This window comes from Amphiura filiformis, chromosome 1 (assembly GCF_039555335.1).
Source record: "Amphiura filiformis chromosome 1, Afil_fr2py, whole genome shotgun sequence".
In the NCBI taxonomy this organism is placed as follows: Eukaryota; Metazoa; Echinodermata; class Ophiuroidea; order Amphilepidida; family Amphiuridae; genus Amphiura; species Amphiura filiformis.
In genome coordinates, this window is record NC_092628.1 from 72,950,678 (window position 1) to 73,094,856 (window position 144,179).

At 35.8% G+C, this 144,179-nt stretch overlaps 2 protein-coding genes across 2 annotated transcripts; one reads left to right on the top strand and one right to left on the bottom strand.

Moving 5' to 3' along the window:
- The first annotated feature begins 15,286 nt into the window (after positions 1-15,286).
- On the top strand, positions 15,287-18,374 carry LOC140166879 (uncharacterized). The gene is made up of 5 exons (XM_072190369.1): positions 15,287-15,635; positions 15,855-15,962; positions 16,115-16,201; positions 17,624-17,766; positions 17,973-18,374. Exons 1-5 carry the CDS (start codon positions 15,371-15,373, stop codon positions 18,180-18,182), a joined length of 813 nt encoding a protein of 270 aa, XP_072046470.1. The 5' UTR covers positions 15,287-15,370; the 3' UTR covers positions 18,183-18,374.
- A 12,947-nt stretch (positions 18,375-31,321) lies between these two features.
- LOC140162825 (rhodopsin, GQ-coupled-like) lies at positions 31,322-83,520 on the bottom strand. Its single transcript, XM_072186130.1, has 4 exons — positions 83,282-83,520; positions 52,498-52,631; positions 33,186-33,264; positions 31,322-32,053 (listed from the first exon to the last, which is right to left on the bottom strand). Exons 1-4 carry the CDS (start codon positions 83,518-83,520, stop codon positions 31,327-31,329), a joined length of 1,179 nt encoding a protein of 392 aa, XP_072042231.1. The 3' UTR covers positions 31,322-31,326.
- Between the last annotated feature and the right edge of the window lie 60,659 nt (positions 83,521-144,179).

The following is a 144,179-nucleotide window of genomic DNA, read 5'->3' on the forward strand; positions in this document are numbered from 1 at the left end:
AAGTTCAAGAGCACTACTATAGTGTTATCTTTCCAGTGACTGGATTATCATTAACGATGGATTTCCCGTGAGCAAAACTCTCGTGATTGATAATGTGATTATAAAAATATAGTCTCATGCATTATGTCACATCGAAGTTATACTTGTTGAGAACATGTTTCGTAACATATTTTGTGATACGTTACAATGACATAATATTCACATTCAGCTACCATCCGCTGATGATGGAGAAATATAGGCATATACGGAACAAAAAATGGGTGTTGTAGACTTGTTTTAAGCTTTAACATATTCAAATGTACTTTGTTACGAGCAGCCATCTATCGTTTTTATCATACTTCATTGTTTCAGCCCTCTTTACAACATAACTCAAGAACCACAGGACCTACAAAAGTATATCTGTGATATTTGAATTCTTCTACACGCTCGCTATGAATTGAGCAATGCAATTTTTTTTTATGTCGGGGATATCTAGGCATTAACAGCTGAAATCTAGGAGATAACGATGACGAAACTTCGGCAAGATACAAGTGACCTTGTGAACGAAGTGGGTCGCCGTGGTCGGGGTATTTTAACAGGACCGTGGCAAGTGTAGCCGACAATCGGGCGTTAGGCTACTGATCGGAACCGCCTGTAAACGAGGTCTTTTATCATGGATCATCTGCCCCGGCATTATCAGATGAACCACGGGGAGAGGCGAGATTTTTTTTTTTTTAGGTCCTGCGGGGATTTCGAACCCGGGACCTCTCGCACCAAAGGCAAAGACCTTAACCAGTGTGCCACGCTGCTCCCTAATTTTTGCTGAAGCTCACTACCATTCGCAAGATGCTGTGAATTACTTTTTTTTGCTGCTTCGACCAACAATGCATCGTATACCCTTAACTAGACAGAGCTGATCAGCTACATCTTTACCTATACTATTCCTGGGTGGTTCCTTCCTCTTATCCTGATGTAACAAAGAGTAAATTTGACGTTGAAATGGTGGATAAAGACCAATAACCAGGTATGGAGATAACGCACTGTTGATGACAATAACCATAGCCACACTATAATCAGTCGTGCCTGATATTGCAATATTTGATAGCGCCAAAGTCATTACAATCTGAAATAAAAAGCAAAACTAGTCAATTATCTTATTTGTTAGAATAAACTATAGTGTGCAATCTGTGCAACATTTTGAAGTATAGTGGTGAATTCCGCAGTCCGTGCCATTAAACAAATCCATTTCAAAAATTCTTTTCTTCGGGATATTCATGTTATATTCGATACGAAAGGGCAAAATTTTCATATATGATGGTTTGCTTTTTCTCCCTGCTACATACACTTTAAGTACACATCATTAGATTTATAAAGATTACGCCGAGGACTGTTAAATGTAAAAAATGTCAATTTCTAATAATTATCGGATCCCACAAAAAATACCATGCAAAGGTGGGTGACCGAGCCCTTAAAGCAACTTACCACAGAGTAATGTTATTTACATTGTAAGTGCTGACAATACAACTTTTCAAACGTGTGCAAAAAATATTTGACATTAACATCTTGACAATATTATTTTCTTATATAGAATGTGTTAAAACGAATACATTTTAAATCTGGCATTACGTTTGACAACTTTTTGAAAGCTTGCGAATAAAAAGATATATGTATATCGCAAATGTAAGTAATGCTTCCCGTGCAATATAAGTTTACTTGGCAGAGACCACATTGAAGTATTCTGAACTGTCTGTCTTTAACAAATTTTACAAAAAAAAACATAATAAAAGAGTCACAATAAGGGATTTTATACTTTCAAAATAGTCCCATACATCCTTCTGAACTCACTATACACTTTTCCTTGTCGATATTCATTTTGTACACATTCAAACATGTCCATTTCCATGTTATCTTAGCAACTCAATCCCCACAGCCTTCCCCCTACATAATTACATCACTATACATCACATTTATAACTCTGGCACAAACCCTATACCCTTTTAAAGGGGTTTAATTCAATATTGAGTCGTGTGACATGACTAAAAAGCCCCAGTCACCAAAAAATAACACTTTCCATGTCATGGAAGATATTGTACGATTTTGTTTGATATTTTATAACCTTTCAGGTAAATTCTGAAATTTAATATGTAAGAGAGTTTGGTGTTATCTGATAGTCAAGAAGCAATGCAAATCCGAAGCTGAACTTGAAAAATAGGAAAAACTTTGGTGGCAAAATGCACCTTGCTTAGAAAATAGTTAATCAGAGGTCAAAGTCAATTGCTCAGGTATGCATGTATGGTTCTCGAGTTAAAAGCAAAAAGGTCGAAGGTCGCATTTTGAGCTCCACCGTGAGGGGGGAAACCTAAAAAAACGCCCTGCTTTTCATAAATTTCTCTACTCTCTAAATGTAACAGAGTGAAAATCTCACTCCCGAAAAGAGTGATTCACTTATAAGACCACTCAAAAAGGAGTGAAATGCGTTTTTAACTTTAAAACCACTCAAAAAAGAGTGAAAACCACTCTTTAAGAGTGAATTTTAAACTCTTTCAAGGAGTTAAAGGACAACTCTAAAAATGTGTTGTCCTGCATTTAACTCCTTGAACGAGTTGAAATTCACTCTTTTAGAGTGGTTTTCATTCTTTTAAGTGGTTTTAAAGTTTAAAAAACACATTTCACTCATTTTTGAGTGGTTTTATAAGTGAATCACTCTTTTGGGGAGTAAGTTTTTCACTCTTTTACATTTAGAGAGTAATGCTGTGATTTTTGATACTACCAATTCAAATAAAGAATAGCTTGCGTCATCTAGGATGTTTCGTTACATAGGTAACCAGGTGAAAGGATACGATCATTTACCTTTTTGTTTATAACTCGATCGAGATCTATATAATACGTCACAGATATGCTAAACTGAACTTTTTCTGAATTGTTATTAGCAGAGGGAATTTAGCAGATGGAATTAAAAAAATACAAATTATTTGGACATTCCTCGTATTCAGAATGCAATTCGATATGCCTGATGGGCTCTCGGGTCCCACAAAATATACTGTGCAAACGTTGCTATCTGATTCCTTAAGATAGTTGTAATAAACAGGTTGCCATATATGCAATGGCGTACCAGCCTGAATCAACATTTCAAAAACCTTAATACACCCGGGCTTAATACCCATGATAGTCCCCACCCCTTGCAGTCGGTACGCCACAGACTAACCATATAGCCTACGCGCGGTATATTGAAAATAGTCCGGTGTGAAATAATACACATTTCTGATTGACTTTACATCGTTTTATTAAGTTCTATACAGATTTCAAACGATGCAGTATCCTGAAACTATTATGGATGATGTAGGCAACATTAATTTATCAATAAATAAATCAATTGCGTTTTTATGTTTGAGTACTTTCTCTTATTCAACAAAACAATATCGATGAATGCAACAGTGCTGTTTTTACAATAAGGCAAACCCCGCAAATCAGCTGCGTGTTTTTATTTGAAACCAAATCAATGAGTTTGAAGCCACCGGGTATTTACATGAATGTTTCGACGCAATATCTTGCAGGATCAATGATAATGAACCACTTACGTCTTTTTTCAATCTGAAAATTTGAAGGAAAAAAAACTAGATAAAATACAAAAAACAAAAGCAAGAAGCAAACAAAACAAACAACAAAAGAGAAATATTTCAGAACGACATTGGATTTAGCAAAGAAAAAGTAAAAAGGTAATATTAAATGATAATATCATGGAGGTACAATGTAGGGAATAAATTATTTTTTTTTATCTTCAATCATGATAAATATAAGGTAACTGCAGATAAAGTAGCTATCTTCTGCTGATCATTGCAATTGATGAAGAAGTTGGTACATGTGACTTTTTATGGGCGTTTGTGAAGTAAAAGGCGGTGTTTCAATAAGTGGTTAACATGAACGAATAAAAATTATAAGTTGCAAATGATGAATTGAAAAAAGAATATTACTTGTGATATGATATTAAATGCTGAATGTGTAATATCGCATAATATAGGATACCCAATTGTGACACTGCAAATTCGATAAATGGAGATATGTGAAGACTGGTTATAACTAATGTTTACTATTTTATGCATTTTATACTTTTGTTGAATTTCGCATTCATAAATCTTGTAATTTCTGCTGGTTTATATTGTCAATAGTACTTCTTTTATCATTATAACAGCTATACGCAGGGCAACTCTTTCATTATTTCGATGTCCGTAATTCAACGCTTTTGTTCTGTCGACCCTGTTTTTTGTTACCTCCTCCTACACATTCTTTTCTTGATATGTGAATTATAACCTATCTAACCTCCTTGATTATAACAGTGATCGAAAGCAATTTTACAATAATTGATTAGTGATTATTGACGACAATTTGACCATGACGCATAAACACGTTGAAAACAAATTGATAATTGTTAAACTCTGGGCTCAAATCTTTAAAAGCTCGGAAAGGTCAAACTATTTACTACGGTCAGCTATTTTTATGAAAAACAATAATATTTGTCTATACATGCTGTACAACGAACCACAATAATATTTTCTGTCACCTGCGGATACTGCCTGTCACGGTCCAATATGTTTTGACATGACTGATAAAGCTTCGGATTTGAATCATCGGCATATTTTTCCTCTTTTTCATATCCTCAAATGTAATAAAATATTAAGAAGATTTAGAAGTATGAATAAGTAAAGCAAGTTTTAAACAAGATCATGATTATTTTGAATACAAATCTCTCACTTTCCGGTTATTGTGTTTTCTCTACGGACTGTACGACCTAAATTTTATTTGACCAAGATGAAAGAATGGCGAAGTAAAGTCTTTAATCGTTTAAAGGGGTACTACACCCCTGGCCAATTTTATGCCTATTTTTGCATTTTCCCTCAAAAATAAGATATGTATATTATAGGGGCAAGGACTATGTACTACTGCACTGAAAATTCAGCAACTCAAGGCAAGTAGTTATTGATTTATTGATCAAATATTGGTTTTCCTCATTTTTGACTGTAACTCCACAACTGTTGTCTGTGCTGAAATAAAATTTCCAGTGCAGTAGTTGTAGTCCTTGCCCCTATAGACCTAATATACATATCTTACTTGTCACCAATGCGCTATAATTTTTGGGGAAAAAATGTAAAAATAGGCACAAAATTGGGCAGGGGTGTAGTACCCCCTTAATATCAAATAGAATTAGAAGCAATAATTTGTATGTATAGAAAGCGGAACCGACGTTTAACATCTTCCAAAATCTAAACCTGTATACTTTTGGGATTGTTGAAGCTTTTAAAATTACCCCGATCTTAACATATATATTTGCGATCGACTTTATAACAACATTTGCAGCGATATTTCCTTCAGGAGTGCCAAAAGAGAAAATCGGAACAAATGTTAATTTGAAGCGCAATTTTGGGACATAGATTTAAAGAAAATTCCGAATAGTAATTTAGTTCTTTTCAAACATATTTCATTGAAGTCTTTAATTATGCTTTTTAAACCTTTTCTATTTCACATGCATGCAAAGAAGAGACGGTGATATATTTTACCAAAACGATGATCCTCTGCTTAAACACTATAGCGTCCTATTCCTTTGCTGTTAAAGTATTTACTTTTCAAAACTATTCTTTTTCCGGATAATGAAAATTATTGATATAAGGGAATATGCTGAAAATAAGAAATATATGCTGATACACTTTTCGTCATAGATTTCGAAAAAGCGTTTGACAAATGGGATTGTGTATTTAAGGTTTTATAAACATTTAATACATTTTAGGGATGATTGTAGTAGATGCGGGAGTAGATGGATCAAGCGTTTTTAATATTTTATACAGGTATTGAGCGTTGTATGACAAACAATGGCTACTCTTCCGGTTTTTCAATACTTTCTCGTGGAGTTAGGCAAGGTGATCCGCTGTCTACTGTCACTGTTGGAAAATGAATTGGTTACCAAATAGTTCAATAGTTCTATTGAACTAAATTTTAATTGAATCTAGTTGAGCTACATGTATACACATGTATTTTAAAAATGCATGCATGTATTTAAAAAAATTGTATACATGTAGTTCAACTAGATTTAGTTTTTAAGAGATGTTAACAGGACAACCGAACAAGGAAAACTCCGGGGAAAACTTACCAAATATGGAAGTAAACACGCCCAATACCAAGTAGTCAAAACTAATATCATCCTTGTAATATTATACTTTTGCACGCTTACATCACTTTGCATTGTTTCAAAAAAAGATGGGTGATCCAAAGCATATTTCGATGGCGACAACGGGGAGACACTCCGTTTATTGCCGGGTATCGTATAATACCGATTATTCGGATTCTCTGCATTTGGCACCGGACTACCTTTAGATGATTTTTCTGTTTTTTGCTTATAATTTGTGAGTTGGCATAAAATTGAAATAATACAGAAGAGTATAAACTGTAAAAGTATATATCCACAAAGACAAAGGAAGAGGGTGTAACCAAATGACGCCTTTGTTTCAGATGTGTAATCGAGATGGCAGAAGCTTCCGCTCGTTTCAAGAGAAACTATTCCTGATCCGTAAAACAAAGGTATTGTTGCCATGACACCTGCCACAAATATTGCACGTAATGCCCAGTAAACTTGAGATTGTATAAGTCGGCTGAGTTTGATTGTATTTGGTTTACATATTACCACATATCTTTCAAAAATCAAAATTACAGTAATAAACGCGCACGTTGTCTTGGTTGTAAATGCAAACCAACCCGTAAAATTGCATAAGCCGTGTGAAGTTTCAAGTTTCCATTCTTGACTCAAATATGAGATGGAAAAGATCATTTCTGGGATGATTGCGAAAGATAATTCTAAGCACGAAAAGATTCCAAGAGTTATAAGCGCAGGATGTAATTTGTGGTTTGTTCTCCGCAGTTTCCACAGAGATGAAATGAGTAATATATTTCCAATTATTGTAAGAATGCAGAGAATCAAGACGATGATGCCAGATGTAACGGGTTCGATTCCTCTTTCTGAAGGTTCGCTTGTGTTGTTATTAAGAGTTGCCATGGTTTCATGTTAACAATGTTATGCAATAATGATGATATGATGCTTCATTTATATCAATTTATCTGGTAGACATGTCGATCCTGGTAGTGTCATTTTGCTGTGTGGTCAACCGGGCCTCTGTCCTGGTTTCTGTAAATAAAAACAAAAAACAATGTAGGCTACGTTTGAACAAAATGATTAATTTTGCATTTTCTCAAAAAATAACTACACACTGGTAACAAAAACTATGTATATTATAGGGGAAATGAATCCAATTACTTCACTGAAATTTCAGTGATTTATTATAAACATGTATGTTAAGAAATGAGGTACATTCTAGCGGTACCTCTTTTCTTAACGCTTGTCTTGAGTCACTAAAATTCCAGTGTAGTAACTGGATTCCTTGCCCCTATAATATACATAACTTTTGTTACCAGTGTGTTTTTATTTTTTGAGAAAAATGCATAAATAATCCATTTTTATTTATCAAGGGATGTAGTACCACCTTAACCATTCTAATACAAATTTAGAACGTTTTGAATTTTGTTCAATTTTTATTCAATTTGACAGACAATATTCACCATGTTCTGAAACAAAAAGGCTTGCTATATGTAACATATTTTTGTGTTGATTCGTAGAAATGTTCATCAACTTATGGAGATTATATGAAGATATTTCTGGAAATTATGAAATGCTCTGAGGTGAGTCTGAGCATGTTTAAACAGATTAAACTGACCAATATTCCTTTATAGGGGTACTACACCCCGTGGTAAATTTGTGACTATTTTGCATTTTTCTCAAAAATAATAACGCACTGGTAACAAAAGTTATGTATATTATTGGGGCAACGTCGAATCCAATTACTACACTGAAATTTCAGTGACGCAAGGCAAGCGGTTCAGTATATGATAGGAATTGAGGTACATCGTAGCGGTACCTTATTTCTTATCATAAATAACGAACCGCTAGTCTTGGGTCACTGAAATTCCAGTGTAGTAATTGGATTCCTTGCCCCGATAATTTACATAACTTTTGTTACCACTTTGTTATTAGTTTTTGAGAAAAATGCAAAAATAGACACAAATTTATCAAGGGGTGTAGTACCCCCTTAATTGTTTTAAGCAAATCGTTCATACGGTATTATATCGATTCATATTTTCTTTGTAACCTATTGTTTTTATCCGATAATCAATAAATTAATGAGCTAAGTAAAATGACTGTTGTGTAATATTTTGCTAAATGTTCATACATGTGCCTTATATGGTACTTTTATTTTGCATACTTTGTCTTGAAAATGCATATTTGCATAATTAATTAGCATTTATGCAAATTAGCTCAATTGGTCAAAAACACGGTTGGCCATATACGGGCAAATGCTAGTAAATTCATTAAACCCGCGGCTTGGGCGGAAAATACTGGTAATTTACCCCTCACAAAACCAAACCTGAAACTTTGTGAAAAAAAACCTGATATAGATTAGTCTTTGTTAAAGACGACTCACCATCCTTTTCCGAGGGGGGGAGCGGCGAAGCCGCGACAGCTCGCCGCGAAGCGGCGAGCATGAGGTCGACGCGGGAGCGGCGACCAACGAAGCCGCGAAGCGGCTGAGAGCGAGCCGGTCGCCGCTTACTCCTACACAGGTTGGTTGCTGGCGGGTATTTATCAGTTTTCCAGTCTGTAACACAGACTAGATATAGATAATATAGCTCGTAGTAAATTTTGGATAAAAAGTCCCAAAAAGGGCTGAAGATAAATAAAAGTGGGGTAATTTTGACTTCATAAAACTTTAAAAGAAGGGATTCAGACAAACGAAGAAAAAGTAGGCTATTATATACCTATCTCTGAAAAACTACCTTCAAAGGGTCGAAATTTGGGGGAAATCACTAAAGTACCATTTTCTTCTGGCGATATGATAAAAAGAGCCATCAAATGCCCTTTTAGGGGGTAAAGTGTATACTTTTTACATTACATCATAAACACAGGTCTACGATTTTGGAAAATCCAAATGAATGGATGCCATTACAGCTGCCTATACTATACCCATGAAATTATTTCCCTGATTTGAGGGCAAAATATATACATTTCAGGTAGGCCTATATTTCAGGTATTGCTTGGAGAATTACAATCAAATTTATAAAGATAGACAAATAATAATAAAATACGTAAAACGATCAATTGAATATTGCACGATACATACTCAATGGAATAATTTTAAAAGTACAATCAAAGAATTAAAGGACAAATTTAATATATTTGTAGCTCATACTGAACCGTACTCAACCAAACACCATATCTCAAACACACACACACACACCCACCCCACCCTACCTACACCGATACACACCCACCAACATTATATTGCACACCCAGTAAATTAACCTAATTTAACTCCTTGTTTTATGTGTCGCACTGTGATCCCGACTGTGATGACAAATAACATTTAGATGAAGACCTGTAAATTCATTATGTTACAAGTTGTTCAATGATAAGTTTATGTCAAAATGTAATACACTAGATCTAAATGCTTAAAACAGAACACGATCATGGATATTTTGTTCTGGGACTGAATAATATTCGGACTACTTAAAAACATAAACACATGCATATATATTTCTTACCGTATAATTCACATGGCTAACCAAAAACGATGTACTGGGTTCATACTGTAACAAGCTGTGTAACACATGCAGAAGACTTTGCGCCGTTCAGTTGTTTTCAAACGATCCTTACTTTGAGAAGAAAAACTACATGAAAATTCATATTTAAAACATTAAAATAGCCACTACGTGCATAATATATCCGAAAATGTAGGCCATGTTAGTTCAGTGTTGTTGTTACTTCTTCTTTAAATACCACGAAATATTGGTAGACAGGTTATAACGGTTACCTGTGTTTGTCTGTAAGTGCTTTTGTATAAGAGCCTGTGACAAGGACATAACCAACCTTGGTAATCAATAAGGCTTGTCAACATTCTGATGATTACTCATCGATTAATCTTTACCAGTTTTCTACATTTTAAAGTAAATACTAGATACTTAAGGGGTCTCATAGCTACCTTTGGTATCATCCAAAATACACCGGAAGAGAAGTTGAAGGAAAACTAAGATGCATCTTACACACGTAATAGTATAGTGGGAGTAATTGTCGACCATGAGACATAAATTTTGGCCATGCTATTGTAAAAATGACTCAAAATCAATGATTGTGAGTACACAGGCCTTGCCCTCTATATTTTCAAGGCGAGTGGCATTAGAATTTTTTCGAAACGCGTAAAGTTTGCAATTTTTTCCTATTTTGGTCCAAAACACTGTGTTTTCCGGCTAAAAAGGAAAATGTAGAGGTCAACTATTGCTTTATTTTTTCTTCTTAGAATTTGTTTTCGAAGCGCTCAAAAGTTTGCAATTTTTTTTCCTATTTTGATCCAAAACACTGTGTTTTCCGGCTAAAAAGGAAAATGTAGAGGTCAACTATTGCTTTATTTTTTCTTCTTAGAATTTTTTTTCGAAGCGCTCAAAAGTTTGCAATTTTTCCTATTTTGGTCCAAAACACTGTGTTTTCCGGCTAAAAAGGAAAATGTAGAGGTCAACTATTGCTTTATTTTTTCTTCTTAGAATTTGTTTTCGAAGCGCTCAAAAGTTTGCAATTTTTTTTCCTATTTTGATCCAAAACACTGTGTTTTCCGGCTAAAAAGGAAAATGTAGAGGTCAACTATTGCTTTATTTTTTCTTTTTAAACGTATTTTTGAAGCGCAAAACTGGAAGATGCAGCGGTCAATTATTGCTTTATTTCTTCTTCTTCAACAACTTCAAATACAATATATTTTCGTGAAAGCGAAGAAAGAAGATTTACACGAGCAGAAAAGAGTTTTTTTGTTTTTTATTTAGTTTTTTTTATTCAAAAGACAAATAACATGAGAAAAAATAAATAAAAGATAGAAAGAATAAAAAACAACACACACAACACAAATACAAAAGCATCTCTTACATTATAAATTATACATGACTAATACAATACAATATTATGCATATTTTTAGATTCGTTTAAATACTTTGTTTGTCCGTGGGCACATGAGAAAGACAATAATATGTTATATTTATATATAATTACTTTGTAATATTAATTTGAACCTCATTCTGCACTAAGTTTCTGAGGAGTGCGGGCTACGGCCCTTACGAAACAGTTCTGTAAAACTAATGTAGCAGGGTCATCTAAGTTTTATCATGTATTAAGGGCTGGGGTATGAACGTTTGGACAGTATTTATTGTGGGACATTAGAGCACATCAGACATATCAATTGCATTCTGAATACGAAGAATGTCATTCTGATATCAAATAATTTTGATTTTTGAAATTCGCAATTTAATACACATTTTATGGCAAATCATTAAAATTGATATTTTTAATATTTAACAGTACTTGAAGTAAACTTTATAAATCTGATGATTTATACTTAAAGTGTATGTAGGTGGGATGAAAAGCCGACGATCAATTGAAAATTTTGACCTTTCATATTGAAGATATGGATCTTTTTCCCCAAAACACCTAATTTTTTTTTGTTTTTTTTGGAAAAAAATCCATATCTTCAATATGAAAGGTCAAAATTTTCAATTGACCGTCGGCTTTTCCTCCCTGCTACATACACTTTAAGAATATGTCATTAGATTTATATAATTTACTTCGAGGACTGTTATATATCAACAATTTGAAAAATATCAAATTTTTATAATTTGTCATAAAATTTGTATTATATTGTGATTTTCAAAAATGAAAATTATTTGATATCAGAAAGACATGCTTCGTATTCAGAATGCAATTCGATAGGTCTGAGGTGTTTCTCATGTCCCACAAAAATACTGTCGAAACGCAATAAACGCTCATTTTAGATCCCTTAAGCTCCCTTCTTGGTGTATTTTGATGTGTGATATGTTTTATGTGATATGAATAATGATCATGATGATACTGTCACGAGTGCAGACAATACATTTTTGTATGATTGGTAAAGATTAAAAGAATAATGTATCTTAATGATATTTTTATATTTTTATATTTTTATTGTATATTTGCTATCTGTACCTAAGTGTCTTTTAATTTCTGATTGATATCCTTGAACGTATTTTAATCTAATATCTATTATTTATGTATTGTTAACCATTTTGATATATTTTGTTCGATCCCTGGGCATCCATGGAAAACAGTGTTCACACGGATTGGGTTTCCCCAGGCAAAATAAGATCTAAAAATAAATAAAGAATGTGATACACCTTTGATGTGAGACTTTTTTGAGGGCTTTGTCACAAATTTTAAAGTGATACACCTTTGGTGTGACAAAATTTTGAAAATTTTCATAATTATTTAATGTGATACATCGTTGATGTGATATATTTTGACGTGATGTATCTTTGATGTGAGGTATTTTAACATGTGATTCATCTTTGTGATATATCTCGGATTTTGACGGTTTTTGACGGTTGTCATAATGGTGTGCAGTTGTAGTTGTATATCAGGCTATTCCATTTAAATCCACACTCCCCTGTGGAAGATTTTGGAAATATCTACCACAGGGGGAGTATGAATTTCAAACGGAATGAGCACATTAGGCAGCTACATTTGAATATCATACACCCTCTGAGGAAGTTTCAACCTTGAATCATCTACAGAGGGTGGGTGAGTTTCAAATGGAGCTGCCTAATGTGCTCATTCCATTTGAAATTCATACTCCCCCTGTGGTAGATATTTCCAAAAGCTTCCACAGGGGAGTATGGATTTTATTATGGAAGAGCCCATTGCAAATTTCGTTGGTTTAGAATTAACACGGTTGTTGGCAAAATACATACATTGTGATAAATTAGTCTTGGTATTGCATTGTATACATGTATTTGCTCATATTGTGAGTGAAGTTGTTGAGGTGTTGCTCAGGCTCATTTTTGATGGAGTGCATTGAGGTTTATGAACAATTGCTCTGATATTTGTGACAAGTTATAATACTTTCTGATACTTCACATTTTTTTTCTTTAAAAATAAAAATTACAGTGATTATATATGTGCCGGTATAATTGTGTCAAGTGACTGGTACATGGTTGGTGTGATTTCAAAAGTATTTGACTTTGTGAACGGAGTCAAAAAGTCTTCGCCTTTGTGTTCAGTGTTTTTATTGTCAATGTCTTCAATTTATTGACATTGAGTCAAAAATTTTTAAATATTGCAACAGTTTAAAATTATTGCATAACAACTTTAACTCTTGTATGAAGGAAAAGTTATTAACTTAATTGTACAACTCATTGTAAGAAGGAAACGGGTTGTGAAAACTGTTTCAGATTGATAAGATTGTTAAAATGTTTTTTTAGATTATAGGAATAATGAGATTGTTAGACTTTATAATAATAAAAAGTGTATGTAATACTGTAATTTATCCTAAGTAGAAAAGAGCAAAACTTCTGGCTTTATGAAATTAAATCATTTCTTGAGTTATATTCGTCTCAAGCATATTCAACCCATCGTTGGGCGTATATTTCCAACAAATCCAGGCTGCCGGTCAATCATCTGCCAGTCATGCATAGCGTGGTATGCATGATCGCCCGGTAGCCTGGATTTGTATTGAAAACGTCCAACGATTGGCTGAATATGCTAAGGAGGCCGGTCGAGTGCAGATCCGTCGGAACACACTTTTCAATACGGAATAAAATGCAAACCTCATTGTGACATCATCCAAGCAGCAAAGTTCATTTCCCATTGAAAAAGCGTTATCCGACGGATCTGCAGTCGACTATTCTGGAATTCTGGAAGTTAATTATAACAGGGTGACGTTTTGTGATTCCGGCCTATCCGAGGTCATCAACAATAAGGCATCAGCGTGATCAGTGGAATTTGCTTGTTACGAAAGAGACTCTGTAAACATTATTTTTTGCATCACAAAACCTAAAAACCCAGATAGGTAATGGCATGCATTGTTGTTGATCATCAATGCGTTGTATCTGCATCAATAGCTCGTCACGCCAGAGGAGACTTATAGGGACGCATCATTTAATATATCAAGGGGGGCTGGGTAGTAGGGGTCGTGACAATTTTTTTAATTCCTCGGTGGAACACAACAAATATTTTAGCCCCTTGATGAAGCACTTTTTTAACACCTCGGTGAGACAATTTTTTTTTACTCCTCGGTGAGACATTTTTTTTTAATCGTAAAGTTCTATAGTCAACAATTTGTTTTGGATTTATGAAACAAATTTTGTGTCCATATTTTTTAGTTACCATTTTTACATCATTGTAGTACCTAAATTTCACGTGCCACGAAAGACATTATTATTTTATGTTAAAATGAGTTCACATCAGGGGTAGGGCTACGCTGCACACCGACATCGCCTGGCTAATAATTATTTGGTGCAGCAGAGATACTAAAATAAATACCCGGGATCGATACACGATTTTGATATCAGACGAAAATCTTCGGATACCGGTGTAGAAAATGATGAATATCTTCCGTAAATGATTTCGTCTCAAGAAACCAGATCTGGTCTCATACACTTGAAAATACGTGTTGAACAGATATGATAGTCGTTAGCTTGCGTCTTGAGAAAAGGCCGTGCGTCTTGAACTCAAAATCTGACCAAAATTCTAATTTTATATTGCGTTGGTCCTGTATGGACTACAGCGCGCAGGCTATTGCTGCACTCACTACTCCAGTGGAGGCAGTATATATGACCATTGACCACAAGGTCGTATACAAGCTTACTCACACAGCGAGAAATCAATTACCCCGGCTATTGTCAGTAGCCTTAGTCAGGTCACTTGGCTAATTATGCGTCTCATAAGGTCGGAATAAAATGGCCATGCGTGGCTGTGGATTCAACCTACCATGGCGATTTCTACCATGAAGATATCGGGGCGATGACACTGTGCGCTGCTGGTTCACATAACGGGGAACTTGAAATTTTTATAGGCCTACGGATTTCTCACCAAAAAACCATACCCAGATCCATCCTTACGTATGGCTCAGTCATGTGGTATAGATTTCTTTTTGACATTGGAGTGAAATCTGTGAAGTAGAACGAATGAATGAATGAATCAAGTATTTTCGCTCACAGAATAACTTTTCACGAACATATGCATACAAAACACGAGGCTATATAAAAACAAAATACAATGAAAAATGGAACAAATTCGCGCATTTTCAATTTAAAAGCCTTGACACCAAATCTTTTTTTTTCAAAAAACTACCCAGCCCCCCCCCCCCTTGATAACTAATGGTGCGTCCCTTACTGGACATATAAACACACCAGGCAAGTACTATCAGTGTCAAAGATTCAAAGTGAACGATTTAGGCCTGTAATCGTGTTTCAGGTCGCGTCATCATCAGCACTAGGAAGGAATTGAAAAATGTCTCCATTACGATTAGTCTTCGCTACAATCCTAGTTATGGGGTTATTCCCTACCGTGGCTCCGGCGATTGACAGCGATTTCGATGCTATCGATGACGATGTTGATAACTGTCCATTAGTTGGTAACATTGACCAAGCCGATGGTGATGGGGATGGAGTCGGGAATGTGTGTGATAATTGTAACATGACGGACAACGCGGACCAAGCAGATGATGACATGGACGGTATTGGGAATGAATGTGATGATGATGTTGACAATGATGGTATGTAAGATGAAATGTATGATACGTGCATTAACGGTTGACGGGCATCATTCCCCATTTTTCAACTCCACCTCCAAATGACCCCTTTCTTTTTTTTGTCACCCCAGGTTGTCACCCAATGACCCAGCCCTGGATTTTATTCTTTAGAGTAAATATACATGTAAATGGTGTATGTAAATGATTACATTAATTTTTCCCCTTTTAATTTTGTTCTTATAGGTGTTTTTAATGAAATGGATAACTGTGTGAATGATTCCAACGCGGATCAGTTGAATAATGATGGGGATGCCATGGGAGATATATGTGACGATGACGACGACGATGACGGTAACGATCAAATAAATTCCTAAAAGCCTTATTAATGAGGCGCACAGCATTGACTTTAACCAAACCATTGTAAACGTATGGTTAAAAACTAGCAAATTTTCGAATTGTATCAACTTTGAATCAATTCTAATTATTTTATTTTCTGTTCACAGGTGTTTCTGATGATATCGACAACTGTCCGTTGACACATAACGCAGATCAGGCGGACTTAGATCGCGACGGACATGGCGATGTTTGTAGTAAGTTTTTGGCCCCATGTTGACCCTACACATCCTGATTTTCTTTATATATCCAAATTATGTGTGCCTTTAAGACTTGTCGGAGTATTCAAAAGTTAATAAATTTTAATTTTCTCTATAGATTAGGGGATTAGTGAAAAGTTACATCTGGAAGATTTGAATAGGAATGCAAAACACGCACTTTTAAAAATTGCTTAATGTACAGTGGTTTTGAGATATCTGTCGTTTTATGATAACTCAAGAACCACAAGACCTACAAAAGTGTAACTTTGATAATAATTCTTCGTTAAGCCCGCTTCAAAAAGGCTCTAAATAGAACAGCACAACTAAACCCATGCAGAGGTTAAGTTGAGAGTGAGGGTCCGCCATGCATGTAAACTTTAATCCGGCCAAAATCACTAAATTTCATAATTGCTCAAATCTTGTTAAACATTTAAAACTCACCATAAATTGGGGTGAGTTTTAACAAGATGGGGTCCAATGTATCATTCCTCTATATCTATGTATATAGTTCTGTCCAAACATGTCAAAAGGACATGGAGGAAAGCTCCTGAGGAAGTTTGACCTATATCTGTGACGTACGGTTCTTGCGTCATTAGCAAAAATATCAATTTTGCACTGTAGCCAACATGCCTCAGATTGTTCCTCCTGCAAAATCTTGCAAAAACAATTTAAAGGAAAAATAGTTTGCACCATCTATACATGTTTCCTTACATACGTAACTGTAAAGTTGTTAATATGTTAATTGGGTAGTGAAGCATTACAAAATATCTGTATTGTAATACATGTCCGTATGGCAAACTAGTCTGATGTTGGAAGGTTTTATTTATCAAAGGCCATTTTATAGAAAATTTGAGGATTTTTTATTAGAATCAAATTAGTTCGATCCTTCGATCGACCATCGATGCTTGGTCGATCCTTATTATTTATAAAATCAATCAATTGACTTGTTGTAAAATTTCACCCTGTATCGAGGAAATGGCCGTTTAAAATGAGGATTTGATCTTTTTTTTTTACAAAATTAACAATTTTACTTTCTGCAGATTTGCACTTAGCACCTTCAAATTGAAACACGTCTTCGACCCTTAAGTATAATCTTGTCCTTAATGTTTGTCACCTTTCACTGCCTATAATGGTTCACATGGTTCCCCTATTAATAACAATTCAAACCCATAACTCTGAATTGGCAAAGCATCTCGATGAATCTACCATTACAGAAGCCATGTATAAGGCAACTACTTTCCAATAACCAGACTAAAAGCAATAAAGCATGTTAAAAGTAAAGCCGTATGTGCTGAAACCTGTTTCTGAATAATGAAACCTAACCACCGTTGTATTGTATTACACATGACAATGGTTTCTTCGAGTCACCTCTGCTACTCGTCTTTGTATACTAAATTATTGTTTTGTTTTAAATTTCAGAGCCTTCGGGAACTCTCTTGAAAGTCCGTACCGGTATATCTAAGCGTGGCTTATTTATGGGATACATAGATGTACCAATTAATGAAACCACCCCTGATTGGCGCATTGATGTGACGTTCCGCCGAAATATCTTCAACTTACAGGTGAGGTATTATACGATTCTCCTCAGGCTCACTGGTGGGGGTGTGGGTGGGTGGCTGGGGGGGGGGAGGGGTGGTGGTGGCCTGGTGTATGTGGGGGATGCTAATGGTCTGTGTATGTTTACTATTAGTATTACTATGCTACATGCCCATTGCCTGATGTGGCTTTCACCACCACATTCATGAACCATACCGTTTGTCTTTGACAGATTGTTGAATGCGAAGCCAAACTCGCTGACTTCCCAAAGAACGGAATGGGCAAGATGACTTACACCTTGGCTCCTGGAGACAAATACGAGACTCTCGAAGCAGGCGATGTACTCAAGATCAAATTCATAGCCAAAACATACAAGAAGGCCAAAGGTGTACCATTCGAGGCTCGCTTTTACCTTCCCCTTAATATCATGACTCCTGAATAATGCCAGAGGAGTAGGCCCTATAATGGACGTACTGGTTAGTCAATTTAGGCAGAACGTTTAACCACGGTTTAATGAAACTGGGCTGGGACAATTAGTGCAGGCATATATTTGATTATACTGATAATATACATACCATATTGGATTGGCAAATATCATCTGAAATAAAATGCTTTGTCATGTTTATTGATTTGATATTCGGTACTAACTTTTTAAAGTACTCTTTTAAAATATTTTAATACAGGAGGATATACCAGCTTCATTTCCGTATCTACTATCAAATGGGAAATAGGCAAATTTTGATTCATCTTTGTATTTTAAATTTGGTAAACTTAAGACTGTTTGAAACTTCATGGTTCAGAACCGAGGAGTGGGGAAGGGAGTGGGGTTTAAGTTATCTAACACCGGATTTGTAACATTTTCCCGCGTTTGCAGGTATTATTAAAAATGAATACTATAGTGCATATAAGCTATAACGTATCTATTGATTGCATTAAATTTTGTTATGGGTAACGCGGGTTAACGTTAAGTAGGTATGATACAAGAGGCCCACACCCCGTCCAAAAAAAAAACCCAACCTAGCAGGTAAATACTAAGTAGGCCTACCTTTAATGATTTCTAGTATGTCGTCGACATATCGACGTCGTAACTCGGGCTGTAGTGCAGTATAGTGATGTCTTTCATTTTCAACAATCCCGTCAATCGTGACATCAGACGTCTCTAGACAAGTATGCGATCAACCTACACTGCAAAAACTACACAGTCATAGAAAGACATATGACTTTACTTGTCTGTTTGTTTTTCATTTAATACAAATTAATTGATGAATTGAACTGGTACGACTCTTAGGACTCGTGATAAACGACGATTAATTTTGTAATAATAAAATGAAAGCGCTGGGTCATTCACGACGTCATTTGTAATTCATGTCATCCGTGTACGTGCGCATGTCATCCGTGTACGTGCGCAATCGATACTCAATGATCCAGACAATACCGTTTGAATATACCGCCCTTGTGTATGCACCTGCTTGACACATCTTGTCACTTGCGGGAAGATATACTAAAGGCCTATACCCTAATAGCTTGCAATAGATACCCCACCGTAAATAGCTCTCTTCATTACCTCGCTGTGCCAGTATATACGCGTAGTGTACGCACTTTTGAACCATATTTTGTTCAAAAATGAGAGGAAGGGACTGTTTTCAGCTAAAATGTTGGCTATCAGCTGATGCTCAATGATACCGGGAAGTGTTGCAGAAAGGTAAGCGTACTCTTTATTTATTCAAAATATCACATATCAATGAATTTAAATTGGAAATCCAAAAAGGAAATGTCAGGTCAAAATTCTCACCTTAGAATTATTGTGAAATAAAATCAAACCAAATTTAGGCTCCGCAAATAACGTCCAATTATTCCCATTGGTGTTTGCTACACGTGCATATAATAAATTATAATTTTGGGCCAATTTGAGAAGAGTTAATGCCTCGAGTTTCAAAATACACCGAGTGATGTTTTTGATCAAAAACATCGACAATTCAAGACTCTGTAAAAACAAATCAAGAATTATCTGGGATAATTGCAACTAAGTATAATGAAAGTTATGATCTAAGCTACCAGATGCATCATTAATTTCCTGACTGATATTTAGTTGTGGGAAAACATTACTTTAATGTTTTGGCGGGATTATTTCCCGCCAAAAATTTCAACCAAAAAGAGCATGTAGCCTTAAAAACTATCTTGGCATTCTGAAGAAGCCATCAGCCATGGTGGTGAAAGTTTAACACCCGTTCTACCAAAGTATTTTGGTTACATAATTTAACAACAGAGGATATAATGCAAGTAAACCCTCGCAAAATTGATATTTTAATGTACTCTCAAGACCCAAGTATGCGAACAACCTAGGGATGAAAATCTCATGGGAAACAAGCAATAAAAATATTGGTTACACACTTTAAGGGATCCCAAATGAGCGTTTATTGCGTTTCGACAGTATTTTTTGTGGGACATGAGAGCACATCAGACCTATCGAATTGCATTCTGAATACGAAGCATGTCTTTCTGATATCAAATAATTTTTATTTGTTAAAAATCACAATATAATACAAATTTTATGACAAATTATAAAAATTTGATATTTTTCAAATTTTGATATATAACAGTCCTCGAAGTAATTATATAAATCTAATGATATATTCTTAAAGTGTATGTAGTAGGAGGAAAAGCCGACGGCAAATTGAAAATTTTGACCTTTCATATTGAAGGTATGGATTTTTTTTCCCAAAAAGACCTAATTTGTTTTGGTGTTTTGGGAAAAAATCCATATCTTCAATACGAAAGGTCAACATTTTCAATTGATCGTCGGCTTTTCATCCCACCTACATACACTTTAAGTATAAATCATCAGATTTATAACGTTTACTTCAAGTACTGTTAAATATCAAAAATATCAATTTTTAATGATTTGCCATAAAATGTGTATTAAATTGCGAATTTCAAAACTCAAAATTATTTGATATCAGAATGACATTCTACGTATTCAGAATGCAATTCGATATGTCTGACGTGCTCTAATGTCCCAAAATAAATACTGTCCCAACGTTCATACCCCAGCCCTTAACAGCGGAGGATTTATTATATTAAACCTCCAGTGTGGTTTTATTTGTTCTTCTCCTTCACGATCCAGTGATACAAAATAAGTTGGCTATACCAACATCCCTTACGGAATGTTGCTACTATGGCAATCATAATACAAGTGCAAGTAGGCCCTCGCAAAATTGGGAAATTATAGACCAAGAATTGATTTTTGGCTAAAAAATCGTACAAACATCCACTTTTAACTGGAGCTTTGGTCAAATATGAAAGAAAATCATTATTCTAACATATCTGACCTGAACGTCAAGTTTTAACCCAATATCAGTAAATGTCGCTAGGCATCGTCAATACCCTCCCTACCCTGTTCTACCTACCACCCTACCCCGCGGGTACGATGGTAGGTCAAAATAGATGTTATCCACATGTGACTTCTAAGAAAAGGCGTTGGTTCCCGTAGTATTCCTCATTCAAACCAATTCAATGCACGACCTCGGATCTACTTGCATGACTTTGGCGGGCTATTTTGAAAGAATCATGGTTGCACATGCAGGTAATTCTTTTGAAAGTCCTAAACATGGTATAACAGTCGCTGACAGGACATGCAGCTTACAGAACACGAATAATAGTTTCGCTAACATGAGCGCAAGACAGAGGACTTCCGATCCCGATTAACCCAAGTCATTTGTCGCTTTATTTGAATATGTTTGCACACAGGTAAAAATGGGAAGTTGATTACCCCACTGGTAGGACGAGGGTTGGTTAAGTATCACCAGATTTGTCAATCAAGAAATATTTGATATTTTAACGCACCAGCCTATAAATGAATCCATTTCAATAAATAAACAATTTACAGAAGCAATAATGATAATAATATTATTTTGATTGGAACCACTTGCAAAATGCATATAAATATTAATTCGGGATGATTGAAAGGGTAACACGAGGAAGAACAACAACACCTTAAACACGCTCACATAAGTATTTTAGGTAAAATGAACTATACCATGTATACTGCGCCAAAAAGTATCCTTACACTTGGCAAAATAATCACAATTTCAAAACTGAATCATATTGGGGTAAATTTGTTTTTTTAAATAGATGCAATCTAATCCTGCACATTATGACACCACATAGAATCGAAAGTGACCTCAAGAAGGAAAGTTGCAAACAATTTAATAGACGAAGGTCCAGTTTCAAAAGTGACAAACTGGCCTATACGTACAAGGCGCAAAAAGTTCCAACAAGCGCAACAAAAAGACAACACAGTTTCTTCAATGAAGCTTCATTTAAAGCAGTTTTTATTTCAGTTTTTACTTCTCTGTACCTTTTATAACTGTCATTTTATTTGTCAGTTCTTTTGTTTCAGTTTTCTTTTGTTCCTTTTGTTTTAAATTAAAGGCACACATAAGTTAGCCATTCACCACTCTCAAACCAGATCCGTGGAGTTTTGAATAGGCCAGTTTGTCACTTTAAAAACTGGACCTTCGTCTAATCAAATGCTTATAACTTTGCTTCTTGAAGTTCAGACCATATGCGTTGCTTACAAGAAAACAAAAGAGATTTCATCGTACCAACTCACCGATTATTCATGTAAATTTTATTCAACACTGAATTGTGACAGTTGTTACAATTACAAAATATTCAAATACAAATCCGTGTATAATAATAGGTAAGTTGATTCATACAGAAAGTATTTAAAACATTAAAACAGATAATGTTATGCAAATATTGTAGTGGAATGGAAAAGTACATTTAAAACTGAAATTGCACTGAGAAATGCACAGGTTGATATGGATAGTCAGACTAGGCGAATCACCTTTATCATCTCTCAGAAGTATATGTGCCTTGCTGGCAAGCCTCTCTTCAGATTTGAGCTCTGCGGTCCTGGAGTAAATCTTTGATACTAGTATTAGTCCGGCTGCCAGTGGGTATGACGTTGTTTTGGTGTACATAGTTTTGTTTTTGATGGATATTGCTTCTCTAGACCACCAACCTCAAAAATAAGTTTACTGGAGCTCTGTCGGCATTGATCATTTTGAGATATGGCGGGTCAACGTTCATACAGGGGTTAAAATTCCAACTCCAAATTATTCCTCTTGTCATGGCGATCCAGAAAAAGTATACTTTTACCTATCTGAGACATTCCCTTCTGGACCAGGTGGTGGCCGCATTGCATTCTCTAAATTCAGTAAATTTTCATCGTCAACCGTGTAATTGAATGGGATTATTTTGAAATTTTAAAACGCTTGAAATATCACAAACAAATGGGCCTATGTTAATAAGTAATATATATACAAGCTAAAACCGTTGGGGTTCGATAATGAACCCCACAAAACTAACCAAGTATATTGAAAATGCCATACGGCCGGGCGGTTTCACAAGTTGCCGGCTCGATCATGCCATCCACCACCTGTTCTGGACTTAAAGGAAGCAGAAAGGTCAAAGGTCACCATTTGACCCCCACAGAGGTCAAAACCTGAAAAATACTTTTCAACAGCATTCGAGCAGTTTGAATGTTGACCTCTGTGTGAACTTTGACCCGCCATATCTCAAAATGCTTAATGCTTAATGCTGACAGAGGTCCAGTAAACTTATTTTTGAAGTTGCTGGTCTTGAGCAGCAAGCCGGACTATATTCTCAAGACGGTTCATATGATACGTTTCTGGATAATGCAAACATTCCTGAGTGGTGCAGCGCACTATTTATATAGGGTGTTCCAGGAAACGTGGACCCCAATGAATGTGTTATTTCAAAATGTGTTTACTACAATCATTCAGTGTTTCCATGTGTGAAAGGCATGCACGTTGTAGGTATCATGTGCAAAAAACTAGAACTCATTTTGATTAAATAGTTTGAAGATATCATAGATAATTATGATCTTGGATATAAATCGGTTGCAGCGTCAATTTTGCAATTTTCTGTGACTTCATGTCACACCAATAAAAACACCATACTGGTATACGTGTGCATGGCTAAATAATGTGTCTCTGTTTTCTCCAAAAACCTTAACCAAAAGTAAGATATGGCTCCTAAAGGTTTTTTTACATCAACAATTCAGTATGTTTTTGAGTTTCATCTGACCAGAGAAGATGAGAATATTCTCATCTTCTCTGATCTGACATACACGGAGTTTTGCGTGTCCTTCAAGGGCGCCGATCTGCACCGAGCAACGTTTTGACACGTAATCGGCCAGTCAGATTATCGGTCTGCTGTTATGATTGTCAGATGATTGATTCAGCCAATCAGAACCCCACTTTCGTGTTTACGCTCTGCATGCTCTCAAAATGTATAAAACAAGTCCGTTCTTCTTTGGCAGAAACTGATTTTTGATACAAAATTGAAAACAAATGATCCATAGATTACAAATTCCAAACTTACTCCTACAACCATTTTTACATTCGAAATCATGTTTTATCAAATGATACTTCAATTAATCAATCAATCAATCAATCCCGGCAATCAATCAATCTACCAATCAATTAAAAACATTAAAAGCGCCATCTTCATTTCAAAAAGAACTGTTCTGAGGCGCTGTCATGAATAAAAATAAAACTTGTACAAATATTTTATACAGAAAACCGTACAAATACGTTTCGAGCATGCAAAATGTTCACAATCTTATTATGTGTAAATGCAGTTCATTAGTTCTGCAATGGAATGCTCATTTGGATATGCACGACCCATTTCAACTTCAAATTGAATTAAATTGATACTCTTTACCATGGTATTTGTTTGGACTACTCGTATCTTTTGTTTGCGATCACTGATTTAACACTACTGTTGAAATTGCGCAAGGGACTAGCCGGGACTTGCTTACAGATTGAATACAATGCCACTCTTTTCAAAGACACTAATCATACAGGTACGAGTGCAACATATATGGACTGAGAATATAATGTGAATTAGGGTCCAAGTCTTTATCACTGTTCTTTGACAACTATGGTTCAATGCTGAGGTACCGCGTAAACGTACTAGCACCGGGCGATGTATTCAAAAATATGTTTTAACCTATTGCTGTGGTAGTAATACAAATACAACATGTTTTGAGGGGAAGTAGTCAAAACTACTGGTCCCGAGGTGTTGGATGATTTGACTACTTCCCGACACTCGGACGCTAGCGTTATTAACCAATAAGATAAGATAACCTAATAAATATTTATGAGGCATAATAATTAATCCTGTTACATCATCATTCCTACGACGAATACAGCCACACCACCACACACACGCCCACCCCCACCATATAACACACCTCACACACCCACCTCACCATATAACACACCTTACACCCTCCGCCACAATATAAACGCTTGTCTATTCAAACGTTTCTTAACATAATAAATAATGCACTCGCTAGTCACTCACTGGCAATTGTTAAAATCAATGGATAGCTACTTTATTCTTCTTTACAATGACACCACATTTGAAACGATAATCTTTTTCACGGTTGAGTACACGTCTCGTGAATGTAGTGGGTCACAATCAGAATGTGCCAAGTTGACCATTATTCTGTGCTCAAGGTTACGTGCTTTTAAATTCCACGCCTCACCACAATAAGGCTATTGAATATTGTAGTGGTTGTATGTAGTTCGCTCAAGCATATCGATATACCAGTCCCTTGCCTTTGTTGATAAACATTGAGGTCAACTCATCTATAGCGAGGCTCTAGCGAGACATGACCGTAGATATTCCACACTTGTACCATCATAAATTAACCCCTGGCAATGTACCCACCTACACACACCGTTTATCGCAACCCCCACTCACACACACACCCACCCACCCCCACACACCCCAAGTAGGCAAACATACAGCACATTTACATTGCATTGCATTACATTACATTACAATAATAATAATAATCGTTGTATACTCAGTATACGCAGTATAATCATACGAAATTACATTTAAAATGTGTTTACATCATAGAACAGTACAAAAAATATAACAAACTGGCAAATACAATAGATGACATAAAACCGTAACAAACGGCATGATAATTGAATTTTCAGTAATCTATTGTTCAATAGTTTGCAGGTGACGGACGCTGGTAGCTTCTTAATTGCGGTCTGCCTGCAGGAAAGGTCATATCTTTCCTATTTTGAAGGTAAAAGCCCAAGTTCCCAATGTGAGTTTCCATTTGCAATTGCTATCAAATTGCGATCTTGGATTGATTAGAGAGTCCCCGAACATAATAGTCCGGTGGCAGACCAACCCAGCAAACACAAAAACGTTTTAAAAACGTTTTAAATAAGTTATATTTTGGCTTTTGGTTTAGGTAAAAACGTTTTAATAACATTAAAATGTCGGGTTATATAAAGGTCATGATAACGTTTTAAAACGTTTTGTATGAAAACACACTACAACAATATTTTGAAATGTTTTCAAAAAATGTCATTGTAAACTATTTTTGCAAACATTTTTGCCAAATATTGTGTCACTACTTAAATAACATTATGTTGAAATATTTGAACCCAGCAAACACAGAAATGTTCTTAAAATGTTTTTTTTCAAAACCTGTTAATAACATTTAAATGTCGGGTTATATAAAGGTCACGAGAACGTTTTTAAAACGTTATTGAACATATTTTGGGCAAATATTTTTCTCAAAATATTTTTTCAACCTCAAAATAACATTCTGTTTAGAAAGTTTTGTATCAAGTTTTTAAGAATGTTTTTGGAATGTTATTAAAACGTTTTTATACCTTTTATATAACGCGACATTTAAACGTTTTTTGTAAAACATTTTTTTTTTTCTGTGCAGTAGATTATCAAAAAATGTTTTTTAACGTATGAAAACGTTTTATACTCTTAATATAACCTTTATATAACCCGACATTTAAACGTTATAACCTTTTGCGAATGATGTCGAAAACGTTTTGTGTTTGCTGGGAAGGTAGGCAGACCAAGGTAGGTTGGTTTTGCCAGTTAAAGTGTTTTTGTGTCTGGAACAAAATCAGATTACGAGGGTCAATTCCAAATATCCAAGGTCAAAGTTTATACAGGGGTCAAAATTAAAAACCTGTCCAATTGTGTCCAAACACATGTCAATTTATTCCTTTTGTCATAAGGAAAGGATTCAGAAAATATATAGTTTCACATATCTAGGACTTATGGTTGTGGAGTTAAAATTTAAAAATGCTCCAATTTTGGTGAAGATGGTCTCAAATGGGTCTTCAACAACTCGAATAAAGAATAGTTTGAACAACCTAGAATGACTTGTTACTTAGGTAACACATCAAAATAGGCCAGTCAATAAAGTCCTACTGATGTTGACCAACTGGTACTACTTCTCTGAATGGTTACCTAGGTAACGAGTCATTACAGTTGCTTATAATCATTTATAATTCTTTATTCGATTGAGATAACAGTGCTAGCAATTTGAGACCATTTTCATCGAAATTGGAGCATTTTATCTCTTTCAGTCCCTGTGCCTCTTCAAAGTTAACCTTTGACCTCTTGGCTTATATATAACTCCGAAACGATAAGTCGGAGGTGGGTCAAACTATACTTTTTCTGCATCCTTAGGATCAGAGAAACATTTTGGTATGTTTTAATTTGCACAATTTTGAATTTTGACCCCTGTATAAACTTGAATTGCCCAGTGGTGACAATTCTACATCCCCATTTTGTACCACCTATAGATTAATGATCAGCAAAGTAAACTGGCAAAACCATCTAACCAAATAAAACAATAGTTTGCAGCCGGACTATAAGTGGAGGATCTTTTCATCATTAAATTTTGCAGCTTGTTGCCAGGCCCACGCTTTGATTTCTTTGATGCAGTTCTGTAGACGTCTGATGGCACATCAATCGTCTAGGTTAAAGCGTCAGTACATCTGGGTGTCATCGGTATGATCTTCATCATCAACGATATCACTATGCAGAGGTACAGCGTACCAGCTACAAATTGGGGCTCCGCCATCGCAGCACTAATTCTCGAGTGACACCGCAGAGGAGTGAATGCTTCATAGAAGCAGCATCACCGATTAAAGCCATATTATAACATTTCTTTAAAAATAGATTAGTATTCATTTTCAATAAAATGTTAGCATTTATTGTCAGATATGTCCCCTTTTAATTTTGAGCCAAACAAGTGAGGTAAAGCAAAGAAAATTGGAATTTACTACTAGCGCCAATGCATTTTACTTCGGCGGTTGTAATATGGTACGATCCTGTGGCGTGTCTGTGTGTGTCCCGCACGCCGTGTACGTAGGGGTGTGTTGACATCGCATACGCGTTCGACTAACATTTCTATCGTAATAATAAAACGCCGATTCCGGCGGTTTATTGAAAATCTCGGATTTTGACAAAACTACAGCACCTAAAGTCTTGATTTTTGCAGAGAATCTTTGTTTACAAAAGTACATTACAATCTTGTAAAAACCTGAATTTAAAATTTTTTTGAGGGCGTTATTTTCAGCAAATGTTATAATATGGCTTCAAGACAACTTGGTACTTTTGGAAGCGTCCTTCAAGTTACGACTGGTACCATTTCCATGCAGTACATGTAGTACCGTAACGTTCTGTAAAGCGATTAGGCATGTCTTGGCAATCATCTCGAAGGCAGCCCTTAGGTCAAGTAAAAATATGCACTGCCTCCTCATGCTCATTAATGGTCTGAAGAACGTCCGTCGTTCTGTATTCTAAGTAACGTTGTCTCGGTCGAGTGGTGACGACGATAGGCGGGTTTTGCACTAACATACCGAGGGCTCAAAACCAGAAAGCCGTAATTCACTATGACCAGCTGTCACAAAATAAGCATGAGGCTTCTTGTTTTGGTCTTCGAAAAAGCAATATGTCTTTTCAATGATTAATGGACTGTACCTTCTATCTATAGTGCCCTGGGGCCTTTATGCTCATTTTGTGGGAGCAGGTGACTGTGAGTTGAGGCTTTCTGGCTCTCAACCCTCGATATACACTTTCTCCTCAGCGACTCTATAGCAATAGCGTTCGCGACAAGACCATGTTGTTGTTGACATATCTGATGCCCGGATCTGGTGGTCCGTTTGGCTGTTTATGCCAGTATTCTACCCGTTTGGTAAATCATTTTGCTTTTTTAAATTTTGTTAAGATTGACTAGGTTTTTGTTTTTGATATAAAACAATAAATTGCTTAGATTTCGTTCAGCTGTTATTTATTGCCATCCATTTTTAAGGCCGTTATTTTTACTGACTAACGTAGCGCTGATCACGAGCTGCATAATAAGCTAACGGTGTCATATAGCAGCTTAATGCACGCAGCTTATTTTAAGTTAGTTACGTGCAGCTATTTAACCAATCCGAAACGCCATATTAATCACATGATTGAGTAGTAAGCTGCACTTAGCTTATAGTGCTATCCTCTGTCACAACTATTTTGTGGCTAATTTTAATATGTGAGTGAAAATAGGCATTATGTAGTGAAAGTGAAGTACTAACAAGGTAGGCTAGTCTAGTGTATAATGTCAAGTTAACATAATCCTTGTTTATTATACAAGAAGCTGTGTGAAACGACGAGTGTTTGAACATCACATAGTGCAGTTATACTGCATAGCAAACATGTTTCGACCTTTGCAGTACTTAAACCTGGTTAACAGGAAATTACTCCGGCAAAATCAATCGATAAAGTCTAGCCCAGCCCGCGCCCATCCTCCACATTGAATGGTGGACTGCACTTATGCCCAAATATGGCACTTGCCAATCAATAATCATCCACTTGAAATCCCATGGCTCGCTGCACTGACCAAAGTTATGGACATTATGGGAGTTGTTTTTGCTGTTATTTATTTATCACTTACATATCATACACTGTTTGTAGAGGTCACGCGTCAATGGTGAGAGCACTGTGTAATGTGTATAGGAAAATGAACAGTAACTGCAGTATGATTCACCCACCCCATTGTACGGCAAGCCTTCGGTGTCATAACGTGCAGCTAGCTATATGCGCAGCATCTTTCCGAGCAGCTTATTTACCAATTAGATTCGTGGCTTTAATCACGTGATTGACATGCCAGCTACACGTGGAGCTGCTCTAAACATCCTCGTTCAAAATATGTGTTTTGTATTTGCGTTATATCAGCTGACATAGACCTGTGATCTAAAAATTACACACACATGCTAGCTGCACGATATGACACCTTTAGCGTGCCACACAGCTCGTCAGTGCTACGATGCTACAAATGAATAGAAATAAATAGCAGTTGAACAAAATCTAAGCAACTTATTATTTTATATTAAAAGCAAAAGCCTAGTCAATCTTAACAGTATAAAAACAAAACAAAACGAGTAGAATACCGGCAAAAAGAGCCAAACGTACATAGAAATGTCATCATGCAGTTAACTACTTGTATGCACACAACACAGGGACACTCACAATAGGCAATAGACCCCTACTGGTAGCGATGTGTTGTAGATATAGGAGATGAACTAGTTAGAACATATATCAAAAAGTATAAAAGCTATGATTTTAGTACTTGCTCTATGTTTCATTTACTTATTCTTTTCAAAATATCTGAATTTTCAACCCGGTACAAGCTTTAATAACGGGGGCCATACATTTGTATGAGAAAGAAATCCTACCATCTGTCCAAACTCCCGTGTTATTCCAATGCACATTTTGCTTCACCGGGCAGCCCTGGCTTGGTCGTATTTGGAAGATTACCGTAAGAGGAACAAATTTAGTACTTTCTGTGAATCAAGTATGGTTTATTCTCTACCTGTCAATCTTTAAATAATTAGCATAGTCCTTATAATAACGGGGGCCACATTGATGAGTAAATGACAGCAAACCAGTGAAAAATACCCCCAAAACTCGGTCTGTGGAGCTCCGTCCGTACATGTCAATAGCGACATTATCGATTGGATTAGTCGACCGTAGCGGACAATTTGATCGCTCATTGGATTAATATTATCACTTGGTAATAAATTTGCATTGGACAATAGATTACTATAATGGTTTAGTACTGCATATATCGGTTTAATCTTCACTAAGCGGGTTTATTGCTGGAAAGGTCACGGTGAATTTGCCGTGGACATAACTGCACTATGTCAACAGCAACAGGGTCTTGACGCGAACGCTTTTGCTATAGAGTTGATGAGGAGAAAGTTTCAAAAGCAGTGAAAGTAAATAATAAATTATGATAATGATATACAATTCATAGACTTGTATATGAAAGTGCTTTTACAGACTCTGGAGACCTGCAGAATGCGTTGCGAGTCCTCAAGTGCACTTTATATTAGCCTACTTGTTTCATTCAATTATTTGAACTGTTTTCATGGTTATTAATCAGATCAACACATGACATGCGTGCAGGGACCCTAAGACGAACTTGAATGTTTTAATGAAAATCTTTTAGATTTACATGCCTGTACACCATTGCTGCCCACAGATTAGAAAGATATAATAGGAAAAATACACTTTCAAAATAAAAGCTAATATATAAAGAAAATAACCATGATTGTTTTGAATGGACGTGTAATTCAAGTGCTTGTATTTTGTATCGGTTCAGAATCGTGTTTTCATTAATTATACGTTATAATTTTTAAAATGCAATGTAGTATACAAAAGGAAATTTATACGGCAGTGCTTGCTTTTGAATCATTACAATTCAAATCGTTAAAATCATTAAAGAATTCACCTGTGTATGAACCAGTGGCAGATGTTTCATCTACCGTTGGCATACCCTGGCAACATTTCTCTAAAAATATTCCTCGAAGTTCTCGCTTAAATCTTCTGTGCGAGATGGCATATACGATTGGATTCCACACCGAGGCACTCTTAGCCATTACAACTGGGATTAATTGTATTATTGGGAAAACAAGCGTTGGGCTCACAAACTGACCAATAAATGCAACACAGGCATATGGACCCCATGATAAGACAAACATGGTAATCAACTTCATACCTATCTTGGCCGTTTCAAAGTTTTTCACCTGACGCTTGTGTATCTTGAAAGTTCTGACAACTAAAGTGGTTTTAACTTTACTCATGTCTAGAAGAGATTGTCGACTTTGCTTGACTGCAAGAACAACCCGAGTGTAACTGTACATAATTATGGTCATCGGTATGAAGAAAGCGCCTGCGAATAGAAACCCAACATAGAGTTTGTTTTCTAAGGTTTGAGTTACATAATCGAAAGAGCAGTTGAGCTTGTATCCTTCCAGAACAAAGGCCCCTTTGCCTGACAAGGGTAGAACAGACCATAGGAAAGAGTAGACCCACGCCACAACAGTTAGGAAGAATACACGTCTATAGCTGCCGGTGCCGGAACCGTCAGTGGTAGTACAAATAGCACAACGTCTGTAAAGGTACAATTTACAAAAAACAAAATGTAAATATAAATATAAATTGATACAATGGTAAACATGGTAAAATTACCAAACAAAAACTAAGAAAATCAATACGGAAACACAAACGCACAATACAATTGACTTCTCAAATTTTGAACCTAAATTTAAATGTTTAATTTTGTTGTCTAATTGAAAAGTAGAATACACGTGATCACGTTTCTTGCCCTTAAACATTTAAAAGGGCATTTCGTGATCCACAGCCTCATCATCCCCCCACTTTTTTCAAAAAAAGTTGAGATTTTTATACCACTGGAAACCTCTGGCTACATAATGTTTATATACCAAAAATTTCTTGCAGATTAATTCGTTTAGCAAAAATATCATCAAATTTGAATTTCGTTCTGGTATACCAGAACGTATACCAGAACGAAATTAGAACAATGGCCTATAGAGCAGTGTAATACACATAATCATGCATAACTCGCAAACGCAAAATCCGAATCAACTCAAATTTTGGGAATAAGCTTTTTTCGTGGATATCTACTGAAAAATGTCATAAAAAGAGGGTGTTAGGGTCACGAAATCCTCCTTTAAATTTCAGATATGTTCAGACAAATTGAAATGACTTGGTTATATTAATGATGATACTACATTAGATTAATGTATACTTGTATACCAGTGAAGTAAGTTGCAGGAACCCACAGTTAAAACACGACCATCGTCATCCAGAAACAATATATATGAACACCTATAGCTGACTGCATTAGGTAAAATGGAAATGCTTATTTAATAATTGCTGAGTTTGCGTGAAAGCTGGCAAACATCATTGTATCATGATTAATTCAGGTATGCTGAATTCTACGTTCTATGTCAAGTTATATTTGAACACAATACACTGTTACAACACTGGCTAAAGCATCCGTTGGGTAAAATATTTGACACATCATTTCACGAAGCATTGGTAAGTTAAATCCACCTTTTATTTTCAGAAATTTTTACCTGATCTTGGTTTAAATATACCCAACCTATGTGGATTGTTCACTCGGTGCCCAGCGGTTGGACAAAATGCCTCTTTTACCTAAGCATCCGGACGAGTAAAAAAACACCCCCCATATCTAAGCATGCTACATTTGATTCCTTACCGGTCATAAGCTATCGCAGTCAGAATGCAGAGCGACGCGATTCCAAACAGCGATCCTAAAAAGGCGTATACGTCACATCCTGAAATTGAATTACAGATACAAATAATTAATGTTCAGAATAAGTTAAGCATATTAGAAAAAAACCCGAGCTGAACATCAAATTCCTATAAGCAATATCTAAACCATGTTGTAATGACTAAAATTCTCTCTATGTGATTATCTCACGTTATTGATGGAGCATTATGTCACGTCCTAAGCACAAAAGGCCTTTACTAGCAAGCCATACCAAGGGACAAGTTATGATGGTTAAAATGAATTTGCATTATAAATTCAAAGATATAGCACCGCATGTGTTATTGGATGTTCTTCAATCAAAATGAAATCGTTAACACCTCTGTCACCTTTCAAACGACCAACCGGAACGATATAACAATTGTCTGATCTGATTTATTTCTCATCGTAGGATAACACGAATGAATTCGATGAAAGTGTGTGAGCTCCAGTACAAGGCCATTAAGTTATATCTAATAATTTTATGCAAGGTTTTACCCACATATCAAAAGCACAATCACCGTTCTAAAAAAATAGTAGGTGAATATGCTATCTACCAGGCAAAAATTGGCAATATCATGATGATACCAAACAAATTGTTTCCAACTCGTGGCGATAATTCTCAGGTACAAGTGATTATTTATTGTTACTATGCGATAATAGAATTTTACCCAATAAAATTCAGTACAAAACGTTGGGGTTTTTTTTTAAAAAAAGGGTCAATTTATTTAATCAAAATGAAAAAAGTTCCAACCTCAAATGTTGAAGGGCACATATTCATCCACAACTCCAGCACTTAATTTTATTATTACAATCCCAACTGTAATTATTACAATATTAGTTTATAATATTATTATTGTATTATACATCCTTATATGCATTATTTTAAGAACTCGAGAAGTTCGTTTAATCCTCCCATTTGGGGTATGAATCCGTTTGAAGTTCGATGAACAGTATGTTATTTCAAGGAAATTTGGGTTCAAAAACATTAGAGCTCGTACATCAAGATGGCGTATCTTGACAATTGTATTCTGAATACGATACAAGAATGTCATTCAAATCAAAAAATAATTTTGATTATTTTGAAATTCGCAATTTAATACACATTTTCCAAATGACAAATCATTAAAATTGATATTTTTGATATTTAGCAGTACTTGAAGTAAACTTTATAAATCTGATGATGATTTATACTTAAAGTGTATGTAGGTGGGATGAAAAGCCGACGATCAATTGAAAATTTTGACCTTTCGTATTGAAGATATGGATTTTTTACCCCCAAAACACCAAAAAAAAGAAGGTCATGAAACAAAGTTTCCAACTTTTTGGGATTACTTATAAAAAATCCATATCTTCAAATGTAAATATACAGAAATTATTATTGTAATACATCATTATTTTAATAACTCGAAGTTCAATGGGGTACGAACGTTTGGACAGTATTTATTTTCGTCATCAGACATATTTTCATTCTGAATACGAAGAATGTCCTGATATCAAATAATTTTGATTTTTGAAACGCAATTTAATACATTTTATGGCAAATCATTAAAAATTGATAATATATTTAGCAGTACTTGAAGTAAACTTTTAAATGAATTTTACTTCGATGACATATTGAAGATATGGATTTTTTCCCAAAACACCAAAAAAAATAGGTCTTTTTTGGAAAAAAATCCATATCTTTAATATGAAAGATCAAAATTTTTTGACCGTCGGCTTTTTCCTATATCAAATATATTTTATAATTTTTGATCTGTTATATATCAAAAATTTGAAAAATATCAAATTTTTATAATTTGTCATAAAATTTGTATTATAATGAAAATTATTTGATATCAGAAAGACATGCTCCGTATTCAGAATGCAATTCGATAGGTCTGAGGTGCTCTCATGTCCCACAAAAAATACTGTCGAAACGCAATAAACGCTCATTTTAGATCCCTTAATGCTCTGCGTCTAGCCATGCGCTTCAATGGAAAAAGTTCACATTTTGAAATATTTGCTCACAATATCAAGAGCTATCTTAAGAACTACTGGATCAATACTAGGCGTGTTTGTACTCATTTTAATGCATTTTTCAAGCTGATTCCTAATATTGTCATGAAAATCCTGAAATTTTTGAATTTTAATAAGCGCTTGAAAATAGTAAATCGTATGAACACGTTCTTTTAATACGGTACCACTCTAAGTGTATGCACCTACTTTCAATTCATAAAAACAAATCCCAAACTATATAGCTAAACTCGGCTTTACCCACAATTCTACGGAGTTGCTCGTAAATTAGATTTTTATGCATCTTAACATTTCGAAAATATGCGAAATATGTACCAAAACAGTCCTGTTTAATCATGTCTTCTTGTAGTTATACTGAATGTTTATCAGGTTTTGATCATAGATAACCATTTTTGGGAGACTGTAATGGCTTTGAGAAAAAGGAATAATTAAAAGACCAATTTCACCAATACATAATTTCAAATATGTGTTACCTATATAGTTTAGTTGATATGATATCAAATACATAGCTTTCATACGACAACTAAACACTCCAAGTGAGTTCCAATATAATTTCCCACATTCTTCAAGCCCTGCTGCCCTCTATCGGGGGCTAATTTATAGTTTAAGCTTCTTGGATGCATACATATTTCGCGGTTAGTGATTATTTGTTGCCCTGCGGGGCAATATAGCTGGATATTCATATTTAGCGGTAAGTGGGTCTTTTTTAACGACTTTTGAGGGAAAATTCCCACTAACATGCAATTTTCGGCAAATATGAAAGGAATGGCTTTTTTCCAATTAATGAAGTTAAAAGTTCATATACCTTTGAATACATTCATAAGAGTAAATTAAAATTCATGGGTTTTACTGTAGAAATATTATGGTGCTCTCTCCTAATGGTTGATTTTGATGGTCCGGCATATAAACAGTCATGGATGGTATAGTGGCTGAACATTTACATCACTAAAATGAGCGTAGATGATTGACCTCTCTAGATCTCGTGCTAACCAATTTTCAAGACCATTACTTTCCACCTATCCCTCTTTCTCCGCTCGGCACAAGCGATCATGCTTGTGTGTTATTGATCCCAAAACACAAAATCACATATAGCACACAGAAATCTTGTGTTATCCGTCCTTTTGGTGAATCCGTGTTAGAGTATTTGGTAGGTGGATACAAGAGCAATCCTGGAACGAGGTCTATGATGGCGAGGGCACTCAGGCTAAAACTGACGCTTTGTACTCTATCTTAAACAAAGGTATTGACATGCATTTACCAACTAAATCTATTAAAATTCATCAGTCAGATAAGCCATGGATAACATCCAACATAAAGAAACTTATCTCTAAACGTCAATTTGCTTTTGCAGAGAATGACACTTTGAATTGGCGTAAACTTAGAAATGAAGTCCAAAGAGAGATTGGTAAAGCTAAAGTGTCTTTCAATGCTGAAAGAGTAAGAAAACTGCAAAAAACCGATCCACGTAAATGGTATCAAAGAATTAAGTCCATGATGAACTCTACAAACTCGGACCTTGATATGCATATACCTGGTGTTGATAGAACCAATCACAAAGATATGGCAAATGCTATCATTTCCAAGTTTGTCAGTATTTCATCTCATATCGAGCCCCTGAAGTATTCAAATCTTCCTGCCTATCTACCTGTCAGATATTCTGCCCCTGAATTGCAACCTTGGGAAGTATATTCTGAACTATTGAAGGTCAAAACATCCAAATCCAGTGGCCCAGATGGCATCCCTCCTAAACTCATTAAAGAGTTTGCGTATGAACTGAGTAGCCCATTGACTAATTTGCTTAATTGTTCTTTCCGTGAAGGGGTGGTTCCGTGCCAGTGGAGGTCTGCTATTGTAGTCCCTATTCCCAAGCAGTTCCCCGCTTCCGTTGACAAAATGCGCCCAATATCGCTCACTGATATATTTGCCAAAATAGCGGAAGGCTTTATTGCCAAGTGGGTTGTTAATGACATTCAAGACAGTATTGATATCAATCAATTTGGTAATATTCATGGGGTCTCAACGGCTCATTATCTTCTCAACCTCACTCATTTTTTATTCCATGGTTCAGATAAGGCAAACAATGTTGGAACAGTAGTCCTCACCGACTTTTCCAAGGCATTTGACTTAGTTAGTCATACTGTTGCCATTCAAAAGCTAATTGTCTTGGGGGTCCGGGGGACTATTGTTCCTTGGATTTGTAGTTTTTTGGACAAGCGTCGCCAATGCGTGCGTTACAATCAAACTTTGTCCGCTTACCTTCCTCTTAGCGCTGGTGTTCCACAGGAACAAAACTTGGGCCCATAACTTTTAGGCAGTCATCAATGACGCGGCTGGTGATTGCAGGTCACACTATTGGAAATATGTTGACGACCTCACCTTCGCTGAAAACCGTTCCTCTAGTGTGACTAGCAATTTGCAGACAGATCTTGATGACTTCCTGAAGTGGTCAGTAGATAATCAACTCAAACTTAATCCTGTCAAGTGTCAAGCTATGCAAATTTGTTTCAAGACAGACTCTCCTCCTCAGCCAGACTTAAAAAATTGGTCCCCTCCTCTCTCTTTTGTGTCTTCTGCCAAAGTGTTGGGTATTTGGCTCCAGACTGACCTCAAATGGGATGGTCAAGTTGACCACATGTGGAAGAATTCAAATAGAAGGCTATTCATGCTTCGTTCTCTTAAGAAGTTTGGGTTCAATACATCCGAGTTAGTGACCATTTACACAGGCCTGCATTTACAGAGGATATATTAGACCCCTGGTTGAATATTCCGATGTCATTTGGCACTCCACTTTCACTTCCAAGCAGGCCATCAAGCTTGAGAACATCCAGAAAAGAGCTCTGAGAATTATCCTTGGGCCCAATTATGTATCTTATGACAATGCTCTTGTTGTGTGTAACCTTAATAAGCTGTCTGATAGGAGGGAGCAACATTGCCTTAAATTTGCTCGTACATTTTCCAAGTGTGATCGGACCACCAAGTTGCTTCCTCCCAGCAGAGGTCAGGCTCATGGTAGACAATTAAGAAACAATGCCAATCTTTCCCAACTCCGTGCCCGCACGGACAGGTTTGCTAGGAGTCCAGTTTTCGTACTTTGTTAGGCTGCTAAACAGCAACCCATCCTAATTCTGGTTCATCCCTGCATTGCTTTGCTGTGTATCCTGTTTCTTTTTGCTGCCTTGAGTTCTGACCTCATTTGTTGTTTATATTTATTTATTATGTTGTTATATATATATTGCTTTAATTCTCATTGTTGTTTTTTGCTTTTCTTTGTGTACAATGTAATTCGGCCTCCGGGCCGCGATTTTGTGCCAATAAAATCATATCATATCATATATCATATACATATATACCTACAAGTAGCTTAAGTCATTTGGGTGTAAACTCAAGCATGAAACCACCCACCACTAATTAACAATTGCAACACAATCCATTTTGCATGCATACATCTCTTTCAAAAGCTCACACAGCATCAACATATCAAAAGTCTAGGAAAGTCTAACGAGTGGAACAGTGCATAATTTGCATAAATCCAAAATGGCCGCTTATGCAGGGGTGAAAATTTTAATTTGGTCAAACTTGGTTAAAAATGTATACTCATTATAAGGCTCAGAAAATATAGTTTGACATACCTCGATGTACAGTTCTGGAGTTATAGGTAAAAGAGTTAAAGGTTGAATTTTGGACTTCACAGGGCAGGGGATAGTGATCGAACATTTCTCGGATTTTGTAATTAAGTGATTTCAAACAAAAAATAGTTGACCATACCGCAGATGTTTAGTTATGGTGATAAATTTGTGACTATTTTTGAATTTTTCTCAAAAATAATAACACACTGGTAACAAAAGTTATGTATTTTATAGGGTCAAGGAATCCAGTTACTACACTGGAATTTCAGTGACTCAAGACAAGCGGTACGTTATTTATGATAAGAAAAGAGGTTGCGCTACAACGTACCTCATTTCTTAACATATATAATGAACCACTTGTCTTGAATCACTGAAATTTCAGTGAAGTAATTGGAGTCCTTGCCCTATAATATACATAGCTTTTGTTACCAGTGTGCAGTTACGAAAAAATGCAAAATTTATCAGGGGTGTAATACCACCTTATCTGGGTAACTGGACAAAAATCCAAGCCCGTTGAACCCTGTTGATCTTTACCTAAACTCCTCAACAAAAAGTTTATCTATGCACACATTTATTGTTCAGGCTCTGAGTTTTAAGGTATTGGATAAGACGTAGTCGAGTTCAATATTTTGAAACTCATAGCGAGACCAAAAATTATCGGAAAAGATATATGTTTTTTTTATTAAAGATACACAATATTCTAGTAACATAATACTCAATAAATGATCGCATTTACGTATTTGTTATGTTAAGAATTAAATGTACACAATAAGATATTAAATTGAATTGAATTGAATATAATGCAGAAAGCAAAACCAGCACTAAGATATTATATTACGCGCATCTTAGAAAAGGGCAATCTTAAATCTTCCATCACATCAAATACAGGTATATATACAGAATGAGATGGAATGTATATTTAAAATACTAGCACTTAAGACATTAACAATAGAAATTGTAAAAAGAAAACATTGATTTTATGCGTTTTATACAAATTGTATTTCTCCTTTTTTTCGTTGCTTCCTTTATGTTTTGAATACCTTTTAATTCCTTTATATCTGTAAAAGCAATTTGTTATTTTTGTTAAGAAGTTTGCACCCGAAAGCAAGTTGAACACAAGTCATGATGATAATTTGTAGTCTTTCGAATTAATTTTCAAAGACTTCTGCTTCATCATTCATAGCGTTACAGCTAATAAGTGCCATTTTAAAAAGATCTTTGATTTTTGTCTATGGCATTAACTTAATTTTGGATATCCAACTCGTGCTCATAAAAGTGAATTACCGCATTAATGAACATTGTGAACTTATCACAACGATACATGATGTATGTATAGCGTCACTTGAGTGTATTTTCATGATGTATGAATGAATGAATCAATGAATGTATTTGAATGAATGAAGTATTGAATGAATGAATGAATGAATGAATGAATGAATGAATGAATGAATGAATGAATGAATGAATGAATGAATGAATGAATGAATGCATGAATGAATGATATAGTCAAAACATTTTACAACGATAGCCTTGAAATGGAAAGCAACGCAGATCACACTTGATATTCACTTGATATTGCTGCTACATGTAAAATTCCTGATCATTTCCCTCAAGTCCAGGCAGGTCGGAGATGAGTATGACTATAACGGTGTTTGCATTCAAATATTGAAACAAATAAGCTGACACTGTCAATCAATATTAGTATTAAGCTAAGATGCACTATTTTTAGTTAAATGGCTTATAACTGGACAAAATATGGCTTCTACCACGCCACTCGTCTTAAGGATACACGGCTTTATAACAAAATATCTGTTTGCCAATATAGTGTTGTAAGGAAAGGGCAAGGTGCATTTAATTAGTTAAAGTGTAAGAATTATTATTTTAGGTTTCTAAACATTTTATTGTGCCACCTCCTTTACTTATGGCAAATGTTTGAATACATTTGATCACATTCTTGCCTATGAATAAGTGATTCCTGTTTTTGTTATGACTTCACCATGTTCCATGCAATACGTACTTTTTCAAATTGCAACTTTTCTGGGCATTATTTTTGTTAATAAGTTGACATGGTGTCTCAGGCAAAGAAAGCATTTCCTACTAAAAGACCTAAATTTTGAGAGTGGGTTTGTATATTTGAAAAAATATTTACAAATTTAACAATAAGGTGCCCTGTTTTTACCGGCCACCTTCAGGAACACATCATCACGCGCTCGTAAACAAACGCGAGTTTGATTGACAGATGATGTCAGACGCAAACAAGTCTTTTTTTTTTAATTTTGTTTTTCATTATGCATATTTTACCTTTGTTTGTCAAATCAATTTCAAGTAGGAAATTTGAACTGTGCTCAACGTTTATATTCTGTGAATGTCAAGATATTATATCCACTTCACATTTAAGAAAAGACAACGAGACTCGCAGACAAAATATTATTATCGATGCCTCATACGGCAGAGCGTGCGAAGGTGTCCTCGCCTTTGGTACATGAGGCAAAACATTACAGAATACGGGCGTAAAAATAATATGAGAAATAATATATAAATATTGAGCAAAATTACAAAAATAGCTGCAATTGTGCACATTCAGCAAGTAACTCTGGATGAATAAATGGGCTATGCAATACTCATCCATCCACATAGAAAAAGGTAAGTGAGACATTTACTTCGTCCGTTCCGATGAGACGTTAATTGTTTTAATATTTAAAATGAGTGATATCGAACCTTATGGAACTTATGTCTGTTCAATTAGCTTAGACTTGAATTTTTAAGATATTTGAAAAAATAAAAATTTGGCCAAAGTCAAAAGAAAGTCTTAGCACAGCCTTAGACCTAACTATTTATACTTTTCAAATTCCAAAGTTCAATTTATTCTTTTCAATTTTGCCTCATTTTAGGCAGTGGTGGGTCCACCAAAAGGCTTGCGAGACAAATCGATCGTCCATTCTGAACATAGGGCATAGAATTATCCAATTTAGCAAAACAATTTGTCCACCAATCTGTTCTGCCATTTCAAGTGTTATACCGTTCCGGTTATTGGATAGGTTCTATAGGTGATGATGGTCCACCGGTTTTATTACACGAAATTATATGGAAAAAATTACGTTTATATAAGGATAGCTTAAGACTCCGTATTGTACGTACAATATTATATGTACAATACTTTTCGTTACGTCAAAAAGTATTACACGTGCAATAAATATTGCCACGACAGTTGGAATTAAATAACGCAATAACCCTGACGGTTCATTGCATTGCTAAATCATGCGAGGTCACCAGAAAATCTATGCCATCCCATTTCTACGCATGCGATGATAAAATCCTAGAGTGTTTGGTTTGATTTGCACTTTACCAGTAGCCTAATAAATTCATAAAACAATAAAAATCAAATAAAGATTTAGGGCAAATGTTTTTCTCACTGCTCATCTGATCCCTTTCCCAGAAACTAAATACCGATACTCCTTGTTTTTTTGACTTTCCAGAGATAATTATGAGTAAACATCAAATTTAATGTTTACAAAACAATCAAATATATATAATTCTTTTGCATTTTGTACATAAATATTGATATCAATAATTCGCCTACAAACATTAAAAAAGGGGGCCTTAAAGTGTCTATTTTAAATATACTAATTCCGCCATGCCCAACAGTTTATTATGAGTCTCAATCGTGTAATGGAACCCAAATTGCAAACAAAAATAAAAACAAATTTTGTTATCACTGCCTATACATTGTATTATAGGAATTTAATAGATGGTTCATTTTAATAAATAAATAGATTAAAACGGGTAATAGACAGGAAATATTTGGCAATACCGGATTTACCAGAGAGCCAGTGGATAAAGAAATTAATTAAAATTAAAACAAATTAAATGAGAAAATGAAAGCAAGGACATTTACGAAGTATTGTTTTAGAATTCGAAGAGTCGCTAAATGTTATCCTGGCCCCAGGACACTGATTAATGTAAATTCTAGACCCATAGTTATTTTATCTACTTTTGCCAGCATTCAACCTGTTCAGCATGATTTATGCCTATTTTTAATAAAATTCGAAATCTGACGTATCAACGTTGTATCGTGCACGAATTATGAAAGAGACTATTTTATTTGACACGGTTTATGGATTTCAGAAGATCGGTCCTATAATAGCTCGATTAGAGAATTACAGCAAGAGGCTTTGAGGATGAAACCATCAACCAAATGACATATTTCAGAAATATATTCAGGCTTGAGTCAACTCTGAAATATATATTTCAAGTAATCTCGTTTCACACTTTGGCTTGCAATGACGAAGGGGCGGTAATGTTAATATACGATTTGTCAAATATTGGTGCAAATATACGATTTCGGTCAACTATTTGGCTATCCACCCAAAATTTGAAATGTTTATTAGTAACAACAACTCGTAGGGCAAGAGTAATTTAGCGAAATAATGAGTTAAATAAAAAGAAAACCCATTTTAGGTTTCTAAACATTTTACAATTAGGTGCCACGCTTGTGTTCTAGGGGAATTAAAATATCACAATTAACAGGTTTAATTCAAAATCTGTCCTACAAGCACATGTACAAACAATAAGGTTGAAAAATAAATAGCTATTTAAAAATGATCAAAGATCGTCTTGCCTTTATGACACTGAATAGGCCAAAATAGCCTCTGACGAAAAAAAATTTTTTCATGCTGATTTCTTTTTAAATGTTCGTATGTCAATATTTGAAGAAAGTGAAAAAAGGCGGATATTACACTCATTGCATTAATTAATACGCCTATAATTAATGAATGAAAAGTATAGAAGGCGTTGCATTGTTTGATGAGAAATTAAGGGTGCCTTTTCAGGCAAAGTTGAGGATTTTCTAATTTCAGATCAATAAGCCCTACTTACATGGAATTGCCCCTAACGCTATTTTAGGGGAGAGGAGTGTTATATTTTCGCCATCCCACCTATATTTTTCTGACCAGCCTAGCGATGTCAATTTAAAGTTATTTGATTTTTGTGTAAGCCCTATGTCTTTTATATACGGCCACAATCCCAAAACTATAGAACCATCAGGATAGAGCAAACAAAAAAGTTGTTGAAACGAACGTTACCAGGAGTTTGATTGACAATCATGTCAAACGCAAACAAATCATTGCATTTTTTATTTGCAAACATTTAGCAAGAGTATTTCATTCTCTGCGTATTTTCACTTTGTTTGTCAAATCAATTTCGGGTCAGGAAATTTGAACTGTGCTCAACGTATCATGTATTCTGTGAGATGTATGGATTAGGACATAAACGGTGGTTGAGTAACATTGATATAATAAAACTTTAAAAACATGCTTTTAAGTCAGTTTACCTTGTTTAATGGTAATAATTATAAATTATCGCATAATGCCTGATGGGGCAGCCCTCAGAGCGCCCGGGGGAAGATATAGGGCGAACATGCCCTCATCCTTTGGTACATGAGGCAAAACATTTACAGAATACAGGGTATGTAAAATATAAATTGAATAAAGTTTATAACTGCATAAATCTTTGACAAAGCAAATGTTCCCAATACAAATTAAAAGATTCTGCATTTATGTATTGTGATACTACAACATTCATGCAAGAAAAACGTAATTTTTTGTTTTGGCATAGTTCGATGAACACGTCCCTGGCTAATATGAAGTTTATAATGGGCTATGTCAATTTTACCATCACCAAATTCCACGATAGAAGTGGTAAGTGAGTGGGCGAACCTGTACTTCGAACACTCCGCTCTCCCTACTGCATTAACATTTATACGTTTATGGATGTATTAATTGATTTCATAAGTAGGCCTTCAAACATGCCTCAATGATATCGAATTATGGAACTTATGTCGTCTTCAATTAGCTTAAAAAAAAAATTAACAAAAATATCTTGAATTTTAAGATATTTGAAAAAAAAACAAATAATACTTTTTAAAAAGTGACTAAAAAGAAAAGTGTTATTTTCAATAAATAGACCTAAAACATTACATAAATGATTAAATAAATATACTAAATAAATAAATAAATTCCAAAATTACAATAAAATAAAGATGCAATTGTGCCTCCATTTCTTTAAATCAATAAATTTGTGCCATTTATCATTTTGGGCATACTTAGTATTAATACGAATTTTTACGTATCGATTAACTTTAAAAAGGTGCCCATTGATATATAATAATTCAGAGTTAGCAAGTTGAATCATGGTAGGTATTATGATACCATGGTTGAATACAAGAAGATATTATAAGATGTTCTTCATTCCGTGCTCTCACTAAATTTAGAACTTTTAGAAACAATCTGTATCAATTCCACATAGGGCAACCATGATTGTAAAAGCAATCTGTATCCTGCCATTTCCGGTTATACCGTTCCGGTTATTGGATGCAGGTTCTATAGGTGATGATGGTCCACCGGTTTTATTACACGAAATTATATGGCGCGATTTCGTTTATGCATAACATTATTCTGAGCATTTTTCCTAAACAATGACATTAAAATTATGGATTTCGTTCTTATTTCAACTGGTTTACAATTTAAATTGAGCTTTGTTTAATACCACCATTCCTTCCCAAGAGTATCAGCATTCGCTTGACATTTTCAGATAGTGACTTTACAAGAATTATTTTCTTCTGTAACCTGATTATTTTAAATAATATTTTCCTGTACAAAAGTTCTTTTGTTGTACAGTTTTTTCAGTTTGTATTCAACAAACAAAACGAAAAAACAAATTGAAAATAAATGTGTAGTTTTATAATAGGCCTATAGGCATACAGCTTCTCAGACCCATTTGCACAATAAATAAATAAATAAATAAATAAATAAATAAATAAATAAATAAATAAATAAATAAATAAATAAATATTCAAAGTTTAGACCTTCTAGAATAGAAGTCGTTCCTCTGAGTTTCACGCCTAAAAAGCGATCGTCATACTGGCAAATATTTTGCAGACAATACTTCCTGAAGCGGATGGTCGAATAAATACTATATCTGCACATTGTGACATTCGTCCCCATTGCTCTAAATGGATTGATTCAAAAAAGTTTATGGTACCCGACGTTCTACGGCTTTTTATAAAAATATCGCGGGAAAAGACCAAAATTGAAAAGAAATGGGGTTTTAAATTGAACTTTAGAATTTGAAAAGTATAAATCACGTTAGGTCTAAGGCTGTGCTAACACTTTTCTTTGATGACTTTGACCACAATTTTTATTTTTTCAAATATCTTAAAAATTCAAGAATCTAAGCTAATTGAACAGACAGTAGCTAACCTTATTCATAAATTAGTGATATCGAACCGTAGAAGTAGCGGACCGTGTTAGGTAGAGCAAACCCTTTTCTGTATTGGAAATAGGGAGCAGTTTACCCCAATTATACACTCATAGAAATTTTTCGTTGGCATTACTCAGTAAGCATGGTAAGTTGATGTAAGTCGTTGCGTCAACTTTCCGAGTAATGCCAACGCGTACAATTTTGAGTAACGCTGACTCGATATCATTATGTTGGTCGCAATCATTTGCACTTACTTTATTGAGTTGTTACAACAAATGAAACTAGCCTAGGTTAGCATACTTTTCTAGAGGTGTGCTATAGTATACAAAATTTTGCACTGATTACAAAAATAAATATTTGAATACTGCTAATTGTGCAGAAAATGATCCAATTACGTGAATTAAGTAACAAAGTACCAAATTGGAATAACTCAAAACAATAAGTACCAGTAACTTTAATATGAACGAGTTACATCAACTTACATGTTGAGTTATATACAATAACTCAACTAATTGGTTCTTTGAACCTTGTTTATTTTTCTAAGTTCCATGAACTTGAATTCAGAAGTTGGCATTACTTAAAAGTTGACGCTAACGACTTACATCAATTTTTGAAAGTAATGCCAACATGAAGTTGATAGCTGACGGAACCTTTTGAGAAAACATAAAGAATTTTTAGCATTTTAAGTTCGGATAACTAAAATGAACCAAAAATTTTGTTTTGGCAACTTTTATGCAATGACTTATGACATTTTGAGTTGTCCAAACTTACTCATTTGAATTGCGTCATACAAGGCGAACAAGTCATTTCTATGAGTTAAAAAAGTAAATATAGCGGTTCTTGAGCGATAGCGGATCCTCGCCATCAAATCCATCCGGTGCTGTTTAGATATTAGACGTCAAAGTCAATTTACGTTTGAAATAGGCAATATTGGCACTTATGAAGTATCTCTAAAAACATTTCCCCAACAACATATCAAAGAAGGAAAAATGCCAAAATACTGAACACCGGCGCAAGACACAGTGACTTTGGTCGTCACTGCTTTTTGGCCTTGCCATCGATTTCGCAATGAAATCAGCCGTAGATCAAAAAACAAGAAAGGTATAACACTTCTACTAACATTGACTAAGGCGGATGCCAACATACAGATACAACTGAAGCCATCCGTGAACTTGAAGGTGGGTTTTAATGAGCTTCAACATCAGAAGTTGGCATTACTTAAAAAGTTGACGCAACGATACATCAACTTTTTAAGTAATGCCAACAGGTGGAAAATTGGGTTTTAATGAGCTTTTTCAACATGTTCAAGAAAACAGAAATCATGTCACTTGGTCTTTCGAACTCAGCACCTTCTCTTCCAATTGGAGATGACGGCCTCATTAAGGTTGAGAATCACTTGGGAGCATACTATAGTGCTGATGGATCAAATGCTAAGGTCTCAGTTAATCATAAATTGCTGCAAAGTATCGGGTGCTTTTAAAGAACTTGACAAGGTGTGGAAGGACCGGTATATCAATCTTAGACACCAAGATGAAATTCTACAGTCCAAAGAAGCATATTGAAGGGTAGAAAGAACACAGTCACTACAGGCACAATTTCAGCCTATGTTTTCCAGATATCGCAATGAAATTTTGAATTTCCTATGCTTAATTTCCCTAGGTATAATATTAAACATTGACTAATCTATGTCAACTGGACTTACTATTTTTGAGTGGGAAATTTTCACGTCCAATCCTGAACGCATCATCAGCCCTACTGATGTTGTGGCGAAAAGTTCATTGACCTGTGAAACGGATGTTGTAGTATCACAGGTCACCACTATTTGAGTTCAACCTGAAGGTATCTTCTGATCGCTGAACTGTAGGCCCCGGCCAAGTTGTGACGTAGGCCGTATATCCCCTTTGCCGCCACAACATCAGTAGGGCTGATGATGCGTTCAGATTGGACGAAAATTTCCCACTCAAAAATAGTAAGTCCAGTTGACTAGATTATAGTTTAAGTTAATACTGTTTAGCTACCTGGATGAATGATAATCTTCACAAACGTATCCCTATGTTTAGCCTTTGAATACTAAATTTGCTTCAGTATGCTTCTGAATGCTGGACTTTCACTGAAAGAGATGAGTTCAGATTAGATGCATTTGATATGAAATGCCAAAGGAAAGTTCTCCACATCAAATAGACACAGCATATCGCCCACGACTTCATAAGATCCGTATAACTAAACAACAGAAGCTCACTATTATTATTAGAAGTTGGCATTACTTAAAAAGTTGACGCAACGACTTACATCAACTTTTAAGTAATGCCAACAAAGTTGATTAGCTGACGGAACTTTTGAGCTTTTTCAGCATTTTTAAGTTCGGATAATTAAAATGAATTTTGTTTTGGCAACTTTTACACTATTTTTGAGTTTTCCAAACTTACTCCTTTTGAATTGCGTCAACAAGGCGAACAAGTCATTTCTATGAGTGTAGTTACACGTTAAAAATAGTATTATAGCGGTCCTTAGCGATAGCGGATCCTCGCCATCCAAATCCATCCGGTGCTGTTTGGATATTAGACGAGTCAATTTACGTTTGAAATAGGCAATATTGGCACATGAAGTATCTCTAAAAGACATCCCCAACAGCATATCAAAGAAGAAAAAATGCCAAAATACTGAACACCGGCGCAAGACACGGTGACTTTGGTCGCCACTGCTTTTTGGCCTTGCCATCGATTTCGCAATGAAATCAGCCGTAGATGAAAACAAGAAAGGTATACACTTCTACTAACATTGACTAAGGCGGATGCCAAGATGACAGATACAACTGAAGCCATCCGTGAATTTCAGAAACAGGTGGAAAATTGGGTCTTTAATGAGCTTCAACATGTTCAAGAAAACAGAAATCATGTCACTTGGTCTTTCGAACTCAGCACCTTCTGTTCCAATTGGAGATTACGGCCTCATTAAGGTTGAGAATCACTAGGGAGCATACTATAGTGCTGATGGATCAAATGCTAAGGTCTCAGTTAATCATAGAATTGGCAAAGTATCAGGTGCTTTTAAAGAACTTGACGAGGTGTGGAAGGACCGGTATATCAACTTAGACACCAAGATGAAATTCTACAGTCCAGCATTCAGAAGCATATTGAAGGGTAGAAAGAACACAGTCACTACAGGCACTTCAGCTCCAGATATCGAAACAATTTTGAATTTCCCCTATGTTTAGCCTTTGAATACTAAATTTGCTTCAGTATGCTTCTGAATGCTGGACTTTCACTGAAAGAGATGAGTTCAGATTAGATGCATTTGATATGAAATACCAAAGGAAAGTTCTCCGCATCAAATAGACACAGCATATCGCCCACGACTTCATCAAGAGCTCCTATAACTCCAAACAACATAAGCTCACTATAGGGTTATTGATCGACAGCACCACGAGGTACATATATATACAGTGGTTTGGCTCGTTGCCCAGAATGGATGAAGTCGCATCCTTCAGATATCATATGCTTCTGTATTTTCCCACCCACGATCAGAGAAGACTGGATGCCCTAGGGCAACTTGGAAGAGTGTTATTAACAGGGACGATTCAATCAGGTGGTAATAACAACGATTCAATCTGTTCTGCACATTATCATTTCATGTGGGAAGTTTAATTCACTACGCCATGCAGCAGGTGCAGAAAGTCATGCTGCTGTTACCATTTGCTAGTAGGAGGTATAAGTTGTAGTAGCTCAGACCTTCCTTAATGAATGACCATTATTTCAAACGGGGACCTGCCAAATTCGGGATATGCAATCGAAGCAAAATTGCATTCTGAATACGCATTATGACACCTCATTTTGCAATGGTCCCAATCAAATTGATGTTACAGCGTACAAATTAAAATAACGCGATTTGGAAGTTGCGGCATAATCATATTGCCTCGTACCAGTCTTGTATTCAGTATTCATAGAAGGAAATGTTTTGGCTCTCAGATTATTTTTTGTTTCGTGAATTTGGAGGTCCCACAGCACGTGATAATCAAAAAAATATCATCTTTCAAATCAGGGATATTGTTTACTTAACCCCATACTAAAATATAACAAGTTTAATGTTTTTGGGACCAAAAAGGTAACAAAAGTGGGATGACCTGAGGGTTTGTTGGTAATCGCACTCATCCCAATCAGGAAAGCTACCACCTGAAAGGAAACCCAGCAAATTGTACAGCCCATCTAGGACTCTGTTTTAGAAACAAGATGAATGTCATCTTCCATATTTCAATACTAACAGAAACTTGCATTACGCGAATAATGATAAATGATGTGAATAATGTTAATTGGCATTGATTATCACATAATCTCAAATGCGGGCAAAAAATCCTTGAAATCAATAAAAGGCTGAACAGCTGTACATGCTGAGCATTTCAAATATTGGGATTTTGCAAACGATCCATAATGCTAGAAATACACTTATCAAAGCATATTCCCAGATTTGGCATTTGGAATAATGGCACTCATTTATTAATGTACTGGCCAGTCTATACACCAACTTGAAAAGATAGCTGCAGAGGATCTATTGCGGCAACACAGATAGTACCTGGGAAGAGATTTAATTAATTACATCTTGATTGTGATTGAATATCAGTGATTGTGTACCGGGTACAATTCTGTATAGGAGAGTATATCATGGATGAACCCCTGAGTTTGCTGACACCGCAGTTTTACATCGGGGACACCCAGAACAAATGATTTCGGATCCCTGTCAGGGGCAGGGTTCATAGTCGCAGCCTCACGTAGGTGCTGAGGAAATTGTCTCAGCTTTTTTGCCATAACTTCGCGCTTCTAAGGTAGTCCCATCCTTTTTTTCATGCAGGAAAAGTGCTAAAAAATTATGAAATTATTTTTTGGCCAAAATGCCCCAAATCACAAACATGTAAAAGAATGGGTTTAAAATGTTGATTTTTTTAAAGGGTAACCTAATAAAAACTAAATAAGCCCCTCTGATTCTTTGGGATTTACCATTGTACTGATTTGTATAAATGTTATTCCATATGCCAATTTTTATAACTGTTCATGATAAATTTATTTTGATGACCATGTCCCTAGGGTCATTGATCGAAAACGACACAGGATATATATATTTTTAAGGCTCGTTCAAAATATATTCTGTTAATAATCTTTTCCTGTATCATATTCAACATTTTGACACCCAAAATGCTGTTCATCAAACTTAATACTGATGAATGCCCAAACCCACGTTATATAACGATTCCGATCATTTCAATGTTTTTTGTGGAACTTCTGCGAGCATATCAGACACACGAATTGTATGTTGAATACTGGAAGGATAGACCTGAACAATGATATACATGCGCGTATATTGAAGGATGGGGTGGGTTATATGGCTTCGTTAATATTCAACGACAAAAGATATGTCATTTTATTAACCCTTAATATTCAAATGATTGCTTTATTACATATAAACAACTATACCTCTTACCTGCAGTATCTCCCGGTCTCCCCCACATATAACTCAAATCATCTCCATCTCCCCTCCAGCGATAATATTCTTCTTCACGTCTTTAGAGCTCTCCTCCCCCTTCTCTTTTCACTTCCAATGCTCTCTCCCATCTGTTTCGGTTCTCCTTGCCCTTACCAGTGTTTCAACACACACCCCCACACCACACACACAATCTCTTCTATCTTCTACATTTTTCCAAAAAAATTGGTTCAGTAGAAACTCAATTAGCTTATTGAAAGTCATATAATCAATGGCCTTCCTTCGATCATCTCTACATCTTTGTGTCATGGGATTAATGACATGAATCGATTTTGTTCTATAACACCTACGCATGGCGATTACAATAGTCGCCCCTTTAGAATGTCGAATGCAAATATTTCGATGGTCTATATTTTCACGGCTTAAATAGCCATTGGCACACCATTCAAGATTTTGTAAAGCACCACCTGTCAATGTAGACTTTTCTTTCCAACTTCGCTCCCGCCGATTTCTCTCCTGCCGTGAATATTGCAGCTGCGAAATTCAAGACATTTCTTTTGTATACTTAGATCAGGTCAACTTCAAACCACAATAGGTTTTCACATAGATACCAAAGAAACTGAAACGAAAAGTGAATCTGCATGCTACAAATGTTAAGTTTTTAACATAAATGTAGATACAAAGAATTAATATTATGAGTCAAGTGGTTAGAGGCAGGATAATAGGAAATACGTGACCAAAACCAAAACAAAACTAAAACTCAACATTTGAAATGACCGATTGTATTAATTTATTGCTATGGTAGTTGATCCTGTTATGCCATCACTTCTACGGCGAATACGCCATGGCATAGTACAGAATGAATATGATACAATGACTATTATTTTACTTACCTATTTCACCCATTATCCATTTGTTTTTTGCAATTGATATAAACATTACAGGAAACATTGAAAACACCATTAACAGATCACTACAGGCTAGATTTATGATCAAAACGTTGTGCGGTGTCCGCAGCGATCTGGTTCTGGGAAGAAGATATAAACATAATTGGGAAAACGTTAGATTCAGATTCCAATTGCATGAAACACACACACAAACAAAAAAAATCAAGTATTACAATATTGCTGGATAAAGAAGAATTCCACAAACTTTAAATTGACCATTGATTCAATATTTTGTCCATTTCACATGACGTACTGGATAGAAGGGTTCTTTGCTGAAATAAGTAAGATTATGATAATAAATGGGATGGAAGGTGTCACTTGTTGTGACACCATGCGCCTAATCCAGTGCTTCAATGGCAAAAAGACGGATATCCTTTTTGAATGAAGAGATGAAGAAACTCCAGTTCACAAAAGGTTCCGATACCTTTACAATGGTCTCTAAATGGTTTAATTGGTTTTGCAAGGTCTCAGGTAAATGATGGTGGTAGAGTGATTGATGGATGTGTCGGGTGGAAGCAATGTGTTAGAAGACAAAGGTTCTTCAGAGTATGGAAGACTCAGAAGAAACAAAGGTTACGTGGCTAACCCATAAGGTATTGGATGACCTTGAATCGCACCAAAAATATTGTCTTGCGTGTTTATTATGTGTTTACATGCCATTATGTCCTTTATCACGTGACCTTGTTATTGCAATTAAAATTCCCGAATCCTCCAACCCTTACAAGATGTCAGCCAAATTTACTGTTATTGTCATCCAATCACAACTTTCGTGTAACCTTCTTCCGTAACTATTTTGCTGATACCATGCAGAAACCGATTACACCATTTGGTGACCATTCAAAAAGGCATTTCGACATTTGGACTAATGTTTCTCTGTGTCTGCATTCTAACGGATTCCCGTTTTCCCGCCATTGTAAGCACCGGACGGCCCGCATGATGTCACCTTGATAAGTGAGTTCGAACCTTTCAACAGAGTCTAATCTACTTATTTCATGAAAGAACATTTCGCATGCATGTTAAATCGGGCAGTAACCTTGGAAAAAGATCGTTTCTGGCGACAAATTGACAAGTAACTTGAAAACACAATAAAATTTCTAGATAAAGTTACATATAAGTGTCGTAACGATGTATTCAAACCATTTGTTAACCATATCCCTTTTCGAGTATAAAATGGTCCGCAAGTGAACTGATAATTATTTACATGAATTTAATGGTTTTGCTCGATAATGTATGGTTGTCGTCAATTTTTTATCTTTTCCCTGTGCCGGCTGTGTAACAAATTTAACGCCTATACAAAATATTTCACACAATGATGCAGGGGAAGCTCAGGACACCTTACATTTTCTTTGAATTTCAAAGTGTTTTAGTGGTTCTAGCACCAGACCATGCGAATCTCAAGATACAGCCTTCATTTGGTCTTCTTTGTACAATTTCATTTAATTTGTTGCTGCATACAAATAGCGAACACAGTTTGTTGTGTTTTATACTCCTTCATCGTTGGCTTTAACGATAAAACATTATTCTATAGTAAAACAATATGGCAAAACAATCAACAGTTTGTAACATTCTCCATGAACTTAACCATCTATGTTTGAATGTGAACGTAATTAACGTGTGTAATGAGATTTCTCTTTCTGAATCTGAAGTTCATGATTGTGAAAAGTATTATTTTTCATCACGAATTTCTCATCAAATTCATACATTTCTGGGTCAAAAGTCAGGTAAAACATGTGGTTTGAAATTTGGTTTATAAAGAACGCTAATAAAATCATTTGGGCATTGATCAAGCAGTTGCTTTTATGATTTTCAAGGCAGAAGATAAATGTTTGCATATATTTAAGTTTGATTATTCACTAATGCCTATGACCAACGTTCTCGATCACTTGGACTTCAATGGGAGCGATTGACATCAAAGCCGCCAACATTTTAAATATTACATTATTCCAATTACACAATGGTTTTTCCAGGTTATTGATCGCTGATGGATCAAAACACCCACGACATCCTTCAGATATTCTCCAGTATCCTTTCGGGATTTGCAACTCACTAGCATACCACAACTATGAACACTTTGTTAAAGTGTTAGCACCCGAACAGGGCCGTGTTTAAATAAGCGCATGATGTCACCGAACAAGTGACACCTTTCAATTTTATTAGTCTATAGTCATGATAGTAAGAATTCCAATGTTTTTGCATGAACGTAACTTTCAACAGCTGCACTCGATCCAACCGCGATAGTAGAATATCGCGTATTTTAAACATACAATATGAACGCACTAAACGAGGGATACAATGCTAACCAAACGAGTGAAAGGCCAATGGTTGGATTCACTTCGCGTTACTCACGCACAGTTGCATTACACGCGACGTACATTGCCGTGTACGCAAAAAATCGTCACTCCTAAAGCTGCGTTCATTCAATTGGAATTCCTGCTATAATCTTACTTCTTTCATGCAAAGAATATGGTTTCCATGCAATACAGCCGTCATGTTAAATCGACGGTAAGTGGATTAATGCTCAGCTACAGTTTTTGTGGAATTCTTCCCCTTTCAGCAATGTTGCAATACTTTCGTGTAGTGTCTGTGTAGCCTGAGTGAAAACGACAATAACAGCACTATATAACAATATTAAACAGCAACATATAAATAAGAAAACAAATTGACGGAACTCCAAAAATATTTTTTCATATCCCATTTTTCAGTATAAAATGGTCCACAAGTGAATCTTGATAATGTGGTAGGGATTTACCTTTCCGTTTAATATTTTGCTCGATAATGTATGGAATACCAAATTTGTATCTTTTCCCTATAAGCCTGAGTAATCAACCTAATAAATTTGTTTGTGGCCTATACAAAATGTAATTAGACCACAGGGTGATCAGGAAAATGCTAGCTCAACTAGAAAATATTTGTTTGAAATATTTTATAGTGCGATCAGCATGATCTTTCAAATTTCATATGCTAGTTTATTTTTTGAAAATGAAGTTTTCAGTTTCTCTATTTGGTGCTATCAAATGAGTATGAACCAGTTTTACCATTGTAAAAGAACTTCAGTATGATATAACTTTTCAAGAATATTAGGAATTATACGCATACACCTAAGTATACAATGAAAATGGTGAGAGAATGCCTGGGTATTCGTAGGTAACGACGATTTACAATATCTATATTGAGTTTATAGATTCAGAATAGCCTTCGAACGTGATTAAGTTATGAAATAGATAACAAATAGTTTACTAAGTGAAAAGTTTTTAACAGATCTCTTTTATGGTACTCAAATGATAATCAAAAATTTTTTGAGCATGATATAGCAAATAATATCAGATGGTTTGCCTACCCAGTAGATAAATGTTTGATTAATGAATGCCGTATATGGGTCGAATGGATAGTGTCCTGGGAGACCGCTTAAAGTTTTTGACCATTAATTTGCATTGGTAGGGACATTATTCCAATGTCATGTATTATATGTATTCGTAAGTAACATTTCAGTATTTGTAGGTAGAATTAGACTTTTGGTGGATATCGCAATCAAAAACTTCATTTTATTGCACTTTGAATCCTTCAGATTATTATGTGCGTTTATTGATAGTATCCTATCATGTATTAATAATGTCGGTTCACAAACATACCAAGTAAGAAACAAAGGCACATCAACTGGCTTTAATACTGTAAGTTAAATATAATTAATAGAGCTTGCAGAAACGAATAATAGAAGAAGTCAATTTACGTTTGAGCTAGATTAAATTTGAGCACCAATGTTTTTGCAGCTGCTAGTGACTCTAAACGCCCCCTGAATAACATATCCTGGACATTTGGACATTTGAGAAAAACTGCTAATTTGCATATATTCAAAATGGGTGCCATGCAGGGCTCAAATGTCTAGGGATGAATATGGATTCAAAAAACCCAACAATCGTTATTCATGGTATTGCCACCAATGCTTGGCGAAAACGTCAAATTTCAAACTTGGGTGAATCAATGGATTTAAAAAAAAAACCATCCACTTGTATTACTTTCATAAAATAGGATTAAACAAATGTACAGTTGACAAACCAAGTATATCCTTCTAATCTTCTTTGAATCTGATTTTCTTTCAAAGAGTCAGAATCGTCAAAATTTGGTACATATTGTCACCAAATATGGTATTCAGTGTTGCATGGTGGGCATGTATGTGAATTCGCAACTTTGGACATATGATTTGAAACAAAGAACAGGACTTTGTTATGTCTCAATATGGCATTAGCATGTTTGACGGTTTTTGCCCCAATTCTGATCCATATTCGCCCAATTTTGAAATTTGATTCCTGCATTAATTTGGTCATTTTGGAAAATATTTAAACGCAATTTTATTTAAAATTACTTGGTAGCTGAGATAAAGGTGTATTGCCTGCAGTATGCTTAACATCATTCACAATTTACTATTTCTCATTGTTGGAAATGGCACAGCTTTTAACATGTATTCGGAGGTAATCATATTTTTTCAGGGCCTCACCTTAAGGCCATTTGAATTTCTGTGCAGCTAAACCTCTTAATAAAGATGTACCAGTGCCTTGCATTTCAGTATTGACATATCAAAGCTTTATCAGTTTGCGCATTTATTAGGATTTCCATTTTTGGATGCAATCTAGACTAGTTGAAAAATTGTATTCATGTTAGGTATAAAAGTACCGTAACTAGGGTTTATCGGAGCAAGAAACATAATTATGCCCCACACACAATATGTATAATAATTGAACACCCCAATTTTGAATACACACCTTTGCGCAAATAAATTTAGACAAATGAAGGCCTACCATAATTTATTTTGGTTACTAGAAGTATGTTTTAAAAATAATATCGGTTTAAAATGGGTTTCAATTAGCATTTTGACTTTCATCTGTGTCTGGAATTGATGCAGAATTGGTCTTATTATATATGGGTGAAGCGTATGATCAAGTTGCGAATAAACCAATACCCCCGTAGTTATGCCAATTGATTAATACTTTTAATTATTGCCATGCATGCTTACACTTTTTAAGATTCGGATATGCTTGTTTGAAAGAATTTTACGGTACTGGAACATGAGAGCAATCAGACTCGAATAATTCAAACTTGGGTATGAGGGATGTCCTATCTGATATGTATAATTTTCATTTTAGAAATTCAGAAAATACAAATAGTTTGACCTATCTCAGAATATACAGTTCTCGAGTTATAGGCAGAATGCAATGTCAAATGTCTGATGTCTCCACCATTGTCCCGGAAAAAAATACAGCGCAAACGTTGATAATAGTCTCAATATTTATATGCATTTTAAACAAAAGATGAATTGTTATAATCTCAGGTGTTTTGTATAACTGGCATTCCATTTGGAATTGAAACAATTTTATCCAGGTATTATCAATTTTAAAATTTGATTAATGAACAAACGGTCATTTTGGAAAACCATACTATAATTGTCTTAAAATACTTAAAGTTTTAAAATATCAGAAGGACATTCCTCGTATCTTGACTGCAATTCGACATGTCTTGCTATACTCATTGCGCCCAGAAAAAATACATGATAACGTTGCTAATCCGAGCCTAAATTTACTATGCTTTTGATGAATGCTTTTATGTATATTCATTAAATGAAAAATTCAAAATTCAAAACTTAATAATCAAAGGTAGGTAAATGCTACAGAATGTTTTACTGCGGCAAAACACACAATCACGTTTCTTACAAGTATATAATTATTTTAACTTCCAATTAAATAGAGTCGCATGAACGACACATGCTATTGTTTCTCTCCGTTCGTCTCTGTAGAAAGACGACAAAGAAAAATATGGAAGAAAAGGAAAAGGAAGAACAGAAAGAATCGCATTTGATTGACCAATTTGTGTCATATCAATATTGTGTGGGGACTATATGTGGGTGGGTGTAATAAAACGTAATTTTGGTTATGAAAGGCAACGAAATAACCCTGTACTACAGAGCGAACAAACCTTTCTAGTATGATCGCCTCGGTTGGGTGGTTTTCTGCCAAACTGTCAGTTACACTGATCAAAAACCCTATACCATTTCTTAGCATATTCTCTGTTTGTAAAACCTGTCTGCCAATGACCCTACATAAGTTAACACATTTCACTCGCTTTGCCTTGAAATGTTTTTAGTCAAAATCAATCAATATAAAAAATGCTGATTTGACATACAATATAGAAAAACGCAAACTCTGGGCTTGTAAAGCAGAGGTTTCAATGGAAATACGTATTTTTGAATAATAACAGAGTACAATGTTACATGAAAGAATGGAATGAAAGAAAAATAGAAAAGAGCAAGACCCATGCTATAATACGCCGGTACTTACAATAGAATACATGAATAATAGCAACTGCTAGACCAAAATTAATCATTAAAACCTAAAAAAACCGTCTTTAGTTGATTTTGTTACTAACCTCTTTAACATGAGTCGGACAGAAAAGCAAACAATTTGGTTTAGCTGAAAATTAATGGGTTGACGTCAGAATTTTACATTTTAGTCCAATGTCATTGAACTTCATTTGCGACCAGTTAAGTAAGCATCAGATAATTTATTCTTGGCAGATAGAATTTCACAGGACCGTTTAGCACTTATCACATTTGCACTTGTAAAGGCTCACTCAGTCATTTAATTAGGCACTGCATGATCGAATCGGTGTTGAAATGAGCGAAATTGTGAGCTACACCTGTTCAATTTAAAATACACTTTGCTCGACCAAATAAAAAGCAATAATTTTCATTCTTCTAGTAAATATTAGAAGGAAGCCATTAATGCTTGAAACTATATTTTTCTCACGTAGTGAGTATTGCCCGGCTTGGACCCGACCCTACAGAACAGTACCTTAAAATATGGCTAGCATTTGAAAAGTTAAGAAGCGTGACACTCTAGATCAGAGAAGAGACTGGTTAATCATATCTCCGTCGCTTGCACAGAAACGTATACGTTAAGCTCTTTAAAAATGCGTACAGTGTGTGCAGTGTTAGTTGTGAAGAGACGTTGATTGTGTGTCCGAGAAATGAAACTATTGGAGCCAGTGATTGGCTCAGTTTTCTTATTGATTTAAAATTGCTGGTTCCTGTGTAATGTTTTTGAAAAACTGTATAAATGTATTGAAAAACACTAAATAAGCACGCAATGAATCATTTGATTAACATTGATATAATTTAGCTGAATTATTCGACTTGGGGTGTAGAAACATAATAAAGCAGTAGGTGGACGTCTTGGTCGAACGTTGCACTGGCGTAATAATTGTAACTTACCAGTCAAAAATCTTTACAAACAAGTGAGTTAAGTCCATTAGTTGCTACAACGAACGTAAACTTGGCTCAATAGGGACATTGACCTTTATATCCTTACAGGCCAAAATAGGTGTGAAAAAGTGATCCGTGATCTTTCTAAGTGAATGCTGGCTTAGAATTAGTAGAATTAATGTACAACCTGACTTGCATATTTTTTCATGAACCAACTAAATATATAAAAAAGGCAACTAGGATGTTTCAATTGCAACATTTAGTTTTTGGTGCCAAGAGGTTTTCATCTTTCAAGACTTGTGATTTACCACTTGAGTATAGAGTTCATGCAGTACATCATGGCTAGGTACATAGGACAGATGGAATAATTTATTAGTTCTGAGGAAGACTTGAAATCATAGTGCCGAACGTTTCAAGAAAACCAACAGCGCCGTGATTTATAGTGCGCTACGCACAACGCCTGACGTTGATCCACAAGCCTCAGCACATTTTATAGGCTGTCGCAGACCCAAGGCGAGGTCTTCTTGTTTTCTGTAGACAAGGGGCAGTCTTCAGTGAACGGCTCTTTTCAGAACCAACAAAACCTTTAACATTAGCAGATAGGATGGCGAGATCTGCATGTTCTCTGTTGACAAGGGCAGTCTATAGTGAACAGAGCCTCAGTAAGGGGCTATTCATCTTTCAAGACTTGTGATTTACCATCAGTAGGCAAGGGCGGTCTACATGTCTCATTCTTAGGTACTTTGTCCTGAAGAGTCAGAGCTAGTTCTGAGGAAGAAAGCTTGACAGTTCTAACTTGTCCGACGGCGAACCCGTTCAAAAAACCAATAATTATCACAATTTACTACTATAATAAAGAAGCGGCCTGAATTTAACCGTATGTGTAAAAAACACATTAAATTTGTAATACTTGATTCAGATTTTTCTGATAACAAAAAATATTTACGTTCTGTGCATTGAGAGTGTTGACAGTCCATTCTCTCAAAGCTGGCAATATTCATTCATGACATCACTGTAGTTTCTTGGTCAAATCTGCCTCGTTCGAAGGAACTTACAGCTTACATTTGTGACGTGTCATGTCAAAAGGAGACACTTTTGGGCAGGATCGTAAATGGAGAAATAGCCAAAACTCTGCCCGGGGTGCCTTTTTTCACAATTTGGGTTTGTTGAAGAATTTGTCAGATGTTATTAATGTTAAAAATATTGTCTGATAATTTCAGACCGGACTAACTGGCATCTTGTATTTTTTGAGACATTTTAAAACCCTATAATTATCACAATTTACTACTATAACTGGCACCCATTTTTGAGACATTTTCAAGATAATTCCTACTCTCAACATTGTTAATAATATTTTTAAAGGCCGATATCTCAATTTCCAATGTTATAATACCATAACTTACGAACTCAATATCTTCGCTTAGGAATACCCGATTTCATTGGTGCAAAACGGTGTTGTTGAGCAAAATATCCCTATATTGAAGATATGTAAAACCTCAAAATTGATAACCTGCCCAAAAGTGTCTCCTTTTGACATGACACGTCACATTTGTTTTTTTGCGGAATATCAATTTTAAATGACTTATTTTCTTAAAAAGGAGTCATTTTCGTTGTCCTATTAGCTTGCCAATGATATGATGTTGTACGAGCAATATATGTGTGACCTGATATATTTGGAAAATCAAATTCTTTAAAACTTATGCATAACATAAAATGTTGTCCCTTTCAAGCATTCATGTAAGAAGAACATGTAAATGTTCCTTGTAAATGTGACTAAGTCCTTAATGGAATTACTGACATTTATACAGCGTGATACTGGTAGTTTTTATTAATGATAACTATCATGATCCTGTAATAAACTGATATCAAATGAAAGATCTTATTTTTCTCATTAACATATTGAAATTAGGAGTTCCAAATCGGTGTATTTATCATCAAAAAAACGTTGAATTAGTCTCAAACGTGGTATGCCACATTTGAGACTAATTCTGCAGTTTTTAATGATTTTAGTTAATAAGAAAAATATGAGCTTTCACCTGATACCAAAATCTGCATTTTGATCGGGTAGAGTGGGGGGATGAGGTTGTCAATCAGGTTACCCACCTTTAAATGGCCTGAGCGATTATTAGCACTCGAAAGTACAGTTCATCAAGAACTTCTCAACTAGGCCTATACTTTATCTCTTGTATATATTTTACTGTCCACAAGTAATCCTACCTCAAAATTAATAATGTTACCTTCTTAATTTAACGAAAACACTTTTCTTTTTCAATATATCATTATTGTCACATGTAAATTTAAATCAATGTTGAACTGACTTGATCAGTTTCGACAACTTAGTGCCACTATAAGCTCAATATTTTGTTTTTACATAAAGAATACAGCTGATATTTTCACATCAAATAAGGTACTTCAACTCCTTCTTACAATTCACCACAATTATATATGCAAAGAAAATGTTAAATGTTCATCAAAGAAAATGTTAATGTTCACCATCTTAATGATAAAACATACTAGCTCGTATCTGTAATTACGTCTTTACTTTTTTGGTACTTATACTACAGCTATCAGGTGGTTGTTTGTGCACCTTTGAAGTATCATTACCACATGAATAAATATAAATTAAGTAGTTATTCTAACATTAATCTCCTACTTGCTGTACTTCACTTCCTACACGCGAGCTTGTCCTTTTTGAGGACCCTTCTTGTTATTTTAAATCCCTGTGTTAAACTTAGGTTTGAATTTTAGTCGTCTGGTGCAAGCGGTATTCGAAAAAACTATACTAGTGGCTCTTCGAGTCGGTATTAATAGCAATCTTATTCTCGCTCAGTGGCTCACTCGTGTAGTCGTTAAGTGCTATTTCTGAAATGAATTAATATCATCCAAATAATGTAATACACACCTTTATGCTGACTTTGAAATTGTTTGAACGTAGGGGTGATGTAACAGGATTAATTACCTTAGCAATAGATTAATACAATTTTTGAATAGATCGCCCTGCACTACACCGTTCATTCGGTACCTATGAATTTAACCAAAGATGGCAAAAGAAAATGCTTATCATTCGCATCTGTAAGATTAGTATCTTTGGAAAGAGCGGTATTGTATTCAATCTATGATTGTAGACATACACAGGTGAGGAGTGTAACCAATCAATAATGAATTGATGAATCATGGAATATTACTAATTACTTACTAATCTGCCAAATTAATAAATAAGACAGGAAGTAAACAAATAAATAAATAAGAATAAATAAATAAATAAACAAATAAATAAATAAATAAATAAATAAATAAATAAATAAATAAATAAATAAATAAATAAATAAATAATGCACAATGCAGTTAGTTTTTCAGTTACAAAATTCCAAACATTCCATTATTTATAATTTTCTGTTATACACGCAAAGGAACTGTGCTTTTAATATCCGCACCTAATCAAAATGGGTCTTTCACTCAATGGTCAAACTACTGTGGCCCCTGTAGGATTATGTATTGACCAGGTCCTAAACAACTCAGTCGTAAACTGGATGCTTTATAACAGATGACATTTACCAATCAGGTGTATATCAGCACCCTCATACCATCTTAGGGGCTGGGTTTCCCACTGGATGTTTTCAACATCGTTTGGGTGCTCCATGTGTTTTCCTGCTTATACTAGTTCTTCCTCCTTCTCAGCATCCAGTTGTCTAGGGCTAAATATTTAGTTTTAGTCTTCAGCTTCGTTTGCATGGTAGGACAGAATACCTGTTTCAGGTACTTTGTAGGGTGAGACACCTGAGTCTGGAAAAATCGAGACTTCACCGATGCCGCTGAGGGGTACATACACCCAGATCTCTCGGCAGACGACCAGGTGATATCCCCATATGATTTAGTATGGGTGGCAACTGAGACCAAATGCTGAAACCTTTCTTTATATCCTCTATGACAGAATCTGGCGATCTGTCTGTATTCAGCCATTGACAAGAAATATGAGTTTACATTTAAAGCACCAAAGGAATTAAAGCCCCGTGCTATGAAGTCTGGACCATCTAAGTCACCGTTAGACTATGCTAACATCAAGTGCGGTTTGATCTCAAAGCCAGTTGATACCATCCTGGACGGACCAAACCTGATCAGATTTGGGTCAAAAACGTCCCACAAATTTAAAACAAACATAAACATTCCAAAATAAATACATATTCAACATCAGAACTCCAACCACTACAAAAAAGAAGAACTTGCTCATGAAGCCGCACATTATGGCATTGACATCATATGTCTGCAGGAACACCGGATTTGTCACAATGACTCCCTCTTGCAGGAAGATCTGAATGGATACAGATTAGTCACCTCTTCAGCATGGAAAATAAAGGAATGCTAGAATACAGGTAGTAGGCTTCTTAATCTCAAAGAGCCATCAATTCTCTGCATGTCCATTATTAGTCATAATGAACGGATTATGGAAATTTTCTGCTGGGCAATCCAACATCCACAGTTCTCTGCTGCTACAGTCCACATGACGAACAACCTGAAGAAGCTGTTATCTCCTTCTATAACAGAACTCTCTTCTACCCTAAAGAAACCAATAGAAATGGCAACCACATGAAAGACTTCCTGCAGGAACATAACCTCATAGCCACAAACACAAGATTGGAAAAACTGCATCAACAGATTATGGACACATAGTCCTATATGCCAAAGATTTGTCTTTGGCATGTCCTGGTTTGAAAATCACCAAAAATGACTTTGTCCTGGTAAGAAAGAAGTGGATCAACTCAATCAAGAATTCACGTGCATAAGCTCCTTCGAGGGTGTGAACTCGGACCATAGGATTGTTTAAAACAAATGTCAAATCAGCATTACCGGAAATAGAACTTCCACCCGGCGGAAAGACCCAATGAAACGTATTGATTTGGAAGAAGGTTACCAGTCGCACCATCCTGGGTGAGCAGTTTGTGGTAGCTTTCTATAACCGCTTCAGTATAATCTCTACACGATGAAATACAAGAACCCAATATAGCACCATATGATACCTTAGTTGTAGCTAATGAGGAAGTTGCACTGGTATGCTGCCCCTAAAAATCAAAGCAGTCCTACAACATTGCTGCATCAGACAAAGTCACTGAGGCAAGAGATGTCTTAAAGAGTGCATCTATCAAACACAATGCTAGTTCCCTGTAGGATGCATCACAAAAGCTCCTCGAATCGGTCAAAGTTACTGCTTTATAAAGCAGATCACAGAAATCAGTCCTCCATTCAACAAGGTCAGAGGAACGGTTTGCTGAATAGCAGGACATCATAGAAAGAGATATACCTCATGTAAGTACCAATCACAATACAAGTTTGATAACAATGCAGCTTTGGAACTCCTCCTTGGTATAAATCTGCTCATATTAATTGTCAATAAATATCAAACCAGCGTCGTGACAACTGGTTTTTACACTTTTCCAATTATGAGAATTACCAGAGCAAGACGTAAACCTTGAAGATACGTTCTTTACCACCAAAGTCTCTGACGATCTATAACTGGTCCAGTTATATGGAGGAACTGCAAAAATCTGAAGTATGCTCAACAAAGAAAAACACCTGGTCCTGACAAATATCAGAAAAAATTGTTTGGAAAAAAACTCTTCCATCAGCAAATTTCTAATGAAACCATGGGAACTAAGCCAAAAGCCCTGTCAGATCCACAATTATACCTCTCCCATAAGAAAGGGGATCTTCACAACCATCAAATTATAGAGGTATCACACTGTCAGAACTTTCTGCCATGCTGTATAACACACATTGCTCAACAGCTGATTTCAGTCTCTCAATCTAGATCCTATTCTCAGACGTAAGCCAAAATGGTTGTTCGCAATTTGATCGAAAACGTCCTCATAATTCCATTAGGGTTCAATGCTCAATATTGCTATTCACTTCTCCAATCAATCAAGAGCATCTCAAAAAAGCAGGCTATTGTGTTTGTTGACTTCTCAAAAGCTTTCGACAATGTTAACTGGAAGGCCATGCTGCATATTCTTCGTAATTATGGGATCTCAGAGATTGTGAATTCTATTGCAATAATGTATGATAATCCTTGACGTTTAGTCAAACAGGTGATGGTCTTTTTCTGAAGAGTTTTTCTTTCTTCTGCTGGAATCCTGCAGGGCGACACCTTGGCCCCTTACCTTTTTGTGATAGTGGTAGACTATCTCCTCAGATAGTCGATAGACACTGACAAGTCCAAAGGGATTGACATCATGCCCAATAAGACGAGCAGAGAGAAGAACAAGTATTTAACCGATCTTGACTACGCAGACGACATCACTTTAACAGCTACGTTATCATCAAGATGCCCAAGATCTTCTGTCAGATTTAGAAGGGTCTTCCGTCAAAAGGGTCCTCTGGTATCAATTCCAAGAAACAGAATATATTTATTTATTAATGGAGATAAGAACCCAACTCCAATCCTTTCTCGGATGGCACACAACTCAAGGAGGTGTACCCGGACTTTAAATATCTTGGTTCATTTGTTGCCGACAGCAAGAAAGACTTTCTGACTCGCAAAGCTCAAGCATGGAAAGCTTGCAACAAACTGCACACCATCTGGCAGTCCAACATATCAAGAAATACCAAGCTTGCCTTCTTTAGAGCCTGCATAGAGAGTATCCTCTTATATGGAAGTGAGACCTGGACAATGAAGAAAGATCTTCAGGACCGTCTTGATGGTACCTACACCCGGCTGTTGTTGAGGGTTCGAAATATATCCTGGCGTGAACATAAAACCAAAGCAGAGATCTATGATGGTGTTCCACAGGTGTCCTCCATCGTTGCTCAACGGCGAACCAGATTTGCAGGCCACTGCTACCGTGCAAAAGACCAAATAATTTCAGATGTCATCTTCTAGAGGAAGAAGACCATTCAACTACACCGTGGCAAGGACGTCAATCACATAGCAAATGATGCCATGTGCACCCATGCATTGACATTAGCCAAAGTCCATTCGTTTTCACATATTCTGTGGACGTCAATCAAGAAATTAATGACCTCCCAAATCTGATGGCTGATAGAGATTCCTGGAAAAGAATTGTAAACTCTTTCTCGGATGCGTCCGCAAGATAGATAGTATATCAAGGTCAGTCATTGACCGGCTTGCTGAATAGGACCAGGGTTTATACAAAGAGATACCTCATGTAGGTGCCAATCAGAGCATAGGTTTGATAACAGTTTGGTATAAATCTCAAAATAATGGTCAATCAACGTATACAAACCACTCGCCAGTCGTGCCCTTTTTATGAGATTTGATACGGCGTCGAAGACTACAGCTGTTCCGAACTCAGTCAGGAACCCTGTTCTAACGAAAATTGTGATGTTTTTTCAATGAATTCAAAGTAATTATATCGTCAAGTGATACGATATCCGGTAATGACCAAAAATATAACCTAGTAAATCACCAAATGAATTATGCGTAGGCTGTTGTAAATAATAACAACAATGTACATTTTAGGACAATAACGTGGTGGCAAAATGTCACGTGAACAATCAAGGTCAAAGGTTATGCCCAAAGATTTGTCTTTGGCATGTCGCTTTTTTTTTATATTTTCAAAATATTAAATTAGGGAAAAACATCCCAAAATTTAAAACAAACATAAACATTCCAAAATAAATACATATTCGAACGGCGGTGCAGCCACTACCTGCCGCTGTAATTTGGGGTAACTCGTCGCTTCCCTCTCCCGTTACCTGTACTTTATATAACTTAGTATTATAAACAAATAAATAAATAGGTATAAATAAATAAATAATGTAGAATACAGTTAGTATATTAGTTACAAATTCAAACATTCTCTAATCCGTGCCTAATCATAATAATGGGTCTTTCGCTCCATTGTCAAACTATTGTGTTCCCTGTAGGATTAGCGTACATTTAAATCAATGTAACCCAAGATTTCAAAGTTGCAGTTAATTGTATTGATTTTATATTCAGTATAATGGAAGGAAATCTGTGTAATGATATCTGAGAAATAATTATGTAATTGTATTGTAAAAATTTTCATGTAAGTGCAACTTTCAAATATGGACCTCACTACATTAAATTGACCAGTGTTTTATTGTTTTCTGGGTTATCGTATCAAATGAGATGCCAAAATACGCATAAATAAATTCTGTTTCCAACGCATTTTACAGATTTGTATGATACAATAGCCCATTACTGAAAAATGGCCATTATTTAAGTTCCTTTTTTGAGATGTTTATAACAGATCACAGTACCCAATCAATCATACAACAAGGTCAGTCATTGGCCGGTTTGCTGAATAGCAGGACATTATAGAAAGAGATATACCCCTCATGCTCCTTTTTGCCAATCACAACACAAGTTTGATAACAGTTGGTATATCCTTGGTATAAATCAAATTAATTGTCAATAAACGTATCCAAACCAACTTTTTTTTTCTCTTTATATATGAGATATTGATACGGCACCGTATATAAAATTAGTAAATCACCAAAGCGAATTATAACGTAGTTATGTGAAAATTAACTGTATTAAGGTGAGTACTAACAAATTAACTGTGCTCCCATTTGTCTATGGCATGTCGCTTTTTTGAAATGTCAGCAAAAATATAAAATTTAGGAAAAAAAAACGTCCCAAAATCTAAAACAAACATGAGTCTTCTAAAATAAAATACATATTCGCAGATACGGCGGCCCAGTCACTACCTGCCGCTGTGATTTTAAGGTCGCGTAATGTGTATCGTCGCTTCCCTCTCCAGTTCCCCTGTACTTTAGTTTATTCATTACACTAGGCCTTAAATTATACAATATATATTGTTTGTCATCATGCAGGAATTTTCATGATCATTTACCACTTTATATTCCCAGCTGTATTTCCTCCTTGCAATAAATGTCTTTGACAATAAAATTATCTTCAATATCAATAATTATGCATTCAACAGCTTCATCTTAATCCATTATGAATCCATGCTCATTACTGTACCGTATTGTTTACGCAAGTTTCAACGAAATCGAAACGAAACGCGTAGGGTAAAATTCGTCTTTTGGAACCTGTGAGCGTATACACCAGGAGGATCATGGTGCCTACTGCATAAGGGCAATATGGGGTTGATCTGAGTCAAAACAATGCTGGACGCCATGCAGGTAGATTTTAACCCTGATATTTTCCATGGATTTTATACTTCCCCAGTATAGTTCCTCCTGTCAAAATTATTTTGCATAAAATTATCTTCAATATCAATATTACAAAATTCAACAGCCATACATCTTGATCCGTAATGAACCATGCTATTACTGTACTGTATACGTTTACGCAAGTTTCAACGAAATCGAAACGAAACGCGTAGGGGTAAAATTCGTCTTGCCTGGAACCTGTGAGCGTATACACCAGGAGGATCATGGTGCCTACTGCATAAGGGCAATGTGGGGTTGATCGAGTCAAAACAATGCTGGACTTAAAAATACATATTACTAACGCATATTCCATGGATTTTATACTACAGAACAGTCAGGCTGGACCTCTGTCAGCATTGGTAATTTATTTAGACTGCTATTTAAAACGTGGTTTTACTACATTTCGTCTTTGGTAGACACTATGGCGCACTTATTTAGATAACGGCATAATTAAAATCTATCATTTGTATTTAAAATAATATTATTCAGCTGTAATGAAAACAATCACATCTCTCGTGTTCATTTGCCACGACTTTGTATTAGCTAGTTATGTATTTGCACTCACTATTATTCAATTACTTCTCTTTACTCTTTTCTTACACATTAAAGGCCCATTCGGTGATCCCGGCGCAAACTGTAAAAAAATATAAATTGTTTATAAAATACTTAAAAGTAAAGGATAAAAAAGGAAGAAAACGGCAGAATGGTAAAGTTGAAGCCCCATTCAAATACATGTAGCTAATTTATATACTGTTAGTATATAAATGACAGATTCATGTAAATGCCTTATTTTGTCTTAAATACATGGCTTTCGGCTAAACCACTAGCAGACTGTCTTAGCACATCTATTAAAAATCTGAATTTTGATGATTTTTACAATAGTCCGGATGAGCAATTCACTGAATGGGCCTTTAATTGAATAGACACAAGTGGCTTGAGCAAATAAACACTTGTGTAGTGTTGCTGAAGCTGGTGTGGAAATGCTCCAGCTCCCCGCTTAATTTTCTAAGTGCCACTGTGCGTCGTTTGATTTGAGTTTAATTTTTCTTTGTCTAACGTCTTTTAATTCGTATAACTCAAACCTATGAAAGAAAATTACAGTTTCGATGTAAAGCATATTCTCGCATTAAAATTTAAGCCTATTTTGAATAAGCAATATCCTAATACGTTTCTGATTGTGAAACAAAATAAGTAAGTAGCGCATAGAATTCGTAACACAGACATGCATATCATCATTCCTTATATAGTTTACATATTCTTCATAAGTAGGCTACAAGTATTATCAGTTAATACTACTTCTCTTTGTCGTTTTCTCATTCACGTCTCTAGCACGTCCGAATCTAATTATTGCTAACGTGGGTTTTAAATTAAAGACAAAATAAGAATATCTTGCCCCAGGGACATTGTCTAATTCTTCTGCAGCGTTCAGTACAAATAGCAGGTGTTCAATGATTGTGTCGGTATTCTCATACACTCTCGTGACAACATATTCATTTTCTTTACTAGAATGCCTGTTTATTTATTTTTGATTCCGTTGGACTAATTTTCTCATCATTTTGACTTTTGCTGTATCGTTTTGATCCGATAAAGTGTCACAGCTACAAACTTGGAAATAAGTCTTGGAACACTTGCGTGTAAAGAATGGGAAACTGTTACCCCTCTCCCCTGTGCAATGCTGAGAAATGCCAATGTCTTCAGCGGTTTCCCAATGTATTCCAACATTGATTGATGGGGAGAGGGGAAGGGTAAATCATTGTTGTAGATGCCATGTTTGTACCCAAGTACAATATACGTCATTTTTCGTGATCATAAGAAATTCTGTAAATTTCGACAATTCAAAGTACTTTTTTCCAAGATTGTAACTTTCAACCGACTATCTCATTAAAACTACGTCACTGGTTTTAAGAGGTACGTATTTTATTGGTTGAACCATGGGCGCTAGAAAAACATGTATTGTCCGTCAATATTCCTCAATTGTGCAGAACAAGTCTAATAATTATAATCTCAAATTTTTTATGGTGTCAAATGTGTGCTAAATATGCATACATGACATTGAAACATTTTTTTTCTGCACTGATTATAATTATATAAAAAAATAACACCACAGCTTTTACAGCCAATACTCATACAAATGAATCGGCGTATACATGGTATACAGATCGGTTAGTTTAACAGACTACCCCATGGCATGCTGACATAAAATGGACGACTTTTGTATGATTAGATATTTATAGCTGCCTGGCATCCCTTAAACTATTCTAATCAAATTTGAATAGATTTTCTTTAATTGTAACAAGTCACCTATTCAAGTTCTGACAAGTTAACTATTAATTTTTTGAATAGAATTTTGCATCATTTATTTGAAAAGATTCTCTTAAGTGTCAATCGTACACAGTTTCACTAGGTTACTTACTAGTGTATGCATTATATATAATTAAAGTAAACGTGTATCATACATTGTCAATGCAACCTCACGGGTACTGACCGTAAAACGCTGCCTGTTTTAATACGGTCATAATCCTCATAAGCTAAGTAATATCAAAGTAAATCGGTATCTAGTCATCTCATCATTATTCCTCTTGTCATGGCGATCTGTAAAAAGTATACTTTTACCTATCTGTATACCCTTCTGGATTATATAAGCAAAAAGGTCACCATGAAAAGAGGAATAATTTGGAGAACTTTTCAATAGCATTAGAGAAGTTTGAAATTAGCATGCACAACTTGCTTTCCTGAATGTACTAAATTACTCATGTAATATGTAAATATAATGTATCCATAATTTATTTACACTACTATTTAAAAAGTGGTTTTACTACATTTCGTCTTTGGTAGACACTATCATAGTGTCTACCTTGGCGCACTTATTTAAATAATGGGATAATTAAAATGTATAATTTTCATTAAAATAATATTATTCAGCTGTAATCAAAGCAATCAAATTTCTCGCGTCCATTTTCCGCGACCTTTTATTAGCTAGTTATGTATTAGACACTCACTAACACAAGTAGTTTGATTGAGCAAATTAACACTCGTAGTGTTGCTGAAACTGCTCCAGCTCTCCGCTTAATTTTCTAGATGTCACGTACTGTCCGTCGTTTGATTTGAATTTGATTTTACGTAATTCGTATAACTTAAACCTATGAAATAAAATTGCAGTTTCGATGTAAAGCAAGTTATTCTCGCATTAAAATTTAAGCCTATTTTGAATAAGCAATGTCCTGAGTAGTTTCTAATTGTGACACATAATAAGTAAGTAGCGTGTAGAATTCGTAACATAGACAGGCATATGAGTAATATTGAATGGCTTTAAGTGTGATACAAGAATATATTGCACGAGTCGTAGAGTGCCATATTTTTATATCGAGTGCAATACTGCGTACCATCATGGTTTTTTTTTAAAAACGTCACTCGCATGTTCATTTCCCACAACTCTTATTAAGTTTTCAATATGTGATGCGGTCAAGCAAAATCAGTCGGAACTCAGAAATATCGGAACTCAGAAATATTAAATTTTCAGTTTCTTATACGATAGTCAAAAGCATATATAAATGTGAATTTTGCAGAAACCCCATTGAAATTGAAAACCAGTTCCAGAGATATGAGCAATTAAAGAGTTTCCAAAACAAGAGATAACAAAAGGAAATATTTCATTTGTTTGGCTATATCTCAAAATCAATATTTCCGAGTTCCGACTGATTTTGCTTGATCGCATCTCATATAGAGTTTACATATTCTTCAAAAGTATTATCAGTTAATACGATTAACATTACTTCCCTTTGTCGTTTTCTCATTCGCTTGTCTAGCAGCTGCAGCAAACGTCCGAAACTAATCATTGCTACACTCTTATTGCCGATATTAAGAAAACGCTGTTAAGGAGAAAATTGTTTAACATTTTTGCCCTGAATACGATTTGTTTGCTTTAAATAGCATATTTATTACTCGTATTTTCTTAGGGCTAATCAGGGGCTATAGGTGACCCCGGAGTGACGTCACAGGCCGTTAACCTCCGTTGACAACAAATCCGATTCAGAAGTCAAATTTGTAGTGTTTTGTGGTTTGTCCCTTTTCAAATCGGCCAAAATACTACCATTTCTATAACTTCTCGACATGGGGCCTCCAGCCAATAACAAAAATAAAGACTCTCCTCTACATGTTCATGTGTTCAGCTTCACATGAAATGCAATTTTCGCCAAGTATTTGACCATTATTTTACCGAAATCGGCCCGAAATTTGCTCGATTTGAGGTCAAAACAAAATGTAAACAGACTAAATCAGCCTCTGCTACAAGTCTTCAACTAGTGGCACTGCTCCACGGTCTATTGTGGGTTAAAAAGCGTAAGTGTAGGCACCGTAGCGTCATGTAAAATAAGTACCCGGATGGCCGGGGACATTTGCGAAGTAAATGCTTTAATCAGCATGCTTGATTAAAGCAACATCAGTATAATTTCGGCAATAAAGTTCGCGCAACCCTTATTTTAATATAAGACTGATTAAAGAACACAGTAAAATGGTGCAACCATGGTGCAACGATTACTATACAGAGGCATTTCTAGGCATGGATACACATGGAAATACGGGACGGTATCTGTCTGTTGTTTGGTCTGATCCTTCCTAAATGATTTCTTTGCTTTATCATGTTTATCATCAATAGAATTTTGCATCATTTATTTGAAAAGAATCTCTTAAATGTCACTCGTACACAGTTACCTATTCAAATATGAATAGATTCTATTCATTTTTCACTAGGTTACTTTGAGAGTGTATGCATTATATATAATTAAAGTAAACGTGTATGATACATTGTCAATGCAACCTCACGGGTACTGACCGTAAAACACTGCCTGTTTTAATACGGTCATAATCCTCACAAGGTAAGTTATATTGAAATAAGTCGGTATCTATTCATCTCGTAATCAAAGCATCGACCAGAAAACATATTATGCTGAGTTGTTTGAAAAGATTTAAAGATTTAAACAAACGCCGTACATTTTTGATATTCAATAAAGCCAATAATGCCCCACTGCTGGAGCAACCAGACACAGATACTGAAACTATGTGGGAAGGAATCAAGACAGCATTCAATGAAACATCCATGAAAGTCATTGGCTACAAAAAAGGACACAAAGAAAAGCCATGTATCAGCGAGGAAGTCATCCAACTGGCAAACGAACGAAGTAGAGCAAAGCAAGAAAAAATAAAGGACCCAACCAAGAGAAGTAGATACAACTTCTTAAAAGTCATGAAATAAAAAGAAAAGTCAAGGGATGCCGAGATCAGTGGCTCAAAGACCTTTGCAAAATATTTGACAATGCACATCAGGCAGCAAAGTGTACTCAACCATCAAGAAAATGACAAGAAAATCCTCTATCAGAATGCAAACAGTCAAAAGTTAAGATGGACAGATTCTTACTGAATCAGAGGAAGTAAAGGATAGGTGGAAAGAAAGCTTTCAAGAACTATACAATAAAAAGAACCCAACAGATGAGGAGCTAACGCAAAGTGTTCCCCAGATGCCCAGCTGCAAGAAAGAACCAGCCATCCTACGAGAGGAAATTGAAAGTGCTGTTAAAAAGATGTCAGATGGCAAAGCCCCGGGATATGACAATATCACAGCTGAAGAACTCAAAGCAGCTGGGAGCGCAGGGATCGAAATCCTACATATGCTATGCACCAAAATATGGGACAGCGAAATCTTCCCAGATGACTGGGGGAGGGCTATCATCACACCAATTTACAAGAAGAAAGACAAGCTTGATTGCAGCAACTACCGAGGGATCAGCTTGCTTAGCCATGCATGCAAAGTAATTACACTTATTCTACAACGCCGAATCATGAAAAGAACTGAAGAAATTCTATCAGAGTCCCAAGCAGGATTTAGACCAGGACGTTCAACCATAGACCAACTCTTCACACTCAGGCAAATAGTTGAAAAGCATCTTGAAATGAGGAAGGCCCTTTTCTGTTGCTACATCGACTTCGAAAAAGCCTTCGACTCAGTATGGCAGGAAGGACTTTGGAAGGCACTTGGCTTCTTTGGTTTCCCAAACAAAATCACCTGTCTCCTGAAAGCTCTCTACAATAAATCTGCAAGTACTGTCAGAGTAAATGGGGAACTAACAGACTGGTTTACAACCCTGGTTGGAGTTCGCCAAGGATGTGTAATCTCCCCTCAACTTTTAAACATCCTATTGGAGATGACCATGTTGTATGCACTGCACGATACCAACATAGGAGTAAACATCCAAGGACAAGTGGTGAACAACTTACGATTTGCAGACGATATTGCACTAACAGTGAAGAAGACCTCCAGACACTGGTTAGCCTCATTCATCAAAGCAGCTCAGCTTTTGGACTCAAAATAAATATCGCTAAAACAGAAGTCCAGGCCATATGCAAAGAAGACACCCATCTGAACATCACAATTGACAATACCCAGCTTCTGCAGGTAGAGGAGTTCACATACCTGGGAGGAAAGATCACCCAAAAGGATCCTGCTCAGAAGATATTAAACTTCGAATAGGCAAAGCCCTAGGAGCTGTGCAGAGACTACAGAGTATCTGGAGTGCTAAGGACATCCAAACCAACACCAAGATTGAGCTTTACAAGGTCCTTGTTTTGTCAATATTGCTATACGGAGCAGAAACCTGGACATTGAAAAGAGAGGATGAGAATCGACTGCTTACTTTCGAGATGATGTGCCTTAGGAAGATAATGGGAGTAACACGGAGAGACATGATCCGAAACACCATCATCCGCAAAACCCTGGGTGTTGAATCTTGGACAGAATAACCCGGAAAAGACTGCATTATTTTGGCCACGTCCAGAAAATGCCTCCCTCACGCCTTCCAAAGATGTCAAGGTAGGTCAATGCCAATCATAAAGTTGCTCTATCCATAAATTGCGTATCGAAAATGTAGATTTCAAATATTTATTTCTAGAGATGAGAGTAATTGGTCGGGCCGAGAGACAGGTTTTTTTTTTTTGCCTTAGGTCAAATTACCCAATAATGGTGTCAAATTATTCGTCTTCACACAAGTAAGTTTCAAGAACATTCAAGGCTACTAATATACATGAAAAATTATTTTTCTAAAATTTTATATTCATTATTCAGATTTCCGGAAATTCCCTAAGATCTTCCAAACGGGAAATAAACGATATCTTCGGAAGGGAAGGTGGTAAAACAACAACCAAAATGTGTATTTTTACCCACACTATAATATCATCCAATAACTCAATTTCAGCCAGAAGTGGATGTGAGGGCTTTTGCTTTGCAACTGAGTTCTTCATCTATCGGTCTATCAGTCAAAAATGAAATCCCTGTATCTGAAGGTAATTAATTTTGTTCCCTAATACCGGGTGTCAGAGAAATAAATTACCGGGCTAATGAATATGGACGTAAGTTGAGAAATAGATATCAGAATCAAACAATCGAAAAATCAGTGTGTAGCCCATTATATTCTGCATCACATACGCACATTGAGAAATGAGCGAATACATAACACATGCGTCAATTCACTTCATTCCAAGTTTGAGGAAAGATCATTCAGCACAATGCGCACTAGTGGTTAACTGATGTCAATGGGCTTCATATGTTGTACCGTAAAATCCTTTCCGTTCTTTTTTAAATAATCTGTTTCGTTGAATTGTCAGGTAAAACATTTTCAATTAGTTTTTTACTTTCTTTCGTTTTAGAAATCATTAAAAGAGTCCTTGAACTTCAATTCATCGCCGTAGGGTATTTACATCTTTATTTTTAAGTGCGTCAAAATTATATAACATTAAACAAAAATAGTTTGGAAACATTCAACGGAAACTAATGAAGGAACATTTACCTTGGTGTTGAACCTTTCATTAGAGTATCTAAATTTACGAAATCGCACTAATAATAATACTATTATAGTGATGCTAATCACTGACGTATATGTTTCCAAAATTACATCTAATCACTCTGTTATTTATCTTGCAAAGTACATGTAGATAGGTTTGTAAATAGCTGAAAATCTGTCTATGAGTTCTATAATATTGCCGTCATGCATGATCCATGTATTATCATACAAGGTGGTCCAAAGACTACTTTACCCTATTGCAAATGTTTAAATGTCGGTTTCAAATTGTTGTTGCAAAGACAATCATTCTTAGAGTATTTGGTGAAAATGTTAATGAAAAAGAATATAAAATAAAACTGTGGTGCCAGTTTAAGTCAAAATTAAGTTTGTCCACACGTAAGCCTATGGGACGTGTCACCACTGGTGCAATTTGGTCGAACTTTGGTCGAACTAATTTGCAAGAATCAAGAGAATGAACTGACCAAGGATGCACTTACTGCGATTGGAATAGGGTTGAGTTTAGGAGAATCAATTTTGATTCTCGCCAAGTAAGTTAAGGAGAATCGTTGCGAGAGTCGATTCTCTTGTCTCATCGAATATGCAGCCTTGTTCAGTAATGTTTTCATCAAATACTCTTCGTTGTTTTTGAACCACCTGTATAGTAGCACATAGCTCAATCCTGGACTCCTTCAAACCTAACGTCAATGAACATTAACTTTCAATACCTCAAAACCTGCATTTGAAATGTATGAAATTGTATGCTGGAACAATCAAGCCAAAAGATCTGAGTACAATTTCAGACGATTCTGATTGTTCTTTCCTTCTTTTAGATCTATATACAATGAACAGTTCAAAGCGGTGTAATATAATACTTTTATTCACCTTTCTATTGTCAATCTCCAGATAATACTTGGACGCTTTTATATAAGTCCCCTTTAATTAAATCATGAGTCTTAAAGCTCGTGAAAAATTGAAAACTTAAGGGTAGACGAGGTATTGTTGGTCGAAGCAACCTAAAATCGATTTTCATTATCTAGATCAATATATTATTGAAAATAACACCTTGCTGTTTTGCAAAAGTTCATTCTACAAATCGTATACTTTGCAAACTTGCTGAATTTATTGTTGTTAATGAGTTATATACGTTTCTCAAAAGTGTTGTTGTTTCAGCCCTCTTTACAACGTAACTCAAGAACCGCAGCACCTATGAAAGTATATATGTGATATTTTTATTCTTCTACACACTCGCTATGAATTGAGCAATGCAGTTTTTGCCAAAGCTCACTACCATTCGTAAGATGCTGTGAACTACCAAATCACAACAGTTTAAAATAATTAGTAACCTTAATGCGGAATTCGAGTTTTATCTATTTTTTGACAATTATTGATTGCTACCTTCCTCATAAACACATCAGTCGTTGAATTGTCAGGGAGAACTGAATGATATCGAAATGGAATTGCCGCATTCAAGAGTCGTGCATTTTGAATTCGCTTTCTACTTTCTTTCGTTTTAGAGATCACCAAAAGAGACCTTGAACTTAACTTAATCTTAAAGCCATTTACGTCTATATATATTTCAAGTGCGTCATTAAAGTTTTCATTAAAATATCTAACTTTAAGTTGCACTAGTATTTTGTTTAATTCAAGAGAGTTAAATTCTTTCTTTATGTTACTCACAGATGTGTATGTTTCCAAAAGTGCATCTAATGACGTTGTTACTTACCTTGCAAAGTGCATGTAGATATCTGTATAAAGCTGAACATCCGTCTATGAAATCTATAATATTGCCGGCATGCATACTCCATCAATTATCATACAGGGTGGCCCAAAATCTACTTTACCCTATTTCAAAAGTTTAAAAGTCTGTTTCAAATTATTGCTGCAAAGACCATCCGTCTCAGAGTATTTGGTGAAAATGCCAATGAAAAGAATATAAAATAGAAACGTGGTGTCAGTTTAAGTCAAATTTAAGTTTGTCCCCACGTAACCTGTGGTGCAATTTGGTCACAAACTCATATTGCAATAATCACGCCAATTAACTTAACTTTCTGGAGAATTATTGCGAGAGTCGATTCTCTTGTCTCGCCGAATGTACAGCCTTGTTCAGTAGTTTTGCCATCAAATACTCTTCGAAGGATGTTCTTTTAGAATAATTATGCAACAACAATTTGAAACTTAGAAAACGTAACCTTTGTAATTGGGTAAAGTTGTTTTTGAACCACCTGTATAGTAGCACATAGCTCAATCCTGGACTCATTCAGGCCTAACTTCAATGAACACTTACATTCCAATACCTCAAAACAGGTGTTTAAAATGTAAATTTTGCATGCTGGAACAATCAAGCCAAAAGACCTGAGTACAATTTCGGACTTCAAAGCGGTGTAGTTTACAGTGGATGTCATGCTTTATTCACCCCTCTATTGTTAATTGCCAGATTATACTTGGACGCTTTTGTATTAAATTCCGAGTCTTAAGGGATGGGGTATGAACGTTTGGACAGTATTTATTATGGGACATTAGAGCACATCAGACATATCGAATTGTATTATGAATACGAAGAATGTCCTTCTGATATCAAATAATTTTGATTTTTTGAAATTCGCAATGTAATACACATTTTATGGCAAATGATTAAAAATTGATATTTTTGATAGTGTACGTAGGTGGGGTAAAAAACCGACGATCAATTGAAAATTTTGACCTTTCGTATTGAAGATATGGATTTTTCCTCAAAACACCAAAAAGAATTGCGTCTTTTTGGGGAAAAAATCCATATCTTCAATATGAAAGGTCAACATTTTCAATTGATTGTTGGCTTTTCCTCCCAGCTACATACACTTATATCTTACAAATATATCATTAGGTTTATAAAATTTACTTCGAAGGACTGTTATATGTGAAAAATATCAAATATGCAATTCGATATGTCTGATGTGCTCTCATGTCCCACCAAAAATACTGTCGAATCGCTCAAAACGCTCATTCCAGATCCCTTAAACTTAAAATTGAAAACTTAATGCGGAATCGGGTTTTATTTATTTCTTGATATAAATTCTGATATACGATTCTGATTGTTCTATCCTTCCTTTAAATCTCTATTCAGATCTCTATGTGATTCAAAGCGGTGTTGTTAACAGTGGATATCATACTTTATTCACCCCTCTATTGTTAACCTCCAGATAATACTTAGACGTTTTTGTATATGGCCACCTTTATTAAATCAAGAGTCTCAAAGCTTGTGAGAAATTGAAAACTTAATGCGGAATCTTTTTTTATATTTTTTTATTTATTTATTTATTTATTTATTTATTTATTTATTTATTTATTTATTTATTTATTTATTTATTTATCTATTTATTTATTTAATTAATCATTCTTTTTTATTTAATGTGTCAGTACAGACTTTGAGACAAGCATTTTGTACAGACAGAAAGTATCTAATGTCTGTTGCAAATATTGGAATACTAAACAAATAAAATCACGGCTGCAAAATAATTCTCTTTCAACATTGAACGTGAGCTATTATGTGCATACTGTCATTTCCATTTACAAATTTAAATGTATAATAGGCAACAAAATCTAGTTCATGGATTTTTTACTTAGACCTGCTTTGTATATCAATTTATTGTTATTATTTATTTGTGCATTACTTATTGTGCACTTTTATGTTTGCTAATACGGTACTGTGTAACGGGGAAAGTACATTTAATTTCACACTAATACACATTTTCAAAGATTGCGAAGTTCAGAATCTTGATTTAGAAATTATTCCAAAACTTGATTTGATCGACATAAATCAGTGTATAAAGTTTGTGGCAGTTAGGTTTTAATGTAGACCAGAATATATACCTTAACTTCAATTGAACACGAGCAGTTGATGAGTCCACTGATATTAGCATGACTTTAATATTCACCTACTATCTGTATATTATATCAACTGAACGCTGCTGACGAATTTAGACAGTGCCCCGGGCATGCTAAGGGCAATTTGTGTTTTAAATAATATTTTGCCTATTACTAAATCCAATTTACAATTCAAGTGTTCAAAAAAAGAAGAAGAAGAAAATGAAAGTAATAACCAAAAAATGAGGTGAAATATGCCCGGAGAAATATGTAATGGAGGGGAAGATCTCCTGGCAAGGCTCTGGGAATCCTAATGATCATATGAGACATTTAAGAATGACAACATTGATGTGTTATACTAATTAGAGGTAATGACTGCGCATCAGTTGTTTTGAAGGTATTGTGAAATATCTAAACATTGTGCTTTGGAACTGGGAATAACCCTCGGGGCTGCGCCCTTCGAGATATTCCGCGGTTCCAATGATTACATATTTCAAAATACACTCAAAACAACTGGTGCGCAGTCATTAACCTCTAACTAAACCAAGAAGGATTAACCAAAATGCGTGACCAATTTTGTTTTTTCAAACACCCCTAAACAAGTTTTCCTCTATGGGCAAGTGCTGCTCTACCTACATTGGCAGGGTCGTTGTTTATAAACCAGACTTCAGCATGTTGACAGAAGAGTATCCTTTTTTGGCAAAAGATGCGCACTTTGGCCTTCTCCAAATCCGCTTTGTTCTAGCTGGATTCGTAGCACATTGGCTACGTAAGACAAATGGCTGAGTACCCTTCATTGAAGGCACGTAACTGTATACCATATTAAACAGCCCGCATTACTTTCATACAATTGCGACAAAAATCACATGCTTCTAGCCTTACAGCAAAATACATTGTAGTAAACTGGACAAGTCTCAATTCAAATAATAGCTCATTCTTTTACATTCAGATTTAGCAAAAGGTTTTCAATATGATGCAATGTAATCATCACATTGCTGTAGCTGGGAATTCCCGAGATAATAATAGATCTTACCAGGGCTCTGTTATTGCAAACCAAGTAATAAACAAAGTAAATGATCAATTTAGATTACTCATGGTACATCACATCAGTGACATTTGTTTTATAACAAAACAATTCTCTTTCTACTTTTTACAACAATACATTTTGCAATAGAGATGAATACAATCATTCTTTTTGCATCAAATGTGTGAAGGTGCATGAAATTTTCAAGAAGTTTATACAGCAATCAAAAGCGTTGTTAATCGATAAAAATGAACGTTGTCACCCAGATTTGACAGCTGTCAAATTTGCTTTAGAGTAAGAATATTGTCTGTACGACAGAATTAGATTGCCAACACTGCATGAAAGTACGGATAGTTTTACCCAATATTTTAAAGGTGGGTAACCTGATTGACAATCTCATCCCCTCACTTTACCTCATCAAAATGCTGATTTTGGTATCAGATGAAAGCTCATATTTTTCTCATAAACATATTGAAATTTGGCGTTCCAAATCGGCATATTTCCGAAGAAATCATCAAAAAACTGTCGAATTAGTCTCAAATTATGGTATACCATATTTGAGACTAATTAGGCAGTTTTTTGATGATATATTCGGAAATACACTGAGTTGGAACTTCTATTTTCAATATGTTTATGAGAAAAATAGGGCCTTTCACTTGAAATCAATATATTACATGATCATGATGATTATCATTAATAAAAAACACTGTAGACTACCAATATCACGCTGTATAAATATCGGTAATTCCATTAGGAATTAGTCACATTTACTAAAAACATTTACATGTTCTTTTTGCATGAGTGCTTGAAAGGGATGACATATCATGTTATACATAAGTTTTAAAGAATTTGATTTTCCAAATATATCAGGTCACCTTCCTTTAACAGTGAACGTTTTAACAGTGAAAAAAGGAAAATTTCTTTGCAGTCCATGAAAAAAATTCTACAACAGCAAAATGTTGCCGGTTTTTAAAGCCTTAATGTACGATTTCCGTCAAATTTTAATTTTGTTATTCTTTATTCAAAATGTTGAAATAATATTAGTAATAACAGCCGGGAAGTGTTGCTGTCCACTTTAAGCTGAAATAACAAGGTAAAGTGAAAGAAACCCCACTGGTTGTTTTGGCCATTTAACATGCAGTTCTATGGCAGGGAACTTTGCTCGGTTAACCTACAAAGACAATAAATTTGGCCGATTCCTTTCAGGTCCGAGTTGGAAATGTGCAAACATTATAAATATGCAAAGAAAATCAGGTTTGAAAAAAAAATAAACCAATTTTATATTATAAGATCGTACGTTTTGGCTTTAATTTAGTAAAAAGCACACCTAAAACTAAAAATAGGATAGGGGTTCAAAACTCGGGCAGGACACCTTGTCAAAAATAATTCATGAACCCACACCGTTTGGAAATATTAATATCATGTGATTTGGAGGTACAAACTAAAATTGATTCTTAACTTGGACACATCTCCATTTTTGATGTGCAAAGAAAGTTTGTCAGTTAGCCAAACGTCTATGTATGCTGTCAGCAAGTTAATTGTGGATTTAGAACTCAAAGTTGTGAGGTAGTCTTAAAACTACTGACATCATATCTCCGACATCAAACTTAATTCTGTTACACCAACACTTACCTCGAAAACACCCAAATAACGGTCAAATTACCAGCAATTCCTACGGCAAAAACCACAAAAAGGAATATGCCCAAAACCATCCTCAACCCATCTGGCATAGTAGATACCTTTTCGTCAGTAGTTGGAGGAGTAATATATACACTGGTAACAAACTCATCATGGAAGATATTTTGCCCAAGCGGCGGATGTGTGGTATTTTTGTACTGCATTTTATCCATGATAGCCCTTAGCGCACTCATTGCTACGACATATGCTTGCAATAGCTACACAAATATGACAGACAAACGAGATTGGCGTGTAAACTGCGAGAATAATGCAATATAAATAAATTCACCTGATTGGTTCGCAATTTTGACGTGGTTTGTATGCATGACAAATGGCAATTTTGTGAGTGCGCAATGTAAAAATTGCACATATTTTAAAGAGGGATTGACGATATTCTGTTAATACGTAATAAAGTCACAAGTATATTTTTCGTATTTTTTTCCGCTACGACAGACGATTTTCGGTATTCCATGTATACACCTGCGATTTTTCCGCTCAATTTGATTTGTTCGGACTTCTTTTTCTAGACGTTTCTTCCTGCGGAAAATACGTCGCCAATTTTTTTGTTATGCGTTTGTTGTAACGGCAACATACGCACGCAAAGCGTCGATTAAGGTGGTACCACACCCCTTGATAAATTTGTGACTATTTTTGCATTTTTACCACAAAAATAATACCACACTGGTATAACAAAAGTTATGTATATATAGGGGCAAGGAATCCAGTTACTACACTGGAATTTCAGGGACACAAGACAAGCGGTACGTTATTTATGATAAGAAAAGAGGTACCGCTAGAATGTACCTCATTTCTTAACATAATGAACCACTTTCAGTGAAGTAATTGGATTCCTGGCCCCTATAATATATATACATAACTTTTGTTACCAGTGTGTAGTTATTTTTTGAGAAAAATGCAAAATTAGTCACAACATTTATCAGGGGGTGTAGTACCACCTTAACGGTTTGTATGACGAATTAGATTAGCGTATAAACTGCGGGATGCAATCTAAATTAATTCTTTTAATATGTTGATTAGTTCTCTGTTTTGATGAGGACTCGTTTCTACAATCTTGGAATAAAGTACTTGGAACACTTGGTACACTTTGTAGAAATTCCGTGCAGAATTTGATATCATTATGGAAATGATGTATATTGTGTTTGGGAACAAATATGCCATCTACAACAATGATTTACCCTTCCCTACTCACCATCAATCAATATTGGAACACATTGGGAAACTGCTTTAGACATTGGCATTTCTCAACATTGCAGGGGGAGCGGGGTGTTAAAGTTTGTTCGGCTTTTGTTACTGCGCGCACAAATAGCGTAAGCATTGCGACCAATTGCGTGCATGCCATTCTATATCAATACACGGTGTTATGAGTCTTATTTTTTCCGCCTTATCTACACCGAACAAACTTTTAGTTTTCCGTTCTTTACACGAAAATGTTGCAAGACTTTTACCAAGATTCTACGTTAATTCTGTGTCTGAGGTCCTCGTCATGCTTGAGTTCCTCGTTGTGTTGGTATGTTGCCATGCACAAGCCCTCGAAAGTATTACAATGACGCACCCAAAGCCCCACGCACTAATGTGTATGTATTTTCTGGCAAAGAAACTTTACATTTCAACCGTGGACGTCACTGCGATCGGGGACTGTCCCCTTTTAGATGTGCAATTGAATGCAAATTGTCCCAGGTTGATAAGTTAAATTCAAAAACAGTTTTGTATAATTTGTGTAGGACGGGTCAACGTCCCCGATTAGGCGCAGAAAATCAGAAAACACGTCCCCGTTTGGATAGTTAAGTTCCCCGTTTGCTGGCAAATACTTGTATATAGGTGTGTATCATCTTTGGGCACATCTAATAATATAGAAAGCCTTTAAAAGATTAAAACAGTGCATTGATCATATAATAGGTCAAAAGAGTCTTACACATTGTATGCGTTTATAGGTACGAAAGAAACTCAATACTTATTAATGCTTAGTGGCTCAGTAAAGGTTTGATAGGTTATGTGAACGCTCTTAAATTGAGTAGGTAGATGAACTTAATCCATTGACCATTGACAAATCCAATATAGATAATGGGTAAAAAACCAATAAAACATTTTCATCATGTACTCTCTTTTTCTAATACAATGAGGCCAATGCTTTGATTGAAAGGTGAAATGGCCGTACGTGCAACAACACAATAGTCCGACTGCAAACTGTTTTTCAAGGTTAGATGGTTTGTGCCAGTTAAAGTGTTTTTCCTCTCTGATTATTGTTCTATGAGTGGTAAATATGAGATTCTGTGGTGTCATCCCTAGGTAATGCAACTTGAATTCAAAGGTTGAATTTCAGGGTCAAAATTAAAAACTGCTCAAATTATGTTTAAACCCATATCACAAAGTTTGACCTACCCATGACATATCGTTCCGTAGCTATGAGCATAAATGTCGAATGTTAACGATCCACTGTGTGTTCAAACACAATAAAACAGCTCTAATTCTGATGAAAATGATCGCAAATATTTGATATTATGATCTCAATAACGAATGCTTTGAAATACCTGGTGTCTATTCGATACCTAGGCAATCGTTCATAGGTCATTCTCAATAGCACTCAATTGACAATGACCTGTTTTGCTGTGTAAATGAGTCATTGAGGTAATGAGTCATTCTAGGTAGTGCAAACTATTGTTATTAGACTTGTTATGACAGCAAGAATTAGATGAGCATTGATTTTTTAAATGTTTAAACCATGTGAATTTCCAAATGCAGCCTTGGATTTTTTTTATTCAATTACGCTTCGGCAACGTTTTTGACTATCTGATAATGTAGATGCTCAACATTATAGCGGTAAGGTAAAAATATCTTTTCGGAATCCGTATGATCAGAGGAATAATTTAGCACTGCCCTGGTTTGGACAAACTTTGAAGTTTTTAATTTACCCCCCCCTTTGACCTAGGACATCTCGCATTGCCCCAAAAGATCCAAAATTGACTGTTTTACACTTTGTCCCACCCATAGCACAATAAGCAGGGAGAAAAACACAAACTGGGAAACCATCATACCTTACTTTGCCGCCTGACTATAAATGGGTATTGCAAGGTAACGCATATAAATCACTCAGTACGCCAGTGACCATCCTCTAATGTTATGCATAGTCGGGCTAAAAGTCGATCGATACATGTTGAAATCAGCATAATTCAGAAATGGGCTATTCCAGAAAATAAATGCACACCCCTATAGAGGAGTAAATTTTCAATAAAATAAATGTCTGGATTTCCAGGTGTGCTTCCTGAAAACGACTGGAATTCCAGTTGCCAATATTACTGGAAAAAGCTTGGAAATACAATAAAATGAATGAAAAATCATGGAATATACACCTTTTTGCTTTGAAATTAATTTTCTCGGTCAAATAAAAATAAACCCAATAATTTGATTTTTTTCAGTAATGTCGGATAAACACATGGCACTCGGATATACCCTTTAAAAAAATCCTGGTGTTAAAATTAGGCATGAAATTGTGTCTTTTTCGCCCGTGTGCTTTTTTGATTAACTTTTTAGCGTTTCAAATTAATATAGTTCGCTAAAGAAAAGTTTTTCCCACTTCTGTAAGGTACATCGTGTGGGTCTATTATTATAGTTTTATCAGAATATCCGTTTTAATTTCACCTTTTTTTCACTTGCGACTGTCAAAATGTACTCAGTACTTCATTTCTAATAACCAGCAGAAATAATCGATATTTCTATTGTAGCTTGCAAAATTATCCATCCATGGGTACATTCGCCAGTTTTTGTAAACATTGGTAGTTCGAATTGAAACATGGTGCAATCAAAACCGAAATTCTGACAAAACTATGATATATAGCCCTATTATGATGTGCTTTAGAAAGTTGGGAAATATCTTTCATTAGCGAATTATGTTATTTTGAAAAAAAAAAAAAACTCATGGGACAAGTTGAAGCCTCTGAAAATCGAAAATCTTACACTAGAAGCACAAATTTCATACCTAAGTTTAACACCAGGGTTTGAAAAAATACAGTACCAAACATTATAGTTTATGAGTGAGCCTCATATGTGACTGGACACTACGAATGAGCCGTAATGTCGGCAAATTGTATTCTAAGTTACAGTGTAAAATGTGCGTGAAGGTCGTATTCACAGGTGCCTCAATTTGGTGCGATAAGTATCTCATCAAACACTGTTTAAACCAATCAATAATCCTATTGCTGAAGAGGATAATAAGCTTCTACCTATTTCTATAGAATCCTTAAATACGTAGTTCTTGTCTTTGTTTGCTTTGGCTAAATCCTGTTCAAGTGGTGGATATCAAAGCATTGTATTTTGTCTAGGTATGTACGTATAACCAACAATTAACAATGAAAGGACATTCCTGAATCTCGTTGACTTGGGGATGATTTGAAATGACCGTCAATTAAGACTGTTTGATATTTAGTACGAAAAATGTGGAAGAAGAGACACATGTAGAACCGAAAAAAGGTACAATTTTGTTGAAGGAACAGAGTTCAACAAACCATAACCACGCTTCTGGATATCGTTTGAAGTCGAATGATATGCCATTTTAAAGCTTATGATATATATTTTCTAACCACGAAATAAAACAAAATTGACCGGGCCGATTTTACGACTGATTCGTGGTGTCCAGTCACATATAACAATAGCCATCGATTCACTAGCGTTCTGAGTGAAATGGATAAGAGTATTGTATTACTAGAGAAAGTGGGGATGGATTGTTGATCAGATCTATCCTGTATAAAATTATGTGCGGTCAGGGCCATTTCCAGAGATGCTTAAGGATAAATGAAGGAAAAAGTACGTGACAGAAATGATCGGACAAGTTGAAAATTATTTCTAATAGCTCAAAAGGCATATCAGTGTAGATTTGGACTACAGGGAGTCCCATAAAAATACCGGGTGAATGAATATGAAATTTTATTTGAGTCGGTTGACTGGTTGTGTCAGTACAGATACTAAAATTAAACTTTCACTTTTGTAATTTTGGTAACACTAGCTTAGAGCAAGATTGGTCTGACTAAAATCTTTGTTTTGGAATTTGTATTATCACCACTTGGGTAATTTTATTAAATGTTCTTGGCCGATCCATTATACCATGAACCAAAGATTGTTACCAACTAATTCCCTGTGGGTTAATCAGCTGTACCAATAGTACGGGTTTGGCCACCTTAGCGTGAACCAATCTTAAGAGATCAGAAGCCAACTATGACTTGGGTGAAGTGACCTTCTACCAATTTTTGGACGGTTGCATATGACAATTATGTACCATCAACGTTCTCTACTAGATTTGAAATATAAAATGTCGGTATTGAATTTTCTTACTATGATAGCGAACTTGAACTGAACTGAACTGAGAACTACATTCAGAGAATACAATAGTCAAATAGATTTGAAATATAAAATGTCGGTATTGAATTGTATTACTATAACAGCGAACTTGAACTGAACTGAACTGAGAACTACATTCGGAGAATATAATAGTCAAATAGATTTGAAATATAAAATGTCGGTATTGAATTTTATTACTATAATAGCGACCTTGAACTGAACTGAACTGAGAACTACATTCAGTGAATTGTCAACTTGTTAATCATCGTCAAATACATTTAATTAATTTAATTGAAATTGTTATATTTGTGTACGTTAAATATTTGATATTGAATTACACGACATTGATTGAGAATTTGATGTTTTGTTCCTAAAGAAGACAATTGTAAGGCTTGCACTTGAATATATGTGTTGAAAGAACATGATAGTCGTTAGCGTGCGTACTGATAAACAACCGTGCTTTTTGCAATCAAAAACTGACCAAATTCAGATTTTATATGTGCAGAACAAAAAAAAGCTGCCCTCATTCATAAACACTCGGGTTATGGATCATAACACGGTACTAGTGCAGTGTAGACAACTAGTAGAGGAAGTAAAGCAGATGACGTACCAGGCTCACTGACATCTACATAAGTCAATCACCAGGCTATTGTCAATAGCCTCAGTCGGCCTCGGCCCTTTATGCGTCTCGTAACTATTAAACAGGTCGGAACAAAATGCGTGGCTGTTGAAGAAATTCTGCCATGAAATTATCGGGCGATGACACTGTGCGGTCACACTGCGGTGTTATGTTATTCATACTTTCACTGAAGATGAACAACCTGAATATAACTTGTAGTTTGCCTTTACATTGAATACACAGAATAAGAAACTTAACACTGGATTCCTGAAATTGGATAGCTATAACATTGACAAAGTGATGAGCTTGAAGCTTCTAATTAATGTGATGCAATATTATGTTTAACCCAACTCCCCTAAGATTTTTTATCCGTCACAAAAACAAACAAAAAAACCAAACAAAACAAACAAAACAAAAACGCCCAAACGACCTAAGCTAATCAAATGTCTTAAGAGATTTCTTAGGACATTGAGTAGGGAGTTCTAATGTCTGATGTCTGTTGTCTGTGATAAATTGCAATTACCGCACTTTCAACTCATTTTGCCCATACTATCATCGTCGGGTGACTGATTTGAAAATTTATTTACCATGTTTGTGCTCCAAGCTGTTGACATGCATTCAACATTTTTACACAGAAAAATGCATTAGAAAAAGGACATTTTCCATTCATCCGTATGTGGTGATTATACGTAATAATCACACACTCAATGGTATAGGTACAAGGAAAGTGTTATTTGCAAAGTAAATGTAAATTGGGTGATGATGTCATAGCTCATTAAAGTTTGTCACTCGGTGTATTACAACTTGTTGTAATGGACACTTTTTACCCCTGTTAGGTAAATAATATTTTACACAGGTAGTGTAATATTATAACACAACCTTTGTTAGATTTTGCATAATAATCGGAATTCTTAGAAACATTAGATAACAAAGGTTATGAATATGTAAATCAATACACATACATGTAAATTATGTATAAGTTATGTAAATACCCTTTTTATAATTTCTTGGCAGAATTAAAACCAAAGCCCAGCAACAGTGTTATGCAAGTATATTATAAAAAAATGTTATTCAAAAATAAAATGTCCGATATGATACAGATTAGAATAAACAGAATTGTCACGCAAATCAGCTCTGGGCATAGTAGTTCAATGCGTTGACAAAATACGGATGACACTGTTCTTATTAAAAATCAGTGATTCTTGAAGGAAACATATGTTATTGCGCAGGACCCTACCATTTGTACGTGTAGACAGCGTTTGGGAATCCTTCGACAATGACCACCCCAAACAGCCAGAAGGTCAAGCTGGCAAAGTTCAAGAACATCATGATAATTTGGTATACAAACTGCCCAGACCTATTTTACAAGCTCTTTTTTTAAGCTGCTCCAGAGCATTTAGGTGAAATAGTAAAAGAGGAATTCCAAATCGCATCAGCATATTCAACATGTGGTCTAACATATCCTTCTTTTATAAACCAAATGCGTTAAAAATGTCTTCATTCAAACATAACAAAACGGTTTTGGGCATACTTTCAGTTATGTTTTCATCCCATTTGATATTATCCTGAATCCGGGAAGGATGTTGGCCAGTTAATGCTTTGGTGTGGCAAGCGATTGCTGACAAAGTCTGTCGACAAATCTTCTGCAATGGTCTAGTTCTCCATAAGCAGCTTTTAAGAAATCCGTAACGACGATATACCAAAGTTTCTGACTTTGTCGGCTCTCTGAAGAAGAAAATGAAGCATCTTAACTAAATAATGTGAGGTTGGTATGGCGAATATCGTCCAAAGCCCTCTTCGATGTGATACTCTCCCCTATACAATATGTAAGTGAAACTGGGCGAATCTTAGCAATACTTGGTGGGTTTGTATTTGGTAGCATGGGTAGTGGCACCACAACGCAACGGCAATTGTCAATTGGGAAGGAACAACACCTTCAGTAAAGGAGGTGTTCAACACCTCTGTAAAAGAACACTAAGCTCTTAGGCAAATTCCGGGGAAAATTCGTTTAAATATGAAATTGGGAACGATACAGTTAGCCCAATATATTACCTTTCTGAGCTCTCCATACGTCCCTGCGATAAAAGGTCAAATTTTGGTGTTTCCGTAAAATGATTTGAACTTGACAAATATCAAGAGCTGTTACAGTATGAAAAACAGGACTCCTCTAGCACGCCCAATTGCCTCGTGTGGAAAGGAATAATGAATTTGAGCGTGATCAACTGTCAATAGTGACAGGTTATTATTTACTACTGCTATATGGAGCAAGGAAGCTGCGAGTAGTATAAGAGTTAACCATTTCAATAGAACCAATAAACTTGATTGGGTAACCCACATGGGTAATCTCTGTAAGATGCAGTTGTAATTGTGTATCAAAAATAAATCAACGCGAGAATTTCTTAAACAAAGCCTCAAGCGGAGTTTGATATCGTGTTTATTTATAGACTCAGAGGTAATTGTGAAATGAGTAAGACGAAGCATTTTTGAAATACAAAAAAAAAAAAAAAAAAAAGACGAAGCATTTTCAATTCTCATTCTTTTAAAGTAGGTAATGGGGCTAGCTAGTCTCGCATCCTACCAGACTTGTAATACCAGTTTTCGTATTCGTAACCATACCTGTACTCGAGTTCCAATTTCTGTACCCATAACCCGTATCCGTACTCATGGCTCCGGACGCTTACCCGTACCCGCACTCACGCCCTATTTTGGCATTGGACGCGTACCCGTACCTGACCTCATGGACTGGGACCCGTACCCGTACTCATGGCCTGGGACCCGTACCCGTATGCAGGAAAGTGGGAGAGTAGATCTATGCTACTATCGATTAGTAGCATACGCAAAACAAATGACTGAGTACCCTTCATGATGGAACGTAACTGTAACTACATTGAACAGCCTGCAACACATTCATATAATTGCGACAAAAAAAAAAATCTCTTGCTTCTAGCCTGCATTGCAGTAAACATTTTTCCTCTGATGCAATGCAATGATCACACAATGTTTTAGCTGGGAATTTGCAAGATAATAATAAATCTGACCATGACTTTGCTATTGCAAACTAGATTGATTACATGAGAGTAAATTCCCATCGCTCATGAAATAAAGTAATAAAGAACGTAAATAATCACATCAAATTACTCATGGTGCATCACAGCAGTAACATTTGTTACTTGTTACAACAATATATTGTGTTTAAAGATACATACACAATAATCATTCTTTTTGCATCAAATGTGTGAAAAGGTGTGTGCAATTTTCAAGAGTGTAGTTTATCTTACAGCAATCAAAAGTGTTTTATATCGATAAAAATGTACTTGTCAACCAGATTTGACAGCTGTAAAATTTGCTTAAAGCAGTATACAGATTTTTATTGTACGTACAATATTGTATGTACAATATGTACGTTATTTAATCTATTGTTATTCTATTTCAGTACTGTTTAAGTTCTAACGAATGTTTGATGACGTAAAATCGATAATATATTTCTACTAGATATTACATGTAACATATTATTGATTTTTCGTCATCAAACATTCGTTAGAACTTAAACATTACTGGAAATAGAATGGCAATAGATTAAATAACGTACATATTGTACATACAATATTGTACGTACAATACTCGGAGTCTGAAGCGCGCTTTAGAGAAGAATATTGCCTTTACGATAGAAGTAGTTTGCCATATCTCAGGTGATTTTTTACCTGACTAACATCACAAAAAAAAGTCAATGTTAACTTGATTCAATGGGCTTTGGTTTTTTGCCATGTTACCCAGGTAACGAAACAATGGAGATATAACAAACTATTCTTTGGTTAGAATGTTTTCCAAACAGGAAAAAATTGAGACCACCTTGATCAAAATTTGATTGTTTTACACCTGTGGACAATGACCAAAATTTACAAAAGGACAAAATTTGGCCAAAAACAACCTCTTTTTGTGGTTTTCAATGACTAGAATTTGAAAAAACCCTATTCAATGACACTTAGTATTGACTTAAAATTACCCATAGACTTACCCAAATACCCCTTTTATCCAAATTTCGCGGACAGTGTAAATTAAATACCCCCTATTTTGTCGATTTCGAAGTCCTCGGGTAAAAAAGTACCCCTTTTTCGCAATATTTGGTAACACACATGGTTACCAACTTTTTGTTGAGTTGGGCACAGCGACAAGGCCTGGTAAATAATTATATTGTACAGACAGGGGAAACTAAATCAATACACGTGTATCTGCTATGCACGCCGATTGTAAGGCTTGAACTTGAAAGAACATGATAATAATAATTTTAAGCGTATTGAAGTTCAACCGTGCGTTTTCAAATAAAAAATTGACAAAAATTCAGATTTTTTATGTGCAGAACAAAAGAAATGACAGTTGCCCTCATTCGTAAACACTCGGGCTACGGAACATAACACGGTACTAGCGCAGTGTACACCACTGGTGGATGCAGTCTAAAGCAGATGACGTACCAAGCTCACTGACATCTACAGAGGTCAGTTGTCAATAGCCTAGCTTAGTCGGAGGTCTCTCGGCCCATAGTCTCAAAACTATTAAATAGGTCGGAACAAAATGGCCATGCGTGGCTGTTGAAGAACTAGTGGATTCAAACTACCATCATGGCAGTTTCTTCCATGAAGATATCAGGGCGACGATACTGGTTTTTTTTGGGGGGAGGGCAAAGTTTTTGTATGTTTCCCGCAAGTTGTGCGGTAGTGTTAAAACTACTGTCATCATATCTCCGACATCAAACTTCTGTCATACCAAAAAACAAAATAACGGTCAAATTGCCAGCAATTCCCTACGACAAAAGCCACAAAGAGAAATATGCCCAAAACCATCCTCAACCCATCTGGCATAGTAGATACCTTTTCGTCAGTGGTTCGGACAGTGATATAGACAGTGGTAAGAAATTAATCTTGAATGATATTTTGCCCCAGCGGCCGATGTGTGGTATTCCTGTACTGTATTTCATCCATGATAATAGTGTACTCATTGCATCCCAATTAAGCTTATCTGAGATGCTGACACCCAAGAGGGGAAGATTATTCACCTGATCAAGATTGATGTTGTTAATACTGCACGCTGACTGATATGCAGTACGAGTGATTGATAGAAATTTACATTTGGTAGGAGTAAATTGAAGTGAATTACGACCATGTCAAGATCTATTTGTAAATCCCTTACATCATTAGCATTGTAAATTGCACGATAAAGAAATGTATCATCAGCAAATTGCCCGATACCAGAGGTCAAGAACAGAGCCCTGCGGAATGCAAGAAAGGACCGAGACCCGGTCAGCATCCCGGGGTCAGCATTCTGCCCTCTAAAGGTTACCCGACCCAAGACAAAGGAGCTAACCCAGGCAAGCAGCTGACCTCTGATACCATAAGTGTTCTCAAGTTTAGAAATCAGATGTGATATACAGTCAAATGCTTTGCTGAAGTCTAGAGAAATGAGGTCTACTTGAGTAAATTTACTGTCCATTAATTCCAGGAGTTCATTTGTTTTATCAAGTACATTGTAATAGTGTACAGCATGATAAACCAGGCTTAAAGCCATGCAGACTTAATGATAAGAGATTGTTATTACCTAGGTGGCCTAGATGAGCTAGATGTCAGCCACGATGCTTTCAAGCATTTTACAGACAATACTAGTCAGAGCGATAGCCCTGTAATTAGCGACATTTGAGCGGTCCCTCCTTTTTACAAAGAGGGACAATGTTGGCCTGTTTCCAGCCAGTGGGAAGGTGGCCAGAGCTAAGAGAAAGATTAAATTATTTGGTAAGCAGAGCTTAGGCATCCTGGCTGACAAACCATAAGGATCAACAGCACGATCAGTTTTAAGTTTTTTGATGCGGTTTATAACTTGGTCTGTGGTTATGTGGAGGGAACACTATAAGGGGGTCACAGGTAATAATGGAGATGTGATATCAAAGACAGGAGAGTTAGTGGCAGTAAATATATTATTATTATTGTTTATAGGATATAGTATTAGGCCAAGTGGTTTGCAAATGAATTAAAACCAAACTCCAGCAACAGTGTTAATGAGAAAAAATGCACTGATTCAGGGCATTATGAAAGTATATTATTTAAATAAATACAATGTTTTTCAAAAATAAAATGTCCGATATGATACCAGATTAGAATAAACAGAATTGTGCAAAACAGCTCTGGGCATTTAGTTGTTCAATGAGTTGACAAAATACGGATGACACTGTTCTTATTAAAACAAGTAATTCTTGTAGCAAACAGAGATGTTATTGCGTAGGACCCTACCATAACATGATGACTCTCAAGCCTTGTAGGATGGATGAGATATATTTATCCGTGTAGACAGCCTCTAGGAAACCTTCGACAATGACCACCCCAAACATTCAGAGGGTCAAGCTGGCACAGTTCAAGAACACCATGATAATTTGGAATACAAACTGCCAAGACCTATTTTACAAGCTGTTTTTTGAAGCTGCTCCAGAGCATTAGGTGAAATAGTAAAAGAGGAATTCCAAACCGCATCAGCATATCCAACATGTGGTCTGATAAATCCTTCTTTCATATTAAAACTAAATACGTTTGAAATTCTTTATTTAAATATAACAAACGGCGATTGGTTTTAGATATACTTTCAGTTATGTTTTCATCCCATTTGAGATTATCCTGAATCCGGGGAAGGATGTTGCCCAATAATAAAAATGTGAGGTCGGTACACCCTTGGCATTAACAAAGTAATAATAGTCTTTTTTATGACGAATATCGTCCAAAGCCCTCTTCGATGTGATACTCTCCCCTATTTTGTCAAAACAATATGTAAGTGAAAATGGGTGAATCTTAGCAATACTTGGTGGGTTTGTTTTTGGTAGCATGGGTAGTGGCACCACAACGGCAATTGTCAATTGGGAAGGACCAACATTCAACAACGCTGTAAAAGAGCACTAAGCTCGTTGGCAAATTCCGGGGCAAATTCGTTTAATATAAAATTGGGAAAGATACAATTAGCCCAAGATATTTTACTCTGAGCTGAGCTCTCCATACGTCCCTAGGATAAAATGTCAAATTTTCTTAAAATGATTTCAACTTGCCAAATATCAGGAACTGTTACAGTATGAAAAAACAGTCCCAATTGCCCCGTGAGGAAAGTAATAATGAATTTGAAAGTGATCAACTGTCATTAGTGACAGGTTATTAATTACTACTGCTATAAAGGACCGTTCACAAACACTTGTTAGGGGGCCTGATGCAAAAAATGTCATCTCAAAATGTCTGCCCCCCATTGAAAAGCATATGAACTCAAATTTCCCAGGAAAATTTGTGGCCATTTTTTTCTGGGCCCCCCTTAGGAGGGTCAACATTTTTCAGGCCCCCCTTTTGCATCAGGCCCCCCTAACAAGTGTTTGTGAACGGTCCCTAAGAGCAAGGAAGCTGCGAGTAGTATAAGAGTTAACCATTTCAATAGAACCAATAAACTTGATTGGGTAACCCACATGGGTAAACTCTGTAAGATGCAGTTGTAAATGTGTATCTGTAAGCATAGTAAGTGTAATCAACGCGAAAAATCCTTGGACAAAGCCTCAAGCAGAGTTTGTATTTATATCGTGTTTATTTACAGACTTATAGGTAATTGTAAAATGAATAACTTAAACACGAAGCATTTTCAATTCTCATTCTGCACAAGAACAAATAAACACAAGGGGGGGGGACGATTGCTTGCTACAAGAGGTAACTGAATATAATTAATAAGAAAAAAGAGCAGTTTTCCAACCCAAAGTGTTACAAATAAACTAAACAACAAATCCCGACAGGCACACAACCCAACTTGAAAAAAAAAGCAAGGGAATGTGCCAGCATGGGAATCGAACCCACGACCTTCCGATCTCTAGACGGATGCTCTATTCATTAGGCTACCAGCTCCCACTGATAAACGGTGGTTAAACTGGGTCTAATGCAAAGCAGTATACAATACAGAGAAACAAATATTACAGGAGATATCGTTTCCCCAGCATAATACAGTAAAGTAGATCATTTGGATCTACCTACAAAATGTAGGCCTAAGGCTGGAGCGTCGGTCGAGGGCCACGGTGTGGCCGACAGTGTTGTAGTCAAGACCTCTAGGTCCGAGACCGAGACCGAGACCGAGACCTCGGTTTAATTGGAGGGGGGGAGCTTCTTTTTTATTTGTCAATGTTTGGTGGGTATGCTCCCTGGAATTCGAATATGGTGGGTCTTTCGGACTTGCGAACAGTCAGAATCAAGGGTTTTTCTTGGTTTTCTGGTTGAAAATCCCCCGGAATGTGAGAAATGATCAATCTATGGGTCTTTTAGAGCTGAAATCATCAACATACGGGTTTTTTTCAGCGCTCTGTTTTGGTAAAATTCAGGGGTCTTTCGGAGCTGCACGATTAAAAATCAGGGGTCTTTCCGGGGAGCATACCAGTATGGTCATTTGTGTTAAGTGCCCTAAGATTTAATTATGAACTGAAATTGGAAGCTCATATCTGAACATCATTATTGACTCCAAATATTATTTAGTCCTAGAAACTCCCTAAATATGATACATTATGAATATACAGGCAAATATAAACATCTTTCATTCATCTCGTGACCCCAGCATCAAGAGGGTCACTGGATCACATGCTCTTGAGATATTTATGTGCATTTTCCTTTTTTAGTTGTTCAATGTAAAGCGCAATGGAGCATCTGCGATGCAAATTGCGCTATAGAAATATTGGTTTATTATTATTATTATTAAAAAAAAACACCACTTTTTACATGCGTACAAATGTAAATTTTCTTTTTAAATATTCATATTATTAATGAGTGATGATACTGCATTAATTTGCCATAATTAATTATAATAATAATTCAAGCCATTTCAATTTATTATGCTCTCCTGCTGAGAGTGGTATGTGAAAATAAGACCAGTGAAACCAAATTTATTTCCCTCACTTTTCTGTAATCTAGGGTAACTTTGCTCAAGTTCTTTAAGGATCCGTCGACGAAATGTTTCTTAACTTGGCAACGTTGCAGATGCGTAATTAGCTGGCGCAGTTCCTAAGAATAGGTCATTTCAGTCGATGAATGGCAACGTCGCATTCGTAGTTGAAAAGAAACGTATCTTTTTATCGTTCAGGTGGTGTATTTAGCCTGAGTCGTTCGGCCAAACAAAGTCGCCATGCGTGGCTGTTGAAGAACTAGTGGATTCGCACTATTATCACGGCAATTTCTGACACGAACATAATAGGATGATGACGCTGTGCCTATTGACATAATTTATCGTCACGCTCATTAGAGTGCATAGTATATTGAGATGGGTGGGTACTTGCTCTGTAGGTGTGCCTCCAACACGCAGCAAAGTTAACCCATATCACGGTTGCACAGTGTCATCGCCCCGATATCTTCATGGCAGAAATCGCCATGGTAGGTTGAATCCACCGCCACGCATGTCCATTTTGTATCGACCTGTTTAATAGTTTTGAGTCGCATAATGGGCCGAAGGACATGACATCTGACTAAGGCTACTGGCAATAGCCCCGATTAGCTCGGTGACTGACCTCGCTGTGTGTCAGTCGAGCATGGTACGCCATAGGTCATATGCTTTTAGATTACCTCCACGATTGGCCTATACACTGCGCTATATAATTCGGCACATATAAATCAGAATTATTGTCAGTTTCTGACTCAAGACGCAAGCTACTCTCTCAAGACGCAAGCTAACGACTATCATATCTGTTCAAAATATATATTCAAGTGCAAGGAACCACATCTGGTTTCTTTATACGAAATGGGAGATATTCATCATTTTCTACCCCGGTATCCAAAGATTTTCTTCTCATATCAAACTCGTGCATAGCAAATTCACGTGTATCGATCCCGGGTATTTATTTTAGTATCTCTGCTGACAAAGTAATTATTAGCCAGGCGATGTCGGTGTGGGTTGTTTGATGGCATGCAAAATGTAGTCATTTTTAAGGTCATCTAAAGTAAAGGTTAACACTGCTGGCATTATTTATCTTAAATCATCTTGCTTTCATCTTTACTATTAGGGGTAGACACCGGTATAATGGTATTAAAACATCAGAAAAAGAGTAATAAATAGCAAGAAAATTGTCAAAAGCCTTTTTATCATGAAATGTAAGGAATAACTTATATTATTTGGCTAAATTAAATTTAAAATATTTATGAATAGCACTCTCAATTTGCTCACAAAAATACAGTTTATAGAATACAAATTAAAACAAAAAGGCAGAAAAAGATGAATAAGTTAATAAAGATACAAAGGTCAATGTTAAAAATAGCTAAACATATAATGTATATTAATGTGATAGCTGATGGTATTGTCCAGGTCTAGAATTGAATATTATATAATGTTTTGTTAGAAAATTTAATAAATGATCACATCAAACAAAATGATATTTGTATATAATAGTGTAGAATCCCGTGACGGGGCTCTCTTATTAAATGTCAATGCCCTGCTCTCAACTTACTAGTACTCGGCTATTGTAATATTCCCTATATAATGTGGTCGAAAAAGAACTTTACCCATATTCAAAGGTTAATTTCTCGGAATTTAGAACAGCTTCATTATTTCAGACTCGAAATATGCGGTGAAAAAAGTTAAGAAAAAGAAGCTAAATTAATACAGAGTAGGAAGTCCAAAATCACCCTCTCCACGTATAATTCCATGGGATGTCAGATTGCCAACAGAGTACAATGCGTTAGACATATTATAATAATTTGTTCTCGGCATAATTTAATTACAATCCAAGAATTCAGTTTTCACTAATCATGCTAGATACAATAATATACCCTAAATTAACATATAACATTATGAATTTAACATAACTATACTCAAATATATTGCTTTCACATTTTTTACCTGGCACAATTTTTGAATTTAAAATAGCCATATTTGCATTTTGTGACTGCGTGGCTTATATTTAGGTTTCTTAGGTGAAAAAATTCACAAAAGTGAGGACTTTTATGGCGGTAGTATACTTAATGAAAATGCAGCTTGACTTTTGAATTTGCTTCCCGAATGCGAGAGTCCCATCTAAATCTACCATTTATAGTGCAGGACAGGGTGCCGACATGGCATGGGCCAGCTCCAGAGTCAATTCAATGTCTCAATACCGCGGAAAGACATTTCAAATTGTTGTTGCATAATATTTGAAGAACATCTTTTTTTAAGAGTATTTGGCGAAACATTATTCAAAAATAATTGTGATTGTTATTTTAATTACATAATTAAATGACGGGTGATGTTGGGGGACATCCAGCATGACAATTATATAGGGAGGATTAAAATCTTGGATTTATATTCATTTTGAGTATCTAAAACGTTAATCACTTTTCAATGACAAGCCGAGGGTGGTTACCAATTTATGTATGCCTAACACAATACTGATAGCAATCGACACACTTTGAATTTCGCGCGGACAAAGTGATTTGGGACCCTTAAAACTAGCGCCATTTTCTTAATTTAGCTTCTTTTTTCTCTAATGTATTTTTCAAATGATCTTAAATATCATTAGATTTATAAATTTTACTTCAACAGCCATGTTCAAGGACTGTTAAATATCAATTTTAATAATGTGCCATAATATTTATATTGCATCGCGAATTAACAATTTAAAAAATCAAAATTATTGGATATCAGAAGGACATTCTTCGTATTCAGAATGCAATTCGATATGTCTGATGTGCTCTCGGGCCTCACAAAAATACAAAAAAGGTGGGTGACCGACCACTTAATGCACCCGTCTCGATTTTTCTTGAAACCTTCTAAGTCATCAAAAAGAATGTGGCTATATTTGCTATATAATATAGCCAAAACAAACAACAGAGAGAAAACAACCCATCCACACAGTTATCAAGCAGCCCATACACGTTCAATATTATTGTACCCTGGGTACAAGGGAGTATTACAACAGATGAGTTCTAGTAAGTTGAGAGCAGGAAGGTGAAATTTAATTACGCTCACGGTTTAATGATCTCAGTGTTGTTCTAAGGATTTTAAAATACTAAGAGATGCTAAATGAGCATACAAAAATAAATCCCCTTCAAATATCTAGTGTAAAACAAATCCCCCGACCGCAACTTCCAGCATCCCAAGTCTAATGGTAGATCCTTAAGATTAAAGCCACTCGTTTGGGTCGATCCTTCATGTAATTATTTCGTGTAAGCTAATCCTAATCCTAACCCTAACCCTAACCCTAAACTAACCCTAACCCTAACCCCAGCCCTAACCTTAATTTCGTGTATAATTACATGAAGGGGTGCTATGAAAGCATGACGAAAGTGACGTCAGTTCGCCGATCTCATGAGCAAACGATGCTAGACTTGGACCAAAACTGAATGCCATATAACTAAACGGTCTAAATTTATATTTTTCAAACGTAAATAAAAACAAGAAACTCAAACAAAATATTCTTAACCGGGACTCAAACGCATTCACCAGAAGAATAAGGGAAGCTCAAGCAATCCAAATTCGTAAAAAGGGGGCCAAAGCAATCAACCAATCAAGCAATCGCCGTACACTAGAGTTTGGTAGTGACGTCAATGCTCTTTCGCGGTTGCGCCGCAAGCGTGCTGACAAACCGGCCCTGTGCGCGTGCGTGTACACTCAGGGCGATTCGATACTGCGGCGGGCGAAATACGCACCTACGTCACTACCGAACTTGAGATGAACCAAATTATAGTGAATAGTGATGTAACAGGATTAATCACCATAGCAATAGGTGAAAACAATTTTTGAATGTATTGCCTTTCAGAGACGTTCGCTGTACCTCTGCATCGCACCATAGATTTGCGGGAGGCGCGAGGTATTAGTGTTTACTACTGAATCGAACATGGAGATATGGAGAAATGCCTGAATAAAGAAAATTATATTTATATTATAAATATTCAAGCGATGATAGTGTGTAATATAAAAATATATAATTTCAGAGAAAATCGTGTTTTTAGACAAAACGATAATTTGTTTTCTACATTTTTTTGACACCACGCATGCTCAATACAATTTGTATTGAGCATGTGTGGTGATAAATTGGCAAAATACGTATCTTGTTAAAGGATAGTAATTTCATAGAAATTTCGCATAATAGTCCATGTACGTTTCACTCACACCTGTTCCATTAGTGCAGTAGCATAGCCAGCGGTGGGGCAAGTGTGATAGAGTGCCCCCTGACAAAAATGAAACAGAAAAGTGCCCCTCTGACAAAAAATGAAACAGAAAATCGCTAAGCAAGATAACAGAAAAGGGGCAAGGAGCCTGTTTCCCATCAAAGTTCATCCAGATCATGGCCAAAATAGTGTAAAATACCAATTTTCTGCTCACTATGCATTAGTGAAAAGAGCGGTATTGTATTCAATCTATGATTTACAAATACACAACAGGCATGACAGGTGATGAGTGGGATCTGCTTTATATCGTGCGGGGCAATACATTCAAACATTGTTTTCACCTATCGCTATGGTAATTAATCCTGTTATATCACTACTACGGAGAATATGATACTTTCCGTCGATGGATTTTTATTGCCGTCGGTAAATTTTTTCTAAATTAAGTTTTTCATAACATATACTTGAGAACTCGTCATTTGACGTCACGCCGATCAGCGCCGATGCGAACATCGATTATCGAACATCGTACTGCGCATTGCAAGTCTCAGGTGTACTCGCAAAGGCTTATGATTGACCGAAAAGGTGACAATTGGATGAACGCAGCTTTCAATATCGTGACGGTTTTTTCGTACATTTCGCGATGTACGCTAGCGTGTGCGACTGTGCGTGGGTAACGCGGAAGTGAATCCAACCATGCCAACACGGCCGGATTTACCTTTTTGGCCAACATTTGGAGGCCCCCAAATATACCGTGAGGATTAACCCAGCAAACGCAAAATGTTTTCGACATCATTCGCAAAAGGTTATAAAAAGTTGTCAGAAAACATTTTAAAACAATATTTTAACATAATATTATTTAGGTGTTGACAATAACATTTTGAAAACATTTAAAAAATAGTGTTGTAGTGTGTTTTCATACAAACCGTTTTAAAACATTTTTCATGACATTTATAAAACCCGACATTTAATTAAAACGTTTTTTACCAAAACCAAAACCCAAAATATAACGTTGTTGTGTTTGCTAGGAAGGCATGTGCACTCAATGGCCTATAGTTTTGGTAGTATAAGATCGACAGTGGTGACGTTACGATTTAGAGGGATATGAGCATATATTTAACGAAGACAGTTGATAGAAGAACAAAAATTTCAATTTCAGACTGTTTAACACCAAATGGAAGTAAATTTTGCTATATAACGGGCAGTGTTGCAATTTTACCCTAATTTGGCCCAATGCATGACGTTTTTTTGCGCTAAAAAGGAAGATGCACAGGGCAATTAGGTCGGGCCCATCTGGCCCAATGGTAAATCCGGCCCTGATGCCAACGCACTCGTGATTGGTTAGCACTGTATCAAGGTCGTGCATTTGCCCCTAGCAAACACAAAAACGTTTTTAAAACGTTTTAAATAAGTTATATTTTGGCTTTTGGTTTAGGTAAAAACGTTTTAATAACATTAAAATGTCGGGTTATATAAAGGTCATGATAACGTTTTAAAACGTTTTGTATGAAAACACACTACAACAATATTTTTAAATGTTTTCAAAATATGTTATTGTAAACTATTTTTGCAAACATTTTGGCCAAATATTGTGTCAATACTTAAATAACATTATTTTAAAATATTTGAACCCAGCAAACACAGAAATGTTCTTAAAATGTTTTTTCAAAACCTTTTAATAACATTTAAATGTCGGGTTATATAAAGGTCATGAAAACGTTTTTAAAACGTTATTGAAAATATTTTGGGCAAACATTTTTCGCAAAATATTTTTTCAACCCCAAAATAACTTTTGTTTAGAATGTTTTGTATCAAGTTTTCAAGAATGTTATTGGAATGTTATTAAAACGTTTTTATACCCTTTATATAACCCTACATTTAAACGTTTTCTGTAAAACATTTTTGTTTGCTGAGCAGTAGATTATCAAAAAATGTTTTTTAAGGTTATGAAAACGTTTTATACGCTTAATATACCATTTATATAACCCGACATTTAAACGTTTTCTGACAACCTTTTATAACCTTTTGCGAATGATGTCGAAAACGTTTTGTGTTTGCTGGGGCGTTACGATCGCGGTTGGATCGAGTTCAGCTGTTGAAAGCTGCGTTCATTCAATTGGAATTCCTACTATAGACGATTATGCCAAAACCAAAATACTATTATTTTTATAGTAAAAATTTAGTCAAGATGCACGATTTGAAGTGCATGTATCCTGCTGGTTGAAAACCCAGCATCAATTCATATCGTAAAGAGATGTTGAAATGAATAAACGTATAAAATTTCAACGTCCTTATTTGAATTATTCAAGGTAATGTCCTCGCATTGAAATTAATTTTATTTATGTTATGTACAAGTATTAGTATAATGACTTTCCAATTGTATACATTATTATGTTTTGATGAATCCCAAGTGTATATTGGATCCAACACATAATAATGATAAAATTGGATGCTTTACGCCCAATATTTATTGGTGTCACTATAGCTCGACCAATAAATATGGGCTGAAACGATCCAATTTTATATCAAAATTGGATGCTTTACGCCCAATATTTATTGGTCTCACTATAAGTTTTAAAATAATTTTGAAACCTCGACAAATATGTAAAATTATGGGTTCAATCAAACGTGGGGAACACAATGCCTATAACCCCTCTTTGAAGACCGTCATTGTTGAATTTGTTTAATTCTCCGATTCTTTTTTCAGATCCCAATTTTGTTTTGAATTTCCCGAAGCCAAGGACAACATGTTTTGTAAAACTATTGTACTCTTCCGATGAATTACCCCCTAAATTAGATTCATAATTCCATCTCTAATCCAAAGTCCCCATAATTTGGATTTTTTTTCTCACCGAATGCTCCAGAGCCGTTACCGCAGCAATGTTGGATGAGTGAATGACTAGTTGAAATACGTGGGGCGACCATCAACGACCATCAAATACAAAATGGGAGAATTAACAAAATCATGGCATTATAAAATAAAGGCGGGGAGTTATTCGGGCAATCAAAAAACTCAGCGAATTATAAAAATTGGAGAATTCGTGTAATTAAACAAAATCGGGGAATTAAAAAAGGGGATATTGCGGAGATCGCACGCCGTAGTATTCATGAAGATTAGATTACTGTGTGGTAATTCAAAACTAACACCTCACTAATATTTTATTCATCATCAAAATAAACAAACAAAATAGATATGTATAAGCACGGTATTGTTTTTTATTCAAATGGAGACAGAAAGGAAATCAAAAAGGAAAGGAAGTTCACATCGGCAATTAAAGTAATATTATGCTTTGGCCACTGCTTTGTTTTTGTCATTTCCATTTATAATAGCAACCAGGTTCCATCTGCCTGAAAGTACACTTATAGTCTTACAAAAGAAGGGTAATAAAAATGATTTGCGTAAGTTGTTTTAATTGGTGTTGCATAATCGTTTAGTATCTTTTGTTGAATTCAAATCATATTATTCCACCCTTATTAAGTTCTTAAATATTACAAGTAAATCTAATTATTCTCTTTCTTATTTGATGCCGATGACCTTGTTATTGTTTCACAGAGTGTAAATGGTCTTCAGTATGCTATTGATAGATTATGACTGTTGCTTAAAATAGAAATTGTTGGTTAATATCAGCAATTCCAATATATATTTTTATGTATTTTCTTTTTAAATTTATTATACAATATTTATAGGGCGCTCTACCGAGCAACACATCACCTTATATAAGTACAAATGCATCAAACACAGTATAACAATACACAAGGAAAAATGCAGAAAAATTTACCCTGAAACAGGTGTATTTTTAGGCGTTTTTTTAATACAGACTTGCAGTATTGAGACCCACCATGAGTACGAGTACGGGTACGTGTCCTAAGCCATGAGTACGTGTATGGGTACGGGTCCCAGGCCATGGGTACGGCAGGGTACGGGTACGGGTCCCTAGCCATAAGTACGGGTACGGGTCCGAACTCAAAATAGGGTGCGAGTATGGGTACACCGAGCCACATTGGGATGACTTGCAGGAGGTAGGGTTAAGTGACCGCTTATAGGTTGAATTTCCAGTCTGCCTAATCATGAAGCTCCCGTGGTTAAGGCGCTGGTCTCGTAAGTCAGAGGTCCTCGGTTCAATTCCTGGGCGGGGTCACTTTTCCTATTTCCTCCTTTAATCATTGCTCGACGGCGAAACTGAAAAAATTGCGTCATAGTTTGCTTATTCCTGTCGAAAAACCAAGCTGGTGGGTGGCTCCTGAGACAATTTGAGTAAGATCACGTGTACAGCAGAAGTCATGTGCCATCCTGCCCTCTTCATCAGTAGGAGATCTGCTGAGAAGCCATTCGCGATAGTGACAGTTGAAATCGCCAGCCAAAACAGAAATATTGGCTTTTGATGACTTTCTTTTGAGGACAACACACAAGAGAAAGCAGTTTTGTACCAATCATGGTTTCCATGGTGAAGACCATTACCTCATGCCTCTTGGGCTCCATGCTGTATTCTCTCACTATTGGCAAGCCATTCTTGTAATATACTATGCAGCCACCCCATCCAATGTTTGCTTTGATGTTGTCCGTCCAGCGCATAGGGGGTCGATCAGGGACTACTTTAACGTGTCTTCTGGTACACGTTCGTGCAGTGAGAATAAAAATCCGTGCAGTGAGATTTAATAATCCGTGCTTAAAATTTTACTATATTATTCAAGTTTTAATCACACTAATGACCAGGAAATTAAACATTTCCACAGCAAACACAAAACGTTTTAACGAAAATGTTTAAAATGTCGGCTTCTATATAGGGTAGAAAACGTATGAAAAAGCGTATGTTTTAGGACCTTTATATAAGCCCACATTTAAATATATATTTTTTAAATTTTGACAAGAAAACAACAACAAAAAACGCATTTATAACACGTTTTGAGTCCTCCTAAAAGCAAGACTGATCGAGTCGACAAATTCTATGCAAAAAGGTTTAATTTGTGCATCATGCCGTTATTGTTAACTACACTACATGTATACACACAACACAGAGGCACTCACAATAGGCAATTGACCCGTACTGGTAACTCTGTGTTGTAGATATAGGAGATGAACTAGTTAGCGTCATATATCAAAAAGTATAAAAGCTACGATTTTAGTACTTCTCTTATATGTTTCAATTACTTATTCTTTTCAATATATCTGAATTTTTAACCCGGTACAAGCTTTAATAACGGGGGACCATACATTTGTATGAGAAAGGAAATCTACATCTGATCCAAACTCCCGTGTTAATCCAATGCACATTTTGCTTCACCGGGCCGCCCTGACTTGGACGCATTTGCAAGAGGGGTGCCACGAAACCGTAATAGATACAAATTTAGTACTTTCTGTCAATCAAGTATGGTTTATTCTCTACATGTCCATCTTTAAATTTTAGCATAGTCCTTATAATAATGGGGACCGCCTTGATAAGTAAATGATAGCAAACCAGTGAAAAATACCCCAAAACTCAGTCAGTGTAGCTCCGCCCGTACATGTCAATAGCGTCATTATCGATTGGATTAGTCGACCCTAGCGGTCTTGGATTTATATTATCACGTGGTAATAAATTTGCATAATTTAGGTCTATCAGTTTATAAGTTAGAGGTTGGAAACTGGAGCCCTGAACTTGAAGTGAAATTGCGGCTGTTATTGCCATGCAGAAAAGGCGAAATATAAAATTTGTAGTCATCGTTTTTCTGTCGTTGATGTCTTGTGGCTGGTAAAATTATTAATTAATACTGTTTATAAGTGCAATTGAAAAAAGCTTTAGACTGTCCCTACAGTCAGTTACAAGAAAATTGTTTAAAAAAACAACATTGACGTGTAAAATTGTAAGTTACCCAAGGGGGTGGATGGAGCCTTATGCAAAAGAAAGTGACAAAAGTGCTGTGCAAAACTTGCAATTTAAATAATCAAATCTGAACTTAAACTTAAAGCACTAAGGAATTATTTGGCCCATATCACTACAGGGTGACTTGACCTGAAGCCCACAGATATAATGCGACATCATATATGTTCCATTTCCATGTAACTTACTAGACTCTAGATCTTTAAAGTGCCGGTATGCCCAATTGTACAAAAGGTAATTAGGCATTGGTTAAATTTTTAGTTATCAATCAGTAAGAAAACATTGTATGTATGTGTTTTTGTGCAAATTTGTGTCCAGGGTAACATAAATTGTAACTATTTGTACAAGTATTATCAAGAGCATTACGAGAATTTGAACAAATTTGTATATTTTTTACGTTCCGACAAAATGTTTGCGCCATGGAAAATCTATAGCAGGTAGTATAGTAAAAGTATACATTTTTGGAAAGCTCTAGCTCTATAGAGCTTAAATATAATTTTCTTTTTGATGTGGGGTATAAGATAAAAACAAAATTTTCACACAAAGTTTTGAAAAAATTTCATGAAAAATCTCACATTCTACTTGCAATATCTCCCTAACCACATAAAAAACAATGTCATTTTTGGTTTCCTTGTGGAATTTCCTCTCAGAATATGTATATTTTTCCTATGGTAGCATACACAGTTACTGAAATAATTAATATCAAATGAAAATTGGTGCATTTCGCGGAACTGAAAAAGTGAACTTTTCATGTCACGCGAAAATCTACCAGTTCAAAACGCATGGCCTTATGCTTCTGTTTGATTAAATTGCTCACTTAAAGGGAAAATGAAGATGATAAAAAGTAGCAACAAAAACCCGCTCACTTGATGCATAGCTAATCAGTCTATGTTCCAAACTTTAAAAAAAAAAAAGAGAATTGAGCAAGCCGTTTTTGGATTATACTAAAATGTGGGTTTTTTTTTTGGGGGGGGCCTTACTTTTTTGGAACCGTTTATTGTAATTACTGTACAAATTTAGTCACGAAGTGCATGCATCGTGCAGGTGGAAACAATTCACATTGTAAAGACGTTGAAATGAATAAACGTATAAATTTTCAACGTCCTTATTTAAATTACGCGAGGTAACGTCCTCGCACGGAAATTCATTTTATTCATGTTGGTATAATTGACTTTCCAATTGTACATATTATTATGTTTTGATGAATCCCAAGTGTGTGAAAATATTGGATCCAATATGATAATTACAAAATTGGATGCTTTACGCCCAATATTTATTGGTCTCGCTATGAGTTTTAAAATATTGGACTCGAATACAAACTCACAGCTCTGAGCTCGACAAATATATAAAACTATGTGCTCAATCTTTTTATTAATTTTATATAAAACGCGTCGTGGGGATAGGAGTATAATAACCCCATCTTTGAAGACCGACAAGTGTTTAATCATGGTTTAATACTACGGTGTACGATTCCGTCAATCCCCCCTTTTAATTCCCCGATTTTTTTTTAAGTTCCCGATTTTTTTTGTAATTCCCCGAAACCAAAGACGCCATGTTTTGTAAAACTATTGTACTTTTCCGATGAATTACCCCCTAAATTAGATTCAAAATTCCATCTCTAATCCAAAGTCCCCATAATTTGGATTTTTATCTCACCGAATGCTCCAGAGCCGTTACCGCAGCAATGTTGGATGACTTGAATGACTAGGTTGGTAAACGTGGGGCGACCATCAAAATGTGAAGCGGCGCGGCCAAAATATAAAATGGGGGTATTAAAAAAAGCGGGGAGTTAAAAAAAACGAGGATTCAACAACAACAACAACAACAACAACAACAACAAAATCACCGAATTAAAAAACACACCGGGGAATTAAACAAATAATCGGGAAATTAAACAAAAAAATCGTGGAATTAAACAAAATCGGGAAATTAAAGAAAACCGGTAGTATTCATGAACAATCTGCGTGGTGATTCAAAAGTAATACTTCACTAATATTTTATTCATCATCAAAATAAACCGGATATGTATAAGCACGGTGTTAATACATTTGTTGTTGTAAATATTGTTTTCTATTCAAATGGAGACAGAATGGAAATCAAAAAGAAAAGGAAGTTCATCGGCAATTAAAACAATATTATGCTTTGGCCACTGCTTTGTGCGTTCTTGTCATGTCCATGATAGCAATCAGTTTTCATCTGCCTAAAAGTACACTTCCGTCTTACCAAAGAAAGGTGATAAAAGTGATTTGCGTAAGTTGTTTTGATTGTGTTGCAGTATTGTTTAGTATATTTTGTTGAATTCAGTATTGTTTAGTATTGTAGTAAAATGGTATTCTGCTCATTCAATTTAGTGGTGTGCGCCTGTAAGCTGTTATTTTTGGTAGTAACCTTTGACCTTGATTGCACGTGAATTGGAGATGGCTGCTTACACGAGTGTGTTTACAATGTGAAACTTGATTGGAAAACCGTTTTATACAAGGGAAAATCATATCAAATCAATAATAATGAGGTGACATTGACATTGCAGAGGAATATTGTGATTGCAGAGCATGATTTGGGACGATTGACCGAGTGATTTTTGTGTGATTTTGTACAGTAAGCTTAAACATTGGAGATATTGAAAGTACTTTCATCATGTTCATATTGTGATGAGCTGTGATGTTAATGAACCAAGAAAAGAACAAGAACGTTTTATGATTATGTACATCTTGTGTGAAGTTTCAGTTACTTCTAGCCATCACCACCCTGGTCTTCTATCGACCCAAACTTAACCAGCCATCGCCGCTCGGCCCGCTCGGTGGTCAGAACCCCGTTTTACCAAAGTATCTTTTGTTGAATTCATGTTGAAGATAATGTTAAATTACATTTATAATTATGGTAAAAAAGTAGACTTTTATATATGATGTAACATTTTTATATTGATGTTGCATTTGTGATTCTTCTTCTGTGATTTTTATTGATTCTTGTGATTTTGAAAATATATAATGAAAATAAAGGCACGGGACACTTTGTGTCTTCACGGTGGAAAGATGAAATAATAAAAAATAATTAAAAAAAAATCTTTTGTTGAATTCAAATCTTACAGCTAAATCTAATTATCCTCTTTCCGGTTTGATGTATGCTGATGATCTTTTTACTATTTCACAGAGTGCAATTAATGGTTTTCAGTGTGCTATTGATAGATTATGATTATGATTGTTGCTTAAAATAATTGTTGGTTAACACACAACAATTACAATATTTATTTTTATGTATTTGTTTGTATTTATTATAGGCCTACAATATTTATAGGGAGCTCTACTGAGCAATACAGCACCTTACAAAAGCATCAAAACACAGTATAACACAAGGAAACAAGAAATGTCTTTAAAAAAGACAATGCCTCAAGAGATTCCAGCGGGAACCATTTGTTAAATAGCTTATAAGAGATACTTGAAATGCTAGCATTAAGCCATCTTGCAATGGTAATAATTCTGATGTATTTAATGCAGGAATACCTGCATGCCGGGTGGTAGTCCGAATAATCAGTCCCAAAACAAACTATTCATTTACTGACATGATCGATGGACCCTGCATTTTTCAATACATTGATGCTGTAGCCTTCGTACTGAGGCTACACACAAGGAAACTAGGCTATAATCACGTATCATGATGAGCCCTGGATGCTTATATATAATAGAGGGCCTCCTTCAACTCCCAACTTGTGACCACAGAAATAGCTTAATAACTGTGTAGGAAATACAAACAAATTGAAATTTGGACACCAGCAACTTAAGGTTGAAAGTCAAAAAGTGTCAATTGGTACACCTTTATACAGCAGAAGTTATCATATAGTGATAGTAAGATTTTTTCAAATAAAATCTCTTTTCTGTAAAATTGATTGCTGTGCTGAAAAATGTTGCATAATGGGTACTTGCTTTTTTGTACAGGTATTTATTGTAAGGTACCATCAATGATGGTCACAGAATTGGGAAAAATACATTTGCCCATAACTTTGTTAATTTTTTCCCTACAGACATGGTTGACTCCTCATTTTCTAAGTTAAATAATCACCTTTCTAAACAAAACAATTTCAATGTGAAATATCCTACTTGCAGGGTTGTCACCAGGACCAAAAAAAGTACTAAAAAGGCTACTTCGAAATTTGATGATCATACCTAGCATAGGCCTAGGACAGGCCTAGGCAAAAAAACCCTTTTTCTTCTAATAATTTCTCCGCAAGCGTCATTTATGTCGACAAATTGTTCACAAATCCACAGCAGGGTTGCAAATATACCGTACCATATGTCACTCGGAGTGCGACAATTTGTACAGATAAATTTATCACAACAGGTAATTTGGCCATTCGTCTGCATATTACTACAAATAACGTCATTTATGTCGACAAATTGTTCGCAAATCCACCGGTTAGTTTTAAGGATATAATATATGGCATAAAATATGACAAATCATCAAAATAAATTTATAATGAATGCTTTTGTGGATATTTGCTAATACAATATATACATCTGACATGTGTATATGATTTATGTCTTCAGTAGGAATTCGGCTGAGGGAATTCCAATTCAATGAACTTTCAATAGCATGACGAATTTTTGCGTACACTGCGCGATATACGCCAGCGTGTGCGATTGTGTGTGAGTATCGCGGAAGTGAATCCAACCATGCCAACGCACTCATAGACATACCACCTAGACCTATGAGTGCCCATCCCTAACCATGGCAGTAGGTGAAGCCACGTATCCAAGGTGATTTTGGTCGGTTGGTCGGACGCGGAGAAAAAAGCGTTCATATCTGGAGAGAAAGACGCGCTTTGCGTGATTGCTGCGCCATTATCACTCGTGTCAAATGCAACATGTTCTGTACACGCGACTGGAGAGAAAGGCGCGCTGGTTTGTGTGATTCCAGCGCCATTATCGCTCGCATCAAATACAACATGTTCCGTAGACGCGAACAATCAATATCAATATATTTTATTAACATTCACCAAACAAACTGGTATAGTTAATATTTACAAATACAAATATTTACAATTGAAATTGCAATATTAAAGTTACAAGTACAAATATTTACAATTATAGAAGAAATATAAATTAGTCTTAATAATAATAGACAATATTAATAGTGGCGCTCAAGTCCATGTTACATTGAGCCTATAGAATGAAAATATGACAGGGGGTCGCTGCTCTAAGCCCAAATGGGAACTTTGTTATTATCTATAAGTCCATGTTCGTTCGTGAATCAAAAGCTGATTTGACGAATTTGGTTATTGAGTAATACTGTCAAAATCACTTGCACTCATTATAAGTTTGAAAATGTCAGTGTCTACCATACCATCTATATCATACATTTCATGTATTGTAGATAATAAATCTTGGCGAGGGTTGGTATAGAAAGGACATATCATTACAAAATGAAATTCATCCTCCACCTTATTTAAATTACAAAGTGTACAAATTCTATTCTCTGGATTAATTTTTGGAGAGAAGTGACGCCCCTTTTCGATCATGAGATTATGTGCGCTTATTCTTAATTTACAGAATGCAGCCCTGGAAGATCTTTTAGCGATAATAACATAATTTTCTGCACTGAAAGAATTTTTGAATGTACAATATGTTCTGAGTTTAGGACTAAAATTATTAATATGATTAACCCAAAGATTGTTATAGACGATTTGAAGTTTAGATACAATAATTTCATTAAAATTGGAAGCGGTGATCGTATTTGGTTTATCCCAAATGTCAATCCTATTGATAAGGCTAAATATATTTTTTATACCTGTCGACCATGTGAAATTATTAGTACACACTAACTTTCTGTTATCTACAAGTGCTTGAATTACAAGAGAATCATTACCATTCATACATTTTTCGTTTAGCTTCCACCAGTATTTTACAGATAAAGAAAGCATAGTTGTGAGCAGTGGAAAACTACCTAATTCGCCTCTTACTGCATTGTTAGTGGATTTTTATGAACTCCGAGTATAATTTTGCAAACCTTAATGTGAATAGATTCACTTGGAAGTTTATCACATGTTGTAAGAAAGTTTGAGTCGTTCAGTTTGTTTAACAAATATGGTGCCCAAACCTCACATCCATAGCTAAGGATTGGTTGGATGAGGGTCTGAAATAATTTCATGCTACATTTGTAGGAGTCACTTATAAAATTATCCCTAATTTTATAATATGCTTTCATTGCTTTGTCTTTAAGTCTAATCATTGCTTTTGTAAATGAACCAGATGGTACACGAATGATACCCAAATAGCAATATTCATTAGTTATGTTGATGTTACAATTACCATAATTAAATTTACAACCTTTCAAAACATGACCACCTTTATTGAATATCATGACATTTGATTTGTCAATGTTAACTAACAGTTTCCACTTTCTGCAATAATTGTGCAATTTATCAAGGGCATGTTGAAGGCCATTTGCACTTTCAGATAAAATGATTAGATCATCAGCATACATGAGACAACTGAGAGGTGAGTTGTTAAGACTCACTGGAGCGCAATTAGCATCAAATATTTTTGGAAGATCGCTAAGAAAAATATTGAAGAAAATTGGGCTAAGGACACAGCCTTGTTTCACGCCGACTGTTTCATATCTGCTTGCTTGCGCCCAGGTATGCGTCCGTGTCAAAGTCTAGACTGCTGCCCTCAGTCGTCAACCGTCTGGATTGACGACTGAGAAAACTACGTGGAAAAAAAGTGACGGATTTTGCAACAGGATTCCTGTGGCATAGAGCATGCGCAGTTGTGTCCAAATTGACCTTTTGACCGAGTTTGTTGTTTTAGAAGTTCAGAGCGCGATCTTGTCACAGCGGCGCGGTACAGCGACGCGGTACGCGGGCGCCGCTAGTCAGTCGCGCTACGGCGCACAACCAAAGTCGCATTGAATAGTTTTCAGAAGTCCGTCATGATATTGGCTGTAAGATAATCAGTCGTCACTACGAAGCATACACAGTACATGCGAAGTGTAGACGGCTGATTGGAATTAGTCTAGTCAAAGTCGTTGCTAAGCAGTGTCCGCTTCACTACGCGAGTCAAAGTCACTGGTCTAGGTGCTCGTTTGTCTGGGAATGCACTCGTGATTGGTTAGCATTGTATCCAAGGTCGTGCGTTCGCGTTGTAGTTTGAAATACGCGATATACGATCGCGGTTGGATCGAGTGCAGCTGTTGAAACCTGCGTTCATTCAAAAGTCTCAGCCTCAGGTTGTAGTAAGTAGGTATGCCAGGTGAATTCAAATTTGCCATCAAACTGCATCATTTTATATATCAAATTAAAGCCCTTGAGTAAAGAAAGCCAAAACTGAAAACCTTTTTTTTTCATAGCACTTTCCATAGTAAAGTTACATCTTGTCAAAGATTGACTTTCATCAAAAAGATTCATCTAGCAAAATTCCCCCAAAAAGCATTTCGGTGGTGTTTCTAGATCTTAGACCTCATGTTGATAGCAGCTTTTTTAATGGAACTGCTATCAAAATCCCTCTAAAATTCCATGTGCGAGTGACTTATCACCATAAAAAATCATATATTTGGGTTAAGTGAAGTATAGAGAACATATTTATGTAGGTTTCCTTGACCGGCCAGTTCTTTTATATTTCTATGTAAATATATGTATTGTGTTCTAGGCGAATTTGGCTGACTAGCAAATGTGTTAACTAAGGTTTGCCTGGCATACCTATAGTAACGCTACAAATTTCAAATGTTTGCTTAGGCCTACCGGGGGGTACCTGTATTTTCCCCGGTATTTTCACATCATATTTTAGGTCAAAATGATTACAAATGTGTAAATTTGCAATCATTTCGTCGTGTGTATGGCGATACTCTCGAAGAGAGGAATGTACTCACCGGTAGAAGAAGAAGAAGAACGTTGAAGAACTACTTCAATAGTGAAACAGTTGACGCGAATTTCTCCAACATGTCGAATGCTAATTTATGCACCCTTATCAGCAAAAATACAGCTGATTTAGCCAAAGTGAACATGAAGTCATCGGTTATAATATTTTCCTAGCATATTGAGCTAACACCACAGCTACTTGGTTTTTACAATATACTAGTATTAAAATAAAGAAAATCAGTAAAGCTTAACCCATCGAGCGATGCTTTAAAACCGGAGACAGCCTGAGACGAATATACCTAGTATAGGGGAGACCGGGGCAAAGTGGAACACATTTTTTTGTGGCCCAATCAGGATTACGAAGGAAGGCAAGGCAAAATTTAAGGTTTACAAGATACATATTTGGTGCATACGCACCAATATGAACCTCGCGCCAATCGGGCCGTCTTCACGTACCAGAGGTTTGACATATCGCACGACTCTGGGATATTTGGTTAAAAGGATAGAGGGTTAAGTGCACAAAGTACAAAAAAGTAACTATATCTCATTAACAATGATCCTATAGATATGCGACCACTGACTTTTTTTGTTCCTTATGACCAGAGGAAAAGTTTGACATATTGCACAACTCTGTGGTATATTTGGTTAACAAGATAGAGGGTTAAATGCACAAAGTAGAAAAAAGTGACTATATCTCATTAACCAATAATCCTACAGATATGCGACCAATGACTTTTTTGTTCCTTATGACCAGAGGAAAAGTTTGACATATCGCACGACTCTGTGGTATATTTGGTTAAAAAGATAGAGGGTTAAATGCACAAAGTAGAAAAAAGTGACTATATCTCATCAACCAATGATCCTACAGATATGCGACCACTGACTTTTTTGTTCCTTATGACCAGTGGAAAAGTATGACATATAGCACGAGTCTGTGGTATAGTTGTTTAAAAAGATAGAGGGCTAAATGCACAAAGTAGAAAAAAGTGACTATATCTCATAAACCAATGATCCTACAGAAATGCGACCACTGACTTTTTTGTTCCTTATGACCAGAGGAAAAGTTTGACATATCGCACGACTCTGTGGTATATTTGGTTAAAAAGATAGAGGGTTAAATGCACAAAGTAGAAAAAGTGACTATATCTCGTTAACCAATGATCCTACAGATATGCGACCACTGACTTTTTTGTTCCTTATGACCAGAGGAAAAGTATGACATATCGCACGACTCTGTGGTATATTTGGTTAAAAAGATAGAGGGCTAAATGCACAAAGTAGAAAAAAGTGACTATATCTCATAAACCAATGATCCTACAGATATGCGACCACTGACTTTTTTGTTCCTTATGACCAGAGGAAAAGTATGACATATCGCACGACTCTGTGGTATATTTGGTTAACAAGATAGAGGGTTAAATGCACAAAGTAGAAAAAAGTGACTATATCTCATCAACCAATGATCCTACAGATATGCGACCACTGACTTTTTTGTTCCTTATGACCAGAGGAAAAGTATGACATATCGCACGACTCTGTGGTATATTTGGTTAAAAAGATAGAGGGCTAAATGCACAAAGTAGAAAAAGTGACTATATCTCATAAACCAATGATCCTACAGAAATGCGACCACTGACTTTTTTGTTCCTTATGACCAGAGGAAAAGTTTGACATATCGCACGACTCTGTGGTATATTTGGTTAAAAAGATAGAGGGTTAAATGCACAAAGTAGAAAAAGTGAATATATCTCGTTAACCAATGATCCTACAGATATGCGACCACTGACTTTTTTGTTCCTTATGACCAGAGGAAAAGTATGACATATCGCACGACTCTGTGGTATATTTGGTTAACAAGATAGAGGGTTAAATGCACAAAGTAGAAAAAAAGTGACTATATCTCATCAACCAATGATCCTACAGAGATGTGACCACTGACTTTTTTGTTCTTTATGACCAGAGGAAAAGTTTGACATATCGCACGACTCTGTGGGATATTTGGTTAAAAAGATAGAGGGTTAAGTAAAGTACAAAAAAGGATGCAGCCAAAGATAGGAGCTTGTAGTCACCTGCTCCGCAGCCGACTGATGATTCCGCTTTGCCCCGTGTTCCACTTTTGCCCCGATCTCCCTAAATATTCGTCTCAGGCTGAACTATTTAGGTACCGTTCACAAAAAAATTCGACATTTTTGTAAGACGGGGGGTGCAGGCCCTTTAAATATCCCTAAAATCCTTCACAGATACCTTATTTCAGATTAACTTCTTTAAAACAATAAAAACTTTACACATTCAAAGCTTTATATTCTTTTCAAAGTCCAGAATCAAGTCAAACATTTTTATAATCACTCTTCAAGGCAAACATTTTACTACAACCCCGTATAAAGAATTTATGACCGTCCCTGTCATTTTTTTTTTTAATGCATAATTCATTAGCCCGAAATGCAGACTCATTGAGCATTTTGTACTGTAAGAACTTCGTGGCAACATGGAAAACGTAGCCCAAATGTACTTGACAGAATGATTTGTCATGGCAATCCGGCTATTATTTCGCCCAATAGTCGTGTTTCAGGTTAAAATTCGAATACATACTGCTTTCGGCAGAAAAATGCAGAAAAAGTAACCCTTGAACAGGTGCGTGTTTAGGCGTTCACAGACGCCGATTGCCTGATGTCAACGAAAAGACTATTCCAAAGCCAATGTGCAACAACAACAAAGGAATTATCTCCGCGACGTTTTTAAATCGAAAACTCCGGACATGATGCGTCAGCTTCTTCTCTTATTTGTATAATTATATTAGGCTGCCGGGTAATTATTATTAATTGATCTCGTACACTGGTATGTTATGTGCTGTTTCACTCAGATTGTTTACCCTGACTGCTCACATCCATAAGTCTTGTTTATCAGGGAGACCCCGCACAGGCACTGGCTATGCATGTCATATTCCCATTTGTAATTTCATGTTTAATTGTGCTAGTGTTTAATTCTTCTTTCCCATGAAAATTTATGATAGGCCTACTTTAAAGTGTGTTGACCCATTCCATGTCAACTCCAGGGATGTGCACCGCGCAGTACCTCTTCATTTTAACCACTTAGGCCTAAGTTTAAAGATAATACTTGAAATGGGCCTATATGCAAAGAACAATGGAAAAATTACTTCAGTATCAAAGCAAATAATACTGTTGAAGGTGGGTGTACTTTTTAGCTCTTTTTGGGCGAGAAATGCGCAGTAACTGGAATTACTTTTATGCAAATCCGAAAATTGCAACAGATATTTTCATTTCTTTAAGATTTAGCGGTATTGCCAGATTTTACATACAGTTGGGCTACATTAAAAGCCTCATTATAGTTTTATTAATACTGGCAAAATACTTGCTTGTATGTGCTTGCTGTTCAACTATAGGGTATAAAATCTGTTAATGAGACTATAACCACACAGTCAATTAAGTTATGTCAACATGTCCTTTTTGAGATCGCATGCAAACACTGAACAATGACATCTCATTTACATAATAATGAACTCATGTCTGTGAGCCATTTTAGTGGCCATTATCTTATTTACATAATGGTTTTGACCTCGAGTCATGAGTGGTGATTCATTGTTTATTTGGCATACTCCTCTAAATATTTTACCGTAAAGTCTTATGGTGGAGGGCTATTTTGTTGTGTACTCCTACAAAGGTGGGTTACTAAAAAGTAGCCTGTACCGTACAGTCCTATGGTGTAGGGTTTTTTATTTCTTTATTTTGTTGTCCTAATTTGATTGCTCTCTTTGGTCTCTTCATCATTTATATAACTTCCAACACAAACCTTCTTAGGGCCGCACCATTAGATTCTCAGGGTGGGGTAGGAAGTTTTTCAAAAAAAAAAAAAAAATCTTCACCCACTACATGAGCATAAAAAAACTTTCTCCACCAACTCTAAAAAAAAAAACCTTCCCCACCTAACTGTGTATAAATGCATGATATTGAAAAATAAATTCATGCCTTCGGCGGCGAAAAAAAGAATCGCCGCCTTTGGCAGCGACAAAAATTCCCCGCCCTCAACTTCCTACCCCCCCCCCGTATCAAATGATGCGTCCCTTAGTTTAATTCTTTCAATCAAAATTTCACTCCTCTGCTAATGATGACAAGTGAAAATCGAAGTAATATTGCATTAGGCTAAATAAAAAATAAACATGTTTCACGTCCCCTCCCGCTTCCTTTTTGGAGGTTTCTTCAATTATATTTTTATATTTTGAAATTCAGTTAGAACTTTTTAAAAATTATGTCTAGGAAGTTGAGATGCTTTCTATAGCCTTCCCAATATACAAGAAACAATTTGGAAGGTGTTGAGATCATTAGAGGGGCCTACCCCTCAGAACAACAAATAAAAAGAGGCCTCCTCCTTTTTGCAGGCATTATTGTGCACGCTAAAATAGCTCTAAATATGGGTATTTACATCGATTCTGCGATACAAAATACAAAGGCCCCTCCTCCTCCTTTTTTTCAAAAACCTGGACGTGAAACATGTTTTTTATTTTACTTGGACTTATCAATATGGAACTACACCTTTATCTTGACAATTCATTGGCTCGCCCTATTCCTTTTAAAGGAATTTTTATTACATACATCATGTGATCATGTATGCATTATGGGCCACATTTAGCATGTTTACCACAGAGAAATCGTCAGGGTGTAATAGCGCCCACCTATGTATATAGCGAAAATGTCTTGTCGAATGGTGAGGTGGTGGCGTTCTGGTTTTGGTTATTCCCAGTGGTTATCATCATAATCATGAAATGTGCTGTTTTTCTGCCATTTGAATGTGTAAATATACACAAATATTATACATATTAATCCAGTTATCACTTTATGCTGACCAGAGTTTGTTATACGTGTCCTGGGATACGTGTATTGATAAGTTGTAGGGTAAATGAATAATTATTTTCAAACAATTAAATATCATGATAAAACAGTTGAGCGCACCATTCAACCTCTGGAGTGTATAATACTGGATACTTACCAATTAACTAGTAACAAACGCACGGCGCATGCGCGAGCCGGGAAATTCAGTTTTGGTTTTGAAACGTAAACAAAGCTGAATATCAAAACGACTCCATGCAGAAAATCACTTCTTTTTATAAAACTAAGCAAAATTACAACAATTACTTTAGGGAATATAAACACCAAAGTCATATCTAGCACATATGTCAATAAAAATTCCTTTAAAAGGAATAGGGCGAGCAAATTAATTGTCAAGATAAAGGTGCGGTTCCATATTGATATTGCAGTATTCCTTCGATTTTCACTTGTCATCATTAGCAGAGGAGTGAAATTTTGATTGAAAGAATTAAACTAGGAAGGTTGGTGTTGAAAGTTATCTAAATGACGAAGAGACCAAGGAGAGCAATCAAATTTAGGACAACAAAATAAACACATAGGACTGTACGGTAAAACATGTACCAGCAGTCACCCCACCTTTGTAGGACTACACAACAAAAAGGCCCTCCACTATAGGACTTTACGGTAAAATATTTAGAGGACTACGCCAATTAAACATTGAATCCAAAACCATTATGTAAATAAGATAATGGCCATTAAAATGGGCTCACAGACATGGGTTCATTATTATGTAAATGAGATGTTCAATGTTTGCATGCGATCTCAATAAAAATTCACTTTAAAAGAGAAAGCCAGCTTCAATGCAGAAGAGGTCTTGTAATTCTCGCTATTCGCAATAAGGGCGCCGCCAGCGGTTTGCGATGTAATCGTGATGTATCATGGGAAAATCGTGATGTATCATGGGAAAAGGTCGACATCCAAGTCCGCGCAATACGAATATTACCATGCTATTACATAGGAACACGTGACAATATTTTTTAGTTTGTCAATATAACGGTATTACACGCAAATCGATAGAGAAAAAATTAATTGTGCACATTTCAAATCACATTATTAAGTATTATTGAGTATCGATTCGCGTGTAACACCTTTATTTTGACAAACTAAAAAAATATTGTCACGTGTTCCTATGTAATAGCATGGTAATATTCACACCACTCCACGCCATACATAAATTCTCCCAGTCACATTTCCCCAATATGAAATTTAAAAAAGTAAAATTTAAATTTTGCTTCTTTTAAAATTTGGCAGAGGCGGGGTTCGAACTCACGCCGCCGCTTATAATGCTCTATGAGCCTAGCGCCTTAGACCACTCGACCATTTGTCTTCATGGAATTCATTTGAAACTTATTTGAAGATATAATCTCAACTTCAATATAGGCATACCACGTGACAAGCAAAAGCAGAAAACGTACCATATTTTGGAATTTTATTTGCCTAAATACATTAATGTGTATTAATAGCGCTCAATTGTTGTTAATCCGACCATAAACATGATAAATGCGCGTCTATATGGACAATACATGATATCGATTTTGACACGTGCTCTCACGGTGTCAGTACATTTCCATGGTCAGTAAAATACTACAGAGGAACCTACCATTTTTCTTGTATACACGTTCGATGTTTTTATCAATTACATAAAAATTCCATTTTAGACCCCAAATGTTTTTTCAGGAAATAAAAGATTAGATTACCATAAAAACGAAACAGTAATCTTTTGCCGGGTCTAATGTAATATTCACATAGGATTTGCAACGTTTTTTTCTATCCTTATTCTTGCTCAATTAAAAAAAAAATTTGGCGTATATAAAATTGAAATAAAATTCTCTACCTCTTAAACGGCATCAAATGCGCCATAATTGGGTATCACGAATCGTTATATATGATGTGCAGTTAATATTCATATTTTCTTTTATACAGAGGATGCTTCAGTTTTGACAGGAAAAAATTTTTCTTGAAAACCCTCTCACTCGGTTATTTTAAAAAGGTAACCACGCTTCCCTAGAATGTGCAATAAATTAGCATTAAAAATTTTCTTATTCTAACAGCAAGCGTTTCTAGAATGTATTTTGGCGAAATGTGGTGTGGGTAATATTCGTATTGCGCGGACTTGGATGTCGACCTTTTCCCATGCTACATCACGATTACATCGCAAACCGCTGGCGGCGCCCTTATTGCGAATAGCGAGAATTAGTTTGGGTGGAAGGCATTTTCAGGATCACGCTTTTTTAGGATCCATCATGTTTCATGACAGTCCACCAAACCATCAATGATGAGAACATGCACACAGAAAAAGCAAACCAAACATTTACTCCTATAACTTCATGTCAACTCTTTAATTCATTACTCCAAATTGTTCTGTCTTTTGTGCTTTTCTGCCTTTTAGGCTACCCTTAGCACATTATTAATATTAAGAAATACACTGCAGTTTGTAGCTAATTGGCTAAAACTGCCACTTGCCTTATACATGACATTAATTTTATATTAATTCGCAATGTATACTTACTATAGCACATTATAAAATTATAAAGACTGCTCACTCCAATCATGGAAGTAAGAATGTCTCTTATTTCCATGCTCCAATCTTAACTTTTAAACTTTTTTGAATGTGTTGGTTGTTAGTCCGATACTCCGGCGAAGCTATGAATTCTATAGTCTGCATTGTGTGTTTTCTCTTCAATCATTTTGTTGAATGCCATAATAATTATTTAATAATCAACATGATCAAATAAGAAAAGGTGGATTCACTTAAGTCATTTTATTTATAATTGATAGACTAATACAATAATTCATTTGTTTACCTACCTATTTTTAATACATGTCAAATGGGGGTATATTTTTCAATAGGCCTACATGTATAAATTATGCCCATATCATAGATAGGCCCTGAAATTGCATCGAATTTTTCCCGTTGAAAAAACAAAACTGATGTTTAAGAAATCAATTATTTCATTAATGACATTTTGAGTCATTTTTATCCATAAAACGATACAGGATATAGGATATTGTTACTTTGACCATGGAAGAAAGTGCTTTGACTTTTACGTCCATAAAGGTTTTAATCATAGACCCTGGAAATAGGGTCTATGTTTTAATCATGTGATATCAATACACTCGCATCTCATGCTGTGCTGGTCTCCAGGAGGTCTGCAAATGTATGAACGCCTGATTATAACCATAGATTTTATTCGTTAATATGCTGTGGAAACAATTATAGGCCTGGCATGTAACTTTTAATGTCATATTTTCTTCAAACCATAACTTTTGAAATTCTCACTCGTTTTCATTCGTTGAAACGGCCAAACATACTCTCGTTTTCTTACAAATCGAATATATTTTCACCGTAAAAAGTTCCGCAAAGTAATTCAAACCAATGCTAGTACCCAGTAATCTCTTTATTAAACAAAGACGATCTCCGAATTAGATAGCCAGCTCTTATCTGGACATGTTGACATAAATTAATTGACTCAGTGAGGTTGACAAATAAATCCGGTGTGTGAATAGTTGATTCGGTGACCGACTATCAGTAGGCGCGGTAAATTAATCTGTTTACGCCCTAGTGGTACCTTGCGCCCAATGTTACGTAAAACTGGCAATCATGCTTGACAAACAAAGAAATGAAAATAATCTGTTGCAACTTTCGGATTTGCATAAAAGTAATTCTAGTTCTACAACAACATGTTTTATTATTTCTTTTAATACAAACACATTGCTGCCTAAAATGACTTTATAGCACTGATTAGATATCAAAATGAAGTAATAATTACAAATTTTCATGAACACTCTCGCCTCTGTAATTTCCCGAGTATATAGACAGCACGAATATTTTCTGCAACGCTGTGACCAATATGTATGTCAAAACCCAGCGCAAAGGGCGAGAAATGCTCCGCATTTCTCGCCCAAAAAGAAGTTGAAAATTCATCAGATAAGCGAGAAAGGGTCGAATTTTCGGTCAAAAAAATTCGAAAAAAATCTTATTTTTTTGGCCTTAAAACTTGGCCATAAAAATTCCCGTACACCACCAATTTCATGATTTTGTCCTCAAAATTAACTGAGTATTCCTCATAGTGTTTTCAAGTCAATTCCCCGGGAGACGGAGAAACGGACATATAGAAAAAAAGATATTTAATTTTATTTAATTTAATCCACAAATTGACACCTGAGTCGGGGCGTTGCAAACGTGTCGTACATGTGTAGGGACCGATTCTACAGCAAGCTTGAACTTCCCGGCTCGCGCATGCGCTCCTGCGTTTGTTACTAGTTAACTTACCAAAACCAGAACGCCACCACCTCGCCATTCAGTATGATCGTTTCCCTATGACTACAGCGTGGGCGGGCGCTATTACCTCGTCGATTTCTCTTTACCAATTTATTATCATGATCATAGACTCGATGTCTCAAAATTTGCTCAAAGTCGCCGCGCGCGTTCGTGTAAAGAGTGCTGAGGCTTGTGGATCAACGTCTAGGCGTTGTGCCTGTGCGTCGCGCACTATAAATCACTGCTCGTTTTTTTAGCGGGCCATGTCAGCTAAAGAGCAAATTAATTATTTCCTTTTTTTATAGTTTTTTGCCGTAAATTAATGAAATTCTATGACACGTTTTGAAGAAGAGTCAGATTCGATAGTCGCATTGTTTAGCATCACTCGCATAGCCAGAAGTAACGAGCAGTAAAGTTTTAACATAACACCAATGAACGCCATTAGACATATTTTAGCCCGTTGCCATTAATTATTGGTCAGTTTTGAATTGATTTCAGATGTTGTGAATTTGTAACACATCCAAAATGTATGATTTTGGGTCTTTTCGTTAAAATAACCATATCAACTTTATTATTGAGCCCTTCTTTCATTTTAACCACTTAGGCCTAAGTTTAAAGATAATACTTGAAATGGGCCTAATATGCAAAGAACAATGGAAAAATTACTTCAGTATCAAAGCAAATAATACTGTTGAAGGTGGGTGTACTTTTTAGCTCTTTTTACATACATCATGTGATCATGTATGCATTATGGGCCACATTTAGCATGTTTTCCACAGAGAAATCGTCAGGGTGTAATAGCGCCCACCTATGTATATAGGGAAATTGTCTTGTCGAATGGTGAGTAGGTGGCGTTCTGGTTTTGGTTATTCCCAGTGGTTATCAGTCACCATGACTCATGAAATGTGCTGTTTTTCTGCCATTTGAATGTGTAAATATACACAAATGTTATTTATACATATTAATCCAGTTATCCCTTTATGCTGACCAGAGTTTGTTATACGTGTCCCGCGGGATACGTGTATTGATAAGTTGTAGGGTAAATGAATAATTATTTTCAAACAATATCATGATAAAATAATTGAGCGCACCATTCAACCTCTGGAGTGTATAATACTGGATACTTACCAAAACCAGAACGCCACCACCTCGCCATTCAGTATGATTGTTTCCCTATGACTACAGCGTGGGCGGGCGCTATTACCTCGTCGATTTCTCTTTACCAATTTATTATCATGATCATAGACTCGATGTCTCAAAATTTGCTTAAAGTCGCCGCGCGCGTTCGTGTAAAGAGTGCTGAGGCTTGTGGATCAACGTCTAGGCGTTGTGCCTGTGCGTCGCGCACTATAAATCACTGCGCTTTTTTTAGCGGGCCATGTCAGCTAAAGAGCAAATTAATTTTTTTATTTCCTTTTTTTATAGTTTTTTGCCGTAAATTAATGAAATTCTATGACACGTTTTGAAGAAGAGTCAGATTCGATAGTCGCATTGTTTAGCATCACTCGCATAGCCAGAAGTAACGAGCAGTAAAGTTTTAACATAACACCAATGAACGCCATTAGACATATTTTAGCCCGTTGCCATTAATTATTGGTCAGTTGAATTGATTTCAGATGTTGTGAATCTGTAACACATCCAAAATGTATGATTTTAGGTCTTTTCATTAAAATAACCATATCAACTTAATTATTGAGCCCCTTTGTTTCATTTTAACCACTTAGGCCTAAGTTTAAAGATAATACTTGAAATGGGCCTAATATGCAAAGAACAATGGAAAAATTACTTCAGTATCAAAGCAAATAATACTGTTGAAGGTGGGTCTACTTTTTAGCTCTTTTTACATACATCATGTGATCATGTGTGTATTATTCCACATTTAGCATGTTTACCACAGAGAAATCGTCAGGGTGTAATAGCGCCCACCTATATGTATATAGGGAAAATGTCTTGTCGAATGGTGAGGAGGTGGCGTTCTGGTTTTGGTTATTCCCAGTGGTTATCATGATGATCATGAAATGACAGAAATGTGCTGTTTTTCTGCCATTTGAATGTGTAAATATACACAAATGTTATTTATACATATTAATCCAGTTATCCCTCTATGCTGACAAGAGTTGTTATACGTGTATTGATGATAAGTTGTAGGGTAAATGAATAATTATTTTCAAACAATATCATGATAAAACAGTTGAGCGCACCATTCAACCTCTGGAGTGTATAATACTAGATACTTACCAAAACCAGAACGCCACCACCTCGCCATTCAGTATGATTGTTTCCCTATGACTACAGCGTGGGCGGGCGCTATTACCTCATCGATTTCTCTTTCATGATGCAGTCATGTCTACAGTAGAATTCATCTCGACCTTTGCAGGACTTAAACCCCATTAAAAGCTATTAAACCAAGATAACACTCATTGAAACAGCTCAACTGATTAAATCGGATCTTCTCTGGTTGTGCACATGTGTCTGTTTTATATGTGTGGTATCGCTATGAGGTGCTATAATACAGCTTCAGTTGGGTAACTGATTATAAAGGAAACGCAAGGAAACAATGGTATGTGGACCTTTGTTCACGAAATGAGACAATGGCCTGCTTTTTGTTAACCAGCATTCTTGAAAATGAGCAACATAATGATTGTTGACTTAACACGGTTTGGAAATAATTTCTTCATATTTTTGGTGTTATCTGTCGTTTACATATCCTTCCTAAAACACAAAAGTGCGACTATTTCCAAACACCTAAATTAGCTAAAAATTTAGGACATGTTACAAAACTATATTTTCTAGAATTTCATAGAATAGTTTAAATGTAGCTTGTACCGTTTTTTGTAGCATCCTTCAGAACGGAGCGGTCCGTTACCAATATAGCTCAATATTTTCGGTCAAATCTCCATTCAATTAACACGGGGAGTTGGCTAGCTATGAGCTAGCTATGCTTCGCCCTCACTCATATTCTACGAAAGTGTGACTATTTCTGAATATCTAACCTAGCTGTAATTTTAGGTCATGTTAGAGAAATATATTTGCTAGAAGTTTGGAGAATAGTTTAAATATTGGCCGGTTATTTTTCACACAGTGATGTTAACTAGGCAAATGCAATATATATACTTCTAACATACACTATTTGTAAAGGTCGCGCGTCAATGGTGAGAGCACTGTGTATTGTGTTTAGGAAAACGGACAGTAACTGCAATATGTACCAATTTATTATCATGATCATAGACTTGATGTCTCAAAGTCGCCGCGCGCGTTCGTGTAAAGTGTGCTGAGGCTTGTGGATCAACGTCTAGGCGTTGTGCCTGTGCGTAGCGCACTATAAATCACTGCGCTTTTTTTTTTTTCTTAGGGCGTCCATGTCAGCTAAAGAGCAAATTCATTTTTTTTTTATTTCCTTTTTTTTATAGTTTTTTGCCGTAAAATAAACAAATTCTATGACACATTTTGAAGAAGAGTTACTGGATTCGATAGTCGCATTTGCTTAGGTATATGAAACAATTGATATGACGATCATCGCAAAGTCGTCCGCGACATTTCATCCTTTTTTTCTCTCTTTTTCTATCTGGTTAACTTTAATGTTCTATTTAATACCAGAAATTACGAGAATAATGGGGTGTGGCTCCGGCAACGCATCAACAATTTATAGACTAGGATAAGCTGTACATCCAGTTCTGAAACCGCAAAGCTCAGTGGCGGTGCCAGAATTTTTTTCAGGGAGCTGGGAGCATTGGGGGTAAAGTGAATTTCAGGAGGAGGTAAGATTTAAAAAAAGCACAATACAGTATTTAAGCCTATAGTACTTTAGTATTCAAATGCAGTCAAATCTATACTAATAGTACTCCCGAAGTTGTCTTCCTGCATAGACTTATGACTTTTCAGTCACTTTGAAAATCTTAAACCATAGACCTGCTTAAACCAATTCAACGAGAAATTCTTGAGGGAATCTTGTGGGGATAGATGGATGTCACATTGTTTGTTATCTGCCTGTTTTTGACGCTCACTTAACAAAGTTTAGTTATATCAGTGACTGTTTAGCCTAGCTTCCATACATCTTTCATCTAGCTTGAGGGCACACTCACCATTAACAATCACTTTCCTATCAGATGTACTTGTCTCTAACCATGATTGACACCTATCTGGACCTCTTGTATTTGTTGTGATAACCGTTAGTATGCATGATGGTAAAGGGCGATTTCTGACATGACTTGCTTCTCTGTGCTGGTTAACCCTGCTTTGCTTCTATCATGTCAAAATACTTTGAAATTGAGAAATTCAAATTGATTATAATTTAACAGGTAGGCCTCCTACACTTATAAATGTAAAAAGGATGTTTGACTTATAAAACAACTTATTTTAAGTAGACGTCCATGCTGTCTGGATGGTTGTTCAAAAAGTCCGCGATAGTAAAAAAAAAGTAACATAAGTAGGCTATCTTTAAGTACAACGTATGTAGGCCTAGGCCCCTACATCAATGCCGGGATTAATTTAATTCAGAATAGGCCCCGAGATAGGTGCAGATGAGCTGGTGGCGTAGCTTTTTGTTCCACTTTATTCCAACTTTTTAAAATTATCAAAATTATACGAATCCCAAGCAACAGTGCGAGTACAAAATGACCATCGTGAACATCAAACTTGTGAGTCCGTTTCTTTCATCCCTCTGGCATGAAAACACCATGGACACTTCAAATAGGATGTTTTTCTCCAATCAAGTACACATCTGACCACCCAAGTCACTTAAATAACGCCTGCATCCATGAGACGTGGAAATATATCGAAAACAGAGCGAAAATATTGAGTCGTTTTGGAAGTTTACATTAGGAGATAATGATAATAACCATAACTGTCTTAGATAAGCTTTGCACGACCCGAAGCGTGATTTTTAGATCTATTGGAGTGGCTTGATAGTGGAAAACAAATCTGGCCACCCATTATTTGTGTCTTTTCGATGTGGTACTTCAAATAAATCGTAGGACACTAATGTGCGTTTTCATGACAAGTTTATTTATAATAAAGATGCTCCTACTGCTAGTGGATCATCTATAACAATCTAAACCCCACATCGAGCTGGCAGCCCCATCAACATAACCTCTGTTTTTGCATTCTTGCACAGATTTACGCTTCCGTCCAACCCGGCTTCCAATGTTTTTTTAAACGAAAAAGATCAAATCTTGAAACTGATTTCTCATTCAAAGATGTAGGCCTACATTGATATAAAATTGGATCGATTGAGCCCAAATTTATTGGTCGAGCTATGAGTTTAAAAATATTTTAAAACTCATAGCGAGATTTATATAATATTGAATGAGCTTTGAGTGTGATACAAGAATATTTTTCTATCGAGTGCAATATATTCTTGTATCACACGAAAATAAGCCATTCAATATTATTATTATTATTTATATCAGGCTTTTGCTATGCGGTAAAATGAATTTAAGTTTACCTACAATGTGTATTGTAATGTAAGCTTAACTTTTGACCTTCTTGTTTTCTGCTCTTGACTCTCCAAAGACAATTTCGGAATAATTATAATATAGGTTTATTTGTAGGCCTAGATGTGGATTATATTTCCTGAGGTTATCACCATCCAGAATTGTCGCGAATTAAGTTTGTAATTTTACTTGTGAGCCGTTACGGTGTCTGTATTGGTGTGCTGTTGTATCATGACGCGTGTTGGTGCTGTCACCATGGTAACGCGCGACGCGTACGCGATACGCGTACAATATTCAAAAAATATTGTATTGCATCCGGGTATTTTGCAAATATTGTACAATATTCAGTTTTATTGTATCGCTCAAAAGCCTGATATAAATAATAATTATATAATATTGAATGGCTTTGAGTGTGATACAAGAATATTTTTCTATCGAGTGCAATGTATTCTTGTATCACACGAAAATAAGCCATTCAATATTATTATTATTATTTATATCAGGCTTTTGCTATGCGGTAAAATGAAAATTTAAGCTTACCTAGCCACCGGGTTTAACCAATGTGTAGGCCTATCGTAATGTAAGCTTACCTTCTGACCTTCTTGTTTTCTGCTCTTTACTCTCAAAAGACAATTTCGGAATAATTATATAAAGGTTTATTTGTAGATGTGGATTATATTTCCTAAGGTTATCATCATCCAGAATTGCCGCGAATTGAGTTTGTGATTTTACTTGTTTACAGTACGAAATCTCCTGTGAGCCGTTACGGTGTCTGTAGTGATAATAATAATTATTATTTATATCAGGCTTTTTATCGATACAATAAAACTGTATATTGTACAATATTTGCAAAATACCCGGATGCAATACAATATTTTTTAAATATTGTACGCGTATCGCGTCGCGCGTTATCATGGTGTCAGAACAACGTGTCATGTTACAACAGCACAATACACTACAGACACCGTACAAGACCTAGTACAAGACCGTGAACAAAATATTTGTTTTATTCCATTTGGAAAATTACAGTCGTGGTAGGATTTCCCTCAGCATGAAAATTTTTTAATAGTAATTCTGATTTAGCATTCTGAGAACTATTTAAAATTAAACCCTAGCCGTGAACCCTAAACCTATATACTCTAACTATGTTCTTACTTTCTTTAACACTAGGGCATAAGAAGAAGGAAGCAAAAATGGGTTGTGTGGTATACCCAGTGGCGAAGCAAGAATGGGGTGGGGCACAAATCCATCAAACAAAGATGGGGGTAGGTGCAGGGTGCTGTGACTCCCCCCCGAAATGTGTACTTTTCAGAGTAAAAATATGAAAGAAGGTCCAAAGCAAAAAGATATACATTTTGTAAAGGAAATAGTGCTATTTTTGCCATTTTGTGAAACACAGGCTATGGCAAACTGAGTGATTACTTTTTAAAAGTTGACGTATTCACTCTCCCTCTCTCACCTTCCCTCCTCCCCCACCCACTCTCCCTTTTTCTCCCTCCCTCCTTCCCTGCACTAGAGGTGTGGCGACCAAATAGGCATTTTTCCCAGGGGGATTCCCCTTCCCCGGCAGCTACTGGATTGACCTGCACTTTAGTACATGTACGGTAAAGTACAGTAACCCTCATTGCTTTCACAAAAATAAGACGCTCTTATATGTTAAGTGGGGTTTTAAATGCCCCCTTATCATTTTGATGGCACTTCGGACATGTCATCTCTCTTATCATCTCAACAATGGTGGTCAAATTTGCGGAAATATGTAATACACTTGAGATGCTGCTAAGTGTATAATACTTTCTCACCTGGTACAATGCTGTCAATTTATGTCAAGACAGGACTCTTATTCTCTCTTTGTCATCTTTGTCCAATTCTAAATATATATACAATTAACATGATTGAAGTCAATATTTTCCAATACCGTTATGTTCTTGATATGCCAAGTGATGGTATTTCTTTGCCACTCAACTCATATTATTTTTTAATCTATATTAAACATGGATGGTTTATTAATATGATGATTATGCAATAACCACTTATATAGTGTACTGGTTTGCGTATAATGATTATAGGCACTATTGCATATTCACACAAATTGTTTTTGTAAGAAAAAAAAACATGTTGCCCTCATGCTTTCTCAATATTCACTGACTAAATGTTTAGGCCAATATTCGCAGTTTTTAATAACCTCAATTAGTAATAATCAAACAGAAGACAATGAGCTAGGTTAGTAAAGCGTATTGTTCTGCGTGTATTCTTTTTTTTTTTAAATGAACCAATATTTTAAAATTGTTACTTTCGAAGCCAGAGTTGCAAGTCTTGTGTAACTATACCACCGGCTCTATCCATAAAAGTCATCAGGACTGGTTTCTTGAATCTCGACTAGAGGCAATGATGCATTGTGTTGTAATAAAAACGTAGGATCAACTAGTACAAGCTATGTGACTTATATTTCTTTTTCACCTTTTATATACATAGAATACATCAATACGTAAAACAAAATGAATGCAAACAACGTCATACATTTAATTAAGGTGGTACTACACCCCCTGATAAATTTTGTGACTAATTTTGCATTTTTCTCAAACAATAACTACACACTCGTAACGAAAGTTATGTATATTAATATAGGGCAAGGTAAGGAATCCAATTATTTCACTGAAATTTCAGTGATTCAAGACAAGTGGTTCATTATATATGTTAAGAAATGAGGTACATTCTACATGAATGTTCTAGCGGTATACCTCTTTTCTTTCTTACCATAAATAACGTACCGCTTGTCTCATGAGTCACTGAAATTCCAGTGTAGTAACTGGATTCCTTGCCCCTATAATATACATAACTTTTGTTACCAGCGTGTTATTATTTTTTGAGAAAAACGCAAAAATAGTCACAAATTTATCATGGGGTGTAGTACCAACTTAACCTTTTTCTTGTATCTTAAAATTAAGTCAATAAAAAAGTCTGTCCTGATTGTTGTTAATTACTGTTTGTTTTCTTTTGTTTCCTTTCTTTTCCTTTTTCTTTTTCTTTTTCTTTTCTTTTTTTGTTGTTGTTGCTGTTTGTTTTTTTCTTTGTTTTTTCTGTTGCTTCTTTTTCTTCTTGGATCATTGGGCATAATAACCTCGTAATAGTAAAACAGAAGTACAGGTGAACCTGCCACATTATGATAACGGTCTGCCATTATTAGCATAGGTCGATATCAAATGATGATGCCCGATTCAAGTGTTTTATTGAGCCACTTACAAGACACAGCCTGTCAATCAACTCATCATTCCGCTCCCTTACTCTTTATAGGCCCTTTTAATGGTATTGATTTCCTTCAAAAGACCCTCCCTTTAATGTTTTCAAGAGCATCAAGAGGGAATTGTAACGGATTAGACTCCTTTTAGTCCTTTAGCTCTCAAAACATTCGATGGGTTTCACACTCCAGTCCTTGGTCCTCTTTTGTTTGTTTAACTGTCCATGTTATTGGTCAATTACTTATGGTCATTATTGTCCATAAAGGTGTTGCAATTGTTTGGAATTGTCAAAGTTGAGCCCACTAATGAGGTATAGTTAAGTAGCGGTTATGTTTTCAAGTGGTTAAGGATCTATAACTGTGTTAAGTAATAAACGTATTATCTCTAAAGGATAATACCTAGAGCTGTCAATCTTAATTTTATATATTATATCTTTTCCACCTTCTCTTCGTGACATGTGATATGAAGCATTACCTTTAGCATCCAATGATTTATTTCGTTAAAACTATTTTTGGCATACCAAATAGTAAGTGGCATGCTTAAAAAAAATTAAGTATCAAGTACAGACTTTTTAACAAACGGCCAAATGCAACTTTTTCGCCAGCCCATCGGGCTGGTACCTGTTTCTGGGATGGGGTCAGTTTGCTCAAGAGATTAATTTTTATTGGTATTGGAATGACTTTTTGTTAAAACTTTTTGTGGTTGAATTTTTTAAAAATATTTTAATTCGATGTGTAAGGAAAAGTAAGTATGTTTTGCCGTTTCAACGAATGAAAACGAGTGAGTATTACCAAAGTTATGTTTGAATTAATATGACTTTAAAAGTTTTAGGTATAGGCCTAAAATGTAACAATAATAGTTAATATACAGCATCATATGGTCAGCAGAAGAAAAGTATGTCATTTCAGTGTCTTTGACCCGGGGTCCTTGACCACTGAACAGCGTGATATCATGTTGATAACAGATCTAAGAATCAAAATCTTCATCATATGGACCATATTGATGTCAAAGTAATTATCTATCCTATCCTGTGTCGTTTTATGGATAAAAATGACTCAAAATGCTATTGATGAAATAGTTGCTATCATGAACATCAGTTTTGCCTTTTCAACGGGAAAAATCCGATGCAAAATAAAGTTTTTAGGGCCTAGCTATAATATGGGCATAATTTATGCATGTAGGCCTATACTAGTATTGAACAATGTACCCATTTGACATGCACTTATAGATAAATAAATTGTCTTACTTTATTAATTTAATAACTTCTATGTTATAAATAAAATGACACATAACGTAAGTGAAGCTACTTTCTATCTTTTTTATTTGATTCATAAACTTACAGTCAAAACACACAAGAGTGAAGATTGCAGTGAGTAATCAGTTAATGTTCTTGCCACCATCTATCATATAGTAAACTATACATTGCGAATTAATATCAAATTATTTTAAAATAAAATGTACATGTACTTAGGTGAGTTTATATTATGTTATATGGCGAATTTAGGAGTATTTCGTGATCCTAGCATCCTCTTTTTATGACATTTTTCAGTAGATATCCACAAAAAAAGCTTATTCTAAAAAATTTCAGTTGATTCCGATTTTGCCTTTACGAGTTATGCATGGTTATGTGTAGACAATGTGTTGCAATTTTGTTCTGCTATACCAGAACGAAATTCAAATTTCACGATTACTTTGCTAACGAATTAATCTGCAAGAAATATTTTGTACATAAACATTATGTAGCCAGAGGTTTCCAGTGATATAAAAATCTCAATTTTTTGAGAAAAGTTAGGGATGATGCTGTGGATCACGAAATGCCCTTTTAACTAAAACCTGCAGTCAGTGCAGTGTAGTATTTGTGACGTGGTATATCGAAAGCAGACACTTTTGGGCAGGATCGTAAATGGAGAAATAGCCAAAAATCTACCCGGGGTGATTTTTTCACGATTTGGGTTTATGATGTTATTAATGTTTAAAATATTGTCTGATCGTTTCAGACCGGAATATAACTGGCATGTTGTATTTTTGAGACATTTTTCAAGGTAATTCCTACTCTCAACATTGTCAATAATATTTTTAAAGGCAGCTTATCTATTATTAATATTAAAGGCCCATTCAGTGATTTGCTCATCCGGACGATCGTAAAAATCATCAAAATTTTGGTACCGTACCTTTGTTATTACATAGATGTGCTTAAGTCTGCGAATGGTTCAGCCAAAAGCCGTGTAGGCCTATTTAAGACAAAATAAGACATTTTACACGAATCTGTATTTTTAGATACTGACATTATCTAAAATTAGCTACAAGTATTTGAATGGCGGGGCTTGAACTTCGTCAGTACTGCTGTTTTCTTCATTTTTTGCCAAATTTGGCATTTCAAAAAATACCAAATGACAATTTGAATGACTTAGGCCTATCCTTCTCTTTTAAGCAATTTATAAACAATTTTAATTTTTTTACTCTTGCACTGGGATCACTGAATGGGTCTTTAAGAAATGTGGCGTATCATGTCAAAAACAGACATCTTTTGGACAGCTTATAAATTTGGAGGCTTTAACATAAAGAGCTATTTTGCTCCACAACGCCGTTTTCCCCAATAAAATCGGACATTCCTAAGCGAAGAAATTGAGTTCGTAAGTTATGGTATTAAAAAATTGGAAATTGAAATATCGTGGGTAAAAAGCTGAAAAGACAAATAAAACCAGAACAGAACAATTTAGAGAACAATAATGAATTAATAATAATGAACAATAATGAATTAAAGAGTTGACAGGAGATTAGGAGTTAATGTTTTCTGCAGTTTCAGTGTACATCTTCTCACCGTTGATGGTTTGGTGGACTGTCATGTAACATGGATGTAGTAAGCCGTGATCCTAAAAATGCCTTTCACATTGACCAAAACTAATTACAAGACCTCTTCTACATTGAGGCTGGCTTTCCCTTTAAAGGGAATTTTTATTAATTATCTATTTTCATAATCATTCGGTATTAATTACATCAAAATGTCACAACAGAAAAAAGAAAGGTAACCGTTGAGTTGCCAGTTTACTGTAAACTCTATAATTGGTACTTTTTACTGATGTAGTTATTTTTCGTGCGCATATAGGCAAGTTAAATAACAAAAAAACTCGGTCGAGTTTTCCCAAAGTTTAAAAAATAAAAAATAAATAACGGTTAGTTAATGAAAAGAATAGGCCCTAAGTGAAATTTAGCAACGTGACGAGGTTTTACCCGAAATAGAGTTCCCCCTTCAAATCTATTGAAATCCGCTATAGTATTCTACTCATAAATCGTAATGCAGGAATGGCGGAAATTATAGACTTATACATGCAAATAGCAATTATGAGAACTAAAAACTTTAAAATTAAACATATATTACTACCATCAAAAATATATACACAAAACACACTTTTATCTATGCTTCACAAGTCCTGCTTCCATTGTGCGAAGCAAGAACAGCATAATCGGATCGGAGGTAAGGTTCATTATTGATCGGAGATTATACGTATTTATTAGTAATAGACAATTAACATGATTAATAGTATAATCTTGTGCATTCGCTTTATTCCGTAATCAATAAGTGTGATGAACAACCGCCTTTCTGGCAGAATGACTCGTAGCATAGTAGTATAGCTAATGGACTATGGATCCAAAGGTTGTAGGTTCGACCCTGGTAGATTTTTTTTAAATTCTAATCAATTTCTTTTTCTTTTTGATAATTGATTAAGAGGGAATAATAATGGCAATAAATCCGTCTTATAAAACTGAACACAGCGCAATCTATATCTAGCCTCATATACTTCATGTACATCATGTAGATATTATTATGTTATGCAAATGTTTATCGGTAAAAAATATCCAAAATGCCCTGTTCATGCAAATCTTGGAAAGCCTATGCTGAACTATGGGGTTCAGCTATTGAACGTTAATATAAACTAGTATCTTAATAAGTAAAATAGCTGGATGAGGTATAGGGCTGGTTGGGGTGGTTACGGGGAGTTTAAATCACTAACCTCGAAATGTGGATATCCAACTAGTTTACCCCGCATGGCTGCAAAGAACCACTAACCGCGAAATATGGCTATCCAACTAGTTTGGCCAGCAGTGCTACAACGAACCACTAACCGTGAAATGTGAATATCCAACTATATTGCCCGCAGGGCTACAGTGAACCACTAACCACTAGCCCCACATGGCTACAAAGAATAACTCACCGCGAAATATGGATATCCAACTAGTTTGCCTCGCAGGGCTACAAAGAACCATCCAACAAGCCTAAACTATAAATTGGCACCGATAGAGGGAATGCGGGAAATTATTGGGAAAAAAGTAAAAAGTATAAAATGGACTATGGATCCAAAGGCTGTGGGTTCCAACCCTGGTAGAATTTTAATTCATACACTGGAACATAGGTAGATATATATCCCAGAGTAAACCTCTTCCTTTGTTTGTATGATTACATTAGGCTGGTGGGTAAGCATCATTACAATTGATCTCGTTCACTAGTATGTATGTAATGTGTTGTTTGTAATGTTTACCCTGAGTGCTCATATCCATAAGTACCAGACTTTACTCTGGTATCTGCCTATGCATGACATGTTTCCATTTGTAAATTCATGTTAAATTGTGCTAGTGTGCGATGCGTAATTCTTCTTCCCCCTGTATTGATATATTAAAGGGCACATCTATTGCAAAAACAAATTGAACTCAATTCGAAGAGAATAATTATTACATTACAAGTTGACACTCGTTGCAATGGTTTTACTCGTATTTCTCCTGAAAAAAGAGAAACTGTGTTTGTAAAATGCTGCCTCGTACACAAATGTACGGTCCTTCCCCCGTTCGAAGCAAAATTGATTTCCATGGCAGGAGACTGGTGACGTCACAGTAAATGAAGAGTCATGTCACATGAGCCCTGGATATGAACCCTTTTGACATTCATTCATGTGTAAATATGCGACCTTCTACCACGAGAAATCGGTTCGAACAAAAGGCCATTGAAATTGTTTATTTGCATAATAAATACAATATGGATATACATCACGCTCAAATTCTAAAATTGCACGGTAAAATTGGTCTAAAATATTTTTTATTGTTTAGTCCAAATATTTCCCAACATAGCCTATGAATTGTAATATCACAATTTACTAATATATAAAAATAAAAAAAGCGGCTGATTTTATCCATATGTTTAAAAACCATTAAATTTGTAACACTTGGTTAGACTTTTTTTTCTGAGAACAACAACAGCATACGTTCTGTGCATTGAGAGCGTTTACAGTCCCTTATCTCAAAGCAGGCACATCTCATTTCATGACGTCAACTTTTTTCTAGGTCAAATCTGTCTCGTTCGAAGGAACTCACCGCTTAAGTTGGTTTTTGCGGAATATCAGTTTTAAACGTCTTATTTTTTTTTAAAAGGAGTCATTTTCATTGTCTTCATAATATTAGCTTGCCAATGATATGATGTTGTCCGAGCAATACATATGACCTTTAAGAACAATGATTAAGTATCATTAATTTGATCTCATGCACTAGTTTGTTACTGTTTGCACTGTTTACCCTGACTGCTCATATCCATAAGTACCAGGCTTGAGTCCTGTTTATCAGGGGCAGTCTGTGTAGCTCAGTGGTAGAGCGTCGAGCGCTCGCCCGACAAGCGAGGTAGTGGGGTTCAAGTCCCCGCACAGGCAGGTATGTCCGGAGTTTTTACTCGGGTATATCAGTCTATGTATGTCATGATTCCATGTGTAAATTCATGTTTAATTGTGCTAGTGTGCGATGCGTAATTCTTCTTTCCCCTGTATATTGATATATTAAGAATAACGATTAAGCAACATTAATTTGATCTCGCGTGCACTAGTTTGTAATGTTTGAATGTTTCCATGTTCCAGTGTATGATGCGTAAGCCTCTTCCCTTGTTTACAGTGTATAGTTACGGCAACAACTGTAATTGTAACGGTAGAGTTGCCAGGGCTACCGTAAAACATACGTGCTTTTTACGGTGTATTATACAGGATTATGGGCATTCTACTGTACTTTGACGGCAATATACCGTATATGCTGATTATCATGATTATACGGTGAAATACTTGTAAAATCGTCGTGTTTACGGTGAAATGTTGGCAGATATTCTACTGTAAAAATTACGGTCAAATTTTTACAGTGTAGGTAACCGGGTGTAAAAGTACGACCTTCCCGAGCAGACAAGCCAAACTTAACATTTTCTGAATCATTATTACCAGAGGAAAATACTTTCAATAGATTAAATATTTTCCAATAACATTTTGACAACATTTTGAAAATGTTGTTTTAACGTTTTTTAAAAAAACGTTTTCAGTACCTTTATAAAACATGACATATAGTGAAGTTATTAAAACGTTTTTAGAAAAACCAACTCAAAATATAACCCGTTTACCATGTTTACGGTTTGTGTTTCCTGGGAATCTGCATTTCTTCATCACAGAGAAAGAAGATCTGTGTTCCCATCACTTGTTGTTTTCATTTCCTTGTTGTGACACACAAATTCTCACACATCTGTATCCCAAATATATCAACAGCCCATTAGCCACATTGCCCGCCCTGAACTCATCGGCCCTGCTGCTATATATCTTTTCTCGTATTTGTCCATCTTGTTGAACTGTATCCTCCCCATTTCCGAATCATCTCACCTAAACTTGCCCTTCTTTCCACACCTGTATCCCAATAATAAGAGCTTTCAAATCTTTCGCACTTGGTAAAGTTTTTAAAAGATATCTTATTCTAAATCGTATAGCGTTAAAGACCTGGGCAGCTGGGACAACCCGTAGATTTTTTTCTAAACTGTGGATGATAGAACCACAATTTAGCCATTGTGTGAAAAAGTTCACTTTTATTCAGTGACCACCATGATGTTGACTGAAAGTAAGTGAGCTGTCACAGGTCGAAGGCCTACCATTTGCCCTTAGATTTTATGAACAGAATGAATCTTACCTCTAGCTCTATGTCGGCAAGCAGTGTAAGTTTGATTTGGGCCAACTACTTTTTTTTTTTCAAAAACACGAAAAAAGTGAAAAACACAGTGATAACTGACTTGATGTGAAAGTACGAAATACGTTAGGTACAACACGGTGAGATAACCCCAACACCCCCAAACAAATTCGACGAGGGGGTGATCCATACAAGCACCCCAATGTTATGCATTTTTTGTGTTTTTGATCAAATTAATCTCATATTTGACTGTAGCTTAAAAAAGTAAAAGGCTAATAGGATTTCAAGGGGCTTTGACCAGTTTGTCTTGTACCTAGGCTACAATGCTGGCCAAAATGTATTGGGACACTTATGGAAAACGTACACTTTATTATCATGATTATGGCTTTATTTCCGTAATTTGTAACGTGATGAAATGGAGATTTCTTTGGTGTACTGTAAAGCCTATACATTTTCCTAACACCCAATACTTCCCCTTCCCCACCAATCAATGTTGGGTGCCACTAGGGGCGTGTGACCAAAAAAGTAGGATTCAACCGGGGGGAGTGGGGGCTTATTTACATAACCCTATCAAAACCGTCCCACCACTTATGGCCAGCATTGTAGGAATCAAAATACTCGAGATGTGCATGTGTTGCAAGTTATTCTTTGGACATTTTTACTATAATAAAATAAGCACACGTCACAAATAGGTCAAACTATACTTTTTTTGAATCCTTAAGACTAGAATTTTGACCACTCCATAAAATTCGAAGACCTTTTGAACAAGTTTCTACACATAATAGGCAATTTTGACATTTCCTTTGAGATAGTTCGGACCCATACTTTCATGAAATACCAAAATTAACTTTTAGTGCGATAGCATAGCAGCAAAAATCGGAGACGAAAAACACAAAAACTCGCCCCGACATCAACTTCCAGCCTCCAGTCCAAGAATCTCTGCTTGGGCAAAATTACTCATAATTAAAAATGTTGTTTTTTGTTTATCAATGTTTATGCACAGATCCTGGCTCTTTGCAAGACCTGTGATTTTATACCCGAACCACAGATGCCCGAACCCAGCCATTTCTAATTTAATGAGAATCTCATAAATATTTAAAGATTGATGTCCTGACTATGTACGTGTAAAAGTAATTGTCATTGTCTTGAATTAATGAGTCCGAGGTGAGAGGTTGGCAGGAGTTATCAACGGCACTCTCAAACCACTTCTAAACACTGTCGTAAATTGCAATGTTAAACAGCACAGGTTTTAGGTATTTTTGTCTCAGGCAATTTTAAAATCCCTTCCCGGTACGCATTGCCTGAAAGTGCCATTCATTTCTTAGCTCGAGCGCGAAGCGCGCAATAATTACTTATATGTATGGCAAGTACATAATTACCGGGTAGGGATGGACCGATGCAGTGCACCAACAAATGTAGGATTCTAATACATGATTCCAACCATTGGCGTACGCAGGGGGGGTGTTACGTGTGTGAAACACCCCCCTTGGATCTGTCAAAAAAATAAAATGCGGGGAAAAGAAAACGGGCAAAGAAAGAGAGAGAGAGAGGGGGGGGGAAGAGAGGGAGAGAGAAAGAGAGGGAGGGAAGGAGGGGGAGGAGAGGTGGGAGATGAGCAAGGCATAGGGGACATATTAATTATCACAATAATATCATAGGCCTATAGCCTTAACAACCCCCACACAAAACATATAAAAATGTGTTAATTGTTGATACATGTCAACCCCCCCCCAATCATCACACCCCTGGCAACGTACGTAGGCCTACGTTAAAGTTTTAATTTTGCAACATTTCTGAGGGGGGAAAACTTGTTCACGAAAGGCTTCATAGTTTTCGGCTTTTTGAAACTAATATTTTACACACTAATAGTGCCAAAATGGTCCACCAAATCGCTTCAATTAGGGCTTCATTTTGCAAAAGTTTCTTACTTCTGAGGGGGGGGACATCCCCAGACACCCCCCTGCATAGTGGATAAACAAGTGGCCACATTCGCTTTCGACATTTACCAATATTAACATAAATCATTGGCCTACAATTAAAGGGAAAACTTGTTCACAAAAGGCTTCGTGGACCGTCATTCCACAATTTTTCGGCTTTTTCAGACTAAAATTTGACACACTAATAGTACCAAAATGGTCCATCAAATCGCTTCAATTAGGTATTCATTTTGCAAAATTTCCTACTTCTGAGGCATCCCCCCTCAGACACCCCCCTGCCGTCGCGCAAGCGCGACGCGATGTCCGCTACGCGGCCATTTTTTTATTTTTTTTATCATCACACCCCCCTTGAAAAATTTCTGCGTACGCTACTGATTCCAACGGCCCTCATGATCCATACCGAGGGAGTGAGCGGTATAAGCCGCAGGTGGAATGCCGAACGGGCAAGACATCGATTTTCCATGAGCGTGTGGTACCCAGTAGTGTCTCTCCCCATTGACAGTTATAGAGGTTGTGCATATGACGTATCATACCGTAAATATGGCGGACTACTCAAATGCATTCAACAAAAGCATGATTGCAATCTACCGCGACAGTTCGTCTCACACACATAACAAGTGCACCGGGCAAGTGCATTACGATAGGTTCATGACAATATTTGATTGAATGGACTGCACTGCGCCATACGGTGAAGGACACCGGTTCAAATCCTTTGTTTAGAGCCAATCGATAAAAGCATGCAGGGCCTCTATAGGTACGTGGTAACACAGACTATCCGACCAGCTGGGATCGTGAAAATATAGAACCGATTGGTTTCAAGCTTCCGGTAGGACTATATTGAATAAAGTATTGTGGGATACCAGTGATTTGTCCTCTAATAGTGAATTGTACTTTTTAAAACAGCAGTCAAACGTGACGTTTGACAATGTTTGAGACATGACATTGGTTGCAATGAAATGGTGTGTGATGAGTTGTTTGTTATGATTACCGCCATGCAGGACTAACCCACCAGGGCGATATTTACCATGTTTGCTCCAACTCAACTTCTGACAGCATTAGAACCTTGGTCTTGTTGGTAGAACTTTAAATTGCGAACATGCAAAGATGATGACAAAATCATTGACGAAAATCAATGGTCAATGTGTTCGAGATAGCATAGCAGGCATAATATGCTGATATACATGACATGATGCAAGAACGAATCAAGTATTCATGTAATCATGTGTCTGAAGTTGCCAACCATTACATTATGTCCACAAAATTCTAATTTTGAATTGCAAAAACAAATCGGAAAAAAAGAAGAAATCCCCAACATCCATGAAGTCGTTGAAATAGACATACTTTGGCAAAATAT

What these genes read in the sequence shown, in the direction of transcription:
- LOC140166879 (XM_072190369.1), top strand. Translation starts at nt 15,371, where the DNA reads ATGTCTCCATTACGATTAGTCTTCGCTACAATCCTAGTTATGGGGTTA. An exon ending in TGATGATGTTGACAATGATG is followed by an intron (nt 15,636 to 15,854) that starts GTATGTAAGATG and finishes TTGTTCTTATAG; the next exon opens with GTGTTTTTAATGAAATGGAT. An exon ending in CGGACATGGCGATGTTTGTA is followed by an intron (nt 16,202 to 17,623) that starts GTAAGTTTTTGG and finishes TTTAAATTTCAG; the next exon opens with AGCCTTCGGGAACTCTCTTG.
- LOC140162825 (XM_072186130.1), bottom strand. Translation starts at nt 83,520, where the DNA reads ATGAGTGCGCTAAGGGCTATCATGGATAAAATGCAGTACAAAAATACC. An exon ending in GTTATTTGGGTGTTTTCGAG is followed by an intron (nt 52,632 to 83,281) that starts GTAAGTGTTGGT and finishes TCTTCTTCCCAG; the next exon opens with AACCAGATCGCTGCGGACAC. An exon ending in ATGGATAATGGGTGAAATAG is followed by an intron (nt 33,265 to 52,497) that starts GTAAGTAAAATA and finishes ATTCAATTTCAG; the next exon opens with GATGTGACGTATACGCCTTT.